At 46.3% G+C, this 144179-nt stretch overlaps 1 protein-coding gene and 1 long non-coding RNA gene across 6 annotated transcripts in view; both read left to right on the top strand.

The window, feature by feature from the left end:
- Window positions 1-6385, top strand: part of LOC112547340 (uncharacterized) — a 13885-nt gene extending 7500 nt beyond the window's left edge. For all 3 annotated transcript variants that reach the window (XR_012896548.1, XR_012896549.1, XR_003091073.2), the window contains one exon: window positions 2167-6385. This is a non-coding gene — a long non-coding RNA (uncharacterized LOC112547340). The remainder of the gene's footprint in view (window positions 1-2166) is intronic.
- Window positions 6386-24285: 17900 nt separating this feature from the next.
- RIMS4 (regulating synaptic membrane exocytosis 4) lies at window positions 24286-131495 on the top strand. Of its 3 annotated transcripts, none has more exons than XR_012896547.1 (7): window positions 24286-24859; window positions 94298-94439; window positions 114767-114879; window positions 115490-115591; window positions 115866-116005; window positions 126597-127312; window positions 130739-131495. XR_012896547.1 is itself a non-coding variant. In XM_075901260.1 (6 exons), the coding sequence occupies exons 1-6, from the start codon at window positions 24763-24765 to the stop codon at window positions 126813-126815; spliced, it is 813 nt and encodes a 270-aa protein (XP_075757375.1). In that variant the 5' UTR covers window positions 24286-24762; the 3' UTR covers window positions 126816-131495. The 3 variants fall into 3 exon arrangements, 1 of the variants encoding a protein (XP_075757375.1); XR_012896546.1 differs by having other exon boundaries at window positions 126597-129898; window positions 129933-131495; XM_075901260.1 differs by having other exon boundaries at window positions 126597-131495.
- Window positions 131496-144179: the final 12684 nt, after the last annotated feature.

Below are 144179 nucleotides of genomic sequence, written 5' to 3'. Positions count from 1 at the left end.
TGTTCGACACAGGAAGGAATGTCCCAGGGGTTTGTGTTCTAGAATCTCTGGGCCAAATCCTCAGCACCTTACTGAGTTTTTTTACCTAAGCAATCTCTCTCTGGGTATGTCTACACTACAAAGTTAGTTCGAACTAACAGACGTTAGTTCGAACTAACATTCATAGCCGCTACACTAGCGCTCTGCTAGTTCGAATTTGAATCGAACTAGCGGAGCGCTTAGTTCGAACTAGGAAAACCTCATTTTACGAGGATTAAGCCTAGTTCGAATTTACTAGTTCGAATTAAGGGGTGTGTAGCCCCTTAATTCGAACTAGTGGGAGGCTAGCCCTCCCCAGCTTTCCCTGGTGGCCACTCTGGCCAACACCAGGGAAACTCTATGCCCCCCTCCCGGCCCCGGACCCCTTAAAGGGGCACGGGCTGGCTACGGTGCCCGTGCCAGGTGCAAGCCTGCCAGCACCCAGCCAGCAGACCCTGCACCTGGCACGGATCGAGCCACCCACCCGATGTCCCCCAGCCCACCCCCTCTTCCCGGGACCAGGCTGGCGGCTCCCGGGAGCTTGCCCTGGACCGCAAGAGGCGGGCACCTTCCTGGGCTAGTGCGGACATCGTGGACCTCGTCCATGATCTCCGCACTAGGCACAGGAAAGTGGCCGTCTAGGGCAGGAGAGCTGCCAGCCTGGCCACCCAGGAGCAGGTGTGCATGAAAATCAAGGGGGTCCACTGAGACCCCCAACCCTGAGCCCTGAGCTTACAATGGCCGTCCTGGGTCAGACCAAAGGTCCATCTAGCCCAGTAGCCTGTCTGCCGACAGCGGCAAACCCTAGGGACCCTGGAGGGGATGGACCGAAGACAGTGACCAAGCCATTTGTCTCGTGCCATCCCTCTCCAGCCTTCCACAAACTTTGGGCAGGGACACCACTCCTACCCCCTGGCTAAGACTACTCCATGGACCCAACCTCCATGACTTGATCTCACTTCCCTTTCAACTCTGTTCTAGTTGTAGCCTTCACAGCCTCCTGCAGCAAGGAGTTCCGCAGGTTAACTATTTGCTTTGTGAAGAACAACTGTCTCTTACTAGTTTGAAGCCTGCTACCCATTCCTTTCCTTTGGTGTCCTCTAGTCCTTCTTTATGGGAACTCATGAAGAACTTTTCTGTGTGCACCCTCTCCACCCAACCCCTGCTTTTAGAGACCTCTATCCTGTCCCCGCTCCATCTCCTCTTTTCTAAGCTGAACAGTCCCAGTCTCTGTAGCCTCTCTTCATCTGGGACCTGTTCCCAACCCCTGATCATGTTAGTTGCCCTCCCCTCTCCCAACCTTTCTCTTCCCCTCTCCCACCTCCTTTTCCCAGTCTCCACCAGTTTTGTTCAATAAAGACAGAGTCAATGTTGGAAGAAACGTTATCTTTATTTTGTACATCAATAAGAAGGGGGGCTAGGGAAGGGTAAGTGGAAGGAGGTGAGGGAGGAATGGGGTACGAGCCCCCGATGGGGAGGACTGGGCTGGCTCTGCGGGCTTCTGGGGGTGGAAGCTCTCGTGCAGCCCCCCGATTGCCCCCTCTCCCCAGATGGCAGCCTGCGGCAAGTGCAGCCGGGCTGACGGCCGAGTGGTGTGATGTGCCCAGTGTGGGTACTCCGGGCACTCCAAGCCAGGACTGCTTTGCAAGCGGGGCACCCCTTAGAACTGTCTGTCCGGGGTGGGGGTCGGGACCCTTTAAGCGCAGCCCTCGGCTAGCCTGAGACAGCATCTCCACGCTCTAAGTCCTCCTTTTATGCCCTGCCGGCACTGCTTCCGGCCATCCTTAAGCCCTGTTCAGGGTCCACTCAATGTGGACTTGCTAGTTCGAATTAGCAAAACGCTAATTCAAACTAGTTTTTAGTTCTAGACACGTTAGTTCGACTTAGCTTAGTTCGAATTAACTAATTCGAACTAAGTTAGTTCGAATTAACGTTGTAGTGTAGACGTACCCTCAGAAACTTTGGGGCCAAGTAATAGAATTTCGGCTCCTTGGTCACTTAGATAAATACTAGATCAAATTTTCGTGTTCTCTGACGAGATGAGCATAACCTAGTTTAGAGAAAGAGTTCTGATGCAAAGGCAATTGTGAATTCACTTTTTTGTGTGTGTCTGTTCCTCAATATTTGCTTATATTTGATGTTCCCCAGAATTTTCCTGCCACTTAGCTCATTCCCTGGGATCCTGTGAGAGAGCAAAGAAAAGCAGGCTGCATGCAGCAGGAGTGAGCTCTATCCATTTAAAAAGCCACAAGAATATTTGCTGACAGATCTTTGCAGTAATTCTCCCGATCTCCCCAAGAATCAGAAGGAAGAACTCCCTTGTCATTCGTCGGGAATGCTAAAGGTCATGAGGACACAACTGAGGGGGAACAAGCACCCTGTTTTAAATCTCAGCTTGCGCTTTCCTTGTCTCTGTACAGTGCTGGAGTGTCTGGGACTAGTAGCAGGTTATTTTTAGCCTCTTAGCCTATTTTGCAGCTCCCAAGAGCACAAAACCTGGATTCTTGCCTCCACTGTTCTTTGATTTTGCTCTGTCTGCACTTCTGTTTGCATGAGTACGAAGCCAATGTGTGCACGTTGATTCTCGTGTCACCTCCACTCCGATGTACCAAAAACAGCAGCTGCAGACTATTATTCCGTGTGTTATGGCAGGCCCTAGAAGCTGCAACCAAAAGCAGGGCTCCATTGTGTCAGGTGCTGTACAAAGTGTAAGAAGCCATTTCTGCCTTGAAGAGCTTCGTCTAACTAGCCAAAGGAAGTGCTATATTATCCCCATTTTACAGCAGGGTGACTGGGGCACAGAGACTTACTCAACACCAGACAGATGATCTCTAGCTAAGTCCAGAACTGAATCCATCTCCCTGAGTCCCAGGCGAATGCTTTAATCACAAATCTAACCTCCCTGTCAGGCATCAGACGCACAATTATTGTATAAATCACACCCAGACTAGAGCTCTTGCCTTCAGCACTAAACAATGCAGGTCTTAATCATGTGCACTAAAGGAGAGCTCCTTGAAGTTACTATCTGCATCAGCTCTGTCATACAGTTTATGCGCTACAGCCACGAGAGGGTGACATGGCTAAAAGCCAATCCATTACACTGCTCTGGGATTAGAGGCTGGTAACCAGCCAGTTGCTGCAGGTACATTGCTCTAAGTGTCTTGGGGTCTCCAGCCCTTCTGGAACCCATCTTAGTCAGGGAGCAACAGTTAACGAGATGGGCTAGGATCAAACATCTAGACCCTCCCCCCAAACTTTGTAGCTCAAACCCATTTCAACAGATGATTGTGTGGAGGAATAGCACAACGCCACAGCTGTAGTTGTAGGATGTCCTGTGAAAAGTGTGGTGAAATCCTCTATCAGTATACAGCAGGTTTGGATTATTCCTAGAGGGAACCACATAGGAAAAAAACAACATGCTGTCTGGAAGGGGTGAATGGATTCTCTTCTCTCTCTACAGCTGATTCAGACAGGCTCATTGGGGAGAGGGTGCAAAATGTCAGAGCCAAGAACGTTAGCCAACAACTGAAACTACAGCAAAGAGCCAGCCCAAGGTTGTACAGAGCAGAAATATTAATCTCCAACACAAGGGACATGGCCCCCTGAAGAGAGACTTGTGGTTTGATGAGAGCAGACAGCTTCAAGTTGCTTTGGTCCTTCAGTAGCACTGTGTTTCTTTCCCCTCTGTGGGGAAGACACAGGCAGCTTCTGTGTGGTATCTGTTGCACAAAGCAAGTGTCATATCTTATGCACACATATTAGAAGGAGCTGAGCAGTTTTGGTCTCTGCTGTACTTGACTGTAACATGCCCTCACCTGGAACAAATGGTCAGGCACTAGCAGAAACAAAACAGCTTAAGGAAGATTTCTCATTAGTCAGCAAATGATTGCCAAGGGCCTTTTCCAGCAAGAAGGAGCAACGGGGTTCTGTTAGAACAGCAGCCTCTGCAGTTTATACTAATCCTGCTGGTCACTTGCTATGCCCCAAGGGGAAGGAATCTCAGTGCATTGGAGGAAGTCTCCTTACTGCTAAGTAACCCCACCAACGCCTTCCAAAGATCAAACTTCCATCTACTAACACCCTGTGTGCCAGAGACAGGAATGGGAAATAGGGGCAGCCCAGGTTCTACAGGGGCTTCAGGCAGATTTCTGTTAGCCCTGTAGAATGGCTCTGGGGGCAGTGCCTGATGGTGGGAAATCCAGAGTAGGGCACACTGAGCGTTATGGAATATTTTCCTCCTGGCTTCCAACATGGGCATGAGGCCAGCCTCCTCCTGTTGGCTGACTCCGGAAGCATAAGGCTTTTATCTGTCCTGGTCAGACACTGCATGAAGGTCTTGCACCCAACGTGAGCCACTCAGGCCCAGCTCCAGTATCCTGCATGATCATTCTCTGCTCTGAGCTTCCCGACCCCCTTTCCAGCTGGATGTGCAACAGCCTCAGGCCCCCTCCCTGTTGCGCTGCTTCCTGGCCAGGGGGGCACTAGGAGCAAACCCTGCAAGTCTGGTGGTGTGCAGGAGGTGGGGTTTTGAGCCCCGCACCTGCTAGGATGCTGTGCTTCTGCAGGCAGTGGTGCCTCTGGCAGTGACTGCAGAGGTATTTGTAGGAAAAGAAGGGCTCCAGGCAGGGAGCTGGCATTCAATTAGCCGAACAGCTCTGTTTACAAATAAATATTTAGTGTTTGCTTCCAAAGCCGGACACTTTTATAAAAAACAGTCAGTCACTTTAAATGGCTTTATTTAAAGCAGCGGAGCGAAAGGACCAAAGCCCCAGGAGAGCGCTGACCTCGGAATACTTGGCAAGTTCCTGCCAAATCAGCAATTCGGGGAGAGGCATCCACTCTGCAGCTAGTCCTGCATATGTAAGCTAGCCCAGGCCTCTGGTCCAAGCCACAAAAATGAAAACGAGCAGTAGGGATGTAATAGCATAGTCGATTAATCAATTAACCGATAAGCAAAAGAGTATCCATTAATGCTATAAACTACAAGCATTCCCCACCCCCCTGCTTGCCAGTCAATTTTTTTAGCAGGCTGGCCAGCAGCCCAGCTCAGTCCTGAGATCTACCCCTGCGGGGGCTCTGCATTTAAAATGTATTAGGAGCCAGGCGGGCAGGCAGCCCAGCTCAGTTCCAGCTCGCGCCAGGTCTGGGAGCTCAGACCCACCCCCCAGACAGGGGCTGCTGCCACCCCACACTGCTGCCTCTGTATCAGAGGCAGCAGTGCGGGGCAACAGGCAGCCGCTCTGTGAGGGGAGCTAGTTTTTAAACTGTCTCCCCTTGCAGACCAGCTACCACCTGGCATCCTGCACTGCAGCTATCTCTGATACAGAGGCAGCAGCCCAGAGTGACAGAGGGCTCCTTGGGGATTGGGGCCTGAGTGCACTGGCTGCCAGCCCTGCCCCTGAGGACTACTGAATAGTCAAGTAACCGTTAAGAATTCATTAACTTCCCTAGTAGGTATGATCAGGGATCTGCCATGAAACCACCCAGCCATGGAAATGGACCTTGGTGCGTTGAACATGCTCCAGCTGAGATGAGCTCAGTCAAAGAGGAGCAGCCTTCCACCAGTACCAGCTCAGCCTGGTTCCTGCCAGCTCAGCCTGGGACGGGAGACACCTATCTCTGCATAACTGCACTGGGGGGTTCCCTTTGGTTCACCTGAAGGTAGGGCTGTTACACTGGGGACCAGGTGGGGCTCAGCTTTATGCTTGGTTTGGATAATGTGGGAGATGCACAGTGAATCTGCCTCCTTGTAAAGGTTTAAAATAATGGATCGCACCTTCCCCTAAGAGCCTGGCTCCTCCACAGAGTCTGATTCAAAGCCCCATGAAATCAAGGGGAAACCTCCCATTGGACCAAGAGAGTTTGGTGTGGCCACGTAATGCAGAAAACAGCTGTGACATGCCAGTGCCCACATACTGCATCTGGTATGTTTCTTTAGATCGTGGACTTTCTATCAGTGTCTGAAAGACACAGATTCACCTCTGTGGCACCTATTCCCAGAGGGCTGCTGGCTATAAAGACTCATCTCAAAGCAGGTGGCTAAGTGCAAGGTGGAGCCTCACTTAGCAGCAGCATCTCTGAACTGTGGATAAGGGACATAGGGTCCCTTTTTTTCCAGACCATCAAAAACAACCCAGAGCCTAGTACAGAAATCTTGAGGCAGCCTTTTAATGTGATGCCAACTGACCATCTCATCCCCACTCCACTTTCTGGCTTGGAGCTGGTTTCTGGTTGGCTATACTTTGCCCCTCACCCTCTGACTTCTTTGGAAGCTTCTTGTGCGGCTTTTGGAACCCCAAGTCAATTTATGTCACCTGGTTTTATTTTATCCACTACGTTTATTGGTACACTCAAAGAATTCCCATGGGCTAGTGTCATGGCTCCTTCCCCACTCTGGCATGATAAATGCAGAAGTGGGGGCCAGCAAGTGTACCCCAAAGCCTTATCTACCAGGCTTTGGTATAAAACTTCCCCCCAAGATCTTAAAAACCTAGATCTTGGGAATAAAACTTCTGCTGCCACCACCCAAATGTTGATAAAGAAATCAGGGGAAAGATCATTTGGGAAATCTTACCCCTAAAATAAAAATCAAGGCACACAATTAACCACTGCCAGGTTAATAAAAAGAAAAGAAAGAACTTTTATTATTACAACAGTATTCCTGTTGCAACCATAATGACTAGATAGGGAGGTAACAAAATATACTCATGGAGAAACTCCATGGGCCTAGAACTTAGTTACAAAGAAAAGCCAAAACATCTTTTAAACAGTGCCAGATCTCAGATCCCATACCCAACCCTTAAAACAATAAAGCCTAACGAAACTGCCTAAACTTTACCCTACTTACAGAAAATGAAGAATGGTGTCTTGGAGAGAGAGAGAGACATGCCTGTCCCTCTCTGTAGTTGCAGAGAACTCACTCAGAGAGACAAAAGGGAGAAGAGAGAAAAAAAACCCAAATTCCTTTGTCCCAGTTTGAAAAGTCCCACCTACATTCTTATTGGTCCCTCCACCTGGCTAGGTGTAGTTAATCCCTTAATCCCCAGGCTGCTGGCTAACCCTCATAATCATGACAGCTAGTAGCTCCACTCCACCAGGGCCTTCATCTTATGGCTGCTAACAAGACTCTCATTTGCCTGAGCCCAGCCTCTTACCTTAAATGAAGCTGCGTTATGTTTTCCTAAGGAAATAACCCTTGAACTCTTGTCTTCATTTTGCATTTGTTCAAGACCCTTCTTTGCTTGAGCCAGACTTGCAACCCTGTGGGCTTTCCCTATGTCACTTTGCCCTCCCATCTGAGGGTATACAGACCTGGCTCCTGTGGACCCCGATCAGCAGGGAGCACTTTGGGTAAAGGTAACACATCACTCCTTGCCAGCTCATTGTCAGGGAGAGGGGTGCTGATGATCTCTCCACAGTAGGTCAAAACTAGACTTATGGGTTAGGGGAAATATGGGACATCCTATAAGACACGAAGGCTGTGTCTACCCTACCAGGTTATTTCAGAATAAGTTATTTTGAAATAATAACTCCTGAAATAACAATTTCAAATTAAGTTTATTCCTCTTCACGAGCAGGAGTTATTATTTTGAAATAACAAACCCCTTATTTTGAAAAAAACAGCTTGGTAGTGTGGACGCCCCTCTTGTTATTTCAGAATAACTCTCCAGTGTAGACATGCCCCAAGAGATTCACATTACCAGCTGGTCTGCGGGCCTGTTGTGAGATGAAAGCAACATTTCTGCTATTTATTATTCTAGCTGAGGGTTTTATCCTACTGCCCATCCCCATGGAATCCGAGTGCCTTCCCCATAGAATTAGTAGCAGCAGCGAACCACTTCCTCTGAGCTGGTGTGTAGGGTCCAGCCTCAGCACAAATACATGAACGGGACCTGCCTTCACTGTTCCCATTTTCTGTGATCACTTCCACAGGTAGAGACTCTGCTCTAGCTGCCATGATGAATCAATCTCCTCTTATTGTGTAAACTTGCTGGTGACCCTTCCAACCTGGAGCAATTCAATTTACTACAACTGTTACAAGCACCAAAACCCACCGACCTAAACTCACATGTAGGGTGATTTCTGCCCTGCTTGTATTGTGAGCTCAGCAGCCTCATTTTATAAAAGCTTCCTAGGTTGAGAACTTGCTCAGTGCCTGAGCATCAGCCTGGAAAAATGTACATCCTGTTGTGACGCCTTGAACTGCTGGAGCTCTACCCACGCCAAGGGAGCAGAAACTAAGAGGAGATGTGCAAGCTGAGGTCAGAATTTTGTCCATGGAAGATTATTTCTCTGTAATTAAAAGTGACCCCCAACCAAAGTGACAGATCCAAATTAGCCCCCTGGTCAATGTGTGACCCAGGCCACTTGAGTAGATGATACACAGAGGTTAATGAATCTGCTACCAGGTGCAGATGTGTGGATTTACTCCTCTCGTGCAAGAGGTCTGGGCTAACGGCTTTAGTGCTGAAGGGCAGGCAGCCAAACCTTGCTCTCAGCCCAAACTGAGCCAGTTGGTACAAACACCTCTGAAGTATGGCAGTCCAAAAGCTGGATCCAAATTTTGAAACTCATGAAGAGAGGATGTTGGAATGCTCAAAAAGACCTACCTTCTGTATTCGTTAGGGCCCACACTGCTGATAGCATCAGAACCATCCCCATAGACTAATTAATTTTATATTCTCAGCATTGACTTGTAATGAGGAAACAACATTTTAAAGCCCGCCAGAGAATGGGGTCCGCTCACTATTTTGTCTTGTAAAGTCTAGGCTAGGATTACACTTGAGTTATTTCTAGGCTTGACCAAGGCAGCATGCCCTACAATCTCTTAATAATGAGTCAAGCTAATTCTCAAGCCATCATTGCTTTGCTGGTTATCACTCAGATATTTCTATATACTGTAGTAGGTAAGAGGTGGGGACATTTCAGCTGTCGTGGATGAGTCTGTTTTTGTGGAACCGGGTCTGAATTACCCACCAGCTGAAGCATTGTTGTGTTTTGCCAAAACGGCTGATTAAAATCCAAATGCATTAAATTCCACCTGTCAGTTCCAGCATCGCCTCCGTCTGTGACAATGCCAGTGGCATGAGTGGGTCTGAATGAAGGAAGCATTTTTTTTGCATAATCCCATGCTTACATTTAGCCACATGCTGCTCGCTCCCACACCCAGTATAATGCGCAAAAACATCTGCAGGGCTTTTTAAACTAAGACTTTATGGGTCAAGCTTCCAAAAACAACCTCTACACTTTCACCCACAAGCAGGGTGGATGTTTAACTGCCTGGTTTGCAACCATGAGCCCTAATGTTACTTACACACACACATGATCACTTGTGGCTCTGACTTCCAGATTTCTCTTTCTCTGTATGGATGTAAAATTTGGAGCTGGATAGAGCCATATGGACCATTCAAGTCTATGCACTGCACCTTTGTGTCTGCTTGCTCCCAGTCTGCAGTCCTCCCCCCTTTTCTCTAGCTCTGTTCTCCTTAATTCTGTTCAGTTCCCCTCCTTTCTTCCAAGACCTTTCTCTCCAGTTAATACCATGTTCCCTTAGTGACTCAGCCACCTCAGTATTCTTCCAGCCTTGTTATTTTTCCTCTCTGGCCTGCTGTCTCATCCCATCCCATCCCTACCCCTCTACCCCATCTCTCTCCAGCTTCTTTCCTGCTCTCTGCCTGGTTCCACCCTGAGTTCCCAGCCAGCAGTGCTGCAGAATAGCACAGGCCCTGGGGACATGCTGTTCAGCTGTTCCGGTGATAGTTCACTGATGGGGATGTACATACACCAGCTTGTGGTAGGAACAGCATTTTCTATCTGAAGGCATTTCCCCTCCCCCACACTGGCTGCCGAGATGGTACATTTCAATGGGGGAAAAGTCACCAATATAGAATTACCTGGCTCCCTAATAGGCTGGGATCTAGTCCATGATCCTGTAGATCTCGTGGGACGGGAGGGAAGGGATTTAATTCTGATTTAAATATCACCCATCTCTGCTGACTAAATCCCAGATCAGGTTGGACAGCGCACACTGGAACAGGAAGTGGTGGGCACAGCCACAGCTTGGTGAAATGACACAGTCACTCTCAAAGGTCCTGAAATAGGTGAGCTTGCCCCCTACCAAATTTACGGCCATGAAAAATGCATCCCAGCCTGAAATCTCATCTTCCTCCATGAAACCTGGTCTTTTGTGTGCTTTTACCTGACATCAATGGTGACCAGTTGGTTGACGCTGGGGACTTTCCCAGTCGATCGCGATCTCCAATGGTGTAGCCGGGCTGTTGCTAAGGCAGGTTCTTGAGTCCCTGTCTGCCCCCGCCTCACGTTGCTCTCACAAGCAGCCAGAACATCCCTGTGGGGAGGGGCTGCCAGAGGTCTCGGTGTGCCGCTCCTGCCTGCAAGCACTGCCCCCACAGCTCCTATCAGCTGGGAATGGGGAACTGTGGCCATTGGGAATGGAGGGGATGGTGCTGACCCCCCGCCCGCAGCCACAGGGGCACGTTGGCCCCTTCCCAGAGCAGCATGCAGCCAGGGCAGGCAGGAAGCCTTACTTAGTCACACTGTGTGGCCAACGGGGAACTGTCCATGGTAAGTGCTGCCTGGCAGGAGGCTGCACTTCAGACCCCAATCCCCTCCTGTAACCAGCACCCCATAGTCCCTCCTGCACTCCAACTCCCTGCCCCAGCCCTGACCTCCCTCCCAGAGTTAGCATCCCATACCCCCCCTCGTACTCCCAACCTCCTGCCCTCTCTCAGAGCCAGCACCCCATATCCCCTGTTCCACCCCAATCCTCAGGCCTGATTCCCCCTCCCAGAGCTAGCACCCCAATATCTTCCTGCATCCCAACCCTCTCCCCCAGCCCTGAATCCCATCTCAGAGACAGCACCCCAAAGTCCCTCCTGCACCCTGAACCCCATCATGCACAGCAAACCCTAGCCCTAACCCCCTTCTCAGAACCAGCACCCCCATTCCTTCCTGCACCCAATACAATACCCCAGCCCGGAGTCCTTTCCTACACCCAAACTCTCTCCCAGGGCTGGTACCCCTCATACCCTCCTGCACCCCAACCTCCTACCCCAAGCCCAGAACCTGCACTGCCTCCCAAGCCCCTTCTCTGTGAAAGTGAGTGAGGGTGGAGGAGAGCAAGTGATGGAGCAGGGGATGAGGTACGGGGATCGGGGCTTTGGGGAAGGGGCGGAGTAGATCTTGGGTTGCCCTTGAATTCAAAAAAGTGATCTTGGGTGTAAAAAGTTTGGTGACCACTGCCCTATACCGTACATATTTGCCAGGGGGAGAACAGCGTTTCTCCACGTGGGGGGACTGCCCAAAAGGGAGTTACAGGTTATTTTAGAGAGTCGCAATATTGCCACCCTCATATCTACGCTGCCGTCAGAGCTGGGTGGCCAGACAGTGCTGGTTGTAGGCCAGGTGTCCAGCTCCGAAGGCAGTGTCCTGTCAGTGACAGTGCAGAACTAAGCATGGCAATACCCAGCTATGCCACCCTTACTTCTGCACTGCTGCTATCAGAGCTGGGTGGCCAGAGAGTGGTGGCTGCTGACTGAGGGCCCAGCTCTGCTGGTGGCGGCCCAGAACTAGGGGTAGTAACACCAACCCAGGCCATCCTTATTTCTGTGCTGCTGCTAGCAATGACCTTGCCTTCAGAGCTGGGCTCCCAGCCAGCAGCCACTGCTCAATCCAGAAGTGCCGACTTCTCCCTTAGCCACGGGGTGCACAACCCCCCTCCCAGCCCCCACTCCACTCCTATCCCCAAGCCCCATCCAGCCTCTTTCTGCCCTGCTTTCTCCTGCCCTTCCTCCAAGCCTCTGCCCCCTCCCCCAAGAACACCACGTCCCTGCTCATCTTTCTCCCTCCCTCCCTCCTGGCACATCCCAAAGGCCACCAAACGGTTTTTTCACAGCAGGTGGGAAGCACTGGAAGGGAGAGGAAGAAGTTGGTCAGTGAGGCTACTGGCAGGCGAGGGGTGCTGAGCAAAGAAAGGAGTGCAGGGGGAGGAGCTTGGCTGCCAGTTGGTGCTGAGCACCTGCTAATTTTTCCCCATGGGTGCTCCAGCCCCAGATCACCCACAGAGTCAGTAGTTCCGCTGCATCCCTCCCAACACACACAGATGTGCTCTCTCTCTCTCTCTCTCTCTCTCTCTCTCTGGGTACATCTATACTACATCCTTTTTTCGGAAAAGGGACGTAAATTAGATGTTTCAAAATTGCTAATGAAGAGGGGATTTAAATATCCCGCACTTCATTAGCATAAAAAAGGCTACCGCTTTTTTTTGGCATGGAGCTTTGTCCGAGAAAAGCAGCAGTCTAGAGGCTGATCTTTCGAGAAATAAAGCCTTTTTCGAAGATCCTGTAAATCTCATTTCACGAGGGATAAGGGATCTTTCGAAAAAGGTTTTATTTCTCGAATGATCCGCCTCTAGACTGCCGCTTTTCTCGGACAAAGCTCCGTGGTGAAAAAAAGCGGCAGCCATTTTTATGCTAATGAAGTGCGGGATATTTAAATCCCCGCTTCATTAGCATTTTTAATATGTTTAATTTATATCCTTTTTCCGAAAAAGGGACGTAGTCTAGACGTACCCTCTGTGTCTCTCTGTCTCTCTATCTCTGTGTGTCTCTCTCTCTTTTGGGTCAGGACCCCTCCAATTACAACACTGAAATTTCAGATTTAAATAGTTGGAATCATGAAATCTCCGACGTTTAAAATGCTCTCGCTGTGAAATTGACCCAAAGAGACCAGGAGTTTGGTAGGGCCCTATTTATAGTTGCCAACTGGGATATATAGAACGAAGCGTGAGGCAGCTGGTGTGATGCTTAAAGCTTGGCTAGACAAATGTGAGAAGAAAAGGAAACAGTGAGAAGAAAAAACACGCGCTCTGAGACTGGCAGGCCAGTGTCTCATTACTGACACACTCACCTTCATCTCTCTTTAGCTAGTAGCTTAGTGCCTTTGTGGCCTTGTTCTTGACGGCTAAAGAAAGAGAGATGTGTGCATGGGCAGTGGGTATAAGAGGTGGGGGAAGGCTCTTCCCAAATGGCCTGGCATGGTCCGACCCACGCTCCGCCCCCAGAATGCCTACTGCTTCAGCATGGCTCCCAAGCAGTAGGCATTTTGGGGGGGGAGGGGAGCCACTCTGAGGCTACAGACACTGGGTCAGTGTGCCTTCCCCATGTGCTGGGGCCATGTGCCACCCACCTGCCCCATGTTCTGGGGTGGGGAGGTTGGGGCTGCGCACTGCCCACCCTCCTCATGGTGCTCTGGGACCAGAGAGGCTGGGGCTGCGTGCTGCCCACCTTCCCCATGCTCTGGGGCAGGGGGTTGGGGCCGTCTACCATCCATCCTCCCTGTGGTGCTCTAGGGCCAAGGAGGCACCTGTGGGCAGCTGAAGGCTTGTCCCTGTGGTGAGGGGGCACTTGGCTCCTGTTGGGCAGAAGGGGCGGAGCTGGGGGCTTGCTTCCCACTGCCCAAGGATGCCTCCACGTCACTACAGAGAGAAGGGCAGCAGACTGGCAAATGGGGAAAGCTGCAGCCATTGTATATGTTCAGCAAGAGGATGCCAGTAGCACACATTTCTGCTGGCCTGGTGTGACGTAGTGGGGACTGCGTTGGCTCCTGTAGTCACTGTATTCACTGTGATTTATATTCACTTGGATTGTTGTGCTTTATGTGATTCTACAGTCCTGTGCTGTTTTGGAGTAAGTGTGTGTGTGTGTGTGTGTGTGTGTGTGTGTGTGCGCGCGCGCGCGTGCTTGTGCATGCACTCCTCAGTTTCCCTGGGCCCTGCAGCACTATCTGCATGAGGAAGGGGAGGCTGGCCATGACTCACTCACCTTGGGCCTAGAAGCAGAACAAAGCAGGAGGCAGAGCTGCTTGGGGGGCTGTGAGTGTGAGTTAGTTTTCAGCTGGCTGTGGGAGAAGGGAGCCTAGCCGGCCTGAGGGCCAACCCCAGGCTGGGTTGTACTGAATGCTCCTGGTTCCTGAAACAAGAAATCTGGGCTACACTATGTCCCTGTGAACCAATAAACCTTCTGTTCTACCTGCTGGCTGAGAGTCACATGTGACTGCGGATGGGTGACTCCCCCACACTTGGTTAGCAAGAACACAGCTGCAAGGCGAGGGAGCCGTGTGCACATTTGCCAGGACGTTAATAAACTGCATATTACTCTAATCAAGGTCATGGAAAGGCCAGTCTGGCTGCTTTCATAATGATGTAGATGTTCCTATGGAGAGACCTGCTTCTGGCTCTGTCACCACCAAGTCTGTGACACTCTGGCAAGTCATTTTAAGTGCACAAGCTTTTCATTTGTATAGCGGGGCTAGTAATAACGTCTTTTCTTCCGCTCCTCTTCTGCCAGCTATTTACCTATTTATACTGCCAGCTCTGTGGGGCTGGGCTTGCAACAAGGAGTCTGTCTGGGACCTAGCCCACTGGGACTTTGGTTTGGGTGGCTGCTCGGGAGTACTGCCTTCAAATCTACTATCTATCTCAGAGAGTTTGTTTGGCTGTGAGCGAGTCTGTCTGTCTGTCCAATATCTCCTCCCAAACGGTAAAAGCTAGGACTACCAAATTTGATATGCAGCTTCCGCTCATCATAACTTACAGCAAGGTAAGGGTTTGGTTGGGCAGAGGAGGGGGAGCTGAAGCTCCCCCCCATCACTTTGATGAATACAGGGACCCACAAAATCATACAGAAAAGAGACAGAATCACCAGGAAGGTGAAAGGGGCTGGCTGGGGGCACTCCCCTCACCCCCCAACTCTGTCTGGGACTGCCCTGAGCCTCCCACCCCCCAGGCACACTTTAGGAAGGGTGGAGGGGAGCTGCAGCTCCCCCCATTTGTACAGGAACATTGCTGGCTGTTCCCCTTTGGTAGGAAGCAAGGGAAAAGTGCTCAGCGTGCTCCCTTCCTCACTCTGGCTGGGGGCACAGGGGGCAGTCGAACCTGGACCTGCTGCAGCCGGTTGTGCCTGCTGGAGCTGCAGTGGCCATGGAGAAACGCTTCTCAGCTGGCCCCAAGCTGCTGCAATGCGAGAGAGTTGGGGTTGTCCTCCCTCCCCGGGACAGATTGCATCCTGACCCCCTCATCACTAGCCCTACTTTAGAGCAATGGTTCAAATGAAGAAAAAGCCAAAATGAATCAAGTACCTGAGCAATGCGGGGTAAATCTTCTTGTAGTGAATAAATATCTGCAGCTATATAAATGTTCATTAAACAACACTACTACAGGATTAAGGTATTTGAGCTAGAGATTTGCAACAGGATGTTTGTGTTGATCCACAGCCCAGTATCATCTCAGGTACTGATGCGACCGCATGAGACACCTGCAGAATCAGCTGCATCTGTGGTGCTGGAGAACGTTGTGTGGCTTGAGTGGCACTGGTTTGAGCAGCCATTTGAGGGCCTTTGAGGGCAACACTCTTGAACCAAATACAGAATGCTGTGCTGATGGCTTTATGTCCATTTCTCCTAGGGAGGTGAGGGGGAGAAGAGCAGTTTGATGGACTATAGAGCACTGAAGCTGTTTGTCATTTGTGTTGTGATGTTTATGCTGGGTGGATTCATTGTGGCATATCATTACTACCTACTGGGAGGAGTTGCCTCACAACTGCATTTGAGTTCCCCAACTTAATTAATATTTGGATTCTTTTTTGAGCAAGTGGTGGGAGGACAAGGAAGAAAGACCAACAAACCCAAAACAATGATTGTTTATTTACAAACAGCAACCCATATTAGGGGAGGGGAAGGGAAAGCAGCAAATCCTCTCACCCTGGCATATAAAGATCGTCTCATCTCCTAGGTTGTTCCAGAGATCTAAGACTCAAGGTAAAAACATAAGCAACATAATTACTGGAAAGGGAAGAAGCCAGCAGAAAAAATCCAGCCCCTGATTACCATATTTAACTAGTCAGAGACTGCTTTTGTCCAGGAATCAATAGATCAGCCAGTTTCACTAAAGCAGCCTTAGTTAAGGTTCTTAGTGACTTGGATGTGTTAAATCTCAGTGTTTATCTGCTCTCCCTCATCTGTGCCCAGTTTATCTACAGCTTTTACCAGACAAGAGCCATCCTTAGGATTTATGGGGTCTTACGCAGTGCTATTAAACCGGTGCCCCTCTGCTCTGCCGCTGAGGGGTGGCTGTATGTTAGAGCTGTGATTTTATAATCTTCAGCCACACACTAATGAAATATTTGTAAAGCGAATGTTAAACTAACACAGTAAATCCAGAAACTGGCAGCATATACCTGGGGTTGGCAAATGCATGGTAAATGGCTTTGTTACCACTTGAACAGCTCTTTCACAGGTTCACTGTTCTGCTAATAGGTCTGGCAGGCTTGTCACTTTTAACTAGGAAGCAGAGCCAAAACCAGGGACAGGACTAGGTGGGTGAGTGGACAGTAAGACCCAGTGGTGCCCCAAATTTTCAGGTGCCCTATACAGCTGCTTATTCTGCATATGGCCCTATAACAGACCACACAGTTCTTCCTCTTTTCTTGGCTTTAGGCTTCTCTATCTGTTGCAGCATTGGCCTTTTTATCTATCCAGACTGATGGAGAAGAAAACATTAGAATGTATTAGAAACATTTGATTTATAAGACTCCATCATGAGTCCTTATTTTCCTTGCATACACAATCCTTAAAAATGATCTCCTCAAAGCATCTGGATTCAGACTTTACCTTTCTGATCTGTCTCTTTTTTGCATGTCACTGATATGGCTTTGTCTCACGTCGGGTGGACTTTCTGAAAAATTATTTTGACCTGGGAAAATGACTTTTCTAAGGTTGGACAGGATTCCATATAGCCTTCACAGCAGCATGCTGCTGGCAGATGTATTTCTCCACAAAACACAGCTTAGGTGGGGCCCTGGCCTGAGAAGCAAGCCTCCAAAAATGGACAGATAGCGTACAAACAATTCTAAAGATGAGGCATGGGGAGGGGGGGGGGGAGGAGCAAACAGCTGGCTTGACTAATGGAAGGCAAGCTGCAAAAAAAGAAATGGTGCTAAAGGAGAAAAGTGTCACTGGAGCCTGCATGGTATATAGGCAGAAAGCAGCTATTCCAGGCTTAGGGGACATGAAGTTGGCAATGCGAAAGGGGACAAGGGGAGCAGTAAGGAGATAAGAGCAGGTAGGATTTAGAGCCCAAGGACGGACTTTGGAAGAAACAAAGGCTGAGAAGCTGGGCAAAGCCTTAATATGAGGACAAGGAGCTTGAATTCGATCTGGAAAGGGAGATGAGCCTGAACAGACAAGTATGGGAAGGGAACATGGCTGGAGAAGCATGAGAGGAAGATTATGTAGCTGCTATGTATTGGGAAATAATAATACAAGTTGACACCTCCCTGAACTGAATGATCCTGAATTACGGAGTTTGCCAGACTAGGGGAGGTCGCAAAGGCAGGTGTGCAGTTTAATTGTGATGGCAGTTGGTCACCACAAAGAGTGGATGGAAAGAATATAATGCTAGTGATGTTTTCCTTTGAGCCACCAAAGAAAACTGTCTAGTACTAGCGGACCAAGTTAATATCAAAGGAGGTGCCTCCATCTCCTTTTCCATCTGAGGCTTTGGTCAACCAGAAAGCCCGTGATATTCAGAAATCCTCTCACGTAAATGGGAGTAAATGATGCAATTGTGCCTACGCAGCCTTTGAGCTTCCTGAGTGAGCAATGTTTAGCTCCTAGGGACAGCTGGTACTTTTGAGCTAGAGCCAGTAATTCTGGCGGAGGTTTGCCAGAAGCTAAACCCAGGAAAGGAAAGTAGTCTTTGGGAAACAATCTAAAACTCTCTGCATTGTTTACATAGCGCCCCAAATTCCAAGCCAAGTCTGTTAAAGCAGATGCCACCTATAGAATACGTATAAAATTAATGAATCAAAGTTAGCTTAAGTGTGCTTAAAGATATGTGTACATGTTGTAAAGAAGGCCCCAATCAGCAAGTAAAAGAAGGCCAAGAGAATAATTAGTAATATTATTTGTGATGGAAGAAGAATGCAATTTTGAAAGTACATAAAATGCAGAGCTGCTGTAACTAAGCAAAAGAAAAGAAACAAGCCCAAACTTTCCCACTGTTCTGCTCATAAGAATGAGGGAAAGAGAGGGGCCAGGAAGAAGACAAAAAAAGAAAGGCTTGAGGGAAAACAAGTCTACCTCTTATCTGAATTAAGTCTGGAAATTAGGGTGAAATGTTTCTAAGTGGTTTTTGAGTTGCAGTCAGTAATTGGCCGTGATATCACGTTTGTTAAGAGATTCATTGTTAATACTTGCCTGATCACATTGCAGCTGACCAATATGGTCTAAACCAGTAGTTCTCAAGCAGGGGGGTATGAGTACCCCCTGAGGCTATGCAGAGGTCTTCTTGGGGTACAACTCATCTACAGATATTTGCCTTGTTTTACAATGGGCTATATAAAAAGCACTAGCGAAGTCAGTGCAAACTAAAATTTCATACAGTGACTTCTTTATACTGCTCTATATACTGAAATATAAGTACAATTTGTATATTCCATGGTAAAAATGATACCGGAAGCAAATTTCAGTAATAGCGTGCTGTGACACATTTGTATTTTTAAGCAAGTGGTTTTCAAGTAAGGTGAAACTTGGGGGTACGCAAGACCAACCTGCCTCCTGAAAGGGGTACAGTAGCCATTGATCTAAGCTTCCCCAAGAGATTACCCATTGATAAGTATCTACATCGGGGTGGCAACTCATTCTGGGCAAACAGCTAAGATATCAGTAGATCCAGTGTGATGACAGGGCCGGCCCGAGCAATTTTGGTGACCTGGGCCCGGGCGCAGGGCGCCGCCCCTGGGCACACGGCACATGCACAGGCCCACCGCTGGGGTGTGGGCCCGCCCCCCCTTAGGGCCCACCCCGGGGTGCACGGTGCATGTGCGGACCCGCCCCTGGGGTGCACGGTGCATGCGATGCCCAGCTTGGCCCGGCCACTGCTGCTGGCGCGCAGACCAGGGCAGGTCGCACCTGGCCCTGCAGGGCCCCGCAACAGTGGGGAGAAGGGCGCTGCTGGCCAGTGCTGCGGGGATGAGGGGGCCGGCGCTGCAGGAGCTGGGCATGTGGTGCCTGATGGCAGCTATAAGGGACGCCGCACGCCCCTTACAGCTGCCATCAGGCGCCCCCCATCAGTTGGCGCCCCGGGCAGCTGCCCAGCTCGCCCACCCCTTACTCCGGCCCTGTGCGAAGAGCCAGCGCAAAGTTGTTGAAGGGGGGAAAATAGCTCTGCCCCTTTAAAAAAACACGTTTAGAGGCTTTTTGGCCACATCAGGCTCCCGCCGGCTGACGCCGTCTTTAATTCTCCTTCTTTAATGTCCATGCCGGATGGCTCCCCTGCCCGGGTCAGCACAGGGAGACGGGAGGAGAGGGCTGTTTTTGGTGACACAGGGGCGGCTTTCCGAGCCATGGGGGGGAGCTGCATGTGGCTCGTGAGCCGGGGGTTGGCCACAGCTGATCTACATCAAATGTTTATAAATGTTTTGTTACTCGTAGTCCATCAATGGCTATTTGCCAGGCTGGGCAGGAATAGTATCCCTAGTCTCTCTTTGCCAGAAGCTGGGAATGGGGAATGGGATGGGATCACTTGATGATTAGTTATTCTGTTCATTCTTTCTCCAGCGCTTGACATTGGCCACTTGGAAGGGAGAATCTTGGGCTAGATGGTCTGACCCCATATAGCCATTCTTTGGATGTACGAATGGCTTATTAGGCTTTTTATGCATGTTTACAGCAATTGTATAAATACTTTAATAAAGGAATTTATGGTTAACTTGGTGTTTTGGTGATTTTCCATATCAATAATTCCATCACAACAAAACTGCCTTGAGCTAGAAGTTAGAGCAGGATGCAGAGCTCTCATATCTTCATTGTGAATATCTTTTTATTTTGGGAAGCTGTTTGTTGGCTGGTGGGTCCCCCAATTTTCATCAGAACGCTGCCGTGTCCACTGCATTGTTCGAGACTAAGGGAAAGAGAGCTAAGGGAACAGAGCATCGTTCAGGTCTATTTTTACCCTCCTATCAGTGGTTAGACCAGGGGAAATAATTTGATTGTACATACTCTCTGCCTGGAACCAGGGACCTTAAAAGAAGAATCTCAGTGCGTGAGGCTCAGGAATTTCTGGTGGTGAATGGTGGCAGCAGGTGGATTTTAATGTAGTGAACTGAGGCTATGTCTACACTTGCAGCTTCTTGCGCAAGTACAGCTGTTCTTGTGGAAGAACCCGCAGAGCATCCACACTACCCGCCTGCTCTTGCGCAAGGAAATTTACAATATGGTGTGATAAGAGAGGGCTTCTTGCGCAAGCGCTATGCTCTTTCCTAACAGGTGTAAGCTCTCTTGCACAGGAGCTCTTGCGCAAGTGGGCAGTGTAGACACTCGGCAGGGATTTCTTGCGCAAGAAATCCCTATGGCTAAAATGGCCATCAGAGCTTTCTTGCGCAAGAGAGTGTCCACACTGCCATGGATGCTCTTGCACAAAAGCAGTTTGCACATGGCAGTGTGGACGTGTTCTTGCACAAGACTTCTTGCACAAGAACCCTTGCGCAAGATTTTCTTGCGCAAGAAGCCGCCAGTGTAGACACAGCCTACGTGCTATCCAGGGTTCATTTGGGGCAGACTTCTTCAAGGCAGCAGAGTGCCCTTTTGATGACTAAGGAGAGAGAATTCCTGGCAAACATGTAAGTTTGTGCAAGGGAAGGAGATGTGGATTGGTCTGTTGGTGTCTGCAGGAGGTATGAATGGCATTCTCTATTGTTAGAAATACTGACAGCAAAGGGTCTTCATGTCATCTTTGGTTTACAACAACTTTTTGAACTTCTATTCAGAGTAGTTTTTTTACTTTGCGGCCTCAGCTACTGGACTTAAGAAATATGCATTCAACATAATGTACAGTGCAGAAACAAATGCTACAGTTGCTGTGGGAGCAACCATTGCAGTTTCACTAAATTATTTGCTCAAGAGTATTCAGGGGGGTTATTTTCCTGCAATCTGAAGGGTTTCCCTGTATTCCAAGATATGGAATGTTTACCTTTCACTTACACTTACTATGAAACATGGGATCCAAATATTCTTTTAAGTCTATAAAGTGGATAGAATAAGTATAGTAAATTGGTTACCCACACTACATATAGCAAGTATCTAGACATTTCCAGCCACTGTGAATGAAATAACTGGAAAACACTATAACACTTTGGTGGATATAGTATCTTAAGAACATAAGAACGGCCATACTGGGTCAGACCAAAGGTCCATCCAGCCCAATATCCTGTCTGCTGACAGTGGCCAATGCCAGGTGCCCCGGAGGGAGTGAACCAAACAGGTAATGAACGATCAAATGATCTCTCTGCTGCCATCCATCTCCACCCTCTGACAAACAGAGACTAAGGACACCATTCCTCACCCATTCTGGCTAATAGCCATTAATGGACTTAACCTCCATTAATTTATCTAGTTCTCTTTTAAACCCTGTTATAGTCCTGGCCTTCACAACCTCCTCAGGCAAGGAGTTCCACAGTTTACTGTGCGTTGTGTGAAGAACTTCATTTGGTTGCCCCTAGTTCTTACATTATGGGAATAAGTAAATAACTTTTCCTTACTCACTTTTTCCACACTAGAGATTTTATAGACCTCTATCATATCCCCCCTTAGCTTCCTCTTTTCCAAGATGAAAAGTCCTAGTCTCTTTAATCTCTCCTCATATGAGACCCATTCCAAACCCCTAATCATTTTAGTTGTCCTTCTCTGAACCTTTTCTAATGCCAATATATCTTTTTTGAGCTGAGGAGACCACATCTGTATGCAGTATTCAAGATGTGGGCGTACAATGGATTTATATAAGGGCAATAAGATATTCTCCATCTTTTAATCTACCCCTTTTTTAATGATTCCTAACATCCTGTTTGCTTTTTTGACTGCCACTGCACACTGCGTGGACGTCTTCAGAGAACTATCTGTGATGACTCCAAGATCTCTTTCCTGATTAGTTGTAGCTAAATTAGCCCCATCAGATTGTATGCATAGTTGGGGTTATTTTTTCCTATGTGCAGGGCTCGACAAATAGTGTAATCTACTCATCCGTGGTGAGTAGATTTCACCCCGGAAGAGCTGGCGTGGAGCGATCTGCTTATGTGCAGAGCACAGAACCGTGTGGCTGGAGAGCAGGGCTCGCTGCCACTCGGCGAGCCCTGCCAATGCGCATTACTTTACATTTATCCACATTAAATTTCATTTGCCATTTTGTTGCCCAATCACTTAGTTTTGTGAGATCTTTTTGAAGTTCTTCACAGTCTGCTTTGGACTTAACTGTCTTGAGCAGTTTAGTATCATCTGCAAACTTTGCCACCTCACTGTTTATAAAGGCGTAATGCCAACAGAAGTAATTTTTAATACATCTATAAAAATGTACTGGGTAGTTATGGAAAAACAGTATTACTTCACAGATCTAATGTACATAAAGGGCTCTATCTCAGACCTACCTTTTTGGAAAAGTCCTATTGGGCACATCGACACTCCACAGAAGGTTGACGCTGGAAGTCAATCTTCCTGCTAAATTGAACTCAGAGGGTGGACCCATCGGCGCAGGTACTCCTGCTCCTCATGAGGAGTAAGGGAAGCCATCAGGAGCATTTGCTCCAGTTGGCCTCCCACTGTGTGGATGGTGTGGAAACAAGATGTAAGATACATTGATGCCAGCTATGCAATTTATGGCGCTGGAGTTGCATATCTTACTTCGACCTTCTGCTGCAGTGTAGTACAATAAGCAATAGACTAATATCTAAAAGAGAGACTACCAGATGTACTCCACTTAGGAAGGAACAATCGGTCACACGCATACAAAATGGAAAATGACTGCCTAGGAAGGGGTACTGAAGAAAGGGATCTGGGAGTCATACTGGATCACACCCTAAATATGATTCAACAGAGCAACAGCTGGAAAACCCCCCCGAAGATCATTCTGGGATGTATTAACAGGAGTCAAAGTAATTTCAGATACATGCAGCAGGCTTGGGAACATACCTTTCAGCTTTCAAAGGTACTCATCATGACATAAGTAATGAAAATGGGTGACAAATGACCAAAATGACTGAAATGCATACTGTTGCCCCCAGTGACAGATTAGTGACAGAGTGCGAGTGGCACTGGGTGTGAAGAGGGCAGCAGGACCACAGCAGAGTAGAAGCCAGAAGGGGAGAGACTGACAAGGGAAAAAAGGAGGCAGCCCACTCCAGCAAAAGGGAGAGGGAAAGGGAGGGAGACTGAGACTAAAAATGTGGCAGAAAGGGAAGGACTGATCTGTTCAGCTCTAGAGGGGAATGGGGGAGAAAGAGAAGAAGAAAACTGCAGGAGTTGTGTGAGTTAATACTCTTCTGTTGATTATGAAGGCTAATGCCCAGAACATTGTGTGGGGGCGATTCAGACCCTCCTACCACCTTCTGGCCAACAGAAGAAAGCAAATCCTGCAATGTTGCCTCTCCAAACTCACTTCCTGCCTCTGCTGCTCCTGATTTCCAGCCTGTCCCCTTCCCTAGCCTCTGTGGGACAGTCCAACTGAGCTTCATGGTACGTGCCCCTCAATGCATTTGTCCACTGAAGCCTAATCCTCAAATCCATCCCTGGCTTCAGGAAGTCCTGAAACAGCTCATACAAGCTTGAAGGAGAATGGGGCAGCGGGAGTGTGTGTGTGTGTGTGTGTGGCGGGAGGAGGGGGCAGCGGGGTGTGTGTGTGTGTGTGGTGGGGCAGCGGGGGGGGAGGGAGGGTGGGTGGGTGTGTGTGTGTGTGTGTGACGGGGGGAAGGGGCGAAAGAGACAGGCACAGGCAGTTATAGTAGAGGATGATCATCCAGAGCCAACAGCAATGCAGCTTAATTGGATCCTTCCCCAGGCTGGGGTTAAACCCAGTGGCAGAGGTGCCGGAAAATTGTGTACGGTGGGGGCGAGGAGAGCGATTGAACCCTGGACAAGCTGGAAACCACTGCAAGCCAGGGGGTACCGAGGCAGCCTGGGGGGGGGGAGAGGGACATGAGGGGAGCCCTGCCTCCTCCGAGCGTGAGCTCCCCCTTCCCTTCTGCATCGCACCGGGGAGCACCTGCCGCAAGCGCTCCCCGTTCCCGTCTCGGGGGCTGCTGTCGCCCCGGAGGAACGCGCGCGGCTCCAGCTCCCCAGCCGGGGCGGGCTGCGCGCAGCGGGCAGGTGCGCGGGGCGGAGCCGTGGGGCCAGCCGAGCGCCGCGGCCTGATTGGCGCCGCGGCCGCGCCGGGATGACTTCACGGCAGCCCCCGCCCCGCGCGCTCGGCAGCTGAATGAAGCGCTGGGGCGTGGGGAGCAGCCGCCGGGAGCGCAGCCCGCCAGGGGACACGTCCGGGCCGCCGCGCAAGGAGGCACCGTAGGCAGGCGGCGGAGCCGACGCCGAGCAGCCGCCCGCAGGAGGGGGGGTCTCCCGCCAGCCTCCCGGCGCCTTTCCCGGGGACCGCCTCGCGCCCCGGTGCCTGCCCCAGCGCCCGGACCGCCAGCGGTGCCCTCGCCCCGGCTCCCCGTCCGGCGCCTGCCGCGGGTGGGGCTGAGCCCCGCCGACCCCCCCCCCTCTCCCGTCCAGCCGCCGTCTCGCCTCCCCGAGGCCCCCGCCGTAGCCAAGACGCCGCGGGCCGTGCTGCGAGTGAAGAATGGGGCGTCGAAGCTGGCCAAGCCGCAGGCGGCGGCCGAGGCCCCCGGCGGCGCCCCCGGGCTCTTCATGGAGCGCTCGCAGAGCCGCCTCAGCCTGTCCGCCTCCTTCGAGGCGCTGGCCATCTACTTCCCCTGCATGAACAGCTTCGACGAGGAGGACGCGGGTAAGGGGGCAGCCCGGGAGGGGGGGGGGTAATGCACGGGGCGGCGGAGCAGGGGGCACATGGGGAGAGCCTGGGGCGGGGCACCCGAGGTTGTGCACGGGGGTCGAGGGACTGTCATGGGGCCAATGGGGGGGGGGGGCAGTGCCTCCAGAGAGGCCGTGAATGAGGGTGGGTGGGGACGCGGGGTAGTCAGTGAATGAATCGATGGGGGAGGGCGAGACAGACCTGGGTGTGAGGCAGCTTCGAGGACGTTGTGTGTCGGGGAGTGAATGAGGTTTCTAGCATGTGTCTGTAGAGCTGTAGGGAGCTATAAATGTCTCCCACCACCCTGTGCTGTGGAAGCACTGAGGCTAGAGAGGCGTAAAAGCAGCTGGTGGATGTGACTTTCTTGGCCATGAGGGTGGGAGGGTTAGAGGTTTTGAGGAGCATCGCTCCTTTGGGGCGGGGGAATGTGGGATTGTGATGTGTTAGCTCATCTAAGGGGTAGCAGTGTGACAGACACTCATCCACTGATTGACTTGCCTATGCCATCCGCCACTGGCTGCCTGCCACGTTTTGTGTATAGTGAGATGTGGGGTTAGGAACCTGCATTAATGTGAAGGGATTGGGGAAAAAAGGAGATTTTTTTTTTTTTTTTTGCATAAGGAAATGCACTCTCCTGGTTTACCTTGAAGTCAGTGTCTTTACAAATTACTTGGTGCAAGTCTTAATCCCTTTGCTAATGCTTAGTTGTCTTCCAGAGAGGATGGTGGATGACAGTACTTTAAACAGAAAAGGCATCTTCCGCCTATTCATGCTGCAAGTGCTTTTCAGTGTGAACAAGTAACATTTAAAGTATTATCAGTTCAGTGTATTTAGTCTTAATAGCCCTTTTAGAATTTAGGCAGCATTTATCTGGATTTGCAAAGACAGTCCCTGTAAACCAGACTGGACAGAATGCTTCAGGAGAAAGGGTAATTAACAGGGAGACACATGAAGGCAAGACAAATTCAAGAGGTAGGGCTGAAAGAGAGAGATCCTTGAGTGCATTCCAAGCATAGGGAGAGAGCATGATAGAAGGCACAAAACTGAGTGGGGGAAAAAGGTGAATTAAAATGAGATTCTATATAGGGAGTAGGGTAAAAATACACTCTTTGTTTCCTTGAATTTATTATAAAAATGTGTAATGATTTTCACTGTATGCACAAGGTCACTTTCTGGTAATATATCTTTAATCTTTGTGTTTTTTTTGGGGGTGGGGTGGGGTAACAAATGTGGAGATGGTTGGTTTTAGATGCACGTGTGCATTTTCATATCTACCCTCTAAGCTGCATCTCTCAAATACCTGTCTTAGCTGGATACATGTACATATGAGATGTCACATACAAAATGATAATTTTTTAGAGGAATAAAAGTAAAATATATAAAAATTGGAAGTGATTAACTTCTGACTGTGAGCAGGCAGGCAAGTCTGGAGGAATGGAAGTAGGGTTTAACATCCTCCATCTGAATGTATTTTAATATGTTCAAAATCCTGCATAGAAGAGGTGTGCAATCTCCACAAATGATTTGTGTCCTATTCAAGTAAACAGCTGGAGGACCATACAAGGTAATAACAGGAGCTTTAAGAAGTCTGTGCAGTTTCAGAAATTATTTCCAGAAGACGTGTTGGAGCCACATATCCCGACACCTTGACTTGAACAGTGTTTCCGCACTGAAGGGCTGACCCTGTTTGTTCTGAGAAGACTGATCGTTTCAATGAATGTTTCTTCCTATTCTAACATCTAAAGATATATGGTTGTCATTAGAATTTTATTTACGTGATCTTACTTCTCAACAATCATTCACAAATGTTAATATCCCAGCCTATAAAAATATGCCTTTGAATTTATAAAATCTACAGTTAGGGCTTCATCCTTCAAACCTTTATTACTGGAGCGCTGCTTGCTACCCTGAATTAGTCACATTAATCTTAGTGGAACTACTCAGGGTAAGAGGCATCATTATTCTTGATAAAAAGTATTTGCGGTATTGGCCCTTTCTCTGGAAATATGAATTTGTATTCAAATTTTTATGAACACCAGCTATTTCTATTGATAGTTTCAGAAAGTAAGGGTTTTTTTTCATCTTGGATTTTTTTCTGCTTTCACCAAAAATACACATAAACATAAGTAACTTTTTAGAGGACAGTACATATTTTGTAGAAAATAGAATTAATAAATAATCACATTATGACATACACAATGACATACATTGCAAGCTTCTGCAATTCACAAGGTTCTGATCAGATCTGATTGCACTATGAATTGTAGTTAAAAAAAAAAGTCACACTGCACAGGGTAGTGGATACTGAATTTGGCAATATGCCATCTATAGAAGATGACAGCAGAAGAGATTGACCCCAGGATATGAAGAAGGGAGGCATGCTGACAGTGCAAACACTCCAGTTTTGACACATTTTTAACAACCATTTTGTCTGAAGATGAGAATTTTTGCTAAACAAGAAGGATGACTTTGTAATGAGGAAGAAAAAAGTTATTAAATAACAAAGTTGAAAGGAAACTTTATGTGCTTTATTGCAAAGGGAAGAAGGCCCTGGATCCCAAATTGCTATCTGGTTTTCTCACTTGGGTCAGATTAAAATAATTTTAATCTGACCCAAGAAGGAAAGGAAAAGAAAATTTTGCTAGAGCTGGCATGGCCTTCAACATTGAGCAAAGTGGAAACACAAATGACAGTGTTGAATTTAAGGACACCTGGATTTCCAGCCTCTGCTAATTGAAAAGGTTGGGAACCTCTGCTCTAGCCAATCTATTAAAATGTCACAGACCCCCTCCCTGGGGGAGAAAAAAGAAGAAAAGGAAAATAAGGGAAGAAAAAGAAAATATCTTTATTTTTAAACTTTCCACGGACCCCCTGTAATACTGTCATGGACCACCAGGTGGTCTGCAGACCACAGGTTGGGAACCACTGGGCTAGAGTTAACATTCCCCTGGAAAAGAGGCCTGATTTTGAATTTGGTATGTAATAGCCTTTGAAAATGGTTTTAATTGTGGATCTCCCTTCCTCATTTGGGCTTCATTTTTCTTTACTGTCCATGGTCTTAGCACCAGCCGAATCAGTTTTCACATCTCTTGGGTCTGTCAATATGCCATTCACACCTAGGCTGCACTCCTGATGTTTCAAAGCCTCTGATAATTTCTCAGTGGTGAAATGGGTATAGAAAGAACAGTCCATACTAGTCTATGAAAGGGCAGAGGGGTCAGGGTCTACTAGGTGCAGATAGATGTGCAGAACTTCTAGTACGGCGCTCTCAACTGAATGATTCCTGAACTATATTTCATGCGGGGAGATAGATTGACCCCGCAGATATGTCCCTCTGCATGCAGGGCCTGTTATGGGCAACATATTAACATATAGCAGTGCTGTAATATGGAGTATAAGAACTATGGGTTGCCAACTCTCTTGAAATAAATATAATTTTCCTATGCTTTCTACTGGTCAAGTTTAGCAGTCTTCATTCAAATTTCCATCCACATCAGCAGGGACACGAACTTCAGAACAGGGGTCTTTATTATGAAGGTCTAGAGAAGATCAACAAAAGTGATTAAAGGTCTAGAAAACATGACTGATGAGGGATGAGTGAAAGAATTGGGCTTGTTGAGTTTAGAAAAGAGAAAACTGAGGGGGACATGATAGCTGTTTTCAGGTATCTAAAAGGGCATTACAAGGAGTAGGGAGAAAAATTGTTCTCATTGGCCTCTGGACAAGAAGCAATGGGCTTAAATTGCAGTAAGGTAGGTTTAGGTTGGACATTAGAAAAAACTTCATAACTGTCAGGGGGGTTAAACGCTGGAATAAATTGCCTTGGGAGGTTGTGGAATCTCGATGACTGGAGATAATGAAGGCATCTATCAGGGTAGATCTAGAAGGTGCTTGGTCCTGCCGTGAGGGCAGGGGATTGGACTTGATAAGCTCTTGAGGTCCGTTGCAGTTCTAGTCTTCTATGATTCTATAATCATTGTATAGGTGTTTGTCCTAGCTTTGATCATTGTACAAATGTAAAGCAATAGACCAAAAAGAGCTAAATAGAAGCGATTCCCATGAAGCATGAATTTTCATATTTGTGTATGGATTAAATATGGGTGCATTCGCTCACTTTTACAACAATCCTGCAACTGCTTGGAATGTCTAAGACTGGTTTTTGACTCAGTACAGGCAGTCCCCGGGTTACATGGATCTGACTTACATCGGATCCCTACTTACAAACGGGGTGAGGCAACCCTGCACTAGCTGCTTCCCCCCAGCAGACCAGGGAGACGGGAAGCTAGTGCGCCCCCCCCCCCCCCCCCAGCAGACCAGGGAGACGCGGAGCAGCTTTTCTCAGCAGACACCTCAGCTTGAGAATAAAGGACTGAGGGAAGTGAGGTGTGGGAGAATAAAACTGAGCTCTGGAGAAATGTTTGGCTAGAGTTTCCCCTACAATATGTACCAGTTCCGACTTACATACAAATTCAACTTAAGAACAAACCTACAGTCCCTATCTTGTACGTAACCCGGGGACTGCCTGTACTGGATTGTGGAATGAAGGGCACTGGGTCTCCTTGCTCAGCCTCTCGAATACCCCATTAAAATGTCCCATCAGTGGGGCTGTCTGGCTAAGGCTGGGTCGTGAGTCACTTTTTGAAAACCACTGGGCTAGTCCCAGTATGTTCTGACACCGTGCTGCACTCTGGAAGTGAACAGCAGCAGGTCCAGTTCCTAGGCAGAGGGGCCACGGGGCTCTGCATACTGCCTCCACCCCAGTCACCAGCTCCACACTTGCATTAGACAGGAACTGGCCAATGGGAGCTGGGTTGGCGGTGCCAGTGGCGAGAGCCACATGGAACTGCTTGTATGACTCCAACATGGAGAGACACCTGCTGCAGTGTGGTCTGTGATGTCAGAAGAGGCAGGAAGCCTGCATTAGCCCTCTGTTGTGCTGTTGACGAGGAGCTGCTGAAGGTGAGCCCATGTTCTAATCTGCCTCCTGCACCTTAAGTCCCTCATTCCTGATCTCAGTCCAAATCCCTTACCCCTCCCACACCTCAACCCCATGTCCTAGTCCAGAGCCCCCTTCCACATCCTGAGCCCTTCATTTCCAGCCCCATTCCACAGCCCCTTCCCCTGCAATGCCAACCCTCTGCCCCCTTGCAGCTTCCACACCTCAAACCCCACATTCCCAGCTCCATTGGGTCATGGGCATCAACATTTTTCTTCAACTGAGTCACCAGGAAAAAAGTGTGAAAACCACTGGTCTAAGACGCACGCAAATAGTAAATTGCAGGATTGGGGCCTTAGTTCGTCTGTACTTTGACTGCAAACACAATCACAGTCTTGGTACATGCAAATGAAGTACATGAGCATGGGTGCATTTTTATGTACTCATCTTTGAAAATCTGAGCCTTAATCTAGTGCATGCTTTTATTAGTATCGAGGTAGAAATCTTAATTGTACTACAACATCGCAATGACTCTTTTTTTCCTGGGATTGGCTGAAATCCAATATACTGTATATCTTTGTACATATGCAGCATTCTGTTGCAAGAGCCTAGCTTGGCAAATGGTGAGCTAACACAGGTGAATGTGAACTAAAAATAACACTTGCAGAGGGCAGTACCCAAATGGACTTAGACCAAGAGAGAAAATGGTTGCCACTGTCAATCTTAAACTATCTACCAAAATGTGGGTAAACTTTCTCCTTGTGCAGATGACCAAATCAGGAACTTATTTGTTTTGTACAAACACCACCGTCCAAGCAACTATGGTGCTGCTCCTTGTACACCTTGCCACAGAATGGCAGCCATTCTGTCACCAGCACTTGCTTTGAAGAGACACTAAATGTTAACTTAATGATGCCGTAAAAACAGAGTTAAGACATGTTGGACTGGAGTAACGTGATTGTTGTGGGCTTGTGGGGAAGTTTGTAACATCTTTCTTTGGGTTGGATCAGCTGAATTTCTTTGTATTGTTAAACATTAAAGTGTGTAAAATTATAAAATTAAACAGGATCTCTGGGTTAAAGATCCACTGATATCTTCAATTCCAGTGCTGTGCTGCAATTGGATGCAAACAATATTATAGACTATGCTAATTGTTAATGTAAATGAATTTCATAATGTGAAGTTCCTTTTTGAGTTCGTGGGGGCTGTCGTGTCTTGTCTTAGATTGTGTTGGAAAGCTTCAGGAGACCCTATGAGCTTCCTTTTACAGCGTCATTGGTCAGTGCTCTATTATGCCCGTGCCCTTTGTTTATGGTAATAGAGGTAGAACCTCTCTAGTCTGGCACCCTAGCGCATTTGCCAAACCACGGGAGGTGAGTATTGTGTAACAGCATTACCTATTGCTTTCTGGGCTCTTAGAAGACATTTAGGGGTAAATCAGAGCTAAATAAAAGCACAGTACACTGAGACCCAGGACTGGTGGCTGTAAACAAACTTTATGGGCCTGTGGGAAACTTGGCCCCACCACAAATGTTGCTGGACCAGAGTGTGCCAGAATAGAGAGGTTCAATCTGTTGGATATAGGTGATAGAGAGAACATCTGTTAGCTGTATTACCAGTATGATGACTTTTAAATCCCAAATTTTTTCTTAATACATGTAAAACTGAAGTAATTATTGTCTCTTGATTGTAGTACAATGGCATGGAAATGCTATTGTTAACTGAAAGCTCAGCCATATATCTATGGGGCATTGGCCTGCATGGGGAATAATCCAGAGGTGTACTGCTCCAGAGGATACACTTAAGGAATTTTGAATCAAGTAAACTTAATCCCCCCTGAAGCTCCCCAGAATGTGTGCAGCATACTCCCCTCCTATAGGCCTCTAGATAGCTCTGAATAAAACATTTAGAACAAAACCTTTTTGTAATATATACCTCCATTGCTAAATGCAGATTCAGAAATCTGTTGATTTTGCCAAATAGTGGTTTTTTTGTTTGTTTTTAACCATAAATTTTGAAAAACTAAACATATCAATATATTCAAAATGTTTGGGTTTTTTCCCAGCTTGAAATGAATTGATTTTAAATTTTTCTTTAATTTTATTTTTAGACGTTTCAATGGTATCTAAAAATGCTCAAAAGCTAAACATAGAACTTCATGTGACCCCCCCCCCCGAACAAGTTTTCTTTAATTTCTCAGTTTGCCAGAATTTTCAAATTTTGTAATTTCTTTTTTGTTTTTTGGGTCACGTCAAAAGTTGAGGGGAAAACTGTTTTAACAAGTGCCAGCAACTCAAAAACCCTGTATTTGAGAATAGTAGGAAATCCTTGATGCCCTGGATTTTTGCCAACTTTTTTTGAGCTTCTACAATGTTAAAGATATTGTGGATTTCCTTTATAGCAGCATAGCTGTTAGAGTCCATCTGCACCAATTACACATGTTGTAGATATTTGAAAAGTGCTAGTGAGCTTCATAGACACTGATACAGAAGATGACAAATGCTTATTATACATGATCTTTTGAACTCCCATGCGAGGGAAGAAAAAGCGTTCCCTCCATGACATCTCTGTGTGTGGATCGTCTTGCTGTCAGGTTACTCTAAACAGGAGATCCTATCTGTGAAAACCTTTCTAACGAAGAACAACTGTTTCTCTGCCACTTCTAATTCATGTAAAATTAATTCTAGTGAAACATTTATTAAGTCAAAAGCACAATTCTCCATGCTAAAAAATCCTTTGCTCTGTCAGGTTTCTACATGAGGACAAGTTGTGAAATGTTGTAACTACTTCACTTCAACGTCTCTATTTGACAGTGTGCATCTACTTTGTGTAGAGAGGGAATTAAACTTAATTGGGTCACTTGTTTTTGAGGAATAATTTATTTATACAATTACTTTTTCCAGACTGAATTATCCTGTCCATATTTGAGTGTGGTGTATGTGGTGTTTTGTGTTCATGGTTTTAATTTAGAAAGCTAAGGTTTTTAGTGCATTTCAGCAATGCAGTCAGACCCAACATTTAATGGGTTTACCCAGGGCTCTGATCACTGCAGTATTCTCTTCCACATAAGTCTTGCAGCCCCATACAGGGCACTTTGAAGGGCAATTAGCATACTTAAATAAGACTATCTTCTTCTCAGAACTATTTATACAGCTTCTGATTTTTAGATTTATCCATTAAAGATTGATAATACCCTTGGTATACCCTCCGGCTACGTCTACACTGGCCCCTTTTCCGAAATGGGCATGCTAATTTTACAGGTCGTAATAGGGAAATCCGCGGGGGATTTAAATACAGGCAGTCCCCGGGTTACGTACAAGATAGGGACTGTAGGTTTGTTCTTAAGTTGAATCTGTATGTAAGTCGGAACTGGCGTCCAGATTCAGACACTGCTGAAACTGACCGCCAGTTCTGACTTACATACAGAATCAACTTAAGAACCCCAGGCGTCCCCAAGTCAGCTGCTGCTGAAACTGATCAGCAGCTGATTCCAGGAAGCCCGGGGCAGAGCAACTCTGCCTGGGGCTTCCTGTAGTCAGCACTGGTCAGTTTCAGCAGAAGCTGACTTGGGGACGCCTGGGGCAGAGCAGCTGGGGTGCTGCTGGGTTGCTCCAGTAGCGCCGCTCCTGGGTGCTACTGGACCAACCTAGCAGCACCCCATCTGCTCTGCCCCAGGCGTCCTGATTCAGCCGCTGCTGAAACTGACCAGCAGCGGCTGAATCGGGACCTGGGGCAGAGCAGCTGGGGTGCTGCCGGGTTGGTCCAGTAGTGCCCAGAGCGGGCGCTGCAGGACCAATCGGCAGCGCCCCAGCTGCTCTGCCCCAGAGTCCAAAACAAAAGCCTGGTCTGCTGGGGGGGGGGGGGGGGAGGAGCACACTAGCTGCCCCCCCCTCCCCAGCAGACCAGGGACACGGGGAGCAGAGCCTCTGAGGCTTTGCTCTGGCAAAGCCTCAGAGGCGAGGGACCCCCCCGCGGCTGCGGCTTCAGTCCGGGAGCCTGTGGTCTGCTGGGGACGGTCCCCAGCAGACCACAGGCACCCAGATTGAAGCGGCAGCAGCGGCGGTTCCCCGCGCCTCTGAGGCTTTGCTCTGGCAAAGCCTCAGAAGCGCGGGAACCCGCCCGGTGCCCCTGGTCTGCTGGAGACGGTCTCCAGCAGACCAGGGGCACTGGAGCAGCTTATGAACGGGGCTTTCTCGCCCCGACTTCCGGGGCGAGAAAGCCCCGTTCGTAAGTGCGGATCCGACATAAGTCGGATCCGCGTAAGTCGGGGACTGCCTGTATCCCCTGCAGCATTTAAATAAAAATGTCCGCTGCTTTTTTCCGGCTTTTAAAAAAGCCGGAAAAGAGCGTCTACACTGGCCCCGATCCTCCGGAAAAAAGCCCTTTTCCGGAGGATCTCTTATTCCTACTTCGAAGTAGGAATAAGAGATCCTCCGGAAAAGGGCTTTTTTCCAGAGGATCGGGGCCAGTGTAGACACTCTTTTCCGGCTTTTCTAAAAGCCGGAAAAAAGCGGCGGACATTTTTATTTAAATGCCGCGGGGGATATTTAAATCCCCCGCGGATTTCCCTATTACGACCTGTAAAATTAGCATGCCTCTTTCGGAAAAGGGGCCAGTGTAGACGTAGCCCATATGTTTATCCACTGGAAAAACACTAAAAATTGTTACTTTTACTTAAGGAGTTATCTACGTGGAGCAGTGGACTACTGGCATGGGATTCCTAAAGCACATTGATGTGTTGCCCTTTAATGGGTCTCTCTATGCATTGTTTGTAATAGTCATTACTCATTACAGTGAAGACAGAACCTTGCGATCCCCAATTTTTGGATATCTACGTAACTCAAAGAGCTAAAAATAAACTCTCAAAACGTAAGACCTAACTATTTAGAAGACTTTGAATGTACGTCTACCAAAGTGATCTTCATAAAAGATTCTGTTTTGTCCTCTAAATGAAGGAGTGGAGATCAGAAGTGTGCAATCTGTGAACAGATAGATCTAAGAGGCTAGAATAGCAATTGATGGCTAATTTAGGTACATAATTTGTGCAGAAATTAAGCACAGAACTGTACACAAATTTTGAGCATCTAGCTGGCCCAGTAGTTGGGCACTACATTTTATTTATATTTATAAAAGGGTTAAAAGTACCCATATAAAGATCCTTGGAGCCCTGTTACTGCATAACACATACAAATACACTTAGCTTTCATTCTCCAGGTTTCCCTAATCTAGGAATACCTGTGGTAGGGAGGAGGAAGCAACTTTGTGCTTCTGCTCCCCCGTCCCCCAACTAGGGGAATGGCAGTGCTCAAAGCTGCTTACCCTGAAGCTTTCCCTGCCACTCCCATAGCAGAGGGGAGCAGTGCCTGGGGACAGCAGGGAATGTGGAGCCACATGTGACTCTCACCCAGATCCTACAGCATCCTCCATGGCCTGGCAACATCTTTAATCTGGCATACCCTGTTTCCAGGGTTGCCAGATTAGAGGTTCAAGTGTAATAAGAAACTCAATAAGCCCCACCCTCTAAACAAAATCCAACCATGGTCAAATCAGTGGCAGCCAATACCCCATTTTATCTCAGTCCCACTACCCTGTTATGTCACTTTACCCAAAAGCCAAAAAACTCAGCTGGCTTTGCACAATGCCAGTGGTTTGCAAAAAAGCTCTGAGTGGCCAGCACCTTAAAGATTATAATAAGTTGAGAGAGATTTCTCATTTTTTCCCCTGTAATTGAAAATGCAATTGACCTGCAGGAATGCATGTTCATATCTGTGCTGCCTGTGAGTGTAGTGTACAGGCAGTCCCCGGGTTACGTACAAGATAGGGACTGTAGGTTTGTTCTTAAGTTGAATCTGTATGTAAGTCGGAACTGGCGTCCAGATTCAGCCACTGCTGAAACTGACTGCCAGTTCTGACTTACATACAGAATCAACTTAAGAACCCCAGGCGTCCCCAAGTCAGCTGCTGCTGAAACTGATCAGCAGCTGATTCCAGGAAGCCCGGGGCAGAGCAACTCTGCCTCGGGCTTCCTGTAGTCAGCGCTGGTCAGTTTCAGCAGAAGCTGACTTGGGGAAGACTGGGCCAGTGTAGCTGGGGTGCTGCTGGGTTGCTCCAGTAGCGCCACTCCTCGGTGCTACTGGACCAACCCAGCAGCACCCCATCTGCTCTGCCCCAGGCGTCCTGATTCAGCCGCTGCTGAAACTGACCAGCAGCGGCTGAATCGGGACCTGGGGCAGAGCAGCTGGGGTGCTGCCGGGTTGGTCCAGTAGTGGCCAGAGCGGCGCTGCAGGACCAATCGGCAGCGCCCCAGCTGCTCTGCCCCAGGGTCCAAAACAAAAGCCTGGTCTGCTGGGGGGGGGGGGGGGCACACTAGCTGCGCCCCCCCCCCCCAGCAGACCAGGGACATGGGGAGCAGAGCCAGAGCAAAGCCTCAGAGGCGCGGGGAACCGCCTCTGCTGCCGCTTTAGTCCCGGTGCCTGTGGTCTGCTGGGGACGGTCCCCAGCAGACCACAGGCACAGGGACTGAAGCGGCAGCAGCGGCGGTTCCCTGCGCTTCTGAGGCTTTGCCAGAGCAAAGCCTCAGAAGCGCGGGAACCCGCCCGGTGCCCCTGGTCTGCTGGAGACGGTCTCTTGTTCTGATACTGTTGAATGTTTTCATTAATGATTTGGATGGTGAGGTAGATAGTATATTATAAAATCTGTAGCTGCTACCAAGATGGATGGGCTTGTAAGCACTTTAGAGGCCAGGATTAACATTTTAAAATATTGATAAATTACAGAATTGGTTTGGAATCAACAAGAGGGGATTCAGTTAAGACAAATGCAAAGCATTATATTAGGAAGGAAAAATCAAATGGACAAATACAAAATGGGGAAGAACTGTATACGCAGCATTACTGCAGAAAGGGACTTGGGAATTGTAGTGGCTCACACTGCAAATGAGTCAGCAGTGTGATACCATGGCGAAAAAGGCAAGTGTCATTCTGGGTTGCTTTAACAGCAATGTCAGGTGTAAGAAATGGGAGAATTGTTGTGCTGTACTCAGCATTGTTGAGGCCTCACCTGGAGAGACTCTAAAGAAAAGCCCCTCTCCCCCCAAAAAAGTTAGAAAAAATGACCTATGAGGAAAGGTTGAAAAATGTGATCTTTAGTTGAGAGACGTCTGAGGGGAAGGCTATAACAGTCTTCAAATTTGTAAGACTATTATGAAGACAGTGATCAGTTGTTTCATGTTGCTGAAGGTAGCACATATAGTAATTGGTGTTGTTAGCAGCAAGGGAGCTATAGGTTTCAAATTAGGAACAAATTTTTAATCTTTGCGAACTCTTGGAGGATGGGTGAGGTTCCAGAGGACTGGAGAGGGTAAACAATATCCATCTTTGAAAAGGGGGGGGGAGGGAGGGAGGAAAAGGAGAACCCAGGGGATTATTGATCAGTCAACCTAACTTTGATACCTGGAAGATATGGTTAAGCAACCAGTTTGTAAGAGCCTGGAGGATAATTAAATTATAAGGAATAGCCAGCATGGATTTTTCAAAATGAATCCTGCCAAACCAACCTAACTTCCTTCTGTGATGGGTACAGTCGTGGATGGGGGAGGGGGACAGGGAGAAGCAGTAGACGTGATATATCTTGATGGATTGATTTGTTAAGTAAGGCTTTTAAGGGAGGTTCCAAAGAGGCTGGAGAAAGGCTGTTCACAGTAGTGATGGATGGCAGAACAAAGAACAATGGTCTCAAGCTGTGGTGGGAGAGGTCCAGGTTGGATATTAGGAAAAACTATTTCACTAGGAGGTTGGTGAAGCACTGGAATGGGTTACCTAGGGAGGTGGTGGAATCTCCATCCCTAGAGATGTTTTAAGTCTCGGCTTTACAAAGCTCTGGCTGGGTTGATTTAATTGGGATTGGTCCTGCCTTGGGCAGGGGTGTTGCCCTAGGGACGTGGACAAATAATTAAATCAAAATGGCCGATGGAGTGGATATAAAAGGGGAGAGGGAGTCCCTACACAGAAGAGAGATCCGTCCTGAGAGCCGTATCTAATCACCGGTGGATCTTTAGCCACAAATCAGGCATACACAATTTAGGGCCAAACCATGTATTTTTGAGTAAATAATGGAACAGATATACAGTTAACAGTAATTTTTAACAAACCAACCCTCCCTAACCCGAAGAAAGGAGATAGGACAGTTCCCTAAATACATAAGGTATATACAAAGCCTGAGGCGATCGATGCCTGCGACCTGCAACCCTCGGGCTATTTGTAAGCCTCTGGGGAGGACAAGCAGGGAGATCCCACGGTAGTGAGTCCTCTGTGAAGAGACGACCCCGATATGGATCCTTGATCTGGAAAGGAATTCCCTCTGGACACAGTCTGATCTGTCCTTCGACAACACCGTCTGCTCCAGTAGGTGAGTAATCCAATAAAGATGACAGGAAAGAGAGTCCCAGTTCCAGTGACCAGTGCAGACAGGAAAACCTTGTGGGTATTTACCACACAAGGGTAGCACAGTTCAAAAGTCCAGGCCTCTGATTACATAGATGGTATCCAAGCTTCAGGCAAACCATACAAGGAGCAACAACAACAACAACCACACAAAAAAAAAAACCAAGGCTGGGGAAAATCCAAGGACCCAAGCCCCTGATACCTCAGGGCTCTTATTGGCCCAGAGGCAAGAAAAATATGCTAATGAACTTAGGGGTTGAGTGCAGCTTCTTAGGGGCTGTGTGCAGTGGTTTTGGTGCTGAGTGCACCTCTTTTGGTGCTGAGTGCACCAGATAGTAACGGGTGCACAGCCTGCTTGAGAGGGGTGCACAAGGTAGTGCCGTGTGCAAATCAACAGGTTAGCGGGAAAAACCTCCATCATGTAGAGAAAAGAAACTGTCTCTTTCAAAATGGAGCCCACTAAACTAAACTATAATACAGCCCCCCTTTTCTAGGGTAACAGGGGGCTGGACTTGATGACCTTCTGAAGTCTCTTCCAGCTCTATGATTCTGATATAGTCCCATATGACATTCTTGGAAACAAATGTGGACTAGATTAAATTACTAGAAGGAAGGTGCACAGCTGGCTGAACCATTTGTGCACCCGCCTTGTAGTTTAATCTAGTTCACATAATACTCCAAGATTAATTCTATCACATTATCTTTTGGGGTCCCACAGGTGTCAGTCCTGGGTCCAGTACTAATCAATGTTTTTATTAATGACTTGGATAAGGGTGATGAAAGTATGCCTATACAATTAGCAGATGACACCAAGGTGGAGAGGGATTGCCAGCAGGTTGTAGGACAGACTTGGAATTCAGAATTGGTTGGTGTGAAATCAACAAGATGAAATTCAGTAATGCCAAGTACCAAATATTATGCATAGGAATAATCAAATGCACATCTACATAATGGAGAATAACTGTTCAGGTATAGTACAGATGAAAAGCATCTGGGGCTTATAGTGAATCTCCTGTTGAAGGAGTCAACATGTTTAGTTGCAAAAAAAGGCTAATAGAATTCTGGGATGTATTAACAGGTGTGTTGTATGTAAAACAGGAGGTAGTTGTCATGCTGTATTCAGCACTGGTAAGGCCTCTGCTGAAGTACTGTTTTCTAGGGAGGCAAGCTGTCTGTCTCCTTCCCCCATGTGCTACTGCCTCTATCAGAGGCAACAGTTTAGGGGACAGGGAAAGCATGAATGTCAACTAATGTAACTGAGTCCAGGCTCATTGGTTAACTGTGTATATGGGTACATGTTCAGATCCCTACTGTGTCCAATTTTGGGCATCACATTTCAGGAAAAATGTGGACAAACGAAAGAGTCTAGGGTAGAGCAAGAAAAACAATAGGTTTAAAAAAACCTGACATGAGGAAAGGTTAAAACTGAGGATGTTGAGTCTTGAACATGACAGAGCAGTGATCTGGTAATAGTTAAGGGCTGTTAAAAAGAGAATGGTGATCAGTTATTTTCCATGTCTGCTGATGGTAGGACAAGAAGTACCCATCTTAATCTGCAGCAAGGGAGATTTTAGGTTAGATACTGAGAACAACTTCCTAACTATAAAAGGTGGCTAAACTCTGGAATTGGCTTCCAGAGGGTTGCAGAATCCCCATCGTTGGAGGTTTTTAAGAACTGATTGGATCTGTGAGTGGTTTAGGTTTTAATCCTCTCAACCCAGGGATGTAGACTAGATTACTTCTTAAGGTCCCTTCCACCCCTACTTTCTGTGATTCTATGACCGGTAGCCCTTTCTCATGAGACTCTTATTCAAGTCAGTGGGACTATTCATTTGAAGTAGCATGCTTGAGTTAAAACGAGTCCATGCAGACTAACACTGCTGCCTCTCTGAAACCTGTCATACTTGAGGTACAGTAATTCAAATCTATTTCAAGTGCTTCAAGTGCTACTCTGCAAACCAGGAAAAATAATGCAGAAAGTAGATAAACAATCTGATGTTCAGTCTGGCAGATAATGGATACTGTATCGTTGTGAGATTTATGGGACTGTTTCTGTTAAAATAGCTTCCTCCTGCACTTTAGAACACATTGCTGCCAAATTGGTCAAATTCCAACATCCAGACAGTTAGAATTGGCTGTTGGCTGCAGCAATAACTGTGGTGAACTCTAACAGCCACTTTACTTGAGCACTACAGATGGCCATGTGATTGCTGCTTGTAATAAAACAGACAGTGTCAAAACGCTGCACAGTACGAGGACGTTTCCATGGTAACAGTAAAATCCCATGGTACTTGTTCTTAAGCTGTGATGGCTGCTGTGGCTGTACTTTCTTCCCTCATGTGGGGCCTTAAGAGTGAGTGTGTGTGTGTGTGTGTGGGGGGGGGGGTTAAGTAAGGGTACACAGATGATAGTTGAAACGAGAAGCTCCCTCTGGATTTGCAGGCAACTTTACTAAGGCAGACTTTCTTGTTATAGACATGGTGATTATCACTTTGTATTTAAAAACAGCTGTTGTTTCTCCTTTATCCCGTACTTTAAAATAACCCTATGTCTATGGTCAGGCCATTAGGTTGGACATCTGCTGTACCTGGGTGGCTTGGCCATTTGGATTCCTATCTCACCCTTATTTCATGTGCAGCTCCAAGATCTCTCCGTGTGTGGAAACATTCAAGTCATGTTTCAGAGCTAATCGGTTTAGTCCTGGATGGTGCTTTGTAGAGGGCTGGCTACTGATTTCCATATGCAGTTTTACAGGGCTTGATTTCTACTGCTATTATGATGGAAGCTCTATCAGAAGCATTTGACACCGTTGATCATCACCCTTTTTTATTTGTACAGGAGCCAAAGCTCTTGGGGTAGAATTTTGCACAAATCTCTCCTAGTTTCTTTCATTTCTTAAAAACTGTTTTATCTTGACTCTAAATAATTCAATCCAGTTGCTACTTTTGCATATTAAAGTCCCGCTGGAACTCTTGGTATCCACTTCTGTATTGATGCATTTTTCTCCAGGTCTTATTTTCCATTATTGGTGTGTCAGGTTCTTCATTATGCTAAAGAAACAATTACTGGATTTTTTTTTTAATTCCTCACTCTTGGAAGATGGTTCTCTGTACTGCTGATTGCATTGGTAAGCTACACTCCTGGATGGTGCACAGTCATTTAAGTGTCCACAGATAAGCAGGATGTTTCTTTTGTGCACCCCCCGCATTACAATCTGCAGCCATTCACATAATGACACCTGTCACTTTCTGTTTGGAATCTTGATGCCATGATGACTCCACTCGAAGTACAACAGGTAGATCACACCGCAAAGGGGCAGACAGTGTCTACACCATATGAGCAGGAATGAAAAAAGGGAACCTGTACATGCACAAATACGCACCTAATTCACATGTGCAATTTGCCACTTATTCATCTTGCTGGCCATACATGTTTGCATACCTAATCTGTTGTGGTATAAGTGGACATAAGAACATTACATGCAAAGAGGTGTTCCTATGTTCAGTTGCACATGCAAGCTCTGTCATTTACACTGGGACCTCACCCCACAGCTGTAGGGTAAGAATCATGCTCACATTTTAACATTTGGTCTCAAGCATTTTACTTGAAAGAGGGGAATTTTGCAAAGAATCTAAGAGGATTGAGAAAAGTACAGCTTGGGAAAAAAAGGAAAACAATTCACGAGTTTCTCATCAATTCTGTTCTTTGGGGTTCACTTCTGTGCTGTTGCAGACCATCCACACACTGCTTCTCAGTCCAGCACAGAGCCCCACTTTGAGCAACTCAGGGACACCAGTTGGCTTTCTACTGAATCTTGTCTGCTGTCCTGTACCAACAAAGGCCACCTTTGAGCCAAGTTCCGTCCATCTGCAACACTTCTGATCCAGGGGCTTTTTTTCCTCCCACTGCCTAAACCAACCAAAAGGTAGCAAAGCATTGTGGTAGCTTTTAATATAGTGTCGTGTTCCATGAGTTCTGAAGCAGCTGCTTAAAGTTTGCCTGACTTGCACCTCATGGAGCACTGAATTCAGTAGGGTCAGTCAAGATAGACATGGGAATAAATCGGTAGGAAATAACACTGGACAACCTATTGATAGGACATTTTAGCTAGGGAATTTGGCTTACTTTATGTTCACTACAGCTATCTTCTGCAAAGAGAGAGCAGATTTGTAGGACAGATTGACAGGGAAAAACAAGCCTGCTACTTCCATTTACTTCCCTAAACCAGTGGTCTCCAACTTTTTACCACAAGGTCACTTTTTCAATGTAAGTGCAATGTAAGATTTACTTCAAGCCCAAATACCCTTGCCCCACTTCCTTCCTTCCCCTTGTTTGAGGCCCTGCCCCTGTTCCACCTCTTCTCTGAGACCTCCCCTTGCTCACTCTGTCCCCCTTCCTCCCCATCCTCACTCACACCAGATTGGGGTGCAGGCTCTGGTCGTGGGCCAAGGGGTTTGGAGTGTGGGAGGGACTCTGGGCTTAGCCCAGGGTTGGGTATTGGGAGCCAGGAAGGGTTTCAGTGTGCAAGCTCTGGGAAGGCGTTTGAGTGCAGAGGGACTTCTGTCTGGGGCTGGAGGTTGGGTTCAGGAGGAGGTTCAGGGCTGGGACAGGGGTTCAGGAAGCAGGCTCTGGCAGGGCACTAACTGAGATGGCTTCCAGGTGGTGGAGCAGTGGGGTTTAGGCAGGCTTACTCCTGCCTGGGCCCTGCACCACTCCTGAAAGCAGCTGGCATGTATTGCAATGGCTCCATGGCGCCATGTACTGCCCCTCATCTACTGGCACTGAGCCCACAGCTTCCACTGGCCAAAGTTCCCCATTATTGATCAATGGGATCTGCAGGAGTGGTGTCAGTGTGTGGAGACCCCCTGCTCTACTTGTCTTAGGGGCTGCAGGGACATGCCAGCCACTTCCAGGAGCAGCACTTACCATAGGGATAATGAGTCCCGCCACGACAGGTTAGGCCAGGGGTTCTCAAACTTTTATGATACCATGACCCCCTAAAATGCTAAATGAATTTCTGTGACCACCCCCTGCCCTGGGTCACTTCCTCCCCCCTTGTCACCAGACTCCTTGCCCTCTTGGGGTTCCTTCAAGGCATATGTGGTTCTCAATGCCCTTCCCCCCGTCTTTCTCCTCTGTGCCTCTTTTCCGCTCTGTGTCCCTTTGGTTCTCCTCTGTCCTCCACTCCTCTCCCGTGTCTCCTCTGCCACCTCCTCTGATCCCCATGTGCCCTTATTTACCTCCAGGTCCTCTGCCCTGACCCAATCCCCCAGTCCGCTGCCTGAGGGACCCAGCCCTCTCCCAGCTGGGGAAACATTCGGTTGCCTGGCAACTGTGCCCCGGCCGGCCCCTCGCACGTTTGCTCCAGCGCCGGCATCACTCTCCCGCTGCCTTGCCTCCTGCTGCAGCTCCTGGAGTCCTGCGGCCCTGGCCAAGCTGCCCGGTTTGCTGGTGGTTGCCTTCTGCCACTCTTCACGGCCCAGGGGAGAGGAGTCACAAGTGAAAAACCAAATCCAGCTACGGCCCCCCTCTTAAGTTGCTCATGACCCACAGTTTGAGAAACACTGGGTTAGGCATTTTAGAACTCCTTACTCAAAGAATTAAATCTAAGTGTAAGAGAGAAATGAAAATTATGAAATGCAGACCAGTCAAAAACCAAAACTAACACACTTTGCAAGCAGTAAAAGAAGTAACAGCCCACATACGTGCTGGGTCAAGTGAAGGACGGGGTGTTTGTGAAGGATAGTGTCTGTGTGTGACAGATTTGCATTGCCAAGCTCCCTTCATCCTTCTCTCTGTGTGCAGATAGGGTACAGAAGTGGGGTGGAGGGAGGAGGGACACCCTTACATCTACCCCCTTCCTCCCTGCACAGCAAGTAGGAGGCTCCCCGGGGCATCTCCAAGGTATAGGGCAGAAGCAATATGACAGTGGAAGAAGGGGTCACTGAAGTGTCAGTGCTTGATCGCTTCCTGGCCAAACCAGTCAGGATCACCTGTCAGAGGCTCCAAGATGTACTGGTGGATCCTGATCTACTGGTTGATGACCACTGCCCTAAACAGTTACCCACTTTAGGCTGGGGATGACCCTTCATACCAAAATGCAAAAGGATTTAGTGCATGTGATTGTGTGGGAAAACTATTACAAAGGGGGTGAAAGTGTGAAGAACTGAAATTAATCTTTGCCAAAATATTCATTAATAATTCCCCCTTCTATTTGCTTAGCTCTGATCGGGTGCACACACTGATTTGCTGTTCATTTAACTCAAATGTCGTCCAGGCAGCTGTAACCACGAACAATCCAAACTGGATTTGGTCTTTGATATTCTATAAACGATGCATGGAAATTGAGCTTGTCAGCTATAGTGCTAACCAGTTATGTAGAGCGAGGTTATTAGTCTTTCACGTGAGATTGTAGGGATGTACCTTTTGCTTTGAAATAGGTGCCAAGAAAAACAGATTTTAATCTCTACACAAATACATCTTACGTGACTCAGTTTCATAATGATTTTATTGACTCATTTTCTTAAACTTTCCTAACCCTCAAATATGAAGAAAATCATGGCCAAGAGCAAACATTTTATATCTTATTGATCTAAATGGTCATAAATCGCTTTTGTCTTGATCTCTGAGAGCTTATTACATCAGTTCTGCAGGTGTTCAGCCATTAATGTTGCCACAAAAAAAAACTAGGACAGAGTTGGATTATATTTAACACAGTTCTATTTCAGCTTGACAACTAGCTATGGAACACCTACAAGCTTATAACTGTGATTCACTTGGAAACTTACTTGACTGATGTCACAGCATATTAATAGCTCCATAATTGTAACCGCATTTAGCAACAATTTTCATTAACAGCTACAAACAAACACCAATCATCTGAAAGCCCAAAAGTATTAGGTGTGCATAAATGCAGCAGAATATGCCATGAAAGGAACTTCTTGTGCAGTCAGACTTTATTTTTATAGCACATTCTTTGTCACATACACTAAGTAATAAATACAAGTTACTCTTTTACTGACATTGAAAGGAGTTAGGCAGACAGCTTAATGAGGGGAAGCTTTTGCAATTGTGCGAAAGTAAGTAGCTCAGGGGCTCAGTGTAGGTATGTCCAGGAGCAATCAGAAACCATTTGAGATATTAGCGAATTGAGCCTGAATGTCATCAGTTTTTTTTTTTTATTGGACAATTTGGAATCAGCGTGTGTTGAACTTGGAGAGTGGGGTGGGGAGGAGGGAATGATGATACTCTGCCTGCTACAGAGGATGCTCTCAAAATATGGCTATATGCAGAGCTGATTATAGATTTTGCCAGGCTGTGGGCAACATGTGGGGAGGAAGCTCGGCTCCTGGCCCTCTGGGCACGGCAAGAGATTGCCAGACCTCAGCACTGCCTAGACATTGCTGCCTCCTCCAGCCAGACCTCAGCACTGCCTGCCCTAGATCATGCCATGTGGGGTTGGGAAGTGATTTAAAGGGCCTGGAGATCCAGCCACTTCTGGAGTAGCAGCGGTGGTAGTTCAGAGCATAGAGTCTTAGGCTTGGAAGAGACCTGAGGAAGTCATTGTGTCCAATCCCCTGCTAAAAGCAGGACCAATCCCAACTAAATCGTCCCAGCCAGGGCTTTGTCAAGCTGGGATTTAAAAACCTCTAGGGATGGAGATTCCACCACCTCCTTAGGTAACCCATTCCAGTGCTTCACTACTCTCCTTGTGAAATAGTTTTTCCTAATATCCAATCTAGACCTCCCCCACTGCAACTTGAGACCATTGCTCCTTGTTCTGTCACCTGTCACTTCTGAGAACAGCCTTTCTCCATCCTCTTTGGAACCCCCCCCCCTTCAGGTAGTTGAAGGCTGCTATCAAATCCCCCCTCAGTCTTCTCTTCTGAAGGGTAAATAAGCCCAAATCCCTCAGCTTCTCTTTGTAAGTCATGTGCTACAGCCCCCTGATCACTTTGGTTGCCCTCTGCTGGACCCTCTCCAATGTGCTCATAACCTTTCTGTAGTAGGGTCCCAGAATTGAACACACTACACCAGATCTGGCCTCACCAGTGTTGAATAAAGGGGAATAATCACTTCCCTAGATCTGCTAGTAATGCTCCTCCTAATGCACCCTTATATGCCTTTAGTGTGCCCTTGTAGCCAAGAAGGTGGCTATCATGTATCCAGCATCTTATCCACTGTAATCCCCAGGCCTTTTTCGGCAGAATTCCTGCTTAGCCAGTTGGTCCCCAGCAGATAGAAGTGCTTGGGATTCTTCCGTCCCAAGTGTAGGACTCTGCACTTGTTGTTGAACCTCGTGAAATTCCTTTTGGCCCAATCCTCCAATTTGTCCAGGTCACTTTGGACCCTGTCCCTGCCCTCCATCCTATCTACCTCTTCCCCTAGCTTAGTGTCACCTAAGAACTTGAGTGCAATCCACCCCCTCATCTGAGTCACTAATAAAGATGTTGAACAAAACCAGCCCCAGAACCAACCCTTGAGGCATTCCATTTGATACCAACTACCAACCAGACATCAGGCCGTTGAGCACTATCCATTGACCCCCCCCCCCCCCCCCCCCAAGATCTAGCCAGCTTTCTAGCTGCCTTACAGTCCATTTATCCAATCTGTACTCCTTTAATTTTCTAGCAAGAATACTGTGGGAGATAGTATCAAAAGCTTTGCTAAAGTCAAGTTATATCACGTCCACTGCCTTCCCCATATCCAAAGAGCCAATTACCTCATCCTAGAAGGCAATCAGGTTGGTCAGGTATGACTTGCTCTAGGTGAATCCATGTTGACTACTCCTGATCACTTGCTTCTGTAGGCGCTTCAAAATGGATTCCTTGAGAAACTCTTCCATTAATTTTCTGGAGACTGAGGTAAGGCTGACTGGTCTGTAGTTCCTAGATTGTCCTCCTTCCTTTTTTTATTTTTTTTTAAAGATGGGCACTACGTTTACCTCTTCCCAATTGTCCCTGCCCTGATGGCCACAAATTTTCAAAGATAATGGCCCTGGGCCCTTTTAAATCACTAGGCCCCAGGGCGATTCTTCTCCTGCCTCACCATTGGCAGCCCTGGCTGTGTAGTTTCCAAGCTCCACTGCGCTTTTTGTTCTTCCTTCTTTGAGGTGTGATGTGTGGTTGCTGGAAAGAATTTGTGTCACGTTTAGAGGGTTGTCCGTAGGTGAGGACTGGCCAGTCTCGCAAGACCTGTAAGAACGAGGCATCATTTTCAGAGATAAGTTGCAGAATGTTTTCTAGCAACCACACATTACGCCTTAGACATACTCACCCAGGAACCTCCCTCTGCAATATACTCTGGTGCCAACTCTGTCCACACATCTATACAAGTGACATCACAGGACCTAACTACGTAAGCCTGCACATCCTCTAATGTGATATGACAAGTGCCAGCAATGGCCCTCTGCCATGTATATTGGCCAAATTAGACAGTCTTCACTCAAAGGATTAATGGACACAATTCAGATATTTGAAATGGTAACACACAGTAACCTGTTGGAACATTTTAATTTGCCTAGACACTCACTAATGGATCTAAAAGTGGCCATTCTCGACTAGTCTCTTCCCTCTGCTTGCTGCCTCTATCCGAGGTAGTTGTGGGAGAGCAGAAGCTGGTTTCCCCCCAGCACTATCTCCAGGTGGGGTAGGGAAGGCAGGGAGGTGGTGGGGACCAGGAGCTCCACCTCTGATTTTTAAATGTATTAAGAGCATGCCCTAAATCGGGCACTAACCCCACTGTGGCTCCCCTGCTTATTGACTAATTGATGGAAAGTCCGTCGACTAGTTGATTAAACTAAATTTAACTTCTTTAGGTTGTGCTGATCATAGCTCATGATACTAGAATGAAAATAAATATATATTTTAAAAAAAAAGTGTTACAGGACCACTTGTGTTTAAGGTTTTTTTTTTCCCTTTAAGTTACAGACTAACACAGCTACCCCTCTGAGACTCTTCAAACGTACAAGGAATGCAATAATTGGCAATGTTGATGTTTAAATTTATACACGCTGGTGTTGTCTCACCTTGCTCAGATGAATGGTGCAGGTCTCACCCCTCAGAGCTGCTGTTCCAGGCTCTCTACAACCCTACTTTTGCATCCGTTACACTCTGAGTTGAGGTTCTTGGCAACCACAGTAACCAGAGACTCACATAGAAAAAGAAAAGCTGGATTACAAAATAAGCTTCAAAGTAATTCAGTAGCTGTACTACTGTGTAGTCAGTACCCTGCAGAGGGCTGTAGTTTCACCTCTAGAACAATCAGAAACAATCTGTGATTTCTGATTGCAGCATTTACTGTATTGGTTACTTCCAAGGGCTAGTCCATCATCTATTTTCCTCAGTTCAACCTTTTCCTTATTCTCTCTCTCTCTATATCCTTGTATCTGTTCCCCCCCCTTTCTTATTTTAACCATCAATAATTCATTGGGGAGTGTTTAAATTTTTACATGTTGTCTGTTTCTATCTCATCCCGCTACATTGCTCATAACCTTTGTATGACTTCGCTGCTGGTGCCCAGGACCTCCCTTGGTGGGCTCAGACACATATGTTAGTGGCTATGATCCTTCTGTTGCTCATGCGAGGTGCTGACCCAGCATTCACTGATATTGCAGGTCAGGACAAATGACCATCCCTTTAAAACTGTTGAGTCAAAACAGGTGGAAAATACTATGCTAGTTGCAGAGGAATAAACCCCAAGCAAACCTTGTCTCCCCCTGCCCAGTCCTTGGTATCTTTTGAAATCTGTTCTCTTTGCGGGACACAATCTCTTCTCCCATGTGTTGCTAATAGGCTGTCTAGCTAATTAGGTATGATTTTTCTGTAATGTCGTGGAACCCTTCTGACGGGTAGAGGCAGCAGTACCCAGGGCCAGGTTCCATATCTAGGGGCTCCTTTCCATCCAACACAGAGTTGGCTTGATCCTTGTGACGGCATAGTCGGGGTTCTCCTCTATCCTGCACCCCATAGCAGCAAGAACAGACTCCGCTAGCCAGTAGATTAGAGAGGGTTTATTGCTTCTCCAGGATATCGCACAGCATAGATGTGATGTGCTTACAGGAGTGAAGGCCAGGCTGCCTCAGACCCCTGAGGTTAGGGGGTCCATTGTCCCCCCCCCCCCGCCCTTTTAGACCTCCAGTGCTCTGCTTAGGTTGTTCCTTTCATGTTTTCCAGCCAGCAAATGACCCTTCCCCCAACGCTCACGTCCTTTGTTCCATCTCTTCACTTAACTGGTAGAACCAGTTCGGTCACTGTCATGGGGGCCCTCAAGGTGACCCCCGCTGGGCAGTGCTTACAGACCCAGGCCAGTAGGGATCATTCACAGCCCAAGCACAGCAACCAGCAAGGTACTGACACTACGTCACAATCCCCCACCCGGTAAAGTTAGAAATTCACACACCTCGAACCCCACTCGCAAGCATGGATTCTGAGAGTAGAAAAGAAACTTTAATGCCAAGTTACTGCTCTTCTTTTTTATTAATTTGGGACAACAGCACGGAGTTCATAACCAAAACCCGAGTAACAATTAGGGTTGGGCCATGACCTTTTCTCCTCAGATTTTTCAGTCTAGCAATGTAAATGTCCCTTTCACTTGCCCAACCTTTCTCTGCACCCCGCTCATGATTGCGACCCTTGGTCAGGGCAGACCCAGAGTTCAGAGGTGCCTCTGCAGAGTTCACCTCCACTGGTCTCTCGCTATTTGCCAGCTCAGTGCTCTCTGCTGCTTCCCTGCTGGTCATTCATCTCAGCACTTTGCTGCTGGCCACTCATTATGCCTCTGCTTGTTGCCAACCTGTTAGGTCTGTCACCATCCACTTCTTAGCTGCGACTTCTGCCCATCTATCTCAAATTATTTCAGCTCATAGCTCTTAGCAAGCAGGGTAGAGGAAAATGCAACTCCAACACAACTAGCACAAGAGGAGAGGCTTCTAATGATGCTTATTTAGTTCTGTTCCTTGCAGGGGGCAGGTCAAACTAGCCCAAGCAGGGGAGGTCATATAACCTCCAGATCAGAATCTACTTCCCTCACTCCTTACCTTTGTAGAGCTCTGAAAGTTGAGCCCTGCATTTGCAAGATCCTTTTTGCTAACTGTGAGCCCTTGCATTTGGAACAATTTTGCAGTCCTACTTTTTTTATAAAACTTAAACAACAAATAGTCTGGTAGCACTTTAAAGACTAACAAAACATTTAAAGTGCTACCAGACTATCAGTTGTGTGTTAACACAAAAAACTTAGACTAACTTGGCTACCCCTCTGAAACTACTTTTCTGTTTTCACACAGAATTAAACTTTGACAGCCATCTTTGTTATCCCTGCATTTAATACAAGCATAGCTGGAGGTGGGTCATGAATTAAGTTGATTACAATAAGCAAAATACCTTTTCATCTGCTGAATATCTAACAAAGCAGGAGCAAACTGTATTTATGTAGCTTCACGGGGTAGCTGAGTTAGTCTGTTTCCGAAAAAAACAACAAATGGTCTGGTAGCACTTTATAGACTAACAAAACATGTCGATGGTATCACGAGCTTTCATGGGCACAGCCCACTTCTTCAGATGACCAGAGCTATGAGTTTATGATGTGCAGGCCCAAAGTATATAGGGGGGGGGAGGGGAAAAAAAAGGGGTGGGAGACAGGGAGCTAGAGGGAATCAGTATATATCTGAAGATTGGGTAGTTAAGAGGAAGCAGATAAGAATCAGTCAATTGATAGCATCCTTCCTGACATCCTAGGGTTTCTCTCCTATTAGCTGGAGTGGCCCTAGATTAGCTGCCAGCAACTGGCGCCCTAGGTGAACCATGCAATCGGTGCCCCCATCTTCAAACCCCTTAACGATATTGTACCACCATGTGGTGCCCCATTTAACTTGGCACCCTAGGCGACCGCCTAGTTCGGCTATATGGACGGGCCGCCCCTGCCTTATTGTCATATGTGTTTGATTGTTTTAATAGCATGTGATTCATTGAGCAAGTAACAAAGCAAAGGATCAAGTTACCTTCTGGCTCAATGTGTGTTGTGCTACATTGTGACAGTGAAGTGTAATTAGCAAGGAACAAAATTGGTTTGGAAAAAGATGTGAAAATAAGTAGATGGACTTGAAAGAGCTTAGGAAAATAAGTGACAAACCTGTGGCTAAATGGTGGATAATTAATATCTGTGGAAGTGAAAAGATTGACTAAATATTTTGACTCTCTCTACCCAAGGCAAGAGGAAATATTCTGTGTAAAATGCTTCAAAAATGGGTCTGGAGATATGCATGTGCTGATATCTGTAAAAATGTTTCCCTTTGTGGTTCTGTCTACAAACCAGCATAGCAGCAATTCAGTCTCAGACCTGGTTGAATTACTGACCTGCGATGCATTTTCTATCTTTAACGATTGTGGTCACCATTAGAAGCTCAACTCCTAATAACAGGAACAACTCTGACATGCTTGTGATCTCTGTTATATCCTCTCCTCAGTAAAGGCAAATAATATTCTATATCACTCACAGAAATCACTGTTGTCAAATGGTGCTCTTTCTTGGTGACTGCTTTTCCTTGGTTATGCTGTATAGGTAGGCTTGGGAGGATTAGATTCTTGGTGAATGTCAGGAAACTTCATTTTTATTTTATACTCGCACAAAATTTCTGAAGTCAACATTTACAAATAAGAAAAATGCTGTTTGGGAATATAGAATTTGATTGAGGATAGCTAGTTTGTATATTTTGATATGTGATGTTGATAACTAAATAATTGCCTGATTCTTTCCTATAATTTCCCACAGCTGTGAAAAATTAAATAGCTAAAAACTGAAAAATTTTGCGTACTAGAAATGTTAAACCAATAAAATGGAAATGCTCTAAAAATTAAGTATATCCATTGACACGATAGCAAAAAATCATCAAATTCTGCTTAGAACATAGTAGTTAACCTATACAGGCAGTCCCCGGGTTACATGGATCCGACTTACATCGGATCCCTACTTACAAACGGGGTGAGGTAACCCCGCACTAGCTGCTTCCCCCCAGCAGACCAGGGAGACGCGAAGCTAGTCCCCCCCTCCCCCCAGCAGACCAGGGAGACGCGGAGCAGCTTTTCTCAGCAGACACCTCAGCTTGAGAATAAAGGACTGAGGGAAGTGAGGTGTGGGAGAATAAAACTGAGCTCTGGAGAAATGTTTGGCTAGAGTTTCCCCTACAATATGTACCAGTTCTGACTTGCATACAAATTCAACTTAAGAACAAACCTACAGTCCCTATCTTGTATGTAACCTGGGGACTGCCTGTAGTGAAGTTCATTTTCTGTAGAACTATTTCTATGAGTGTCTAGGAATTCTCTGGTTTATGTTGATACTGATTGGACATGCATGATTAAGGTGCACCCGCTCTGTGCATCTTGGAGTTGAATTTCAGTGGGACTAAACCATATCAGTATTATGACTCTGGTGATATTGTATCTTTTAGATAATGTCTGGCCTGGGTCATGGTTTCAGCTCTCATCACTTGGCTGTTTCTAAAAAACTAGTCTTCCCTCCTGCCCCCCAAAAAACCCTGAATCCTCAAAACCACCTGAAGTCCTGCCCATGTTTAATGAACACCTTGTAGAAGGTCCTTGACTGCTCTTCCTTATTCAATGTGCTGGAGAAGTTCTCCACGTTTGTCACCTTTTTAGGATCTTCAGTTACCCATCTGTCACCTCTTCATGAAACTTTCCCTTCCAGTTACAGTGGGGACCTGAGACGAAAGGAATGTTTCTAAAGGCCTGCCCCCCTTAAGCTATGTCTACACTGCAATAAAAGACCCACAGCATGGCTGCAGCTGGCCTGAGTCAGCTGACTTAGGCTCATGGGGCTAAAAATTGCCCCAAAATAGCCGTTTGGGCTCTGAGCCTCACTCCTTTTGTGGGGTAAGAGAGGGGTTCTGATCCCAGACTCCAGTCCTGAAACTCCAGGAAGGGAGTGGTCTCTGAGCTCAGGCTCCAGCTGAAGTTCGGATCTCAACACTGAAATATTTAATCCTGCAGATCCGGGGTCTGATACTCAGTTCTGTGGACGTTTTATTGTGATGTGGCATCGTAGGGTAGATCTACAAGTTCATCGTAACAGTGTTAAAAGGTTTTAAACGGGTAAAACTCAAGAGAATCAGAGTGACAATGCCATCTTAAGTGTGGGTCTGGCTTGGCCAAAGGCTTATGGGTGTTGTGGTCCCTCGGTGAAGAACCTTGGAGCAAAGCTGTGTAAGATAGGGATGCTTTTGGTGCAGTAGTGAGTTGAGAACTTGGTTTCAGCGTTTAATTCCCAGGATTTGCTGATAATATTGCATGAGGAGTTCCCACTAAAATTCTCCCCTTGGAGGAGTTAAACCCTTTGTAGTGTACAGAAGGTGGAGGAGGTTCTGAGCCATGGTCCTGCTAATCTTTCCATCCATGTGTGGATTTTTTCCATTCCTGTGCAGAATACATTTTTATGTGCACTGGGGCATATATGAATGTGCACTGCCAGTAGAAACACAAACTTAGCTGTGGGCACTCAGCTAATCAGCTGGGCTGCATCTGAGTCTCTCCTGAGCAGCTACACAAGTGCACAGCTTATAGAGAACATTGGTCCTGGGGCATGTGTTCTTGTTTTCTCACTTAATAGGATACTGTTAACTTCCTGGGGGGAATCACATTTTCTTTTTTTTTACAAGTTTCCTGTTACTTCATTATTTTCTCTAATCTCTGTAACATTTTGTTGAGCTTCTCTGTTTGGACAGCACTTTGTGTGATCAGATTTACTGTATTCTGGGTATATCAGCCATTTCTCCTTATTTGTTAGGTATTTATTTCTCCATGCCAGAGAGAAAATATTTATAAATCGGTAAATATGATTAAAACCATAGAAATTGGTGCTGGGTGTGTGGGTGTTGAGTAGGGTATAGAACTTAAAACCGCTTCAGTCTCATTCCGTGAAATTGTCTAGATTACAATTTGTCCGCATCCTGTTATGCTAAAAGCCTTGATTCAACCATGGGGGGGAGAGCACCAGTGGGCAATACACTGAGATGAAGGGCCAAATTTCTAAAGGTATTTAAGCACCTTAAAATGCAGATAGGCACCTAGGCACTTTTAAAAATCCCACTGGGTGCCTAACTCCCATTACAATTAACAGGAATTAGATGCTTAGATTCACCTTTAGGCACTTAGGACCAGTTTTTTTAAAGGTATTTAAGTGCACTTCCTAATAGCATCTAGATTTTGTCTCTGAAAATATGCTAAATATGACCCATATATGGAAGTATTCAGCTTGTGTAACTAGAAATTGTGAGTGTGGGACAAAAACCATTTTAAGAGTTTCTGGGTATGTCTTCCGTTGGGATGTTTTCTTTTAACACACTTGACACCTGGTTTAACCACATACAATGGAGTAAAAAAGCTTATTCATCAGAAGTATTTTTATGCTTGCCAGGGAAGTTCCTCCATTGCATGGTTGGTTTAGGACAGGAGTGCATAATAAAGCAGAAATGGTTTGCCAGAGTTAGCCTTTGGCAGGCCTCCATTGTTATATTTACCTGCGCTTCTGCAGATACTGGTGCTTGCAGCTCCCATTAGCTGTGAGTTGTTGTCCCTGGCCAATGGCACCTGCGGGAGGCAGTGTGGACCAGGACACTGCTTCCTGCAGCTCCCATTGGCTGGGAACAGCGATCCATGGCCAACGAGGACTGCAATGGCTTGCACATGTGGAGGAGCGGGTAAACATAGCGGTGGCAGGCCACCAGGTTACCCTGGCGAACCAAATCCCATCCCTGGGCCAGTATTTGCTCAGCCCCAGTCTAGGAGGATTCACAGTAGTTCTGGGTGGCCAGAAGACTTGGTTATATTTTTTGATTTGTACTTTTTAATTTTAGGATTAGGATTTAACTATTCCTTTGAATTATTGTAGAGTTCCTAGCAGTATAGCTAGGTGCATCATGAACTGAAATAAATATCCAGAGAACAGATGAATGCCATTTGAGTCAGGGAAGCCACCAAAAACCTTCCTGAAAAGATAGTGGTAGAGTTTTAACAAGTGGTTGCTAAGAGCCCACTCCAGCACCTCCGTCTCTGTTCCTTCCAAATCTGGCTTTTGTGGGTTTGAGACAGTCTAAGATATGGGGAGTGGTGGTGAGCTGTTAGTTGGAACAGTGCTGTAAATAATTAGCTCTCTTCAAAATGTCTGCAGCCGCTTTCATCTTGTCAGCAAAGTCATTAGTACAGGCTGCATATTAGGGATCTATTAAACTTCAAAGATAAAACCTTCCGTACAAAATGTATCCGTCACGAAACACTTTCTGATACTGCAGAATGAATGACACTGTGCAAGAAATGTTCAGTGCTTTATAATATAGAGGAATGATTGATAAATACAGAGAGGTGTGTTAGACATAAGTGTCCAAAGATTTTATTTAATGCAAACTGCTACATATTTAATGCCAATGGCTAATACCTTCAATAGGAACATATTAGGGATGTCATTGTGTAGATGACTACACGATTAACTGATGAACCTGGCCTTATCAGTTAATCCTTTTGACTACATGCATTTCCCCCCCCCTTGCTTCCTCTTAAAGCCAGCTCCCCATGAGCATCAGATCCACCTCCCTGCCCCCCTTCCGTCCTCCCATATACTGCTGCCTCTGACAGGCAGCAGTGCAGAGGGTGAGTGGGACAGGACAGAGACAATATTGCAAGGCTTTTAAGCTGACTTTCCACACATGCTGGCTCTGCGGAACTGCCTGATTTCTCTTCTCCTCCCCCCCTTCTTTGCTGCCTCCTACAGCTTTGGAGTGCCACCTCTATTAGAGGCAGCAGGGCGGGGGGAGGGTCAGAGAGGTTGCCATGAAGCAGCCCCCTGTGGACAGAGGCTGCTTCCACCCTGCACTGCAACCTCCATCAGAGGCAGTGGCACAAGGTGGCTATTTTTTTTTTTTTAAACCAGCTCCCTTTGTGGACTGTTCCTGCCTGCCACCTCTGCTAGAGAGGCAGCTGTGCGGCTGGCAGGGGACTCTGTGGGAGTGGGGCTGAAAGTGCACTGCCTGCTGGCCCCACTTCCAGGGACTATCGAATAGGCGTGTAACCACTAAAATTTGATGCAGTTACATGACTATTCAATGACATGCTAGCGAGCGGCCCTAAAACATACTTTAATTAAAATAAAAGTTTTAGCTCTTGGCAAATGGAATGAAGCGTTCTGTTCTCTCCTCAGTGTATGTGCAGAGTTCCCAGTGGAGTAATTGGAACTACTGACCTTGACGGGAAAAGAGGCAATCTAAGGAGAACACAAAATATAGGAAATTTAGAGCTGATGCATGTATAGGGTTAGTCACATAAACCAGGTTCAAACAGTAGTCACAGATTAGTAAATAGGTCAGTGTCACTTATCCAGGAGACTATGCTGTATCAATAGTTGGGACCTGAAAAGATTCTGCTGGGATATCTATTTAGACTTTTTGAATTAATTCAAACATACTGTCCTAACTTGCCAAACAGCCTTTCCCTCTTCTTTGTGTGCAACTTGCGTCCACATTCCACTGCAAGAACTTAAAACTGCTGATGTGGGCACCAGGGCTCTCTGGCAAAGCCAAGACAAGCTGGGTGGGTTTATTTTGTATAGATGGTTAGTAGTGTGGGGTGCTATGAGAAGATGAGACTAGAATATACAGAAGAATCGCTAACACTTAGGCAGCACAACACCTGAAAGTGAAGAGTGATCAAGGTGTATTACATGGATAGTTACAGGAGTTGAAGTACCATGGATGTGAACTCACGATATATAGTGAAACACACCAAGACATGCAATTATTACTGAAACATTAAATGTTGCAGGCTAGATCCTCAACTGATGTAAACTGTCACTGACTTCAATCAATGTCATTGTAAGAGGGGTGGAGAAGGGACCTAGCTTTAAGTACCCAATATCATTAAAGGGACACACTGTCTGAGAGAGAGAACTAATATCATTACTTGTCTTGCTTTAATGAAGAGATGAAAAGTGTATTCCTTCCCCCTTCTAATGTTTGCTAGACTGACAATTTACTGTAAATCAGTAAAACCATCCTCCAGGCAACTCCATGTTCAGTAGCTGCTGGGTTATGCAGTTTAGTTTTGTCTGACTGGTAAATTGCTTTTAGTTCAATAATTTATCTTCTGCCAACGGTTTTATTGTCATTTTGATTTATTAATGAGTTGGCTAGGAAGGCTGTGTTCATGCTATAATGTAGTTAGGTAAAACCAAGACTTACTTTGAACCCAGATTTCAAATGTAAACAGGTATGGTTTTAACTGCACAACATCTCCTAGTAGCCAGCACCGGACAATAAGGCTGGACTTCCTGGGTTCTAAATTAATCTCTGCTGTTATGTCTAACCTTTCCTCTCAACGTGCAGTGAGGTTATATAACACTGAGTCTTCACCAGGAGATTGTGTTGGTTAATTAGATAATGTTTGTAAAGCACCATATGAAATTGCCAGGTATATTATCCTCCTACTCATTTCTAAAGGTGGATAAATACTGCCAAAAGGAATTGTCTACGTCATAAAAACAATACCTTTCGATCTTTTTGCACCGTATTTGTGATCCCTTTTTACCTGCTTTTTGTAAGCAGTTGAATGGATTTCTTTGCAAAAATATTTTTGGGAAGGGGAAAGGGGATACAAGTACTGCTGCAAATTTGTAATCACCTGAGCGTTTGCATCAGAAGAGTTCACACAGCATCATGGAAGTTCTTTCTGGGATTCACTCAATTGGACTCAGTGTTGCAAAGCAGATATATTATGTGATCAAGGAGTAGGAATAACAGGTTACAGAAAGCAAGTCCTATAAATTAGGGGTGTCAGACTCCCAGCCCATGGACCATCCCTGGTTGGAGCTATACAAAAACAAGTAAGAGACCTATAAAAACAGATAAGTTCTCCTGGTTTGAAACTTTCACCTTGTGTATGTCACCAGCTCAAAGAGTAGAAGCCCCAGAGCAAATTAACACATCGTTTCAGGGTTTGTAGACAGATGCTTCAAAGAACTTGCAAATAAGACTTCATCCTACAGAACAACTAGTATCAAACCAATACTTGCTACTTCTGACTCATAAGAGCCAGAACTCTACCCCATAGCAAAGATCTGGCCCTAATGCAATACAATATACTGTGTATTTATTAGTAATGCAGGATTTAAACAATCATTTAAGATCAGAGTTTAATACCTGGAACACTCCAAAAAAAAATCTGTTAAATATTTTTCTTTCTTACCTTAAGCCATTAACACCTATGCAAATACTTTGAAATGTAATCATGCAAATGTCCAGGCGTGTGTGTACCTTACAGCCTGCTTTTCTCCCCCCCCCCCCCCTCCAACCCAGCCAGACAGGACTGCAGCAAATGAGTCAGGACACCCCCAAACAAATACCCCCTGCCTCTACCTCACTACATAGATGCCAGCACCCACCCACCCTTTTCTCCCCCCCCCCTCCACACCTGTGCAGTCTGTTCCCTGCAGTCCAGCTGGGGGCTAGGATAAAATCCTGCTTCTCAAACTTGCAGGCAGAAACAGCCTACAGGATACAAAACACAAATAGACTCACCACTCCTCTCCCACCTGACCCCAGGACACACAGCACAAATTCCTCCTGCCTCCACCTCACTCCAGTGCCAGGAAGTGTTCCCTCTAAGCTGTGCAGCAGCACTGGTGATTCATCAGCTCCATCCAGTCAGTCAGCTCTGTGTAGGGAGCCCTGAGCTTCTGACTGGGCGGGGCTGACTAATCACCTGCGAAGCTGTGTTGCCAAGCAGTTTATAGGGAACATTGATGCCAGGACCCACCGACCCTGTTCTTCCCCCACCTACCTCATGGAGGCTTGATGAGAGTGCTGAGTGTCTGCCCCTCTCTCACTTTCCTCTCTCCCCCTCCCCCCCCCGTGCAGATGGGACTCTCCAAACTTCTCCTCTTCTCCCCCTTCTCCCCAGCCAATTACTCCCTCCTTCCCCCGAATCAGTTATTCTCTCCTCATCTCCCCTCCTTACTTGCTCTGGGAGCTAGCTTCTCTGTTTCAAGTTGCTCAGGGAGACACCCCTCTCCCTGCTGGTCAGCTGACCTCTGAACCTTTGAGTGGGGCTCTGAAAACAGCTGTGTAGCTGCACAGTTTGAGACCCCTGGTTTAAATCCTTTTCTCTGCTCTGCCAGATATGAGGGAGTTCAATCTGTCTCCTACACTTCATGTTGAGTGTTCTACCCCCTGGGCTAGAAGTTATAAGGTGGGCCCTGCTATTTGCTGCTGCCGCCGCCTCTTCCACTGACAGTTTTGTGTGGCTTGAGGCAGGCCCCAAACTCGCTCCTGCACAAAAGCCGTTAGCTTGACTCCAGGAGATGGGTACTCAATTGCTGATCACTACACCGAGTTAGGTACCTGTCTGAGACAGAGGTGGGGTTTAGTGCACCCCCTTGCCATTGGCATTGCCCTTTGGCTAGCATGAGCATTTATTTGTAAGGTGCCTCGTTCTGCCTGTGCATGATAGAGGGAACCTAGGCATCTAATCAGTGTTTCCTCTAATGTTTTCCATCCATGTGTGGAATAATTTTTATATGCACTGCCAGTAGGAAGAACAACAAAAACCCTAGCTGTGAGTGCTCTGCTAATTAGCTAAATGGCATATGACTCTCCTGAGCCAGCCACACAAGTACACAGCTTACAGGGAGTACTGCACCTAATTCAGGCTTTATGCATCATAGAGGTTAGGCACCTTAATGTTAGAGGCTGCAGTGCTCAGTCTTGCAATGCCTAAATCTCTTTGTAGAACCCAGGCTAAGTGGTTGCTTTGATCTGAAACAAATATTTGCACTAGACCAGTGTTTCTGAAACTGTTCCGTGGCACACCTGAGTCAGAGGTGTGCCGTGGAGAACAGAATTCAAAATGGCTGCCCTTAAAGGGGCAGGTGACTTTTTTGTGCTCAACAAAAGAATCTTTGGTGCTCCTCATTTAAAAAAAAATTGTTTGATGTTCCTTGGTCTTAAAAAGTTAAACACTGCACTAGGCTATGTCTGGGACCTAAGAACAGCCTTTTGTTGAGCTGAGTCAGTCTTTTTCTTTGTGAGATGTTGGAAATGAATCAGAGGTTTGATGAAGCAGATCTGGTGCATGTAGGAATCTGAGGCCCTTTGCTGGTAGGGAGGAAGAGCGGATGTATGAAGCTTTCTTCAGGAGCATTTTCCTTGTGCAGCTAGCTGCTGACAGCAGCTGTCTCCCCTAAGGAGGAGAGTGTAGAAAGCAGGGGCTAGTCACCTGAACCTTCCTCCACTCCCCATGCACACGTCCACCAATAGAGCAGGTCAAGGTGAATGATGCGGTGTGCATGGCAGAGCGTCTGCTCCAGTTTTCCCCATGGAATGTCCTGAGCCAACACCATCTGTCCCCTCTTAGATCTCCTTCCCACATCTTTCTCCCACTGGACATTGCTGTTAAAGACACAGTCCTAGCCCACAAGCCTTGTTTCTGCTAGACTCTTCTGCCCCTTATTTCCCATTGTTTATTGCACTGATTCATCTGTACCAGAAATAGGAGGCCAAGGGGCCAAAAATAGCGTTTTTAAAATTTTATGGAATTTGTTGTACTGAACTGCCTAAGGCAAAATTAGATGTTATGTTGTTTGACACCTGCAGCCATTTGCGAACATTAGTGTAGTGTTCCTCAACTGGTCCCGGAGACCTACGAGACAGTTTAGGAAGGAAGCAAGCCGATCTCTAGTATCAAAAAGTAGAGAAACACCCATGTTAGTGTTCCCACTGGCAGAGGAACTGAACCAGGGTCAGCAATGAAAGGAAATGTAGGCCAAAAAAGCCTGTTGCAGGCTTGAGCCGCAAATGTTCAGGCTGAAGGGTAGGCATGTATGTCTTTGCTCAGAATGTATGCTGCTACTCTGCTTCCCAAGGTGGAAAAAGTGGAGCATCTCTTGGGTTAGTGCAAAAAATATGGAATTACATTTTGTTAGCAGAGGAGACTTCTTAGTACTCCCTTAACAGCTGTAGCAATATGTTCACCACATATGGAATGACATCCAGAAAGGAGCTGTCAGCTGCACATGCCAAATGACTGCTTTAAATTAACCTGCTATATTTGCCAAGCGCTGAGTTTATCTCTGTATATTGATGTTGATTAATTAGCTCTTCACAAATCTTATTTGCAATGTGTAGCACATACTACGTATACCTGATTTATTGGGGCAAGCTGGTGGAAAAGACTTACTGTATTGCACTTTGTCTCATCTCACTATTATGATTTGCATCTCATTGATGTCTTGCTACGGTGAAGGAAATGTCACAATTCATGCTTAAGTGTCTGCATGCTTAAGATGTGTATGTGTGGGTTGAGAGGCTCTGCTTCTTTGTTGCAATGTCAAATTTAGAAGAAAGTCGAACAGTCTCCAGTACAAACATATTGACAAGGTAAGTATTATACAATATCTGCATGTAGCATTGGATTCAGTTAACACTTGGAAGTTTGATGCTCTTCCAAAGAGGATGGGCACAATCACTATTTGGAGATACTGGAAGGATGAGCAGAGACGGCAAAACCAGTTTACGGATACAGAAGAGCAAGATATATCAGTGACTTGAAACTCAATTGTAATCTTACAATTTACCTTTGTTGACATGGGCAGCCAGAGCAGAAACAAAATGTTACTGCTTCCCCCAAGTAGAGCCATGGTAAAGACCAAGTTTCCAAATATCAGTCTAAATTATGCCTTACAAACTTCCTGTGCAGGGGGACTGTAGTCGGAACTAGGCAAACACTATACAATGCCTTCTGGGAATGTGCATTCCAACTTGCAACTAAATTTGCTTTAGCTGCCTTTGGGCCCCCTTTGTGACCACATTCTGCTATTATTTCAGAGAAGGCGCTTCCTGGCATGAATATTTTGGGGGAAAGGGGAGATTTCAGCAAGTGTTAGAGGATATTCATGGATTCCAAGGCCAGAAGGGCCATTAGATAATCTAGTCAGATTGTCTGTACACAAGCTACAGAACTTGCCCACAATAATTCTGTAACAGGGTTCGCTCACAACAGGAGCACTGCCTCCCATGCGGGCATGGTGTCACGGTGTTCTTCCTGTATGGTACTCCCTGTCAAGGGTCACTCTGTCTCTGCAGTATCTCTTTGAGACTCAGTCCACCAGCTGGGTCACTTTCAGGTCTCTCCCTTTCTGAGATATCAAAGTCTTGCCAGATGAGCTGTCTGGGTAGCACCTACAGCAGTCCTCTTAGTGGCTAATAGGGGAATCTGCCGCACTGGAGCCCAGCCCAGGGACATAACTAGCAGCTGAGGTTTGTGCTGCCCCCCTGCTTCCCAGGATGGCTTCTTATCCTGCAGCTCCTTGGGAATTGACCCTTATACCAGGCCTCATTTTGTTTCCTAGGTTTCACTCCTCCTACCCATCTCCCTGCTCCCACTCAGTTACCGCAGACTCTCTCCCTGCAGCCCCTTGTGCTACAAATGTCCTCTCTTTATATTCCTTTCACAGCTTCACCCAGCTGGCTTTCATCTGGAATTCATAATTTCCTGCACCTCCATCACCTGCAAGTGTGTGAAGGTTAATTGGCCTCTCTTGGGCCACCTTTGCCCCTTCAGAGCTGGTGTGGAGTGAAGGCCATCATACATATCTGGAGCAGATCTTTAGAAAATTATGTAGACTCGATATCAAAATGTTTCGTGATGGAGAATCTACTACGAGTCTTGGCAAATGGTTCTAATAGTTCATTATTCTCCCTGTTAAATTCAGACCAGAAATAAGGGGTATGTTTTTTGTCTAGTTTCAGCTTCCTGCTGAAATTCTCCTATTGACTAGGGGTGTCTACACTAGGGATGTGAAGGACTAGTCTGTCTGATAAGCAAATGCAAGTTGCCCTCACCCTTTGCTGCCTTCAAAGCATGGAACATCAAAGGGGGGTACTTGCTGCCTTCAAAAGGGGGTACTTCAAAGCGGCAGCACTATGTGGAGCCTGGGGCAAGACACTGAGCTCCACACAGTGCTGCCACTTTGAAATGCCACCGTGGGAGCCTGGTGTCAGGCTCCTTGCAGCATTTCAAAGTGACTGTGCCGTACAGAGCCCGGGATCAGCTGGGGACTCCCCTGCTAACTCTGCGGCGCTGCCCCTTTGCAATGCTGCAGGGAGCCTGACTCTGGGCTCCCCACAGCGGCATTCCAAAGCGACAGCACCACAGAGAGCCCTGGATCAGCTGAGACTTCCAGATGATTCCAGTGTCTATGTGGCACTGCTGCTTTGAAACAGCTGACCTTGGGCTCTGTGGTGCTTTCGCCTTTAAAGTGTACCAACAGCCCGAGGGCTGTTCGTACACTTCAAAGGTGGAGACATCCTATTTAATAGTCAAATAGTTGATGCAAAATGCATCGATTATTCGATTAGTCAATTACCTACAATTTAACACCCTTAGTCTACAGCTGTCTAACTGCATCACTCGGGTGCGGATTTTTCTCAGCCCAAATGACATAGGTATACTCTGCTAATTCCTCATGTGGGCCAGGCAAAGTCTTAATGTGTAAAGACAAAGTCGAATGTAGAATTACCCCAAGTCTGTGTGATGCTGATAGACAAGGTCATCCCAAGGTTCCCGTGGCTCAGCCAGATACTAACATGATACAGTGGGAGCAGCGTGGTTAGTTGCCACATTTTGTTCACAACAAGCAAATTGGAGAGACTGCAGTCACAGCCCTAACAATCTAAGGATCGTTTTTGCTCCCACAAAAATGCAGTAACTTATGCCTTTGCAAAGCTACCCATCTGGGCTCAAATGTTCCGTGTCAAGTAGGCACCTTCACTTGCTTGTATACAAGCGAAACATTATTCAAAAAATTCTCTGATCAAACAAATGTATCTCTCTCTTTGTATTTGTATTTGTAATTATATAATTTTCTTTTCCTGTGGGATGACAAAGGGACATGGGGAGTAGGCATGGTTAGGTAAAGCCCTGCCCCTTCCACCTCAGGTCCCACCCACTGCCAGTCCAGCCCTCTGGTGGCCACATGGAGAGCTGGGCTTGGGGCACCATGGCCCAGCCTTCCCTGGCTGCTTTGGGCAGGATTGGGCCTGGCATGGCCTCACCCAGGAGAGGGGGGGTGGGGCAGTTAGGCTTGGACTGTGGCCGGAAGGGTGGGGGTGGAGAAGGTTCCCCGGGTTGGCACAGAATGGGGGAGGGAGAAGGGGTCCAGGCTGGCGCAGCCATAGTCGAGCCCTCCCTGGTGGCTGTGGGGAAAAGCCGGGGTTGCTTACTCCCCCCCATGAGAGGAGGATGGGGAGGTTGGAGAGCATAGCGAGCAGGGAGCACAGTCCCCTAGTTGGAAAAAAAAATCGTGCCTTTTCCTGTTCCTGAACTGTACAGGAAACTTCATCAATTTTCTGGTGCAAGTGCTGAAGGAACAAATCAGGATCTGTGTTCTTCTTGACTTGCTGTTCACAAACCGAGAAGAATTGGTAGGGAAAGTAGAAGTACATGGCAGCCTGAGCAACAGTGACTATAAGATGGTTGAGTTCAGGATCCTGGCCAAAAGGAAGAAAGGAAAGCAGCAGAATACAGAGTCTGGACTTGAGAAAATCCGACTTTAACTCCCTCGGGGAACTAATGGGCAAGATCCCTGGGATAATGTGGGGGGAGGGAGGGAAGGAGCCCGGGAGAGCTGACTGCAATTTAAAGAAACTTTGAGGGCTCAGGAATATCAGCGTTTGGAAAGAACAGCAGATATGGCAAGCCAAGCTGGTTGCTTAACGGAGAAATCTTCAGTAATCTTAAAACACAAAAAGGAAGCTTACAAGAAATAGAAACTTGGACCGATGATTCGGGAGGAATATAAAAATATTGCTCAAGCATGCAGGGGTGTATCTTGACTTTAGCAAAGCTTTTGATAGTCTTCCACAGTATTCTTGCCAGCAAATTAGAGAGGCTAGGATGAATGTGAATAGAAAGCTGGCTAGATCATCAGGCTCAATGGGTAGTGATTAATGGCTCGAAGTCCAGTTTGCAGTCTGTATCATGCGGAGTACCCCAGGGGTCAGTCCTGTAGCCAGTTTTGTTCATCTTCATTAATGATCTGGATAATGAGATGGATTGCACCCTCAGCAAGGTCACGGATGACACTAATCTTGGGGGAGGTATAGATATGCCGGACCGTAGGAATAGGGTCCAGAGTGACCTAGACAAATCAGATTATTGGACAAAAAAATCAGATTATTTTCTTTATTTTTGGGTTTGTAGAACTCCTCTGTGCAGAGCCCATATACCTCCCACCCTTCATACACTGTAAATTTTAACTGAATCCCAGGGAAGCAGTTTTTTGGATTTTTAAACTGCCTTTTTTCAGTTGCTCATCAGTAACAAAATGTTTTTTCAGTATGTCATCTTTGTTTTGTTAAAAAGGTGATTTCAGTAAGAGTATGATCTGATTTCTATGTCCTAGAAAGCAGGAGGTTCTGTGTGCAAGTGCCTAAAACTGTAAGGTCATCTATTAAGGAATTTACATGTGTTTTGTTAAACTCTCTTAAGACAGAGGATTAAAGAGCTTGAGGCTACCCACAGGAAGAAATTCCCAAGTGCATCATCTTGGGTTCTGAAAAGAATTTTTTGCATTTGTGTGGTGGCATCATACCATCCAGAGTTGGGGAATCTATGACCTTGTGGAGTTTTTAAGCTGAAGTCTTTAGTGTCAGGGCATTTTAAGTCTTTTGCGGACCCCTGCCTTCTGCACTCAAACAGCCTTGATACCATCCCTATAGGTTTTTAAGTCCTAGCTTGACAAAGCCAAATCTGGGATGATTTAGTTGGGGTTGGTCCTGTATTGAGTAAGGAGTTGGAATAGATGACCTCCTGAGGTCTCTTCCAACCCTAATCTATGATTCTGAGTTTATTTACCATTTTATTCTCCCAGTACTAATTACACAAATCAGTTGTTGAAGTAACTAATGCAGGAATAGTGCTCTCAGCTGCCTACTTAATCAAATGCTGACAGAGATGGTAAACATTTCTTTAAAAAGAAGTAAGAGCAAGTGATTGAACTCATCTGCAACAAGGTGGATGTCTGTCTAATGAAAGACTGAGACTTTATATTATTGTAAATGGAGCAACACAGTTTACTTTCATTATCAGTGTCTCTTCAATCCACCAGTGCCTTTGGGTAACCAACCATGAGATGGTTTGGATTGTTACATTGTGAACAATGCTTTGGGGTATTTAATAATAGTAACAGAGCCGGGTGAAGACTCTCGGAGGTGCCTTGAAAAGCATTGGTCTTTGCCCCAAAGAGCTTAGTCTAAACTCAGACCTGTCACAACAGATGAAAGCCAGTAAAATACAAACTTGAGAGAAGGAGGGAGGGAGAACGGTTACAATAAGATTCCCCAATTACTCTGTGTCTGATCTTGCACCTAACATAGTTAATGGGAGCACTACCATTGATTTCAGAAAGCACAGGATCAAGCTCTGAGGCACCTACGTATCTGGAGATGGTCATAACAATTAGAGCTCCTGCAGGTAATGAAGGCTTTAGACCAGTATTTCTCAAAGTGGTCCCGTGGACCCACTCTGAGAGAGCTGCTACTGGGCCACCCCAGTTGGTTTACTTATTGACTCTGCAGCCACAAAACCTTGCAGCTCCCATTGGCTGCGGTTCACTATTTGCCGCCAAAGGGAACAGTGGGAAGCAGCAGCCTGAGCCACACCACTTTCCTGCATATCCCCTTAGCTGCAAAAGGTGAACTGCAGCCAATGGGAGCTGCGAGGCTCCGTGGCTGCAGAGCCTGTAAATAAACAAACTGGAATGGCCTGGTAGCTGCTTTCTCAGAGTGAAACCACGGACCACTTTGGGAAACATTGCTCTAGAGTCTAGACTAATACAAGCTCCAGTGACTTTACCCGAATTCACTATGGAAGTGGCTGACGAAGTACACCGTATTTCCCTTGACACTCCAGTCTCTACAAATGAGTGAAGTCAGAAATGCAACAGTTAACATACTTGTGCACATTTGGGATTCTTCATTGAGAGCGGGAATGGTGCTCTTGGAAGAAGAGTTGATTTTTATTATACAAATTTACAGTGTACCGCGTGGCCCGCACAAATGGTATCCTAAAGTCTTTTGCACTTAAATAGTTATAGAAAATAGTTCTATTTGAGGCTGATGTGGTCATGCTTTCTTGTATTATAACAGCGAGCAGCAATAGCAGGATTGGAGGTATCTTAAGAGCCATTACTTGGGGAGACAGCAGAAGAGTCTTGATTGCCAAGTGCAATTACAGAGATTTTTGCTATAAGTCTTCCTGAGACTGGTAACATGAACTGGACATCAGCCTGATACTCTAATCATTCCATTTTCCCCTGCCTCCAGATTGCCATACTATAGGCCTCTTGGTGTTACAATTTAAAAATGCTTCCCAATTATTAGGACTCCATATTGGTCATGGAGATTACAGAAGTCACAGATGACTGTCTGCTGGAAACATCTAAGACTAAACTGGAGGAATGAATGGGCCAAGGCTGGAAAACTTTCAGTCTGTAGGAAGCTTATTAGAACAACTTTGAGTGAGGGGTTACATGTAACTAGGTTCTTAGTGTATTAAGCTTAATTTGCTTAGCGATCTGTATTATTCTGTTTGCTATCCCTTATGATCACATCAGTCCTACCTTTTGTACTTAAAATCACTTCTGTTCATTAATATACCCAGTGTAAATAATTGCTACGGGGGCTGGGGAAAGGAAAGCCGTCTGTGCATATTTCTCTTTGAGAAGGAGGCTGAATTTCATGAGCTTATACTGTACAAATCTATATACAGCATAACATAGATTTACCTAGGGGTTAGCTCCTAGGGGGGCCATGTTCTTGAGTGCTTGGAAAAGGTGTCTCAGTGCATTTGCTTATTGTATGTGTGTGTTTGTAGCTTTAGGGCTGTGGCCCTATCCCTGTGCCTTTGTTACAGGAGGCTAGTGTGTCTGGTTCAGTAAGACAGGGTTACAGGGTGCCCAAACTGTCAGGGAAAGCTGGCTCAGTGAGGTCTCGGCACATCCGATGACAATCCCAAGGCAGTTCTGACCCATCACAGTTTCTCTTAATAAATAAATATTAGTTTATAGGCAAGAACCAATTGTCCTGGTGTATAGTTGGCAATGGCAAAATTCCTCCCCCAAAGTGGCGTTATTAAATTTGCAGTCTTTATTTCTAATGCTTTCCAAAGTGAGTCTTGACAGAGTTTACAGGTTGGAGTTTCTTCTCAACTCTTCAGTCCCATCATTTATATTTAAAGGGGAACTTCAGAGATTTTTTTTCGCTTTGGAAATAAATTAAGATTTCCAACCCACTAACTGTTTATGTCCAGGCTCCACGTCTCCAAAGAGATTTACAATATTGGACTGAAATAATGGAATGTCATTTCCTCCCTTGCTCACTTGCCAGGTCGTGAGTTCAGGTGTCTGTGTTTTTCTGGCAACAAAGAAGGGCGCTGCAAAAAATAGAGCACTTCCTTGGACTGCTTGCTACCATGAGACCTTTGTGATATTATCTTCTGTTGCCAGGGAAACTCAGAACCCCGAACTCAAGATTTGCCAGGCAAATGAGGGAGGAAAGACTTTGTTGTTTCAATTTTAAATGTTTTGTGATTTTTGTGTGTGTGCGCGCACAGAGACTTGTTACTGATTTTTTTTTTGGGGGAGAGGGGAGGGATCTAAGGCATTTATCTGTAGTTAATCTTTTAAAGTTTTTGTGTGTAAGTAATTCTTTTGTATCTTACATCTGTTTCTGTATTACTTGATGCAAATATAAATCTAGAGTCTCAGTGGCATAATTTTATTTTAGCACTGTTGCCTGCTGCAGTGTAACTAGATGCTCATAAAATATTAACACATATACGTATATGTTGCAGAATAAAATATGTTGAGAATTTGTTGCACTGTATATGAAAATAATTTTCTTTGCTATTGTCAGCACCTTGTCTCAGAAGAAATTCTGCGTTTTAATTTCTGCCAGTTCCTTGGCTAATTACGATAGCTAGATTGTTTTCTACCTGTAGTTATGTAGACACATGTTGCTCATAAGATGCATCTAAATAATTTACAAGGTCTGTAATATTCTAGCCTCTACTCCCCCTCTTCTTTCTATAGACTGACCTTGTTTAAAAACACCATCTCTTGTACCTTTCTTCATACATTTTATAAATCAGTTCACATCAAATATTTTCTTGTTAGCTATGGTATAATGATTTTTCTTCCTTAGCACTAAATGCAGATACATGCTCCTCTCTAAATGTTATGATCTGGGCTGCAAAACTGTTTTTACACTGGCTCGGTCATAACTTTCGTGCATATTGTGGTTGTGTGGTGGGTTTTTTTTGGGGGGTTTTTTTTACTCTGTCATTTCTCTCCCCCTCCTTTGGCAGAGAGGTACAGAACCCAGGGTTTTCAATTACTTTGGGGCCGTGCGTGCACGCGCACGCACCGGTAGCATGGAGTGGTCATGCTATGTTCAGTCATACCGTATCCACAAATAATGGTTAACCATTTAACTGGATGGCACGGAACTATTGTGTGATGAGAGCAGCTAATTCCATTTGATAAAATATTGAACACCATGACCCATCCCTCCCGTTCCAAATACCTGTGATTGATATTGTTTCCTCTTTCATCTGATTGTTTGGTAATTGAGAACCCTCTGTTTAAAACTACAGGCAGTCCCCGGGTTACGTACAAGATAGGGACTGTAGGTTTGTTCTTAAGTTGAATCTGTATGTAAGTCGGAACTGGCGTCCAGATTCAGCCACTGCTGAAACAGACCGCCAGTTCCAACTTACATACAGAATCAACTTAAGAACCCCAAGCGTCCCCAAGTCAGCTGCTGCTGAAACTGATCAGCAGCTGATTCCAGGAAGCCTGGGGCAGAGCAACTCTGCCTGGGGCTTCCTGTAGTCAATGCTGGTCAGTTTCAGCAGCAGCTGACTTGGGGACGCCTGAGGCAGAGCAGCTTGGGTGCTGCTGGGTTGCTCCAGTAGCGCCGCTCCTCGGCACTACTGGACCAACCCAGCAGCACCCCATCTGCTCTGCCCCAGGCGTCCTGATTCAGCCGCTGCTGAAACTGACCAGCAGCGGCTGAATCAGGACGCCTGGGGCAGAGCAGCTGGGGTGCTGCCGGGTTGGTCCAGTAGCGCCCAGAGCGGCGCTGCGGGACCAACCGGCAGCGCCCCAGCTGCTCTGCCACAGGCGTCCGGAGAAAAGCCTAGTCTGCTGGAGGGGGGCGGCGTACTAGCTGCGCCCCACCCCCACCCCAGCAGACCAGGAAGACGCGGGCGGCGGACCGAGACGCACCGCGGTCCCGCCTCCTGGGTCCTCCGCGGCTTTGCTCCCAGTCTCCCTAGTCTGCTGGAGACCAGCTGACCAGGGAGACGGGGAGTAAAGCCGCGGAGGACGCCAGCAGCGGGACAGCCGCGGGGCATCTGGGCTGTCCCGCTGCCGGCTTCCCCAAGCCGCGGGGGGGCTCGGGCAGCGCGCCTGGGCTGCCCCGCTGCCCGAGCCCCTTTGCTCCACGTCTTCCTGGTCTGCAGACCAGGGAGATGCGGAGAAAGCCCCGGAATACACGGGCGGCAGGACCGCGAGGTCCCGCAGTCCGTGTCCTCCGGGGCAGCCCCGTTCGTAACTGCGGATCCGACATAAGTCGGATCCGCGTAAGTCGGGGACTGCCTGTAGATCTTGTTCTCCAAGTATATTCTCCTGTTGTGTTGATGGATTTTCCCCTTCCCCTAAAATGCAGTAATCTTTAACAAGCATGGTATTTTTGGCTGGGTTCCCACATCCTATATTCTTCACTGTGGATGAAGAAATTGTCTGTTTTCCAACCTCTGCCAAGTTTTAGGTGATTCTTCTATTGGAAACACAGTATTCTGCTTAAACTATGGGTCAAATTCGCAAAGCCACTTTTTAAAAACTCACCGGGGAAGGTTTTCACATCTGAACTTATTTTGTGCATGCTGATCCCAGATGTAGTCAAGATGTCACCAATTTGCCAGATGTTTGGAGACAGACTTTAAACAATGGGTTTAGTGTCCTTGGAAAATGACTTGATTGTGTTTTTTTTTTTTTTTTTTTTTTTTTTTTTTTTTTTTTTTTTGCAGTGTTGCTGATAAAACATGCAAGAACTAATTGAGCCTCTAAACAATTTGGGTGTATAGCTCATGCTGCCTAGTGTTTCATGTGCACTGATGGATTTTCACAGGCTCTTCACTAAGAGCAAACCAGTAGATTTGATAATATGTCTATTTCCCACTCATAATGCGAGAGTCATGTCAAAGCTGATCTCAGTGGTTGCATTGGATCACATTGTTTCCTGCAACCTACAACTCAAGGATTGGTTCTGTCTCCACTTCTAGTACAGCCTGGAATTGGAGATCGGCCTTTTCCCTGCCTCACCCTCTTCTCCCACTGTCTGGGATTCTGTTCTTGCTTGCAACTATGGATTTGAATGGTAAACGGGCAGGGGCTGCTCCGGCCCAGCAGGGCCCACCATGGGTGTAGGATGGCACCCTACTTGCAACCTTGCAAATTATAATGTTGGCCTCAGACTATCTCTGGCATTATACTTGCATCACAGGATGCTTCCTCTTAACTCCCTCTAGGCCAGGGGTGTCCAAACTTTTTTCAAAGAGGGCCAGATTTGATGAAGTGAACATGCGTGAGGGCCGACCATTTTGCCTGACATTCTTTGAACCATTAAAATTAAATGCAAATTAACTATTTTATGCAAAGTTTATTGCAAACGGCAAACGACATAACACCAACTATACATGTTGTGTCCAAATATATTTATAACTGATTTAGACCAACTGACATTAACTGAGATTTTACAATGTATTCATCTCAATTGAAAAAAAAACTTGCCTACACTAATGTGAAGGGTGAAACTGAGATCTGGACTGCAGTACATAGGCTAGGTCTGGTTCAAAGGCAGTGGTTTTGATGCGCAAAATGTCACGCAGGTGAGAGTCACTTAGTCTTGTCCTCACGCGGTTCTTGTTAAAGTTCATAGCAGAGAATGTCTTCTCACACATATATGTTGAGCCAAACAAGCTCAGCATTTTCTTAGCCAATGTTCGAATCTCTTGAAACCGTCTCTTATCCAGTTGGCGGTAAAAGTTCACAAGAGAGAGCTGTTGGTGACGACTGCGTAACTCGCTGTCACAATGCAGCTCAATGAGCTCGAGCTGCAGCTGATCTGGAGCATCCTCGGGGTCAACAGAGAATGGAGAGGAGAAAAGGCTGATCTCCTTTTCAATAGCTGCAAAGTCCTGAAAGCGCCGTTTAAACTCCCCAGCCAGAGATGCAATGTCTGCTGCATACCTGCTCGTTTGCGCACTGATATTGTCCTGTGGAAAACTGTTCATTATTTCCTGCAACGCTGAAAAATGTATGGTATTGGGCTGTGTTTGTGACAACTGCCTTATGAAAAGTTGCAGCTTTGTCCCAAAGGCTTTGAGGTGTGAATAAAGCTGGTTCACCGCTGCATCTTTCCCCTGAAGACTCGTGTTCAGTACATTCAGATGCTTTGTTATGTCAACTAGAAACCCCAAATCAGCCAGCCAAATAGGATCAGATAGTTCTCGCATTGGTTGTCCCTTTGTTTCCAAGAATTCTCCGATTTCCTTTCTGAGAGAGTAGAAACGCTGCAGTGCAGACCCCCAACTGAGCCATCTTACATCGTTGTGATATAAAACATCTTCGTATTCAGCCTGGATGTCCAGTAGAAACTGTTTAAACTGGCGGTGGCACAGGGCTTTAGAGCGAATAAAATTAATAGTCTTTAGCACCGGTTTCATAACATGATCATATTTGAGATGTTTAGCACAGAGAACTTGTTGATGAATGATACAATGGAGTTTAATAGCTTTGCCTCCTTCTTCGACCACCTTGTTACAGATTAGGGTTGATAATCCACTTCGTTCACCAACCATGGCAGGTGCCCCATCAGTAATAATCCCAGTAACTTTGTTCCAAGGCAGTTTAATGTCATCTATGGCGGAACTAACAGAAACAAATAAATCTTTTCCTCTTGTTTGGTCCGTAAGGCTCTGGAGGTCAAGTAGCTCTTCAGTCACATTCATTTCATCGTCCACCCCTCTCATAAAAATCAGCAACTGAGCTGTGTCAGATAGGTCCGTGCTTTCATCACAGGCTATTGAAAAGAAGTCAAAATCCACTCCTTTGGATGTCAACTGTCTCTTAACATCTGATGAAATCTCTTCAATTCTCCGTGCTACAGTGTTACGAGCCAGGCAAATGTTGGCAAACTCTTGCTTCTTCTCGGGACAGATATTCTCAACCATTTTCATAACGCATTCTTTGATAAAGTCACCCTCAGCAAAAGATTTGCAATTTTTAGCAATTAACGTTGCCACCTCATAGCTCGCCCTTGTGGCATTTTCATTTGACTCACGGGCTCTTATGAAAAATTTCTGTTGTGACATTAAAACAGCTTCAAGTTGCTTCAACTTTTCACTGCGGTCGTGCCCTGTAAGCTTGTCGTATGTGCTATGTCTCGACTGGTAGTGTCTCTTGACATTAAATTCCTTATAAACAGCCACAGTCTCTTGGCATATCAGACAAACACAGTGATTCTCTATTTCAGTGAAGAAATAGTCCACTTTCCACCTGTCCTGGAAGCGGCGGCCCTCACTGTCAACTTTCCTTCTCTTATTTACAGCCGCCATTTTTTTAAATTGACCAGAAGGGGAAGGGATCATGTGAGCGCAGTGCCAGAGGTTTAATACACTGCCCAAGTAATACACTGCACTAATACACTGCCCAACAAGAATTCTCTTGCCTTTGTGGCTGTTTGTGGCGAAGTCTCTAATGATGAGCTCCACGTGCCTGAGCCCGTTTGTGGCGAAGTCTCTAATGTTCGCAGCTCCACGTGCCTGAGCCCGCCAGGAAGCTGACAGTGTGCAGGGCCAATCACAGATACTGAGCTTGAGCAGCTGCGGAGTCCGTCCCTGATCTCAGCAGCTGCGGAGTCCGTCCCTGATCTCAGCAGCTGCGGAGTCCGTCCCTGCACTCTCAGCCCCAAGGTAGAGGGCTTGCAGGGTCAGAGGCGGGTGGAGAGCGCAGGGCACGCTGGCCTCACGGCGGCCCGGGGGCAGGGCGAACCCGTAGCCAAGCGGGGGAGTGGGGCTGCAGACGTGCCCTATATGGAGGACTTTAGGACCGCAGCGGCCGCCATGGACGGCGGCGGCGCGGCCGGAAGCGGCGCCAGAGGAGCGCCGGGGAGCCAGGAGAGGGGGAGGAAGCGGGGGCTGTCCCTGCACTCTCAGCCCCAAAGCGGAGTGCAGGGGCAGGGTTTGGGACCGCGGCGGCGGCGGTGGCCCGAAGCGGCGCGCTGAGCGCGCCAGTTAAAAAAAGCACCGGGGAGCCGGGAGAAGCGGGGGGCCGTATTAAATCCGACCGCGGGCCGCATTTGGCCCGCGGGCCGGACTTTGGACATGCCTGCTCTAGGCAGATTGAAACCCCAGTAAGTTAACGCTTGACTCTGTAAAGGCTTTTACATGAATGGGCCCTTGAGAACACGTCGATCCGTTTGCAGGAGCAGGGCTGTCATCTGCAAATAGGAAGAGCCAATTAGTAAGCCGGAGACCCACTGTGTCAAACTCAAACTGCCTGTAAAAAAAATGCAAAAACTAAAAAACAACATAGTCTAGCAGCACCTTAAAGACTAACAAAACATGTAGAGTAAGCTACATCTCAAAATCCACTTAAAAACAAAAAACCCAATCTGTCATTAATCTGTTTTGGACACTATTACTTCCTGTCTGTTTTCTGGAGAAAGGTATAGTTGGTGTGAATGACACTGGACAAAGGGAAATGCTATTCTCTCACAAGCAATAAGATAAGCAACCTTGAGACAGTTTGATGCAATAGTAATAGCTAAAACTTGTTTAGAATGACTTTTTATAATCACTTGACTCTGGAATTTTCACACCTTTTCTTTCTTCTCTTCTGACTCGGGAGGTTTCTTGCAGCTCCTGTTCATTCATATTTCAGATTCTGGATTGAGACACCATCCTCTGTTATAAACAGTGTAAAACAGATGGGGGATTAGGAAAGTGCTCTGGTTCTTCAACTCTTTTGTAATTAGGTAGAGATCCTGAGCAAACATTTATAATGTCATGTTTGGCAGGACCATGGATAATCCTGGGTGCATAAAGTCCTTATCCTGAAAGCAGGGCTCGTGGAGTGATAGAATGTAAAGTAGCTGTCTGCCTGCATTTCAGTTTTTCATGGCGCCAGGGAGTTGTAGTATGCGAACTTTCAGATTGTTCAGTTGAGCAATATGGCTTGAAGTATGAATGCATACATCTTCATGTACAGGCAGTCCCCGGGTTACATGGATCTGACTTACATCGGATCCCTACTTACAAATGGAGTGAGGCAACTCCGCACTAGCTGCTTCCCCCCAGCAGACCAGGGAGATGTGGAGCGGCTTTTCTCAGCAGACACCTCAGCTTGAGAATAAAGGACTGAGGGAAGTGAGGTGTGGGAGAATAAAACTGAGCTCTGGAGAAATGTTTGGCTAGAGTTTCCCCTACAATATGTACCAGTTCCGATTTACATACAAATTCAACTTAAGAACAAACCTACAGTCCCTATCTTGTACGTAACCCGGGGACTGTCTGTATTATGATCAGACTAAGCATCTTCATCAATGATTTAGATATTGGCATATAGAGTACCCTTATTAAGTTTGCAGATGATACCAAGCTGGGGGGGGGGGGGTTGCAGCTGCTTTGGAGGATAGGGTCATAATTCAAAATCATCTGGACAAAGTGGAGAAATGGTCTGAAGTAAATACGATGAAGTTTAATAAGGACAAATGCAAAGTACTCTGCTTGAAAGGAACAATTGGTTTCACGCATACAGAATGGTAAGCGAAGGTCTAGGAAGGAGTACTCCAGAAACGGATCTAGAGGTCATAGTGGACCACAAGCTAAACGAATCAACAGTGTGATGCTGTTGCGCAAAAAAAAAAAAGCAAACATGGTTTTTGGGATGCATTAACAGGTGTGTTGTGAGCAAGACACGAGAAGTCATTCTTCCACTCTACTCTGTGCTGATTAGGCCTCAATTGGAGTATTGTATCCAGTTCTGGGCACCACGTTTCAAGAAAGATATGGAGAAACTGGAGAAGGTCCAGAGAAGAGCAACAAGAATGATTAAGAGAACATGACCTATGAAGGAAGACTGAAAGAATTGGGCTTTTTTAGTTTGGAAAGGAGAAGACTGAGAGGGGACATGATAGCGGTTTTGAGTATCTAAAAGCGTGTCACAAGGAGGAGGGAGAAAAATTGTGCTCCTTGGCCTCTGAGGATAGGACAAGAAGCAATGGCTTAAACTGCAGCAAGGGAAATTTAGGTTGGACATTAGGAAAAACTTCCTAACTGTCAGGGTGGTTAAACACTGGAATAAATTGCCTAGGGAGGCGTGGAATCTGCGTTTCTGGAGATATTTAAGAGCAGGTTAGATAGACATCTATCAGGGATGGTCTAGACCAGGGGTTCCCAACCTTTTTCGGTCCCCATACCCCCTTGGCGTTTAGTAAACCTTCTCGTACCCCCTATTCAATATGAAAGGAAATAAATTCTAGACTCTAGAATCCACAACTTTTTTCACTAATGCTACTAGTTTTGGAATATTTCAATTAGGATAATCTAGTTATTCACCAAATATTCCCCGTACCCCTTTCACAAGCTTCTTGTACCCCTTGGGGATACGCGTACCCCAGGTTGGGAACCCCTGGTCTAGATGGTGCTGGGTCCTGCCATGAGGGTAGGGGACTGGATTTGATGACCTCTTGAGCTGCCTTCCAGTTCTTGTTCTATGATTTCCTCCCTCGCTATGGGAAATAAGCATTTACAACACGACTTCAAAATGTGGGGGTAATTATTTCTTCTTTGTATAGATTCCAAAGGAGATCAGAGCCCCGTTGTGCTAAAGGCAGTGGCACTGTACAGAAACACTGTAAGCTGTTTAGGATAGGTACTCTGTCTCTCTCTATTCTAAGAGACAAGACAGACTGAAGGGTGGGAGAGAAAACATAACAGGAGTAAGTCAAGTGGTCTGTTCCCTGCAATCCAGTCCCTGCTTCTGGCAGGTGGAGATTTAGGGGCTCCTGACCATCTTGCTTAATAGCCCGCTAATGAACCTAGTCTCCATGAACGTCTCTAATTCTTTTACATAAGAGTGGCCATACTGGGTCAGACCAAAGATCAATCTAGCCCAGTATCCTGTCTTCCAGCAGTGGCCAATGCCAGATGCTCCAGAGGCAGTGAACAGAACAGGTAATCATCATGTGATCCCTCTCCTGTCATCCATTTCCAGCCTCCAACAAACAGACACTAGGGACACCATCCTACCCATCTTGACTAATTGCCATTGATGGACCTAACCTCCATGAACTTATCTAGCTTTTTTTTTTTTTTTTTCAAACCCTGTTAAAGTCCTAGTTTTCACTACATCATCTGGCAAGGAGTTCCACAAGTTGGCTGTGCGCTGAGTGAAGGAAAACTTCATTTTGTTTTAAACCTGCTACCTATTAATTTTATTTGGCGACCCCTAAGTAAATAATTTTTCCTTATTCACTTTTTCTGCATCACTCATGATTTTATAGACCTCTATCATATTACCTCTTAATCTCCTCTTTTCTAAGATGAAAAGTCCCAATTTGTTTAATCTCTCTTTATGAGACCCGCTCCAAATTCCTAATAATTTTTGGTGCCCTTTTCAGAACCTTTTCCAATAGCAATATATCCTTTTTGAGATAAGGCGACCGCATCTGTATGCAGTATTCAAGATGTGGGTGTACCATTGTTTTATAGAGAGGCAATAAGATGTTCTCTGCTTTATTCTTAAAGGGATAGAGAATTCCTAAAGTTGTTTGCTTTTTTGACTGCCTCTGCACACTGAGTGGATGTTTTCAGAGAACTATCGAAGATCTCTCTGAGTAGTTATAGCTAAATTAGTCGTCGTCATATTGTATGTGCAGTTGGGATCATTTTTTCCAATGTGCATTATTTTACATTTATCAACGTTAAATTTCATTTGCCATTTTTGTTGCCCAGTCACTAGTTCGGTGAGATCTTTTTGAAGCTCTTCACAGTCTGCTTTGGCCTTAACTACCTTTAACTGTTTAGTATCATCTGCAAGTTTTTTCCACCTCACTGTTTATCCCTTTCTCCAGATCATTTATAAATAGGTTAAATAGGATTGGTCCCAGTATGGACTCTTGGGGGACACCACTAGTTACTTCTCTCTATTCTGAAAACTGACCATTTATTCCTACCATTTGTTTCCTGTCTTAACCAGTTTTCGATCCATGAGAGGACGTGCCCTCTTATCCCATGACAACTTACTTTACTAAAGAGCCTTTGGTGAGGGACCCTGTCAAAGGTGTTCTGGAAATCTAAGTACACTATATCTACTGGATCCCCTGTATCCACATGTTTGTTGACCCCCTCAAAGAACTCTAATAGATTGGTAAGGCATGATTTCCCTTTACACAAATAATGTGGACTTGCCCCAACAAATTATGTCCATCTACATGTCTGACAACTTTATTCTTTACTATACCTTTCAAACAGTTTGTAAATTTGGCCTTCAAACATCCCATGGTAATGAGTTCCACAGGTTGACTGTTGTGTGAAGAAGTACTTTTTTTGTTGTTGGCTTAATCAGCTGCTTATTAATTTTGTCAGGTGACTCCTGGTTAACGTGGTCTTGAAAGAGATAAATACAGGCAGTCCCCGGGTTACGTACCAGATAGGGACTGTAGGTTTGTTCTTAAGTTGAATCTGTTTGTTCTTAAGTTGAATCTGTATGTAAGTCGGAACTGGCATCCAGATTCAGCCGCTGCTGAAACTGACCAGCGGCTGACTACAGGAAGCCCGAGGCAGAGTTGCTCTGCCCCGGGCTTCCTGGAATCAGCCACTGGTCAGTTTCAGCAGCGGCTGAATCAGGACGCCTGGGGCAGAGTAGCTTGGGTGCTGCTGGGTTGCTCCAGTAGCGCCGAGGAGCGGCGCTACTGGAGCAACCCAGCAGCACCCAAGCTGCTCTGCCCCAGGCGTCCTGATTCAGCCGCTGCTGAAACTGACCAGTGGCTGATTCCAGGAAGCCCGGGGCAGAGCAACTCTGCCTCGGGCTTCCTGTAGTCAGCCGCTGGTCAGTTTCAGCAGCGGCTGAATCAGGACGCCTGGGGCAGAGCAGCTGGGGTGCTGCCGGGTTGGTCCAGCAGCGCCCAGAGCAGTGCTATGGGACCAACCGGCAGCGCCCCAGCTGCTGTACCACAGGCGTCCGGAGCAAAGCCGTGGAGCACGCCGGCAGCAGGACAGCCGCAGCACGTCTGGGCTGTCCGCTGCCCGCGTGCTCTGCAGCTTTGCTGCCCGTCTCCCTGGTCTTCTGGAAACCAGCAGACCAGGGAGACGGGCAGCAAACCCCATTCGTAACTGCGGATCCGATGTAAGTCGGATCCGCGTAACTCGGGGACTGCCTGTACAGCCGACCCCCGCACTTACGACCTAATTGGTTCCTGGAGAATCGTCGTAAGTCGAACCTTTATTTCCCATAGGTGCAATGTTATAAATGGGGGTTCTTTTCCTGGTCTGCTTTGCCTTCTGGGAGTTGTAGTCCCCAGCGTGCCAGGCCCAGAGCTGGCCAGGGTCTGTGCTGGGTGGAGGGGGCTCCACTTGTCCCAGAGCCAGTGGCACACTGTGCTGCACACACACTATGAGCTGCTCTGTTGCTCCTGAAACTAGCGGCATGGTGTGAGCTTCACCCAGAGCTGGCCAGGGGCTTTGCTGGGTGGCAGACAGCACTGCATGTCCCAGAGGCAGTGGCACAGTGCAAGCTGCGCCCAGTGCTAGCCGGGATTGCAGGTGACTGGCTGATCCTGTGGCTTGCTGTGCAGGTGGGCTTGAGAGGCCACGCTGGGCCAGATCAGGGCTTTCATAAACGCGGGGCGTTGTAAGTCGGTCGCCTGTCACACTTCCTTATTTGCTTTCTCTGCCATTCATGATTGTATAGACATCTATTGTAGCCCTGGATAGTTACCTTTTTTCCCCAACCTGTATGTAATAAATCATCATAAAACCATGTCGATGAGGACAATTTGTCATCTCTGGCCAAGTGATTATGATCACTTCATTCAGGTGCAGGTTGTGCTGCTGAGAACCGATCCATTGTCTGCTGCAGGTCAGGTGCTCTATGATGCCACATGTGGGATGGTTGTCTGTGTCTGAGCAGAGTGAAGAGGTTGTTCAAATGGCCCAGGGCCTGCTTGTCTGAGAGTTGCGCCTCTTCTCTTACCATCTTCCTGCAGCAGATCAACAGAAGCACCACAGCCCCTTCTTTTAAGAGATGAAGCTGCCTGCAATATGTGTCTCAGCAGCCCCGAATTAATTCCTCTCCTCCACGTGCATGTGTGATCTCTCTAGAGAGATAAAATCCCGTTGAATCAGTTAACTGGTTTAAATGTTGTGTAACCGGTTAACTGCTTAAACAGGATCCTCCGGCAGGGATCACTGCAACCCAGCTAGGCTGAAGCGGTGTGGTGGGCCTGGCCAGGCTAGAGCGCCTTCCCCCCTCTCTCCCCCATTGGATGGCCCAGCAGTGCCCACTGTGCTGTACACTGCTGCAGCGTGGTGTGGTGGGCCTAGCTGGACTTGAGTGCTCCCAGCCCACATCGGGTGGGGAACTGCTCCAGCCTGGCTAGGCTACTGGCTAACCGGTAAGTATCCCCCAGTAAGGGTGAATCTAATCTGTTAACCATTGACATCCCTAGTGCTCACACATGGCACATAACTACTCAAATGTGCTGACCTTTCAGGGGACACTGCAAATCTCACCTCGTTCCTCGTGCTTTGGAGACAGCTGTACTGAGAGGCAGGCTTGTGCACTAAGGTTTGGGATCTGTGGTTGTGGTGGCATTTATAGGGAGGCTGCTATGTGTGGTTTTTGTCCAGTAACTTGGCCTGCATATTTTACTATGTGGCAACTGGATTCTGGAAAGGTGTATTTTACTGTTTTAAATGTATTAAGACATTTGGACCGTCACCTGATCTGAGCAAACTACTGGTCTTGCCGGTCTTATGCAGCAGCTGTGAAGAATTTTATTTTTTCCCCATCCCAAAGGGATTCACTGAACTAATTTAAAAACAAAACAAATTTTTACGTCTCTCTACTGTTGAACAATGTAATTATAGCAATGCTTTTCCTTATCCACATAGTCATTTTATTGAATCGACTCTTCTCTGCAGCTTTGTGGAAAAAAGCTCAATTATTTGGTTCCATTTAAAAAATATATAAAAATCAGCATCAGCCTCTCTACTACACTGTTTGGAACCCGCTGTCACAAACAAGGCCTATGGAAACTCTGAAAGAATTCTGAAGAGTACGAAGCTGGCAGGGGGACGGGGAGCAAAGCCAAGCAAAGCCGCGGAGCACGCGGGCGGCGGACAGCTCAGATGCGTCTGGGCTGTCCGCCGCCCGCGTGTTCCGCCGCTTTGCTCCCCGTCCTCCTGGTCTGCAGACCAGGGGGACGGGGAGCAAAGCAGAGCAAAGCCCCGGAGCACGCGGGCAGCGGACAGCCCAGATGCGTCTGGGCTGCCCGCGTGTTCCGCTGCTTTGCTTCCTCTCCCTGGTCTGCTGGAGACCAGGGAGAGGGCCCCGTTCGTAAGTGCGGATCCGACATAAGTCGGATCCGCGTAACTCAGGGACTGCCTGTAGTAGCCCAATGTCTGAGAGTCTGTAATGCTGAAATGCTGGCTGTTCCCTCTGGGCGGCTCGTGCTGCGTGGGGAGTGCAGGGCCCAAACGGCTGCATGCGCCGCTTGCTCCCGCATGGCAGCCCGGCTGAGTGGCGCAGAAGTCAGCCAAGCGCCACGGTGGAAGGGGGACAGGGCGGTGACGTACATGGCCAGGGCGGTGACGTCACTGCCCTGCCCCCCTTTGCCTCCTGCTGTGGCGCTCGGCTGACTTCTGCGCCGCGGAGGAGCCCAAACAGCTGCTCTCTCTGTTTGGGCTCTGGGGTCCCCCGGGTGAGAGGCAGGAGCAGAGAAAGAGAGAGACAGAGAGAGAGGCAGGAGGCGGAGGAGAGCTGAGAGACAAGGGGAGGCAGAAGGAGGGGAGAGAGAGACGGAGCGAGAGATCGGAGGCTCAGGAAAGAAGGCTGACATGGAGGAGAGACCTGAAAATCCCATCTTACGATGGGCTAATTGGCTAGTATACTTATAGTAGCCCAGTGTCTGAGAGTCTGTAACACTGAAATGCTGGCTGTTCTCTCTGGGCTGCCTGTGCTGCATGGGGAGTGCGGGGCCCAAAGGGCTGCTTGCTTCCCCATGGTGGCCCGGCTGAGCGGCGCAGAAGTCAGCCGAGCGCCATGGCGGGAGGGGAAGGGGGGTGGGGCGGTGACGTACATGCCCAGGGGTTGGGGCCTGGCCATGTACGTCACTGCCTCGCCTTCTGCCGTGGCGCTCGGCTGACTTCTGCGCCGCTCAGCCAGGCTGCCGTGGGGGAGCCCAAACGGTCACTTGCTCCCTCACGGTGGCCTGGCTGAGCGGCGCAGAAGTCACCGAGCGCCATGGCGGGAGGCGAAGGGAGGCGGGGCGGTGACGTGTGGCTTGACAGCAGCTCCAGGCCCCGCCTCCTGTCCGTGAACATCACTGCCCCCCTTCGCCTCCTGCTGTGGTGCTTGGCTGACCTGCACTGCTCAGCCAGGCTGCCGAATGGGAGCAAGTGGTGCAAGCGACCGCTTGGGCTCCACGGTTGAGAGCGAGAGAAAAAGAAAACATGAACTGATGTGGAGGAGACACCTGAAAATCCCGTCTTATGACGGGCTAATTCGCTAGTTGCTGAAGAAATGCCAACTGTCTTGGTGTTGGTTGTCCTAAGGAATAGAAAGAGTGTCTTAAATTATCCAACAAGGTTGTTTAGTTTCATGTTTAGTGATCATTCTCTCCTTCAGCAACCAGAAAGAAAAGAACCTTTAGCACCCTCCGTAGCAATCAATATGGGTGTTTGATCTCCCACCTGATATTTGCTCCAGAGTGTTGTGACAGTGTTTCACTGTTTCAAATCCAACCCCAATCAGAAATTATTCTCCAATGACTCATTAATGGAGTCTTTGAAGTGAGTTTCTTAGCCCAGTTTTCAGCAGATGGTTTTCCTTATCACAGATGCTTTCATGGAACTGGCACCCTTATTAGCATTTTCAGCAATAAGACTCCATATTCTGTGGCTACAGCGAATCCACTCCTTTCATTTCTCTGAAGTTATTCCCTCCAATGCAGGAAGGCAAGATGCATTGAGATGGGTGATTAGGGTTGGGGGCCTGCATAATTGTGGTTACAGCTTGATTTACTAACACACTGCAACTCACACCTCCTCAGAGAGGAGAATTCCTCCAGCTTTCACCATGCTAGCCGGCAATAGGGCTTGTGTTTGGAATATAGTATGCCTAAGACTTTTCCCTGAAAGCTGGACTTTTGCTCCTCCCTGAACACGTCTGCTTCTGGACTGGTTATGAAAGGCCAGTTGCTCCCGTTTTAGAGGGGAGAGTAGGGATGGGGCTAGTAGAAGATATTGATAGAACTATGTCCTATTTCCTACATCCTACGAGAGGAAGGGGAAAAGATGACAGTTTGGTTTAGCTTCTGTGAGACTTTATAATAGAGACAAACAATTATCTGCCTTTTTTTTTTTTTTTTAAGGGAAGTGGGATGTTCTGAGCTCTCTAAAATTAGAGTTAGGGTCTCTTCCTGGTCTGCAGATCTAGGAGAGGGCAGAGATTACTTAAACTGGCCCTGTTTCAAACGTCTGGAGGAGCCAAACAGTCCTGTGGAGGAGTGATAGAGATGCAGCTGTGTTAGTCTGGTCTAGCTGAAACAAGACAGAACTATGTAGCACTTCAAAGACTAACAAGATGGTTTATTAAGTGATGAGCTTTTGTGGCCAGACCCACTTCCTCAAATCAAATTGTGGAAGAAAATAGGCATGACCATATATACCAAAGGGATACAATCAAAAAAATGAACACACATAAAAAGGACAAATCAAATTTCAGAACAGAGGGGGGATGGGGGAAATAAATATTTGTGAGCTAATGATATTAGAGGTGATAATTGGGGAAGCTATCTTTGTAATGAGTAAGATAGAGTCTTTGTTAAGATCCCGGCGTAAAGTGTCAAATTTAAGCATGAATGACAGTTTAGAGGTTTCTCTTTCAAGTCTGGTGTTAAAATGCCTTTGAAGCAATATGCAGGTAATCAAGTCATTGAGACTATGCCCTTTCTGGTTGAAATGGCAAGAAACTGTTTCTTCTTTGTGATACTGTCTGATATCCATTTTGTGTGCATTGATTCTTTGGTGAAGCGTCTGAGACGTTTGTCCACTGTACATAGCAGACTGACACTGTTGGCACATGATGACAAATTATATTTCTGGATGAACAGGAATGTGTTCTTGATCTTGTAATTGGCATGGTTAGGTCCAATAATGGTGTCAACAGAGTAAATATGTGGACAAAGCTGACACTGGGGTTTGTTGCAAAGGAAAGTTCCAGTGTTGGTATTAGTGTGGTATGTCCTGAGGTTAGGTGGTTGTCTATAGAAGACTATGGGCTGTTGCTTGTCACTTCAGCCGGACTGACCATTCCCTCAATTACCTTAAAACATGCATATTGCTTCAAAGAGACTTTAACTCCAGACTTTGACAAGCTTCAGAATTGTCATTAATGCTTAACTTTGACACTATGTATGGGTTTAAACAAAGACTCTAATTATCTCACCCATTACAAAGATAGCTTCCCAATTATCACCCCAATGTCATTACCTCACAGACACTAACCTTCCCCCCTCACACCCACTCTGTTCTAAAATTTGATTTGTCAATTTCACATGCATTCATTTTTTGATTGTATCACGTTGGTATATATGGTTGTGCCAATTTTCTTCCACGTATTGATCTGAGGAAGTGGGTCTGACCCACAAAAGTTCATCACCTAATAAACCATCTTGTTAGTCTCTGAAGTGCTACATAGTCCTGTTTTTTGTTTGTCCTGCAGAAGGACTACTTGAAAGTAGCCTCTCTAGTGCTGCGTATGGCTCAAAGGTAGCCCTCTGTACTCCACCCCAGCTTCAGCCTGCAGGGGGACAGGGCTGTAGAGACTAGGGATGTTAAATTTCCATTGACTACTTGATTAGGGGAGTACTTGCTATCCCACTGCGCCTCTGCCTGTGTCTCCTGTACATTGCAAAGGAAGAGGCTCAGCATGTAACCTGCATGAGCAGGGACCAAAGCCCTCCCCAATTGTGTGGGGTCCTGACTGCTGTGCCTCTCCCTTTGAAATGTATTTTTGTATGTTTCAAAGGGAGAAGAGCAGCAGTCCGGAGTCCGCGTGAGGTGAGACTGCTTCAGATCCTTCTCATGCGGTTTTCCCCTGCCTCCCAGCTTTTAAGCAAGTTACCCCTAGCACAGACTCCCATTTCCACCCCCCCCCCCCCCCCCGGTGCCTCTGATATAGAGTCAGCAAGTGGGGGTGGGAAAGCGACTAGTCGAGAAGTCTCAGCTACCCAATAAGCTAGGTTTATCTGGTAGTCGACCAGTCGCTTACATCCCTAGTAGAGACTGTCCTGGGGTATTACCTTGCAGGCTTTTTACAGTCCCTGTAATGCAGCATGTAAGGAGTAAGAACATGGTGGAATCTCTCCTTCAAAATTTATTGATACTGCAAACGTAGCTGTGGTCTAACAGTGATTTATGGCCAGTTTAAGGTTTGCAATTTGTAAATTGCTCTCTTAATTAGTTTTAGTTCCCACAAGAAAGATTATACAGACTATTCGCTGCAGTGCCAATGCATTTCATTTGAGGAGATTTAAAGAATAACGACTCAAAATATTTTTTCTGTCCTATACCAAGATTTCATTTAAAGTTTTCAAGAAATTGTGTCAGTTTGTGGCTGAACCCAGGACATGAGGACTGAAGAGAAATGGCAAAATAGTGCCCCTATGTATCCTCTGCCATTTTCTATTGCTTCAAGTGGGTTATATAAGCAGAGATGATGGTCGATTTTAGCCCTCCTGGCTTCTGAGCACAGTGCAAAATGCAGCCTCTCATCAGGTGTTTGTCATTCACAGCCCTTTAGGAGGTAGACATGTGAAATCATTGCCAAGAGTTCCAGCTCTCCCAAGTGTGGGGCGATGGGGGTCAGCTGGTTAAACTGCAATCCGAAAACAACAATATTTTTTCCTAAGGACCAGTGTTGACTTCCGAACAGAACATTACTTGCTGCAAACACAAATAAATACCCCAAATTCTCATTAAAGGCCTGTTTGGTACATCTTGTACAGACAAATGGACTTGTGCATTCCGTGTGAATGGCAGGTTGTCACAAGTGTTGGGTATTCATGCCATTTTGGGGAGATTTTTTTTTCCTCGCTTTTGGATTTGAACAAAGGGATTGTTAATCTCAGAATGGATTCATAATGAAATGCCTCCTGGCAAATGGTCTGCTGGGGATTCAGCTCAGCATCTGAATAAGCAGAAAAGAAAACCATTTAAACAGCAGCGTTTATAAACAGAAAAGCTGGCATTCAAGTTCTTTTCTCAGTGAAGCCTTTGAAAAAATAAGACTCTTCTTCTGCAGGAGGTGGCCAGCAATTCAGCTTAATCATTTGTTAGTTCTTGAGCTGAGATTTGCAGTATCGGCTGCAATTTGTGCATTTGTCAGTCTAGTCTATAGAGGCCAGTGGTGGTGCACAAGGAACCTTCTCTTCTCCCTCTGTCTGCCCTGGAATTTGGTTCCTTTCGGAGATGTTCACTGCTCCCCTTGGCCTATAGTCACCCAAGGGCTGCCTCAAATCCCTCTCCTCTTATTAACTAAAGGCAAACCTGCTAAATATGGAAGTGAGCAAAAATGCATCAGCATTTTTCTGTTTCTTAAATTGAATGAATGTAATGCCCAGGGAGTTTACTGTGCCTTGTTTGAGCTAAAACAATGAGGAGTCCTGGGTCACTTTTAAGACTAACAGATTTATTTTTGACATTTGATGTAGTGGGTCTTTGCCCATGAAATCTTATGCCCAAATAAATGTTAGCCTTTAAGGTGCCGCGAGACAACTCGTTTTTGCAGATACAGACGAACGTTGTTGCCCCTCTGGTACTTGTTTGAGCTAAGAATAGTGTGGGCAGGTTCTGTGCAAACTCCTGCCTGCAGCTCTGCCAATGCACCTCAGTCTTGTCCTGCCAGCCTGGCCATCTTGCTCCAGTGGTGCTCTTAGTGCTGACCTGCAACACGCTCTATCTCAGTCTTACTTCTCTGATTCAGATGTGCTGGTGCACCTCAATTTTGACCTGGAGCACCCTCTGCCACCTAAGCCTCAGACCGCTCTTAGGCTACGTCTACACTTGCACTTGATCGACAAAACTTGTTGCTCATAGGTTCTTAGCCTCCCCCAAAGCAAAAGAATTCAGATGACAAAGTGAAAGCTGCTAGCAGGGGGTGGAGGTTAGCAAAAGCACCAAACAACATTCACACACACTGACTTTTAGCAACAAGGCTGCTTAGTGTAAACGTAGCCTTAGTCAGAGAAGGTGAAATGTTTGTTTGTCAAATAGTTTTTCCGTGGGAACAAATGAGATATGGGAACCTGGTCATGACTGATTTTCCACTTGCAACTAAAGCCAAACATGAACACAGATCTCAAAAGTGTTAGAAAGCTAATGAATGTGTTCTGCAGGGGGCAGGTTGTGCAGTGGGATAGTGTTCTTCTGCTGCCTTTGTATAAACTGTGCATATTAACACTGCGCTTTGGGGAAATGGATCAACTTAGAAGCAAAGCTAATCAGTTTTCAATTCAATCTATTTCTACTCCCAACCTTGAACTGATGTCAGTTAATTTAAAAGGTATGGACAGCACCATTCAGATTTACCCACACTATGTTAGTTTCCTTCTGTGCCAGGAAAGTTCAACCAAAAGGGACCAAATATCAGAGAAATTAAGTGATGAGCATAGCGGATAATTTCTAAAAGTGAGAAAAAGGAGGAGAGAAGGATAGTAACAAAGCAACTGTTGGAAGGGAGGAGAAGTAAGAAGAGAAGAGGAGGCAGGTGGATAAAAGGGAAACCGGAAGACCAGAGATCTCAGGAAGATCAGCTGAATAAATGAAGAAGCCCTCATCTGTTCTAGTTGTGCCTCATTGCAATAATTACATAATCTTGGCCTTGCATGAGCTGCGGTACAATTCTCAGCAGATTTTTAGGACTCTGTGTCCTCTGTGCGCAGAGAAACCTGTCAGTAGCATAGAGACAGGAACTTTGGAGAGCTGTGCTTTGCACTGAGTCACAAGAAAATGTGAGCCTTGCAAGACAGGCCCTGCTTATAGAGGGAAGGGGGAGGGATAGACAGAGAAGCTACAATTTTTCTTACCAATACAGAGAAAAAAGCATTTCCTAAAGGTAGCTAGCAGTGCCAATGTCATTGCAGTCTTCTTGAGAGGAGCTAATATTTATTGGCATTAACAGCTGGAAATGCATTGAAGAGAGCGAATGCTCAGAAATTTCGGCTGATCTGCACACTGCTTTATCTACGCGCCCACTGTCACTCCCTCGTCCATTGGTGGACTGTTGGGGAGGTACAGTGCTCAGTACACAAGTTCTTGACCAGCTTGAAGTGCAGCGTTTTTAGCAAGGAATGCTGTGCTCAGGCAACAGACCTCATTTTTCCAAACCAGAATTTGTTCTTTAGCGGTATGTTGCACTGACAACTTTACTGCTTAATTGAAAAAGGTGCAGAGTAAATCTTCCACAGACGTGGCAGGAAAAATCCAAACGACTCATTCCTGATATCATTAACAAATACATGAAGGCCAATTATTTTGCTATCCAAGTAGTACCTTGCACTCATTTTACAGGTCTTTCAAAGGAACTTTTAACACTCCTACCTTATGAGCACAGTACTTTGGCTCAGGGAGGATGGTTGCTCCTTTATTGACTAGAAGGATTCACTGCTGGGTAACTGTGAAGAGCTTTGAATGTGTAAAGATAAAACGTAAGTGCTAAACATTTATTATTTAATTATTTATCTTCCGCCTTCTCATGCAGAATATGCTGTTTCTCCATAATGTTTTGTGATACTTCTTGTAAAGAGGACAGTGATCACTTGTTCTCCTGCTCATCAAAGGTATGATGAGAAATAATTGTCTTAGTAGCAGGAGAGGTTTCAGTTGGGTAGTTGTGGAAGCTTTCTAATTTACATGGTTAATTAAGCACTAGGACAATTTACTTGGAAGTTATGGAATCCCCAGCCTGGGTGATCTTTCAAAAGAAGGTTCCAGTGGTTCTCAAATTGGAGGTCTTAAGCTTTCAGCCTCCATCACAAACCCACTTTGCTTCCAGCATTTATAATAGCGTTAATTTTTAAGAGTTTTTAACTTCTAGACGGAGTCTCACTCGGAGGCTTGCGAAGTGAGGGGTCTCCACTACAAAAGCTTGAGAACGACTGGGTTAGACACACACTGATTGGGGATGCATCAAGGAATGCACCCTTAACTCTGCCTTAGCACAGATGGCTGGACTAGATGACCTCTTGAACTCCCTTCCTGCTTTACATTTCTATAGTTTGTTCACAGGCAATTCTCTTGAGCAGGTATCCAATACCCTGAAGAATGCCTGTAGGAAGGTATGTGGGTCTGCCTCATTCCTGTACACCCAGTCCAATCTTTCCCAAGATCGTACACTGATGACAAGGCCTACAGAAGTACGCTGAGAGGCAAAGCAGACACAGAAATCCACCCTGTTCAGGGTGTGATGTTGAAAGCCGCGTCTGAAGTGCAGCATTTTTAGCAAGGAACTAGTCTACTTGTGTCTGTAGCAATGGGTATTCCACTTCTAGTTGTGTCACTTTGCCCACAATTCCTGGTGATCTGCCTGGAGTTGGGTAACCCACTCTTTAGGCAGCCCTCCTAGGGGGACAGAGAGGTCCAGTTGATCTATTCCTACTTTTGGGGAGATGGGAAGGGTTGTACGAATTGTCTAGGTTTATTGGAGAGGGGCATCAGTGACCAAGGCAGAGCCACAGGCAATTGGCATGTCTGAAGTCAAGTGCCATGTATCCGAGCCAAAAGTTGGAGCTGGGGTCAGATAGGAAACAGGAGCCAAGGTCAAGGGCCAATGTGTGGAGTTGGAAGCCAAAGAGCTGGAGCCTGAGGTTGGCGCCAGAGCAGTTGGAAGCCAAGGAACAGAGCTCATTGACACTAGAATGGGGCTGAGGGCAGGAGCAAGGTCCAAGTTAGGAACTGGGGATGAAGTAGCAAATCAGGTTATGGTTGGTGGAATCTGTAGCAGCAACAAGCCACGATCCAACTTCCTGCACAGACAACTTCCTGTCTTTCTGGTTTATGCAATCAGGGACTCTGAAGATGTTTTAGTCAAGTCCCTGTGGGCAGTATTGTTAGTGTAGCAAAAGGCCTCAAGACTCCTAGGTAATAGTGTGAAGGCAACAATGGCTGACAAAGTGGGTCTCAGGTCCTACAGACCCTCCCGGTTCTCTGCAAACTGCCTTTGTTCTCTTCATCTTTTCCCCTGCTCCTGAATCATTCCTTTAACTGGACAGCCAAGGAGATATAGCAAGCACCTTGCAATGCCAGCAGATGCAGGGCTGTGTGTTCTGCTGCAGTAGAACCTATCCAGAGCCAGGTGGAAGTGAGAGACAATCGCCAATATGGTGCTGGAGTGTGTCCCATCCTCTAAACTGCTCCACTCCTTGTATATTGCCCTCTTCTGCTGTAGGGCAAAGCTTAGCCTTGAGCCTGAAAAATCTGACACAAGGCAGTGAACAGTGTCAGGCAGGTGCCCTGGGGTGCCAAATGCCTGCCCACACCACCAGCCTATATTACTTGTTGGTAACTGCAGGTATATGGTAATCTGAATATTTCATTCCCTGACCATGTCTAATTATGGGGGGGGGGAGGGCAAATCAAGTGATCTTGAAGGCTGTTAAGCACTTGAACATTTTTCAATCAACAATGAAAATTGCATTATTGACTCAGGTTGGGTGGTGTGTGTGTGAAGAAAGAACTGAATATGCAACTAAATGATAGGAAGGATGTGAGTTTTGAGGATGTGTGCATAGCAAGGAGAGAGGTAGAGGATGGTAGGAAGGGTATAATTTAAGGGAACAAAATGAAATTAAGGGGAAAATTAGACTATCAAGGCAGAACATTACAGTGAAGGAGGGGTGTTCTAGACTGTGGACATTTATAACAAGGCTGGACAAAACGCTAAAAAATACACCATTGGGAATAATCCTGCAGTAGCTGAAACTAGACTAGGCCATCTCATTGGGCTTTTCTTTCACTGAGATCTATGCGGGGGGGAGGGAGGGGTTCAGAAGCTTTTGAGTTGAATACTGTAGCAGTTTTTAAAATGTTTGTTTGACTTTCTGATTCATATGATGTGCCTCTCCCATTGCTCTGGGCACACAAACAATACAAATTGTGTTTAACGTTAACCAAAACATGCAACTTCTGCCTGCATACGGTACTGTACATGTGGTAGCAGCTGGTACAGAATGCCTTTGGGCCTGTTTACTCAGTTGGAAACCTCAAGGTATTACAGGGAAAGGAGGTTTTTTAGCAAAGTTAATGGAAGAGACTCTTCCCTAGTACTAATCTAACAGTTATTTCAAACCTAGCATATGCAGGGCCCATCTGATAGGCAAGCAATTTCTGGAAAATTCCCATTCACACAGAGTCAGAGAGAACCATTCTCAGACCAACCAGCTTGGAAAGAGTAACAATTTTCCATGTGTTTTAAACAAGCTGTTATAGACAGAACTCTCAGAGCTTCTGAAACAGCTGTGAGGGCCACATCATCTTCTATGGTTTGAGAACTCTCAGTATCCCCCGCCGTTTGTGAATGGCAGACCGGCAACATTTTATTTGTATATTCATTATGCAAATAAGGAATATGCAAATAAAATGTTACTGTTTTGCCTAGCTCCAACCCAGCCCTTTGTCCTTTTAACCTCTGACTCCTTATAGCCCATGCCAACACCATCTTGCCCCATGACTCCACCAAGCCCTCATCCACCCCTTTACCCCCGCCCCCACACTCTCCAGAGTGAGGCTGCCCCTCTAGGGACCATGGCCTTTACTGGTGCATGGGCAGGGAAGCAGCCGTTGGTGGAATGCACGCTTCTTCCCCAAGTGCATCTCGCGCTCCCACAGGTAGAGGCAGGTGGGGAGGAGTGCGGAGCCCTGGCTGGGCTGCCACCTTACTTGGGCTGCAACTCCTGCTCCACCGCCTCCTGCTGCTGCCTCAACCCCAGCGCCACCACCGGGCAAAATCGGCTCCGCGGGCAGGGAGAGTGGTTGTTGGCGGTGCGTGCGTTCCCTCTTCCTTTGCACCCCTTCCCTCCCTAAGTGTGTCTCATGTCTCCATGGGTAAATGCGGGGGGGAGCAGAGCCCTAGCTGGGGGCAGGTGGCACGGTGGAGCTCATGCTGGGGGGAACTGGTGCAGCTTTTATGTCGACTCCCCCTACCACCGGCTCTGTAGGAGGCAGCTAGGGGAGACAAAGGCAGGTCTGGGGAGCTGGCTTGAAAACTGGCTTCCCATGTGTATCCACTCCAGCCTGTCTCCCTCACCCTATGTGCTGCTGCCTCTCTATCAGAGGCAGCATCGCGGGAGTGGTGCGAGGAGAGGAGGTTCCAGTGCTCATGGGTTGCTTGCTTAAAGACAGCTCCTCACGGGCACCAGGTCCTGTCCCCCCAGCAGCCCCACAACCTCGCTGCCTCTGTACCGGAGGCAGCAAGGTGGGGAGGAGTGCATGTAGTTGACAAGATTAACCAGTAAGCCTAGGCTTATCAGTTAATTGTGTAGTCGACTACAGGTTGACATCCCTAGTAGGAACACCAAAGCAGTCTGGTGGCTGTCTACCACCTGAGTGTTAACACCCAGCACATTCTTAGACAGGTTTATGGGTAGACACCTTTTAAAATGATTCCCTAATCCCGACTCCTTCAGAGAACTTGCAGCCGACATAGATATTTCAGGATAAGTATTGTATGTAGGTTGAAACTTAGCTATCCAACAGAAGCTAAAGCAATTAATGTTAATGGTATTCATTATATAACATAATTCATTCCAAGAAACAGACTGCTAAAGAGGACGCAAATAGCAGCTGTTAATTTCAGAGCCTTTGAAGATTAACCACAAGAGGAAAAGAGAATCTGTGACACCAAGCTCTGATTCCCCAGACTCGAGTTGTGAGGGTGTGTTGAACATAGTATCCCTTGCTGTGGGCTTTACTACTGTTTGAAGCAGGGGTCGGAAACGTACGGCTGGTAAGAGGGTTAAATCTTGGCACGCCACTTCAGAAAGGTTGTAGATCCCTGGTTTAAAGCCTCTGAGTGATCTGTTTTGGGAAGCCATTTTGGAGAGGCTTTTATGGTCCTTTGTTACTTGTGTTTCAATTGTTCTCTCATTCATGGTGTTACTTGTATTGCACTGCCCCTTCTGTTGCTGTCCTGGCACTGATTTCTTGATGTTCCTCTCAACTTGAAACAGTGGAGCAGATTTTCAAAAGTGTTAGGTCCACAATTTATCTTATCTCTTCTCATAATTGCACAGGTGTGCATACTAATTGAGCCAGTGCACCCAGAGTTTGGCTGTGTAGTGTCCATGTGTGTGCATGCACATGTTCTGTTGGATTTGCATATTCGGGAACTAGGCTAGCAGTTAGATTTGTATTTGGAATGCCCAACGGGGTATCTAGCTTGTTTGAACATCAAGCCCATTATGAGCAAAAGTGAGAACTACAGGAATGGGTGTGACAAAATATGAAAAGAATGAATGCAGGGTGACTTCTGGATTCCTTGAAAGGCCTTGCCTTGGTTCTATTTGATTGTTATTCTGCAATATTGCCATGTGTGCTCAGAATGACAGCTGACTGCCTTTGTTATTTCTGTTGTTTTTAGAAGGAGATGGGCGGAGACTCAAAGGTGCTATCCAGCGGAGCACAGAAACTGGTCTGGCTGTCGAAATGCCAAGTCGGACAGTCCGTCAAGCCAGCCATGAATCCATTGAGGACAGTATGAATAGCTATGGATCGGAAGGAAAGTAAGTCAGCTGGATATCTACTTTTTGGATGTTCAGTCTCCCTACACCTATTTCTTCTCCTTGCAGGATACGTTTGTCTGACTTACACATGTTGTCAGTGCACTGCCAGGTTCCTCTAAGAGTCAGAACAGAGCAGTTATTTCCCTGCAAGATTTGCAAATAGTTTTACTGTTTTATATTCTTCAATTCAGATTCATGAGCGTATCAGAAGGATATCTGAAACAAAATACAGGACAAACAAGATGGTTTATTAGGTGATGAGCTTTTGTGGGCCAGACCCACTTCCTCAGATCAAATAGTGGAAGAAAATTGTCACAACCATATATACCAAAGGATACAGTTTAAAAAAATGAACACACATGAAAAGGACAAATCAAATATCTGTTTGATTTCTGTTACTCATTACTGACTTGCCTTTAAAAGAGAACTCTTTGGGGGTGGTAATCGTAAAAAAGATTACGAGTATTGATGTTTATAATGTGTTCCATTTCTGTTGTCTGTCTTCTCCCACAAAATCCCTGGGGAAGGGGAAATGGTTGCATCAAGGGATGGAAGAAATATATCTGTCAAGATAATCTCTAGTAAATAATTAAATACATGTTATACTCCTTAGAGTTTTAACCTTTTGGTGTCAGACTTTTATCATATTTGGGCAATATGGTTGGAAAGCTTTCTGGGTCCGCAGAACAGTGATATGTTGGATTTGGGCCTTGCGGTTCTTTGACATCACAATTCTCAAAGCATAGATAACAGGCAGGAAGAAATTTGGGGGTGATAAATTGCTTGAAATTCTGATTTTGTTTTTGTGAAATTTGAGGCAGCGTGTGGAGGTGAGATCACTTTCTATCTGAGGGAATCTTTTTGGGAAAACTCTTTGGCAGGAAGAAGGGGGCTGTGTTACATCCACATGCACAGAGTCTGATGTAAGAGCAGTAACTGACTTGACAGGTTTACAGTGTGTAACTAAACCCAGTTTGTTCCATTTTAGATATGCTACTGAAGTCTGGATTACTATCAAGTAATAACTACCAACTATGGCTTCTGTCTGCCCTATATGTCCATCCATTCATGGCATTCCTAATGAACTCATCCCCGTACAACCCAGGTGGCTGTGTAGACCTAAGATTCTCTACTTTTCTCATCACATAGTTTTAACTGTTTGGTTTTGCCTTAAAATAATTAAAACAAACTTTCCTTTGACATATCAACAAGAACAACAGTGGAAATGCTACACAGATCTGCATCCAGGGCAGAAATAATAATTAGGAGCTGTCTCGGAGGAAACAAATCATGTCATTCTTAAGCTGTGGTGTAGCTTATCTCCTCTGTCTGAGGATTTGCCTTCAGGAAAATATCCTGCTCTACTCGCACAGTCCTGCCACTGCTCTGAGTTCTGCTTCACTCCAAAATTCAGAGGATTAGAGATTAAGCCCTGTCCCTTAGCAATGCAAGCTGAGAATCTGTTTTCCCTGCAGGGCAGGATTCTTTCTTTTCCATGTATGCAGTTCAGTCTCTCGGGAAAGCTGTACAATCCTTTGGGGACAGCCGTGCAGTGTCACAGCATAGTTAAAGCCATGGCCAGGCATAGGTAGAGAAACAAACCTCTTCCAACAAAAATATTGCACCTCAGTAAGAGCCATTGTGCTATGGTGTGCTGCACTTGCAAAGGTAATAACACATAACTATAAGTTTGGCAGCGAAAAATAAATCCTCTCGTGCATCCCCCATGTGTGTGTTAAGGTTGTTACAGAATTCCTGTTATAACCACTATTTTCCAAATAAGAAGCTGGAATGTTATGGAGGGCTCTGCCAGGCATAGGACAGCCCTCCCCATATGCCTGAAAACGGTGATAAATGTTTGTTGTATTCTTTTTTTCTCAGCTCAGTTAATTGAACTCCTTTAGAATCCCCTAAGGTATCAGCAATTATCTATCAGAAGCACAAGTGCCTAGCAAACAGGTTTGAGAGCATGAAGAGCCATAGGGCTGTATGCACTAGAAACATGTGGGGATGCTGAATTTTTTTTAAGTGATTTTTGTTCTTATCAAAGGAGGAGAAGCATTTGGGGAGTTGTTTTGAAAAACGGAAATCTAGACTTTGTTAAACCAAATCCATTTTTGCTTTTCTTGCAGCCCTCCTAACACAATTACAGCAGGAGAAAAGGAGATTCATGTGACCACATTATTACTGGCAGGGTGTTTTTTTTTTTTTTTTTTTTTTTTTTTTTAGTGCTTGGTTTCTTACTGCTACAGACATAATGAGGACAGGAATAATCTTAGCCTAAGGCTTTTAACAAACCAATTTTTTTTAACAAGATAAGATTGCACCAATATTTCAAGCCCTACATCAATATATCCAGGAGAGAGCCTGGGCTTCAGGTTCATTCTCCAGAAGTGCTTGCTTTGGAAACAGAGTATATTTTCTATAGTCCTCTTTGAGAGGAAGACCTCCTGGAAGATCTCTAATGACAGCCCAGTAATTCTAAGCCCCTTTCAGCCTTCAGGTGAAGCTCAGGAGTTTTCTTTTTCCTGAAGGAGATAACAGAATCTCTGCTCCCAGTAATGAGTTGTATACACTTTAAAAAAAAAATGGAGACTGATTAACGTGCTCATTTCACATATACTGAATTAACTGGGTATGTGACGAACAAGACTTGTACCCATCTAATCTCAGACCCAGTAGAATTACAATGGTGAAATATTCCTTTATGCAAAAGTCTGAATGACCTAGTTTATAGGGTGGATTAAGTGTGAACATCAGTGTGTGTGTGAAATCCAGAGGATGTCCATTTAAAGTTATTGAAGAATATGGTTATAAAAATCATACTCATAGAACTGGAAGGGACCTTGAGAGGGTCATGAAGTCCAGTCCCCTTCATTCACAGAAGGACCAAGCACCATAGATCACACCTGACAGATGTTTGTCTAACCTGTTCTTCAAAATCTCTAATGATGGAGATCCCATAACCTCCCTAGGCAACTTATTCCAGTGTTTAACCACTGGAATTTTTTCCTAATGTGCAACCTAACCCTCATATGTTGCAATTTAAGCGCATTGTTTCTTGTCCTATCACCAGAGGTTAAGGAGAATAATTTTTCTCCCTTTTTCTTGTAACAGCCTTTTAGGTACTTGAAAGCTGTTATCTTGTCTCCTCTCAATTTTCTCTTTTCCAGACTACACCAACCAATTCTTTCAATCTTCCCTCCTAGGTTGTGTTTTCTAGACCTTTAATCATTTTTCTTGCTCATCTCTGGACCGTCTCCAGTTTCACCACATCTTTCCTGAAATATGGTGCCCAAACTGGATATAATAATCCAGTTGAGGCCTAATCAGTGCAGAGTAGAATTGAAGGTTTCTTGTGCCTTGCTCAGAACACTCCTGTTAATGCATTCCAGAATGATGTTTGCTGTTTTTGCAACAGCATCACACTGCTGACTCTCATTCAGCTTGTGGTCCACTATAACCCCTAGATCCCTTTCTGCCGAACTCCTTCCTAGACAGTCGCTTCCCATATTGGGTATGTACAGCTGATTGTTCCTTCCTAAGATGAATACTTTGCATTTTGTCCTTATCGAATTTTATCCTATTTCTCAGACCATTTCTCCACTTTGTCCAGATCAGTTTGAATTATGACCCTATCCTCCAAAGCACTTGCAGCCCTCCTAGCTTGCTATCTTCTGTGCATTTTATAAGTGTATTCTCTATGCCAATATATAAATCGTTAATGAAGATATTGAACAGAACTGGTCTCAAAATTGATCCCTGCAGAACCCCACTTGTTATGCCCTTCCAGCACGACTGTGAACCATTAATAACTACTCTCTGATAATGGTTGTCTACCCAATTATGCACCCACCTTATAGTAGCCTCATGTTGTATTTGTCTAGCTTATTGATAAGGTGGTCATGAGAGACACTATATCATGCTTTTACTAAAGTTCAGAATTAGGTTATGTTAAAACATTGTTACATCTAAGAGCAAGAGGTGCTTGCCCAGAACCTCTGTAATGTTAGCATGGCACTCTTGGTTGCTTTGAAAAACCTCACTTGAGTCTTTTTATAGCAATGTAGCTGTGCAGTTGCCAATAAGCACCTGGAAATAACTTGAAAAATAAATTTTAAAAAATAGGTATTTGGAAACCTATCTGAAAGGACAGTTACCTCTTTTGGTACGTGCCCAGCATACAGTGTCATGAGGAAACAGATCAGAATTTGGCTTCTCTATGGAGTTTACAAATAAACATCTGATAGTTTAACAAGGAGCAAAGAAACTCTGATTTGAACCTGGTCCCTCCATGCCTTATCTTCTCCTTGAGCTCTCTTATGCCAGAGTTTTGCTCCATCTGAACAAAATAAGGCTATACAACATATAGGAGGCAAATGGGGACTGTTGCATAACTTCCTGCTGGCCATTTATCTTGAAAATGTCGCATGAGGACACGCAGCCCTGGAACAGCTGATTGCTTCCTGCAACCTAATCATCCCAGTGGTAGTTAGCAAAAAAACAAGGGGACCTACAAAACACCACACATTATAGACTCTAGCCACAGCAAAGGTGATTTTTCTCATCTTGTAGGAGCTCAGCATGTGGTGATTCGTGAAGGCTCAGAGGAGTGACTGTGTAATATGTGAGGAAATTAGCAAGATGTGCAGCAAGGGCACCTCGTCATTTGCCATGTCTTCTCTTTATTGTTGTAACTTGATTCGGTGATGTGATGGGAGCCCCCAGGGGTTAAAGCTGACTACCCAGTGAAAACTACTGGATGATGGTGAAACAAATGATTTTTTTATTAAACAGAATGGTTCTCTTATCAAAAATCAAGTGACTTTTAAATGAATTTTAAAACAAGCAATTGCCTAGTGCTTTTACAGGAGGGGAAAACTGCACTTAACTGATTACAAACTTTGTGATTATAATTTGATTATATTAAATCACTATCTCTAATTTGCTTAAGGAAATGCAGCATGCAAGCAAAAAATACAAAAACAAAGCCAATATAATGATGATAAAAACTCCGTCCACAGCCAGTCCCTCTATGGTTATTTTAGGTAGCTGGTGGAGTTAGTCATTAATCTACCTTTACAACTTAACCACTCCTAGATTTCTATTTCTAACACTTATACTTGGCCTAAATACAACACCACTATACAACACAAGATTATACAATTTACACAGTGAGGTTAATAGAACTCAGTTACACTCTACAGAATTACACAGTGAAATTAACAAAATTCATCTATTAACTAAACCAATAACTAATATATTTAAGCAATACTTACAAATCCAGCAACGATAACAACGTAAAGAGACACTAGAACTCGGAACATGCTCAGGACTCGCGCACCCCTATCTTTGACTCGAAGGGTGGGGAGGCAGCCTCAGGGTGATCAATCCTTCAGCCGGCCAAAAAAGACACGTGCCCTCAACGAGGAGGTTCCAAGTGAACAAAGGGGTAGAGGGTCTTTTATAACATAACCTGATATCCGGTACCTTATTAGGGTCTGTTCCCTAGCTGGGCCTGATAGGCTGGTAATGAGGTAATGTGCAATATTGCCCTATAGGATTTTTCATGATGCCCGCCTGATGGCCCCATGGACAGTGCTGGGTGCAGGCATGGACAGTGTGCATGGCAGTTGCGTCTTATCTCCCTATGCCTACCTCCCTACCTTCAAGGACCAGTCAAGAGAGTCTTAAGTATCTGTTGCAGCTGTGCTCTATCTTTTCATGCTCACCTCCCTGTTCTATGATGCCTACAAGGTTAAATTCCATTCACTGAAAGATGCATTGTGCGCTTTCTCAGTGTGTCAGCGGCCTACATTTTCTGTGAGGGGCTTTTGTGTGGCAGAATGGGCAATGCGCACGTGAGGCCGTGATCAAAAGGACCTGCTCTGCGACATTTCTAACTTTCCCATCCTTGGAGTAAAAGGGTCCTGAGTCATATCGGAGGCTAATATCGTGATGTGAGCACACGACCCTTAAAAATGCTACATGGACCCCGCAAACCCCATTGTACATCTCCACCTGATAATTTTTTAAATTGTTCTTACAAATCCCAATTTGCATTGCACAATATTGTGGTAGGTACCCTGCAGTTAAAAAAAAAAAAAAAAAACAAAAAACAAAAAACAAAATTTATCAAGCAATGCTAGCAAAACTCATTTGAGCAAATGACAACTCCAACTGCTTTCTGTCCACAACTGATTTACTACAAAGAAACCACAGGAAAGGGAAAAATTGAGGTGAGGGAGAATGCTGATTCACTTTGTCAGAACTGCCTTTTCATTGATGGAGAAAAAGGTTAAATCTCCCTCCCTGATCTGAAGTCCAGATGTCTGTCTTCACATAGGGATTACCGGGGGACATAACCTTTAAAGCAGGCATGTCCAAAGTCCGGCCCGCGGGCCAATTGCGGCCCGTATTCCGGTTTAATACGGCCCCCCAGGTAATTTGGCAATATCTATCTTTTATGGCCCCCAACGAATCCATATGTATTGAGATGAATACATTGTAAAATCTCAGTTAATGTCAGTTGGTCTAAATCAGTTATAAATATATTTGGACACAACATGTATACTTGGTGTTATGTTCCTGTTCATATTTTTTTAACTTAAAAGTTGACAGACAACCTTTATTACCAATAATATGTAATGTACTTTACAATGTTCCTGACATATAATTCAGCTTCCTGTTTTTTTTTTTTCATCTGGCCTTCAGATATGAAAGGCAGAGTGATTTAACACCTGTTTAGATTTGTCATCCATGTGACGAAATGAAAAGTATGCCGTTTGCAATAAACTTTGCATAAAATAGTTAATTTGCATTTAATTTTAATGGTTCAAAGAATGTCAGGCAAAATGGTAGGCCCTCACGCATGTTCACTTCATCAAATCTGGCCCTCTTTGAAAAAAGTTTGGACACCCCTGCTTTAAAGGAAATGGCACTGGCCTTTGCTGGAGTGAACAACTTTACAGGGAAGTATCAGAGGCTACTCTTCCAGAAGACTCTATGGTTATTCAGTGCTTGCCTTCATTACTCAGTTGTCCAACACAGAAAAATTCTCAAAGGATGCTTCTTGAGTAGGACAGCTGTCCCAGCAGGCAACGGCTCCCTGATGCTCTGACTCTATTTAAAAAGCTGCATCCCTGTTTGCTCAGTAAACAGGACCATAAACCTCTGCAGCTGGTGAGTCATAAAGGTAGGGGTGTGTGTGCGCCTGCCTGCCTTTGTTGTTTTGTCAGGTCAGAAAGCTATATATTGCAGTTCTACAATTATAGGGAAACCTGTCCTGAATAACCACTCAAGGAATGGGTAAATTTCATTTTCCTAGTGGATGTAATTTTATAATACAGTTGGAAAAGATTTGAATCCACTACATTTGAGACTACTTTGTGGTGGTCTTTGCTAGGATACAAGGAGCTTGTCTTAAAAGATGTTGAGGGGAGACCTTTCTTGCACAGGTTTCACTGAAGAACACTGTTGACATGGCCAAAAATCATGCAACAGATGGAACTTGCAATTCTAATAGAGAACAATGTGTGTCAGAAAACTAGCTGGTACCTCATGGTGCTAGAAAGATTTGCTGCAGAAAGTACTACGGTAGTTTTAGGAGGAGGAGGGCATGGACCAGAGCTAGGAATGCATCAGCAGAGCTTGTGGAAGAGCTGGCTTAGAATGCATACAAAGAATGTTGTATATCTGAATAGAGATGCGTAATCAGAGCAGCGTCATTACTTGGTAATGGGTTTTATGGAAAAACATAAGACAGGTGAAGTGAAGGTTCCCAGGGAGGAAACCGGATCCATGCTGCCTATTTGGACGTGTTCTGAAGTAGTGTTCTGCTTTAGCAATTCAGGCACACAATTGACTAATAATGATCACTGTATTCTGTGAATACATTAAATAAAATGGTTTGGGTTAAATACTAAGACTTGTACAATGAAATTCTGCATCCTGCTGAGCTGATAAATACTCAGTTGGCCAGTAATCTAGATGCTGGGATGCCTTAAAGAGCTAGATTATTACACCGAACCATGAGCCTAGTTTGGGGAAAGCAAGGGGATATTGCCCCCAACAAAACTGCAAGCCTCAGGCAGGCACAAAATGTGCCCCGACATGTAGCCCCCTTGGTCTGACTTGAGCTGCCCCTCAAATACAGAAGTTAAACTGCACCTGTGAGATGCCCAGTTATTACACAGAACACTTCTGTTTCATGGAAAGTGGAATGCTGGAGCCTCTGAAATCTTCCACACCTCCACTAAAGTGATCAAGTAACAGCCTCAATTTTGGAGGAGACTTACCTCCTTTTCCCAGATAAAAGGAAGCAGGCATAGCTATCTGTGCTGTATGAAGACAGAAACTGAGGGGTGACCTGTTACAATGGAAGCTATGGAGGAAAGGCTTAACTCAGCTCTAAAAGGGTATCCGCTGCACGTGTTCTGTAGTGTAGTCCCATTCCGGCGACTCACTTGTTACTGACCGTTCATGCAGTGAAGGGAAAATGTTTATTCAGGAAATAAGTTTCTGATCCTTGGCAGTATCCTTGGCATAAATGTCATCACCATGTTAGAGTTGCTGGCCCTCTGGAGGGGTCAGAAATAAGTTTCTGATCCTGCAGTATCTCTGCACACAAGCTGTTTCAGAAGGAATTCTGTTTAATATTCATACTACAGACAAAACAAGGGAGGAGCCTTTTAAAATGCTTGGTTCCTTAGAAATTCTCCTTCAGGCCATGAGAAATATCAGAATCCTAACCCTTCATGCAAAGCACAGGTTGTAGCATCTCTGAGTAAGGCTTTCACATGTAAAGTTTGAGTGGATTGTAAGGCGCTTGTTGCTGGTAATAGGCCCCCTATACTAGGGATGTTAAATATCAGTTAATTGAATGGTTGAGTAACCTCATGAATTCTTATTGGTTAGCTGACTACTCTATAGTACCCAGGGGTGGGGCCAGCAGCCAGTGTGCTCTAGCCTCACTTCTGAGGAGCTCTCTGCCACTCTTTGTTGCTGCTGCCTCTGATACAGAGGCAGCAGTGTGAGGTACCAAGTGGAGCTGGTCTGCGAGGGGAGTCAGTTTAAAAACCAGCTCCCCACATGGACCGATTGCCTGCCACCACCCTACACTGTGCGCCGGGTGGAGGGGGACAGCGCCTAGGGCAGAGCTAGAAGTTGAACAGTGAGCACTTCCAGCCCAGTGGAAAGTTGGCAGCTGTAGCTCCAGCTCTGGATTTGGTACCTATGTAAGGAGCTGCATATTAACTTCTGAAGAGACACAAGCGGCTCTTCAGCCACAGATTGGCCACCCCTGGACTACACTATTACATCCCTACTCCGTACCCAAACCCCACTCCACTGAACCACAGACCCTGCATCTGGAGCCCTCCCTGCTGAACACCCTGCACTCAAACTCCCCCCGATGCGCCTCACCCCCAGTACCCTTCTTTGCCCCCACATCCAGACTCCCAGACCACTGACCCCCAACAAGATGCACCCAGACTCTTGCCTCTTACTCCCCCAGCACTGAGCTCCTACCACAGTCCCCTGGAAGTCCCTGCAGAGCCCCATTGCTTCTGTACCTGGAACCCTCCCCAACAAGCATCTGCATCCATACTCCCCCACATAGATCCTTCCTCCATTGAACAGCCTGCATCCAGACTATCCCCCACAGAATTCTCATCCCATACTGAGCCCCTCCACACTTGGGTCCTGCCTGGTTGAGCTTGCCTGCCCCACGCCTGGTATGCTTCTCTCAGGGTGTTTCTGGGACATGCCCAGGACTTGTTCTGTGTCAGAGTTGGGTGCAGTCTGTCTTGGGTGAGAGGTGGAGGGTGTTGCGGGGTGATCTCTCACCTTTTTGTAGCCAGTGGCCTGTTTTGTAGCCGGTGGCCTGTGTTCCCCACTGCCATGCTGGAGTTTCAGCATTTATTTATTGGCAAATAAAACTGGCAAAATTTTCAAGTACCGTTTGCAGAATTCTTAAATGTTTGGTGCAAAATGCCATCAGGAGGCAACGTCACTAAAGCCAACCCAGTTCCACCAGTGAGAGCCAGCTGTAAAGGAAATGGAGAGTCAGACCCAGGGCCCAAAAGGGGAATCACTCCCCCTCCGTTGGTTTTAAATTCAGGACAGATATTTCGATCCTGCAGAGCTTATGGAGTCAGCTCCTGTCATTGGATTTACTTAGTTGAAAAGAATTGGGACAGACCTCGTCTGCTGTGGAGTGGAAGCCCTGAATGTGCAATATGATACAATGCCTTTTGCACGATTGGGTGGAGCCTGGCCTAGCCTCATTGAGTGAGGGTGCCACGCCCTCACAGGAGGCAGTGCAATATGGTCCTAGCAGTGCTTAGGGTTAGATGCCCCAGCTCCATTCTGCCAGAGGCCCTGCCCCTTTTGGGAGCACAGAGCCTGCTCCCTCCCCACCTTGCCAGGGGCCCAACAATTGTCTGTCCCTCAGGGAGCTCCCGAGCTTCATAAAAGGCTTTGTTTTGAGAGCTCAGTCAGGAGACCCTAGAACAGAGAGCTCTGAGGAGAGGGATTTCTCAGGGAGCTCCTCCAAGCACTGATTGGAAAAGGGGATCAGGGACATGTGCCCCTGGTCCTGAGAGTTATGAGGGACAAATCCTGAGCAGGAGGCTCAGCCCCAGCGAAAGGACTTCAGCAGTAGATGCGGGGTTATTGGGGAACTACGTGCTGCTCCTGGGAAGAGCTGTAGAGTCCAGGGAAAGAGCATTTCCTGAGGGCAGGAGCTCTGACTCCAGAAGAGGGTCTTGGGTTGAGAGGACCTGACCCATGAAAACCCTGGATGGAGGGGAGAGGATGACTCAGGTGTGGGCTGGCTGATTTAAGAATAACTGAACCCTCCTGCTAGGATGCTGGATTGAAGGCTTGTTAGCCTGCCATGTTTGGCTGTTGATTAAAGAAGCAAGACCTCTGCAAGGGCTTTGTCACTGCAAACCTCACAGAAGCTATTGATAGTTTAGAGTCCTGAAAATTCACGGATACCCGCTTTATGCCCACATTAGGGATGTGAAAGGTTAACCAGTAAGCATCCCCAATAACACTTTTTTCCCCGGTGGGTTTTTTTTTGGGGGGGGGGGGGGGGTTCGGTATTTTTTTTTCAGCCATCTGGCAACCCTAGGTGCATGGTATATTCCAGTAGATTCTGATACTCAGAGACTGACCGAGTGGAGTGGAGATTGGGAAGAGACACGCTGCTCAGAATATGTGAATTGTACAGAGAGGCTGACAGATTTGCCCAGAACCCTGGCCAAGGTGTGGGGATGGCTCTGCACCCCTGGAAAGGCCGGGGTCTTGGGTGGAAGGGGTGGGGCTGGGTCCTAGCCTTCTCCCGCCAACCCTCAAGCAATACCCAGGGCTCCAGCAGCATTTTAAAGAGCCTGGGACGCTGGCTGTTAGTAGCAGCGGCAGGGGCCAGGAACCCCAGACCCTTTTGAATCACCAGGCCCCAGGGCAGCAGTGTGCCCCACACCCCGCAGTTCGTGGGCCTAGAACTGCAAGATAAAAGCTGCCACTTGCACTAACTTAAGGACAGCACTTCGTGCACAAGATCCCAGAAGTGATTTAAAAATGGATGTGCAAAGAGGTTACAAACTCCACAGGGACAAGAAAAGAAACGAATGATATGTGTTCCCTTAGCTGGCAGTGCTGGGAGGAGCTCTGTATACTTAATGCACAACATACCATGGGCTGGGCTGAGGTGAGGAAGAGCATGGCCATGCACAAGGTCTGAGGCGATAAGCCCCATGCTCTGGATTTTCTTCACATTGTTCACTACAGGCAGTCCTCGGGTTACGTACAAGATAGGGACTGTAGGTTTGTTCTTAAGTTGAATTTGTATGTAAGTCGGAACTGGTACATATTGTAGGGGAAACTCTAGCCAAACATTTCTCCAGAGCTCAGTTTTATTCTCCCACACCTCACTTCCCTCAGTCCTTTATTCTCAAGCTGAGGTGTCTGCTGAGAAAAGCCGCTCCGCGTCTCCCTGGTCTGCTGGGGGGAAGCAGCTAGTGCAGGGTTGCCTCACCCCGTTTGTAAGTAGGGATCCGATGTAAGTCAGATCCATGTAACCTGGGGACTGTCTGTATTGACGTGGGCATTGTCCACCTGACTGTTCAGACCATCAGTTCCCAAACAGGCTTTGCAAAAGCAACTCAGGAATTTGAGTATTTTAAGGGAGATTGTCCAGCAGAGAAGGAATACCTTTGGCAGCAAAGGCCATAAAACTAGCGGTGGCACTTGGTGGGCTATGCACATCAGGTGAACTGACTGGCGCCATATCAATAACTGGTCTGGGGCCTTTTAGGACATAACTAGGGCCAGTTTCTGATATGCCAGCCTTCTGGATAGGCATGCACAGCCAGCAGTAGGCAGATTTTTAAAGTCCTAAGGTGTATAACTAAATGTGTAAAATATGCAAATACAGGCTTAATTTGCACTCATGTTTATTAGGATTGTGTGCACAAATCATGTAACTTTGCACACCCGGGTTGTATATACAAATGTAACATCAGAAAAACCTCACTTGCCCATGTCATTACTCCATTTGCAAACTAAATAAGGGTAATTAAATACACATTTTAATACTGTGCTGCATACCGAACATCTATGCAAGTTTGCCAGAGCACTAAGGTTGCATCTGAAGAAGTGGGCTGTGCCCATGAAAGCTCATGATACCATCTACATGTTCTGTTAGTCTATAAAGTGCTACCAGACCTTTTGTTTTTTTCTGTAAGTCTAACTCGGCTACCCCCTGAATCTTGTGGATTAACAAGGTATATTGCATGATAAGCCTAATGAACTAAGCCTGTGTCTGTGATCTTGTCTCCCTCTAGTGGGTATCAGCAGCAACTGTAATGGCTTGCTGTTTACAACTTAATATTAAATCCTGTTTAGCTGTGTACTCCAGTAGTTCTCAACCAGTAGACCCCCCTGAGGGCTTGCTGACTGTGTCTAAAATTTCCATAGCGATCCACTTCCAGTCTAAATATTTCAGGACCCACAGATATAAACCGTGAAAACCACTGGTGTACTCCACTGGCCCGAGTGGTAAGGGCTTGTGCTAGTGGTGTTGACTGTTCCAGGATCGTTACTCAGTACACCCAGGGTATTGTCCGACACGCAGCCATAGTTTGTTCTGCTTGTCTCTCTGGTTTACGTCTGTTGAAGATTACTGAAGTCATGGGTCAGTCTGAGCAGGGCCATCCTTTGATCTCCCCTGAAAATACAGAATAGGTCCTACACATGCGCAGCAGCATCCCTGCCTTCCCCAAGTGCTGTACATACCTGTAGGACAGTGGAGGAGTCAAGTTACATGTGAAAAATCCTGCAGCCCTAATTTCATTAAAATGTCTCCCTGGGGAAAGTGTTCTTGTTAGTGTAATTAATGGGTGTGAAGGGCCATGGAAGAGAAATGGATGCCCTTTTCTATTCAGCTAGCTAGCATGCAGCCATGTTCAGGCCAGCCCTGGCTTTGGGTCCTGCACTTACCTGTCCAAAGGGTACAGATTCTCTGCCAGTGTTGTAAAAATGCTGACATGTCACCTGACTTTTTTTTTTGCATGTGTTATTTTCCAGTGGTGAGCTAGTACTGCAGCAACAACCCTGCTCTGCACAGCCGCAGGGGTTTCACTAGTTATAGCAATCATTTTGCAAGTCCAATGAGAAATGCTACCTTCTCATTTTGGCAGCTATTTTTAGGCATTTTTGTTGAGTTTGGAGAAGAAAAGTCAGCACGTTATTTAGGGAGAGCTGATTTGTGGCCTTCTCCTCTAACATGGAGGCTATTTTGTCAAATAGCATCCAAACTTGAATACAGAATGGATGCTTTTTATCCCCATGAGTTCAATAAAAGGTTGCAATTAAACAAGCCTCGTTTTGCTTATGTCTCAGACTGAGAAAAGGCAAGATTGTAACAGGAGAATAGAATGTACAGGAAAGAAAGTGACTCTTCTCCATATCCACTGTGCTTGATTTGAAAGGGAGAGGAAATTAAGCCAGAGCTGAGACGACAAACCCTTTTCAGATTCAGTGTGCATGGAAGCCCTTTCAGTATGCACATGTAAACCATCTGCTGGCTGCAACCCAAGATGGAGCTGCCTCCTTTGTCTGAGGCTGGCTTACTCGAGCCGCATCTCCCTGTCAGTGCTCCCAACCTGTGATAATTCAATCGGAAAGAGTATTGCTGAATCCAGGACAGTTGGAGAGAAATAGATGAATTCTTTAAAGGACTGGCAGGAAAGTGGGCTGCTGAGTGCTCTGTGTCCTATGAAGCAGCAAACAGCGGGGTGAGAGCTCTCGAACAGCCAGCCCAAATGTGAAAGACCAGAGTGATGAGTGAATGGTCACACTGGAGTGATTCTCCTGCGGCTGCCAGTTGCAGGAGGAGGAAATGAGGGAGCTTTCAGAAATGCTTTGGTTTAGTGTTGCAGATTTCAGAGCCACATTGCAGTTCTAAAGAAACTTGTATTGCATCAGTGAACAGGAACGTCTCCAAGTCTGGCGCGGTGGCAGAGTTTGGAACCCAGTCCAGCCCTCTGTTAGGGCTAGGCCTTGTACTAATCTGTTTCAGTGGGTGCTTCGTGACTCTGGGCCTAGCAGCTCCAACTTCTCAGAGTAGCGGGCCTGTGCAGCCCTTGCTAAGTTTGGTATCTGTGGACGTCCTCCAGAAGTGCTGTCCTTTGATCTGAACGACAGCAAAGGAGAGCATTTGTTCCCACTGAACCCACCTAAGTTTCTGCCAGAAGAGGCCAGTGCATTTCCCAAGCTGCTGGATAAAGACGAGTGCACAGAGCATGACATGCTGATTTTGTCTTTTTTACCTGCTGTAACTAGTGTTGCCAGGTGTCCAGTATTGACCCGGACAGTCCGGTATTTTCGCTTCCTGTCTGGTGGTAAATACAGAAGATACCGGACACCTAAAATGTCCAATATTTTCTGGGTTTTTTTCCCTGCCAGGAGGCGAAAATACCAGACACCTGGCAACCCTACGACACACTCAGCAACTGGGCCCAGCCCTCAGCCTCCAGACCCACAACACCCTCCTACCCCCGACCCTCTGCTTACTTGTTTTTACAGGGAAGCTCCCTTCCTCCAAGAAAACAAAAAGGCCACCGGCAAAAAGCCTAAAGCAATGCCTTCCCTGGGTCTTAATGGTCAACCGCTCCCCTGTTCCTATCCCGACTCCGCACGCACTGGAAAGGGCCATGCTGTTTTAATGCTGGTGGTTTTATTTTTTGTTTCTTTGCTCAACAACTTTGGTCTCTCCTTTAACCCCCCCCCCCTTCCAAAAAACAGAATTTTTTCCCAGTGTGTTTTTTTTTTTTTTCCGGGGGGAAGGGGACAGGTGTTTTTTCATTAAACCATCAGGCAACCCTAGCTGTAACTCAGTCCTTGCTGCAGATTTTTCTTCTTAGGCTTGCTAACTTTCTAGACCACTTTTTGTTTTCCTCTCCTCTCTCTCCAGGCAGAAGCTGTGGCTTTGGTTAAGGCAGGAACTGTTTTGTCCCAGGACTATTGCCAGTGATCATGGGGATAGAAGTGCTCTTATGACGTTCCCACTAAGTGGCCTGCCTCTGTGAACACCTAGCATGGCACCTTGCTACTGCCAGTAACCACATGGGCTTCAGTGGGACTTACCACCAGCAATGTGAGCACACTGGTGCACCATGTGACTATAACGTTTCCCATGGCAGCTGTCTTTTGCCAAGGCAAGAGGGAATGGCAGAGACCCTGCTACAGCACCGTTTATGTAGGCATAGGCTAGGGCTGCATGGACCCGGATCAGTCTTGCAGGATTACGTGGAGTGGGTTGGTTCAGTGGCCAGGGAAGACCACCGAGGAAGCAGGTAGTGACTGGGGACCCTGTGCGGATTCCAGTGACAGGAGAGAAGGCAGCATGCAGGACACAGTTCCTTAGAGATCCTGGAGGAATTCTCAGGAGTGGAAACAATAGTGAAAGCAAGAGAAATGGGGATAGTGATTTCTCTTCTCCTCCCCCTCGCCCCATTTATGTGTCTTGCCCAAGGAGGCGAGATCTCTGCACATAGGCACCCTCAGCAGTGGTATCTCTAGGGATTCTGACTAATGTTCCCTCTAATCTTTTCCATCCATGTGCGGAATAAATTTATATTCACGAAGGGATATACAGATGTGCCCACCAGTAGAAGGAAAAAAAAAAAACCTGACTATGGGCACTCTAGCAATCAGCTGAGTGGTATCTGAATGCCTCCTAGCAGCTGCACGAGCACACAGCTTGCAGGGAACACTGGTTTTGGTTCTAAGTTACTCCAGTTTGGCCCTGTGGCCCTTTCATAGGATTGCCAGGTGTCCAGTATTGACCTGGACAGTCCAGTATTTGTGGCTTCTGTCCGGTTAAAAACACCCAGAAAATACCGGACATGTAAAATGTATTTCTCGGACGGAAGGCCACTTGAGACATCTTTCCTCTGATTTGTCTGGTGGGGGTGGAGGAAGCATGGGGATTTAAAGGCTCAGTGACTTTTTTGGAGTGATTGGTGGTTTTTTGGGTTTGTTTGGTTTTTGCTCAACAATTCTGGTCTCTCTCTCCTCTTCTCCCCCCCCCCCCTTTTTTTTTCCTCAACCAATTTTTTCCCCTTCCATGTTGAGTATTTTTTGTGAAACTATCTGGCAACCCTACCCTTCTATCATAACCTGAGCAGTGCTAGGAGTCCTCTCCCCCCAACCCCTGGGTTGCCAGGTGTCCGGTTTTGAACTGGAGAGTCCGGTATTTTCTAATTAAGTTTTATTATTATCATGAGAAGCAGTGCGTAGTTGCGTACTGCCTGGTTTGGGGGGGGGGGGGGGCTGGGCTGGGCAGGATGGGATCCCCGGGGCTGGACTTGCCTGTGTGCCCTGCTGGGACTGTGCACATGACGGGCAGTGCCCCAGGATCTGCATGCGCCCGGGCCAGTCCTGCTCCCCCCCCCCACCCCCTCCCAGTTGGCCCTTGCTCCCCCCAATCTCCTCCCGGCCAGCCCCGTTTACCTCCCAGCCGGTGTTCCCCCTCCAATCTGAGATCAAGTGTGTCCGGTATAATTTTTTTTAACCATCTTATAACCCTCCCCTCTTCCTCCCTACCCCCAGGCACCGGGTCACAATGCTGCTTGCGCAGTTTTGGCTCTGCCACCCCCACCAGCCACTCTCCTGCTCCTAGTAGTAAGCATTGTGTATACGCAGGACTGAACCTGGGGGTCCCTTCTGCAGGGCTATGGCTCACGTTCAGTATATATGTCCTGTTCCTCTGCTCCCAGAAGCACTATCTTGGGAGATATTGCCCAAAAAACAGATATTAGACAGGATCACAAAGAAAAAACAGTTTCTTGCCATTTCAACCAGAAAGGACACTGTCTCAACGACTTGATTACCTGCATCCTGCTTCAAAGACCTTTTAAGACTACACTTGAAAGAGAATCCTCTGACCTGTCATTCATGCTTAAATTCAACACTTTACACCTGAGTTTAAACAAACACATTAATTACCTTACCCATTACAAAGATAGCTTCCCCAACTATCACCTCTAATATCATTAGCTCACAGACATTTACCTTGCCCCCCTCCCCCACACTGTTCTGAAATTTGATTTGTCCTTTTCATATGTGTTCATTTTTTTTTTAAATTGTATCCTTTTGGTATATATGGTTGTGACAATTTTCTTCCACTATTTGATCTGAGGAAGTGGGTCTGGCCCACGAAAGCTCATCACCTAATAAACCATCTTGTTAGTCTTTAAAGTGCTACATAGTCCTGGTTTTTGTTTTATCTTGGGTGCGTACTGCCTCAGAGCAGGCAGACCCAGCCTCCAGCAAAGCAGTCAGGATGAGGAGCAGGGGTATAGCAGGGCTGGCTGCTGGAAGCAGACAGCAGCGAGTAGTTGCCCCTTCTCCCAGAGGATAGCATATTTCACTGGGGAGGTGCCTCTTGCAGCTGATGAATCAGTGATGCAGACTTCAGAACTGAATCCAAAATGGAGCAAAAGCATCAGCACGGTCTGCAGTTAGTGCTGATTATACATCATGCCGTGCCAGGCTTGTCTGGAAATACCACCAGGGACTATTGCGCAACCAGGAGGAAACAATTCCAGGAGACTCAGGGCCGGGGGAGAATTGACCTGGTGCAGGGGGCTCCCCCAAGCCTGTGCACCACTGAAGGCAGATTTGAAGGCGTTCTGCATTGGGCTGAATTTTGAAAGCATTCAGGGTGAGGAGTCTCAGGAGCTCAATCCCCTGCAGCCCCCGCTGTGACATTTCTAGCCAGATTTTCCAGATTTTTTTTTCCAGCACCCAGCTTGCTGAACTGTTTTTGAGTATCTGACCCTTAATCATAGAATCATAGAACTGGAAAAGACCTCAGAAGGTCGTCAAGTCTAGCCCCCTGCTCTAGGCAGGACCAATCCCAACTAAATCAACCGCACTAATGTGCAGTGCTCCTTCTGGAGCTCAGGCTGGGCTGTGATTTTTGCCCTCTGATTTCTTTGCTACCCCTAAGGGGAAATAAATATATGCAGTGGGCTGATGCGGGGCTTATAGATGGCTAATGAGAGTAGTTGCATACTATTTGCTCAGCAGCATGTGGGTCTCATGCTGCTGCTTCTTGCATCCCCCAGAGCCTCTCCCTAGCCCCTGTGGTAGTGTAAGGTAGGTGTCATTTTGCAAAAGTGACTTGTACTCATTTGAGACTGTTGAGGAACATTTGCCCCTTATTACAGATTTGGTTTCAGGGCCCAATGTTAAGAAGCTGTGAAGTGTCACTAAGCAGGTGTGTCTTCTCCCAGTGGGGATGTGACTGCAGAGGACTCTGACTTACACTTAGTGTTCATGTGTGGCAGCTTCCATGGGGAAGGGGGGGAGGTCAGAAGCAGGGCAGATCAATTGTATAAACAGACAAGGAACCTGTGGGACACAGCTCAAGCCTTGTGTACAAGAGCGTTAGGCAGATGTGTAGCTGTGCTGGCACAAGCCCCTAGTGTAAATGCAGCACACCACTGTAAACTGATGCACTGAGGCAGCTTATGCTGGTGTGTACCCCCTCCCTCCCATCTACACTGTAGGTTTGCACCCATGTAGATAAACCCCAAAGCAGATAAGGCCACAGGTGCCTTGCACATGGATTCATATTACAGGCCTGCATACCTACTAACTCAGTTGTTTTTGTTGCTGCGCTGTTTGTCCTCCCGCCCCAAGGGTTTGAGGGCACGGTCTGTAAGCAAGGCCTGTTCATCATGAGAGGCAGGATTAGTCTTAATGATCACTTCAGATCCTTTGCTGAATGAAAACTACCCTGGGGCACGTTGGATGCTGCCAGGCTGCAAAAGCATTTGCTACAGAATGCAAAATGTACTACAGGTTGAACCTCCTTTGTCCAACACCTTTGGCACCTGACCAGTCCTGAACGAGCGGATTTGCTGGACCAGGGAAGGTCCCTCTCAACATGGCCCATGCTGTCCTCCTGCCTCCAACTAGGGCTCCAGTCTAGCTCTGCTGCTCCCTATCTAGCTCCATGGCTGCTGTCCTGAGCTCCATGGCAGAGGCTGCAGCTGCAGCTACTGGCCCCCAATCTCTGCAGCTGGGGCCAGAGTTCCACGGCCAGGTCCCCGCTATCGCCTGGCCACAGGGGCCAGAACTCCCAGCTGCACTCCACACATCCCCCTGCGCCCTGGTTCCCGGTTGAGTCTCCACACCCCCTTGCTGCTCCTGTTCCACAGCCTGACCTCCCTATACCTGGGTTCTGTGGTCCAGGCACATCTGTGGTCTTGCTGGACCAGAAAGTCCCGGAGAAGGGAGGTACAACCTGTACTTCCAGCCTTGGATGGCATCCCTGTGAGTCGGCTTCTCGGTTTAGCATCCCTCACCTGTGCTCAGTCACTTTGAAACTCCCTGAAGTACTAGTGTCCTTCTTTTGTGTGTTTTTTAAAAAAAAAAGGAAGAGGAATAAGTACTAGGCAATATATTACAGGCCATCCCGGATACTGCTCAGGCTTTAGTCCTGCAAGGAAGGGGTGATGGGAAGCACTTGCGTGTGGGACAGGAGAGCTGAATTGGTCATCCTAGGTGATTAATTTATACTTAAAGAAATCCTGTAATCAGGGTTCACTGCTCTGTCACTACTATATGGGGGAAAGGGGTTTCTAGGCATCATATGCAGCTATGCTGCATGGAAATCAATGCGCTCTAGAAGGAAGAGGACTGCGTAAGAGAGCTGTTTGTTTCAGGCAGGTATTACATCATGTTAAATCAGCAGGTTGCTTTCAAGAGCTGAAATAATGATTTGCCAAAATCAATTTATTTTGCAGCTTGAATTTCAGTGGCGTCCATCTGGCATCTGCTGGGCAGTTTAGCGACTTTCTGGGGAGCATGGGCCCTGCACAGTTCGTTGGTCGTCAGACCTTGGCCACCACTTCCATGGGTAAGGAACAGAGAAGCAGTACTCTATGTACAGCTCCCACGAGCCACCCACTAGTCTAGCCACCACGCAAGCCCTAGACTCTGCTCTCCAGTAGACAAAAGGTGCTTGGCTGTTGGATTTTCTTGATGTGTCACCCTGTCCTAATTGTTGCTGTGTTAGTTGCAATGTTACCTGTCCTCCGACACACTGCAGGTACAAAAAGAAAGGTCTAGCCAAAATGAGCATCCTCTAAATGCATCCTGTGCGGTGTCACATTTCTCTGATGCACAGAGGCACACGAGCGAGCTCTCTAACGAGTTTTGTGTGGTGTGTCACAACTGCATTGTTTCCATCTGGGGAGACTGGAGGGCACTAGCTTGGGACAAGGGGAACATAACAGATCACTTTTGGAAGTGTGGGCTTGAATCTCCCTGGAATAACCCCCATCCCCGTGCTGTGCTGGAGAGTAACAGCCTGGAAGCTGTCACCTGGGGCCGGCATTTTTATTGCTGCTGTTGCCAGCACATGACATGCGGATTTTTTTAAAACCACTTTATTAACTCTCAGAATTGTTCTATAGAAGCCTTTTTGCTATCTGATTCTCTTCAATTGTTTCTGGTTTGTTATTTAGGGGATGTGGAGATTGGCTTACAGGAGCGAAATGGACAGCTAGAAGTGGATATCATTCAGGCCCGAGGACTCACCCCCAAACCTGGCTCCAAAACCCTTCCAGGTAGCGTGGTTCACCTTGTTCGAAGTGACTCAGAGCCCACAGCATCCCTTCCTCTGGGAGCACTTGAGGACAGGTAGACTATTGATTGCCCCTCGGACAGAGATTGCCTAGCCCAGCTGTGACCACCCCATGGGCTTGCTTGAAAATACAGTTGGATGAGCAAATGCTTTCCTGAAAACTTCCCTTTCCTAATATTTAAGAAGTTTTTTTTTTCCTGCCATTTCTAACACGAACCATGACAGTTCTAGTGGTGACCATACATTTTGTCTTTCAGCTGCTTACATCAAGGCTTATCTACTAGAGAACGGAGTGTGCATTGCAAAGAAGAAGACAAAAGTGGCTCGCAAGTCATTAGACCCTCTGTACAACCAGGTGTTGTTGTTTGCAGAGAGCCCACAAGGCAAAGTATTACAGGTAAGAGCACCTCTGAAGAAATAGACGCCTTCCCCTCTCTGCACTCAGCCTACACAAAAATATACAGAATCTGTTAAGGAAACAGGAGTAATTATCAATAATAGGAAATATTTATTTATAAATAAACAACTTATTGTAGCCAATGCAGTCTATTTGGGTTTGATGAGGATAGAGGAAAAATGTTATTCTCCTATTCCTAAGGGGTTTAGGCATCTAGGTCTACTGATAAAATGTCCATTTTTCTCCATTAACAGGAACTAAATATCTGCAACATTTGAATTATAGAGTTACAGCTTTTTTCATTCTCTGTTCTATACAGACTAAGAGCAGTCTTCGGCTGTCTATACTGCACCCGTTTTTCACAAGAAATATGCAAATGATGCTAAGCACAGAATATTGCTGAGCCTCATTTGCATAATTAATGAGCATCCGCTTTTTGTGCTAAAACCCCCTCTTGTGCAAGAGCCGTTCTTCCGCATTTTTTCCCTACTCCCAACCTTTCTCCCGAGTTTTAGGGGACAGAAAATGTTTTGTATTGTTAATTCACTTCCAGATGCTTGACACACAATAAATCCTGGCTATTGATGTAATTGATCTTAAAGTTTCTATCACTTATCTACACTGAAGGGTGGAATATTGGTAACAGATCATATCCCTCATGCATGTTTATACAGCCTGATAAGCTCCCTATCAGTCTGTAGTAGCTTTCTCTGAACTCATGTTGCAGCTAATTCAATTGCATATGCAGCTATCTGCTTTTTAACAGGCTCATCCTAAGTCATATTTCTTCTAAACCTCTAATTTTGTCTATTTGTCCATTGTATTTATCACCATGGTATCTCTGTACCAAACAACTCTATGTAGCATTCCTTGTATCCAAGAGAGGTGGTCTCTCTGCCCCCCTACAATGCTAGGTTTCCCTGCTTCCCATTCTCCCTTGGCTCCTTATCTCTTTCTCCCTACTTCTCTCATTTTCTTACTCTTATTTCCTATCGTCCCAGCCATTGAAGTCCCATGTGTCATTACTGGGAAAATGTGTTAGCAAAAACGTGGGGCTTCCAGTTTGCTAGGAATAGGATTGGGTCTGGCTCAGCCTGTTTTCCTATAGTAAGGAGTTCCCCAGCTGGGAACCTGCTATCAAGAATACTCTGCCCTTTGGGCTCCAGAATCGCTCCATGACCTTCCCCATCGCTCCTCTGGGATGCAGCCCAGAGGTGGCTCGGATGTTGGTCAAACAGTCATTCAGGTAGCCAGACCCACACCCAGGAAGTTTTGTAAATTATAAGGAATTTGAACTCCGTTTAGAAAGGCGGGGGAGCTACTGGAAGTAGAATGCAAACCTGTCGGTTGCGCTACCATCAGCCTTTGTTCTTTGGAAGTGCATTGCTGCCTGCTTTCCAAGGGGTAGCTTCTGTGGGGCTTTCACATTCACCCCAAGTGGCGTGAGCTGCAGCAGTTCACCCTGGAGTTGCTGGAATCTGTATGAGACCAGTGGCTAGGACCTAGATTGAGAAGAAAGGGTCACGTTCTCCTTGGAGGGTGTCCATGTCACTGTCGCAATGAGACGTGATGAGTCCAGCATACCCCCGTACAGTGCAAGATCCTGATTATTGTAGGCTGCATGTTCTCAGTTCCTCTTCAAATTTTAATGTTTAAAAAAACCAACCTGCAACCACCACATGCCCACGAGAGATTCATGGCAATAGAGCACCAGCTGCTTCTGTGGAAAACCTATTCAGGAAGTATCTTAAGTCTTGGCAGTCAGTAATTCTCGATCAGTGGTTGTGCAGGACACACCTCTGCACATGTCACTTAGCAAGCTTATGTCCTGGCCCCAGTCATCACTGCTGACTGGAGCAGTGAAAACTGTTTGCAAACAAGAAGTAACTAAACAAAAGTAACAGCACGATGCCCTCTGAGAAGGTTCACTTACAGCAGTGTTATCTGGGGAGTAACCAAGGAAGCTGGCTCTTAGCAGGAGATCAGTACTCTGAGCTAGTGGGATCCTTGGACATAACTCAATGGTTCAGCTATTCCCAAGCTAAGCCACTTGAATTACGTAATTTAAAAAAAAATCAACAATTTAATGTCTCGTAGCTTATGCAAAGAGAATAAAAACAGGGGCTGAATTCTCTGCTGATTTATACCCCAACCTCTGACTTCTGTGTCTAGTTCTCCTGAATTCAAGCTCTTTGGATAATAAACTGACTTAATTTGGCATGTGTCTTCTCCCTTCCCCATTACTGATACCTTACAGGTGAGGCAGCAGCTCTGCCCTGAGAGAGCTGCGATGTTCTGCTAATACAGAGACTATATGGGAGGAAGTTGGAAGCTGCTAGGGATTAGCCAGACGTCACCATTCTTCATCCTCATCATCATCACACTCATCCTCCCCTGCAGAGCGAACGCCTCACTCTGAGGTCTCTGATCAACTCTGTCTTCATGCAAACAAGACTATTTTGATTGTGCACAAGCCTCCTGTTTGTTTGTTTGTTTGTTTTGTGTTTGACTGCTGATGGCTCTTGCTGCACCTGTTGGCCTGTCCATTGTGTCGTAAGTGTGATTTCACTTTCACCATTGCCTGTGTCTGTCAGCCCTTTGCATTAGATCTTCCTTGATCTCTGAGGCTTTCTTCCCTGTGTGTTCCCCTTCCTCTTCATGAAACTCCAAGCATGCATTTTGTGTTGCAGAGCTGGCTTGCTAATCTGTAGCTTCTGGCCTGTTCTCCGGGTGAGTAACCATGTGTCAGCACCATATGTTAAGTTTCACGAGACCTGGATGCAAAAGCAAATATGGAGTTTGCTGTTGGTGTTGCTACTTAATCCTCTGACAACTAGTGTCCAGTCATGATTTTCCAGTTTAGTGGCCCAATTTCTGCCCCCTTCAGCAGGTCTCTTCTGTGACATTCAGTCTGTTCAATTGCCATTGGAAAGCTTGAGTAACAGATAATTTAAATATTAATATAAGTATACTGCCCCCTGAATTAGTGGCATGAACATCCCTACAGGGAAGGGGTAGGCAATAATTTTTGATGGGAGGGGGACACACTAAGACTTTGGTAAGTGGTCAAGGGCTGCACTTTTCTGTGGAGGAGCTGTGGGGTCTAGGATGGAGGTTGGGTGCAGAAGGGAGCTCGGGAATAGGGCAGTGGGGAGCAGGAGATGGTGTGGGGTCTGGGAGGGAGTTTGGGTGAAGGAGGGGCTGTGATCTGGGGTAGGGGATATGGGTGCAGGAGAAGAATCTGGTCTGCAGAAAGGATTTTGGAGAGGGTGGAGAGCCTGGGGGGGTTGTGAACTCAGGCAGGTGGGAGGAGGGTACCGGGGGGTTGGGGTGCAGGGTCCAGGAGGGGGTAGAAGGATTCTGGCCTGGGGGAGGGGTTTAGAGGAGTACAGGGTATGGTAAGGAGTTTTGGTGGAGGGACAGGCTGGGATACTAGAGGCAGGCTCTGGCTGGGAGGTGGCACTTAGCTCTTAAACAGCTCCTGGCCAGCAGCACGCTCAGGCAGGCTTCCCTGCGGGCCAGCAGCCCCAGATCACTGGCTGGCTGTGCATGTGGTTCTCTGCGCTAACGGGAGGAAGGGAGAGGCTTCATGTACTGACCTTGCCTCCAGCAAAATCTCTCAGCTCTATTGGTCAGAAATTGGCCAATGGGAGCTGAGAAATTATGCTGCACTGCCCCCATCCCCAACAAAATCTTTCAGCTCCCATTGGCCAGATTCCAGTGACTAGGAACTGAGAGATTTTGCTGGGGGGCAGTGTGCTGAAGGCTCTCCTTTCTCCCCACAGCACAGAGAGCAACACGGAGCAATCAGCCGCTTTTATCTGCATTGCTCCCTGCTGCAGGAGCAGACGTGGGCTGGATCAAAAGTTTTGGAAGGCCTGATCCAGCTGGTGGGCTGTATCTTTCCTGCCCTTTCTATAGGGGATGCTTGCACATGAGACTTCTAATGGAGCTTACGAAGTACCTTGAATGTTTGTATTATTAGAATTGTCACTTTTCCCTTTATCTGTCACCCTTACTTGCATTGTGTTGTATTTTAAATGCTACTGATTCCTATCAGACTAATCATGATACTGCTCAATGTGAATACATATATCAGAATCCCTTACTTCTGCACATCCAAAAGCATCTAAAATCACTCGCCTTCTCCCCACCCTTCCCTGCCTCAGTCTTCCATTCCAAAGGAGGCTTAAATGACTTAAATAGTTTGAAGGAGAAATGAGCATCTGGTTTCCTTCATGTGTCATGCTTCAGGCTAATGCAAAACTAAAAGAAAAATGACATATATAGGGCCAGATTGTTCCTCTAGATCCATGCTTGATTTGCAGACCACCTGTCTCTTCTCATGGTTACTAAGGGGATTTAATTGAGCGCTGGCTGAAAGATTCATGTCTAAGAACAGACAATTTAAAAAAAAATATTGAATTTGAGAGTCTTGGTAACGGGATTGTGCAGATCAGCTGGCAGAATCAGGGCCTAACCAGACACGGGTAAGAGAGGAGTAACTGGTATCCTCATTTTACAGATGGGGTAATGAGTCAGACAGAGACCTGATGTCCCTGTCCAATGTTGCAGGGTTTGTTGCAAATTCTGAAGAATATTTAAATCCAAGACAAAATACACACAAACGTATGTGTGCATGTGATGGGTTGGGTCACAGATCAGCATGCTGGTCTTGCCACTGAGCCTGCCTGTCTGCTCTGTGTGGTGCCCCATCTTCCTGTTCTGAGCCAGAACCGCTCTGGTCTCCCCCAGCAAAGACATAGAGTTGAGATAACAGCCCACAACAGAGCGGTACAGAGAACAACTCGTCTCTGGGAGGGTTCGGTCACGGGCTTGTCAGTAACCAGGAGCACAGCCTTAATGGGACCAAACCCCCAAATAAATCTCTTACTCTCTATAAAAGTTTTACCTCGAGAGATCTCATAAGTTGACTTCCTTTTCAGTGATAGAATGAAATGCACAGCTGTTTCCATACTGTTCCCTCCCCTGGTGACAACTATTTACACTGGGTTTGATAATAAACAAAAGTGATTTTTATAAAGAACAAAAAGTGGGATTTAAGTGGCTGAAAGTGATGATTGAAAGATCAAAATAAGTTACTAAGATGGCATGTTGCGTTTATGTTAACTAAGCCAAATACACTAAGAGAAGAAAATTGTTACAAATTATAATTGTTCACCCTAGATCTTATTTCAGGTAAAATTCTTTGGGCTAGAGCTGATCTTTCTCCTGAGTCTAATGGCTTCTCCCTTTGTTAGTTATTCTCTTTCCAGTTCCTTTCATGTGGTGGGGAGCAATGTGTGAAACCAGCTGAAGACAATTGTTTGCTTATCATCCCATAAATAGGATTTCCCTAGGGCGGGAACTCTTTGTTCAAGTCCCCTCCCCCCCCAAAAAAAGAAGGGTACAAAATTCGAGGTGGACTCCAGCCCTGGGTGGCATGGTCACCTCTTGCATGATCTAAAAATCAAAAAGGTATAAAAAGCAGAAACTAGGTCAAATTACAAAGGATGAATACAAGCAAACAACACAGGATGCGGGGCAAGATAAGAAAGGCAAAGGCACAAAAAGCTCCGTCTAGCTAGAGACATAAAGGCTAACAAGAAAATGTTCTGTAAATGTATTAGAAGCAAGAGTAAGGCCAATGACAGGGCAGGCCCATCCCTCAGTGAAGAGGGAGAAACAACAGGAAACTTGGAAATGGCAGAGGTGCTTAATGATTCCTTTGTTACAGTCTTCACCGAGAAGTTTGATGAAGGGGTGCCTGAAATATAGGGTTGCCACATGTCCAGTATTCAATCGGACAGTCTTGTTTTTGGGCCCTCTGGCCGGTAAAAAAATCCAGAAAATACCGGACATGTGCAATATCTGGTATTTTCTGGTTTTTCGGCGGGGTGCCCAACGGAAGCCTGGCGGGGGCTGGGAAGTGGGCGTGATTGGTGGTGAGAGCCTCTGGTTGCGTCTGACGTAGGAGGAGGAGAAGCCCTGTCTGTGTTCCTGAGCGCTGTTCAGCGCGTTGTGGAGCCAGTAGCCAGATTTGCTCCTGCTTGCTGGGACCATGCACGGGACAGACAGCGCCCTGGGATCTGCATGTGCCCTGGTCAGTCCCGCTCCCTGCTGGCTGATTCTCTCCCCTCCCCCGTTCAGCCCCACTCCCCCTGACCCCTCTCAGCCAGCCCTGCTTCCTGCAGGCCGGTTCTCCTTCTCCCGATCTCCCCTGGCCAGCCCCACTGCCCCGACACCTCCCCTCCTTCTCCCCCCTCCCCCGCTGCTAGTCTTGCTTCCCATCTCTTCCCTTCTCCCCCTCCTCCACCTAGCCCCGCTCCCCTCCCGGCTGATCCCTCTCTCCTCTCCTCCCCTCTCCTCCCCCCACCTCCCCCAATCAAGTGTGTCCTGTATTTTTTCTGAAGCTACCTGGTAACCCTACTAAAATAGTGAATATTAGTGGAAACAGTGTAGGTTTAGAAGTTTTAAAAAAAAATCACTTAGAAAAGTTAAATGTCTTCAAGTCACCAGGGCCTGATGAAATGCATACTAGAGTAATCAAGGAACTGATAGAGGAGGTATCTGAGTCTTTAGCTATCATCTTTGAAAAATCATGGAAGACTGGAGAGATTCCAGAAGTCTGGAAAAGAGCAAATCTAGTGCCCATCTATAAAAAAGGGAAATAAGAACAACTGAGGAAACTACAGACCAGTCAGTTTAACTTCTGTGCCAGGAAAGATAATGGAGCAGGTAATTAAGGAATCCATCTGGAAGAAAATAAGGTGATAAGTAACAGACAGCATGGATTTGTAAAGAACAGATCATGTCAAACCAATCTGATATCTTTCTTTGATAGGATAACAAGTCTTGTGCATAAGAGAGAAGCGGTGGATATGATATACCTAGACTTTAGTAAAGTATTTGATATGGTCTCGCATTACCTTTCTATCAATAAACTAGGGAAACACAACCTATATGGGGTTACAATATGGTGGGTAAATAACTGGCTGGATAACCGTTCTCAGAGTAGTTAATAACGGTTCACAATCCTGCTGGAAGGGCATAACAAGCAGGGTCCTGGTAAGGGTCTGTTCTGGGACTGGTTCTGTTCAATATCTTCATCAGTGGTTAGGTATTGGCATAGAGAGTACACTTACTAAGGTTGCAGATGATACCAAGCTGGGAGGGGTTGCAAGTGCTTTGGAGGATAGGTTCATAATTCAAAATGATCTGGACAAAGTGAAGAAATGGTCTGAAGTAAATAGGATGAAGTTTAATAAGGACAAATGCAAAGTACTCTGCTTAGGAAGGAACAATCCATTTCACACATACAGAATGGGAAGTGACTGTCTAGGAAGGAGTACTGCAGAAAGGGATCTGGGGTCATAGTAGGCCATGAGCTAAACAAGTCAACAGCAGGCCTGGGCAATATACGTCCTGCAGGCCAGATGTGGCCCGCCAAGCCACTAGATTTGGCCCATGGAGGCAGCAGGGAGCCCCAGGCAGGTTCCCCTGCAGCACTGCATGCTGTACAGATACATGGCTGCCAGGCTTCATTTCTGTTTCAAAACTGGAGTGGGGAGGGGGGCAAGCTTCAGGAGCTGCCCCCAGCAGAATCCCATTGGCCAGTTTCTAGCCAGAAACCAGCCAGTGAGAGCTGCTTGTTTGAATAACAGGCAGCCAAGAAGAACCATGCCCCCTCTCCTCGGTTCAGTTATTCACTGAAGCACATGGCCAAGCAAGGAGGCAGGATGGCTGGCTGGGAAAAGTTTTTAAGCTCTGCTAGCTTTAGCTCTGCAGGCTGTCAGGCTGGTTTGGCTGCTGGCTGGTAAGTCTCCTGGCCACAGCCTGCCTCTGGCACCTCAACCCCTCCCTGCCCCAACCCTCTCCCCCTCCCCCACTCAGCATACCCAAACCATCTGTCTCCCTCTTGGCACCCCAATCTCCTGCCCCAGATCATAGTCCCCGTCTATCCTAGGTCACATCCCAAACACCTGCACTCTAGTCCCCTGCCCTAGGTCACAACTGCCTGCTTCACCCAAACTCCCTCCCAGACTCCAGTCTCCCTCTTGTACTCCAAACTCTTACCCCAAGCTCCCGTTTGCATCCAGCCTCTATCCCAGACCCCACATCTCCTCCACTAATATCATGAAACAGTGCGGCCCTTGACCACTTTCCAGACTCTTGGAGTGGCCCTCCCCTCTAAATTATTGCCCACCCCTGGTCAGGAGTGTGACACTGTTGCAAAAAAAAAAAAAAAAAAAAAAAAAGCAAACATGATTCTGGGACGCATTACCAGGAGTGTTGTGAGCAAGACATAAGTCATTCTTCCGCCCTACTCTGCACTGATTAGGTTTGTCTACACTAGCGCGTTCTTGTGCAAAAATGGCCACTCTTGCGCAAAAACATGCCACCTGTCTACACTGGCTGCGCGTTCTTGTGCAAGTAAACTGATTGTCTTGTAGAAAATCAGGGCTTCTTGCGTGAGAACTCTGACTTTCCCTCTCAGGAAGAAGCCCTCTTGCACAAGAGCTCTTCCAGAAGAGGCCAGTGTAGACAGGAAACATGAATTTCTTGTGCAAGAAGCCCCTATGGTTAAAATGGCCATCAGCGCTTTCTTGCGCAAGAGAGCGTCTGCACTGCCATGGATGCTCTTGTGCAAAAGCACATGCCAGTGTAGATGCACTCTTGTGGAAGACTTTTTGCACAAGAACTCTTCCGCAAAAGAGTTCTTAGGCAAGAAACTGCCAGTGTAGACGTAGCGTTGGAGTATCATGTCCAGTTATGGGCACCACATTTCAAGAAAGATGTGGAGAAATCGGAGGAAGGCCAGAGAAGAGCAACTAACATGATTAAAGTTCTAGAAATCATGAGCAATGAGGGAAGGCTGAAGGAATTGTGCTTGATTAGTTTGGAAAAGAGAAGACTGAGAGGGGACATAATAGCAGTTTTCAGGTATCTAAAAGGGTGTCACGAGGAGGGAGGAAAATTGTTCTCCTTGGCCTCTGATAGGACAAGAAGCAATGGGCTTAAAGTGCAGCAATGGAGGTTTAGGTTGGACATTAGGACAAACTTCCTAACAGGGTGGTTAAACATTGGAATAAATTGCCTAGAGAAGTTGTGGAATCTCATCTCTGGAGATATTTACGAGCAGGTTAGACTAGGGATGTTAAGGACTAGTCGCTCCCCCTCCACTTGCTGCCTCTATCAAAGCGGCAGTGCTACAGGAAGCCCAGGCTCTGCGTGGCGCTGCCCCTTTGAAACGCCACGGTGGCATTTCAAAGGGGCAGCACTGCATGGAGCCTGGGTTCAGCTGGGATTCCGTGTGGCATTGAGCTTGGGATCAGCTGTGCGGCACTGCCCCTTTGAAACGCTGTGGTGGAATTTCAAAGCTGCAGCGCTGTGTGGAGTCAGCCCTATTGACTAATCGAATAGTCAATGCAAAAATGCATCGTATGTTCAATTAGTGAAATACATGCTACTTAATATCCTTAGGCTAGACAGACATCTATCAGGGATGATCTAGACAGTGCTTGGTCCTGCCGTGAGGGCAGGGGACTGCACTTGATCTCTTCTAGAATGGGAAGACTTGTATTCTATGATTCTATATCTTTGTAGGACTAACCACAGTCCAGGCTTACAGGAGAATCAAGACTCTTCATACATCATTGCCTTGAGGCCATTAGGTTCCTTAAGGACCATTAATAACTTTTACTAGAAGACCTAGATTAATAAACAGATTTACACTTTGTATTTCTAACTTCACATACAAGAAAGATACATGCACACAAATAGAATGTACACCGAGGAACAGACAGGATTGCTGGGCCCCTGGGGAATGGGAGGGGGGCCTGGCTCTGCGCTCTTGGAAGGGGTGGGGCCTCGGGCAGGACTGGGCAACCAGCCCTCAGTGCTGCCCAGATGATGCAATGACCCCCCCACACCGATCCCCAGAGCCAGCCAGAGTGTGCGGCATGGGGCTTCGGAACGTGCAGCTCAGTGATCCAGCAGCAATTAAGGGCCCAGGTTGCTACTGCACTAGTGGCAGCTGGGAGCCACAGGCCCTTTAGAATCACTGTGGCCCAAGTCAGTTGCCTTCTTTCCCCCATTGGTGGGCCTGAATATACACATGTAGCAGATTGCAAGCTCTTGAACAATAGGTTACTTGCCCTGTTTTGCATAAAGTATGTTTGAGTTATGCAAATTCATATTAAACCCATTTCCCTAAAAAATATGGGGCCCAGCGTCACAGCGCGTGCACTTTTTTTTCCTGGGAAAAATATTCTTTGTAATATTAAGCTTTGCAAAATTGAGTATGGGGCCTAACAGAAGCCTGCAATCATTTTGTAGCACATACCCAACACTATAGGAAAAGTCTCCCCTTATTTTGAATTCGGGGGGGAGGGGAGCTTGGGGATTTTGGACAGTATTTTCCATTATGTAAAAATTGGATGCCTGATCCATAAGCCCCTATAAATCCCAGGGAGTCTTTGCAGTTACTCAGATGGGCTTGGGATCTGATTCAGTGTTTCAAAACTAAGGTATGAATTGCCTGCTGCTCTTTACTTGAAAGCTAACTATGATCCCCCTTTTCATTTCCAAGGTGATAGTCTGGGGGAACTATGGACGTATGGAGCGCAAATACTTCATGGGAGTTGCCAGGGTCCTCTTGGAAGAACTGGATTTGTCAACGTTAGCAATTGGTTGGTACAAGCTTTTCCCTACCTCCTCGATGGTAGATCCTACTACAGGTCCACTCCTGCGCCAATCTTCACAGCTTTCTTTGGAGAGCACAGTGGGACCCTGCTGTGACAGGTCTTAATGAGCAAGGAAGAGGGGAACTGCTTCTGTTTTTTAAACACGCTGTCAAGGTTTTATTTGCTGGAACTCTGACCTCAAGTGCATTGCATGTTCAGTCAGTTCTTGAGGAGCTGGAAGAGTGACCTTAGACAGAAGACAAGAGGGAAGGCTGTATGCTCTCTCCATCCAAGTAGCAGGTGCCATGGGGCATGAGTCCTAGTTGTGAAATTATACATGCACCTTTTGTTTCACTTCTCTGGCTTTCATTCATGCACCCTTGTTTCAGATCCGTATTAACCCTCAGAAGTTGCAGCATTTCTTTTCTTGAGCGGGGAAGATATTTTTCTTAGCTTTGTTTTAGAAATTCATACAACACAAATTATTTTGGCAAGACCTGAAAGACTGGAAAGCAGATGTCTAATCTGAAAGGAGCAGGAATGGACCATTTCATGGGAGTTCTGGGTTTTTTTTTTTTGTAAGATCTATCTCCTTAAAAAAAATCTTAAGGGAACTGCAACGGTGAGTCTTTAGAAAAAAATTCCACATCAAAGAATCGTGTTAGCCGTAAAATGATCGTTGCCATGGTTTTAAACTGTGCCAAATTACCAGCAAGTGTCTTTATTACAGTACTTGGCTAACATGGCTGCTGAAACATATTTGGTGGGAATACAAGTGGAGTGCACTTCAATTAGACTGGACAGTTCTAATGGAAGAGGCTAGCTAACTAATTAGCAGCAATTCTGGTCACTGGAAATGTGAGTCAGAGACATGCTGTTTGAGATGTGATTTACTAGCACATTGTCAGATACAACCTTCCATAGTTTACAATGCCCCTCAGTTGTTGCCACTCATTTCTCCATCATGGTGGTTTCTAGCTTCTGCACTCTGGTTTTTTTTTCTTTGTGGGTACATATTTTGTGAAGTGCCACCTTCCTCTGCTGAAATAATACCATCATCTTCTGCTACAGGACAGGAGATACTTGACAGGGCAAAACCTCAGTTTGCCACCTAAGAAGGGGTGCCAATGAGCACATACCTCTTCTCACTTGAAAAAAAAAATTGTGTTGCTGAAGGCAATCCCATTCACCCATAGGTGTTGTCAAGTAAACCAAAAGAGGAAGGATGTTTTCCCCCAAAGGACTGGCACAGGAGGGGGATTGGGGAAATCTAGCAGACATAGTAGTCACAGCATGTCTATTTGATTTAAGAACAATAAAAAGGAACATCAGATGTTAACCATAGAGACAATCCTGTAGGTTCATGTACTAAAGAGAGTGCTGTACGTTCTATGAACTGCTAAGCAGAGAGCAACTTTCTCCAACAGTTATATGTGCTAGATTAGTGGGGGTCTTTCTCTGTGTATTAGATCATTCAAGTGATTCAATAAAGTTATGTTTGGATATACTCCCCCCCCCCCCCCCAAAAAAAAAAATATGGAGCAATTTTAGAAGTCTGGAGTATCTCAAAGTTCATGGTAGTTAAGCCTTTTCTACTAGGGGTTTATCTCATAATTTTTAATGAAGACTTGACTGCTGTCTCAAAGTGGCTTGCTATTTTAGGTACAAGGGAGTATTTTGTTCTGTGACTTAAGAACCTGGAGTCCCATGTAATATTTAGGAGCCAATAGATTCCTGACCTGCCACTGCAACAACACACTGACAGTTTCTCCATGCAGGCCACAAATAAGTAAGAATAAAGCATGAAGTTGTATAAGATGGAGAATGTAGCTGTTTAGGGTTATAGCTTAGCTGAGGCATTTTAAGTGATTCTGAAATAATTACAGAATAGTAGCAAAAATAATGTACCCAACAATGTACTTTGTAAAAGTTGATGTAATATTTGAGAGAGGGAGAGTCTATAAACCTGAGAATGTTAAGAGTTTTAAGGTGGCAAAAGCGTCAACATTTCAGCCTGATCTCTTAATTTCCTTGGACAAATAAGTCTCTAGCCTCAGTCTAACTTTTTTTTTCCTAACTGTATTAGGCAATTTCTATATATTAGCTTAAGAAAGTTTGTTGCATGCTGGTCAAACAGTGTTGTGGCTCTTTTTAAAAAAAAGCACATTTACTGTAATTCAACTCAACACTTTTTCCTCTTGATATGTAGTAAGTCCTAGGCAATATTGTATAATGTGTATGAACTAGATTAGATTAGATAGATTTAGTGGTTTGTAGCACTGGATCTTTTAATAACTATGTCTTTAAAAGGACTATGGGAATATAGATACATTCCAAACTTGATAACTGAATGACAGGGGTTTTATCTTCAGTTACTTTGAAAATTTTATATGGGTATTTTGTTTGGATACTAGCTACCTGTATAACTAGTTATTAACACTTTACCTGTGTCCAGTAAGAGGTATGCAACTTTCCCCCAAATCTTTTTAACTGGGTGTGAGAGGAATAAATATGCCAAAAAGTATCCCAAGAAATCTCCTTTTGGGACTGGCAGTTGGACAGCTCTGTTCCTCCATGAATAGCGAAATCCACATTTTGTGGTTGCACCTCCTTCAACTCTGCAAGCTCAAATGTGATTAGTTAAATATAGGACTATTCGAGGCTATGGATCGTCTTGTTTATGTTTTTAATCACATTAGAAGGTCACTGTCAGATTAAAACTCCTATTTTTAAAAATATATATTTTTCTCTTCTGTGTTAATAAAATAACACTAGAAATTGCTGTAATTGAAAGTTATTCTATTTTATGCTGTCTTGCTTATCTGCATTTCTCACATCTTGAATAGTGATAATAGACTAGCTAGTTTCACTTAGTTTGTCGTGCACTAGGGAAATGCTACAGTGTCTGGGTTTCAAACACTCAAGAACTGTGTTTACAGGCAAATAAAAATGTTTTCCCCACTGGGATAGTGGGATTAAAATAAAACAAACCACAGAAACACTTCTAATGGTTCACAATCAAAGAGCTTTAGGCTAGGAGGATCATTATGAGCTTTCTAGCACAACCTCCTTCATGCCTCAGGTGGGAGAATTTCAGCCAATACTTCCTGCATTGAGCTCAATAATGTGTGTCGATAAAGTAGAGAAAAATCTTTTAGTTAGATATGCTGTCTTGATTTAAGGACTCCAAGTGATAGTGCTCCACAAGGTCTTAAGCTTGGAAAGTGATAGTGCTCCACAAGGTCTTAAGCTTGGAAAAACTGACTTTTGCAAAACCAAACTTTTTTGGTCAGATTTGATCTGCCATTGTCTGTGTAAGATAATGTGATATGGTAGCTCTAACTTCTGCCTCTGGCACATCAAATCTGTAAAAGTAGCAGTTTACTAGAATGAGCATTTGAAACCTGAATAAAGGTCCATTACTCGTAAAAGAGTCTTAAGTTTAAGTGTTAGTTATGTTTTTTCTCTGTGAGCAAACCTAAGGCAGGGATGGGCAACTTGCATCCCATCAGGGTTCTGTGTGTAGCCCGCAAGATGCTTTATTTACTACTGCCCACGTGCAGGGTTGCTAATTTCCGCTGGCTTCTGTCCGCATAGTGTTTTCCTTACCAGTACTACTCAAGTGACATGCACATAAAACAAGGGCACATGAAGTGAGGTGAATGCTGATTGTACACGGTATTGATTGTGAGAGCTGCATGTTCTCGCTGCATCCAATCAAAGCATTGCTGCGGTTCAGTTGACACACCCGAAAATTCTAGGCATGCAGCACAGTTAAGCAAACCCGCCCTATTCTGGGAGACTGTCTTGGTTATGACAGTCTTTTGGCTCACTGAGATGGAGGGCCGCTCGTGCAGCCCGCTCACTAGCCTAAGTTAACCATCCCTGGCATAAGAGTGGGTGAAGGGACAAATCATTGCATGCTCAGCAGAGGGCTAATTCTCCATTTCTTGCATACCTAAAGCTGTTCTTGATGTTCATGGGAGGTTCAATTGCAAAAGGAATCCTTAGATGTCACTTTTTTGTCATCTATCTTTTTGCTTTTAAGGAGGTGGCGATGGCTATATCATTAAGAGCAAAATTACCTTTTCCTGATGGGAAGTCCATGAACAAGGAGAGCAGAATTTTGGAACCGAGACTTGTACAGATTTCCCCTGTTTGCAGTGTGAACATGCTGAAGATGCAACAATATGATCAGTCCTGGCTTCTTCAGGCCAAAGTGTGATTTCTCCTCCCCCCCCCCCCCCCCGCCAATCTCCTGGCATTGCTTTCTCCTTGCCCTGACCCAACTAGCATGATGTAGAGATAAAATAAGGCATGGATTATGTATTTGAATCCATGGATCCAGATTCTAGTACCTCAATGGATTCAAGTATAAGAGTTTGTCTATGTGGATCCAGTTGTAGGATGAGGGCTAAGCAGACTTTGGGCTGGCTGTCCAATCTACGCATCCCAACTTCTTGGCAAAGGATTTTTGAAGGAAAATCACAATTCTTTGTTTGAATGATATTTCATGTTCTTAATTATGGATCATTTATCAAAGTACTGATTAGAAATTGTAGGTTTTTCTGGAGTCAGAATGTCACAAGTTCTTATATAGGATCTATTTATCATGTTGAAGCAGTTAGCAGGCTCTCAACTGAAGCATGATTGGTAATGTATGAACAATGACAACTTTTTATGAAATTAATTTTGTTAGTTTATTACACACTGTTACTAATATTTTAAAACAGGAGAAATATTTTTCTTTAAAGACAAAATGATGTATGATTTCTAACAGAGGACATAATTTAGCATTTTCAAAAATGTTTTGTGCTGTTGGTATGACGTTTACTCATTCTCTTGATTCATATGTTCCATGTTATATTTTATCAACTTTTTTTTTAAAAAATGTAAATTATTACCAGGAAAGAATCTTAGAGAACATTCTGTAAACTGATCATTAAATTGTTAGAAATATTTGTTACTGTTCAAAGTCTCTGCTATTATCCAGGCTTTCGTTGAAGTTGATGTTGTATTTTCCAAGATGGAAACTATTTAACTAGTTTTGTCACAATCCTGTATAAAATTTTTTTATAAAGAGTCTAAATAGGCTAACAAGCAATAATATATTCCATTTTATGTGCACAGAGTGTGACTTGCAGGCTGTAGTACATATTGTTGATAACAGTAGATAACTGTCTTCGTTATTAATTACATCACTTCTGAAAAGATCCATATTAATTTATTAATCCATATGGTTAATAAAAATGAAGATTGGCCTATTGCCATGTGAGAATTTTGTTACAACATAGACTCTGGGTAAACAAATTTCCTCATGGACAAAAGGTCTTTGAAGAATGGAACACAAGCTGTAGGTGACTTCATAATACAGGTTTTAAAACTGTATAAACTTAATGTTTCAGTTTCCCTGATTTTTTTTTTTGACTATTTAGCATTTGTAACTGGATGAGAATGTTTTGCCACTGCAATCCCGATAGCTGCAGAGCTTTTTCATTCTGGGGTTATGCTAACTCTGCCCTCTAGCGGCCTGTATCATTGAAGATACCACAGGCAAATTTTAAGGGACATTTTTCAGTAGCATACAGAGTTGTTGATTGAAAGTTTCATGCTTTGCTTGTGTTGTCCCTTTAGTTTATGGTATTTGTCCTTTTCGTTAATAATGCCCTTCAAGGTGGAGAGAAAAATGCACCTTTGTAAAGTATAGCATGGGCTAATATATACATTAGTGACAGAATAGTTCAGGGGTGGGCAAAACCTTCTGTGGGCCAGATCCAGCCTGCCTAGGGCTTTGATCTGGCCCATGATGTAGTTCCAGGCCTCGCCCCCTCGTGCGTTGTCTGGGAGCCAGAGATGCGCAAGCCCTTTCAACTGCTTCTATTTAACGGGCTCACACTTGCTGGGCAGCTGTGCTGCCTGGCAGATGCCCAGCAGGCGCAAGCCCTTTAAATCAGTGTTTCTTAAACTTTTTGAGACCAAGGAACACCAAACAATATTTCTTTAATGGGGAACATCAAGCATTTTTTGTTGAGCCCCCCCCCCCCCAAAGTCGGGGGGGAAAAAAGGGTTGGGGGGGGGAAGTTGAGCAAAAAAGTCACCTGCCCCTTTAAGGGTGGGCATTTTGAATTCTGTTCTCCGCGTCACACCTGACTACCTCATGGCACATTGGTGTGCCATGGAACAGTTTAGTAAACACTGCTTTAAATAGAATCAACTGAAAGGGCTTGTGGTTCTCGGTCCTACTGGCCCGTTGCCTGGGAGCTGCCTAGGAGGCATGAGCCCGTTTAACTGCTTCTATTCAAAGGGATTGGGCCTGACAGGTGGCTGGCAGACAACAAATTAGCAGAGGGGCCAGGAGCTGCCAGCCATGTTACGTGACTTCTAAGCTTCCACCCCAGACAACTCGGGGAAGAGGCTAGCCCCTGCACCCTCCCATCTGCTCCAGGTCCCTTCCATTGCCCGGAAGCTGGGAGCAGGGATTCCAGGCCAACCAAACCTTCTGGTAGGGTAGCTCTCAACCCAAGGTCCCGCCCCTTACATCTGAGGCCCCACCACTTCCACGTTGGCCTGCGGCCACTCTCCAAAATTTGTGAAGTGGCCTGGCCTCCCTTCAAAAATTATTGCCCACCCCTGGAATAGTCTGCTCAGGCCCCAGAAAGTGAAATAATGCTAGGTTCACGTAACAACTTTCCAAATTGTATTGAACACGCTATATTAGCATTTAAGAATGTTTTAACTTTAAATTCAAGATATAATTCATCCAAAAAATTAGATCTCAAAAAAGAAAGAAAGCTCAATACATGTAGATTTTGCAGGCCATTGGGGATGTTATGAAAAAATCCCCACATTGATTTAAAAATCACCAAGCTGCTGCCGAGGTCGATTCTACCAGGTTCTACACTAATACTCGGGACTCCAACGAGACTAGTGGAACATTAAGTGGCTATTGTTTGGGTAGTGCCTGGTGGACGTGTAGAGCTATGTCAGTACTGATCTACCCTACACTTTATTTTGAAATAACCCTCCCCACCCCACCCCGGTTGAATTTATAAATGGAGCATCCACACTACTAAGCCCATTATTTCGAAATAATGGGATGTGGAATTCAAAATCTGTGCTCCTGTTTTTCATCAGGAGTAATGCTAATTTCAAAATAGTTATTTTGGAATAACAGTAGTGTGGATGCTCCGGTGCCACTATTTCGAACTAATTACTCCCCAGTGTTTCCTGGGGCTCTAAGTCAAGGGAGCATGTCCACCTTAATGGAGCCTGCCTCGGACTAATTTTGAGGCTTCCCCGTAGTATGGACACATTGGTTTGATTTTCTTAAATCAGGAGTTGAATCAAATTTAGTAATTTCAAAACTTTCCTACTGTAGACATGGCCTAAATGCAAAGTACCATGATTATACAGGTTAAGCTTCTCTAGTCTAGCACCCTTAGGACCTGACTGGTGCTGAAATGGAAATTTTGCCAAACCATGGGAGGTCAATATTGTCTAGTAGCATCACCAATGCTTTCACTGCTTACTGGGCTCTTAAAGAACATTGAGGAGTAAATTAGAGCTGAAGAACAGCACAGAGCACTGAGAGCCAGGACTGGTGGCTGTAGACAAACTATATGGGACATCCGGCTAAACTAAAATCATGTAGGACCACAGATAAGGTTCAGCCTGTATTGTTCCAAAGATACATTATAGCATCTGTGTCTAACAGATGAAGGGCTAAATTCAGACAGGGTAAGCAGGTAACGTGGAATTACATCCACTGAATTTGGGCCAGACCCTTAAAGGAAAGGGGCTTCTGGAAAGATTCAGTACTTACACATTCTAACAGGGAAAATAGCATCCAGGAGACAGTTCCTTCTAGCTTAAGTTTCATTCAGTATAGCTGCTGAAAACTAGGAGGCAGAGTGGCACCAGAACCCTACAGTGCACCAGCAAATAGTTTAGGACCCAACTATCCATCCCTTGCCACTCACCATTGCTGGAAACGCAGCCACAACTACACCATTAAAAGCCAAGGCCTGCAGTGTAAGCAGGTGGATTTTGCTTTTAGGTAACAGGCTGCACATGCTGTGTGCCTGTGACATGAGTGAGGGAAGGGCTTGTCTGTTGTATAACAAGCCCTGGGATCTTGCACAGAGTTCAAGGGGCAGCCCAGTGTAGGAGATGAAGTCCACCCCATCCTGCAGTGTGTGAAAAGCACCCTATCAAAGGGACCAATGTTCCCACTGATGCTAAGCCCTGCTAGCTGCGTAAAGGCTCCGGGACTTTAGGGACCATATTTTTATGGGCATTTAGGCACCTGAAGAAACAGATACATAGAACCTAACTCCTATAGGGGCCTGAGAGGAGGATCTTAAGCACCTATCAGTCTTTACGCACCTAAATACCTCTTTAAAATTGGCTGAGGCGAATTTTCTTTCTGATCTATGAAAGCCACTTAATTTTCTATTTCAATGAATCAGTCAAACTGAATGTTCTGAATATTTAGGAGGGGGAAACACAGTGCGCTGTATGAGGGGGCAAATCCAGGCCAGAGAACATGAGCTGTTCCTTTTAGCTAGATCCTGACCTCGCGCCAAAGCTGTTTACTATTTCTAATGCTGCAAGGCAAGAAACCACAGGGAAGAAATATCCAGCAAGTTAGTTACAATGTGTGTCCATGACCACCTCCGTGCAGGGACTGCTGCCAGCCTAAAGCAGGGTCAGAAGGCCAGGTGGCAGGCAACCATCATCCTTGTGATCAGAGCTGGAGGCACCTTCTTGCAAAACTGCTTCCAATTAAGAAGCATAAGGGCATGTACTGCCTCACTCTTGAGTGAACCGAAACCAACAGCAGTGCCTTCATGGCAGCTCTGTATTCAGATCAATGGCTGGATCCCACCCTGTAGCTGCCATTGGAGTTGGTATTAATGGGAGCTAGGCACATCTAGCAAAGAGCACTGATCCCATAGGCTCCAACGCCATGCGAATGAGAAGGGATTAAAGTAGATTGGAACAGAGAAGTGTGCTCTCTTGCTCTCTCTCTTCTGTGCTCCTCGCTAGGATGTAAATCTCCATTAAAACAGTTAACCAGTTAAATGATTAAAAGGATACTGGTTAACTGTTGTCAGGCTAGCACAGGGCATCACCTGTCCGGCATGGATGGGACACTGGGGATGCTCTGGTGCAGCCATGGCTGGGGCTCCTGTCTGCCTGCCTAGGCCACTCTAACACTGCCATGGCCTACAGTCCTCCCTGTGCGGCTGTAGCCAGGGACCTGCCTGGGCTGCTCCAGCACCAGCTCATCCAGGGCTCGGGCCCTGTCCGCCACCCTGATGCAGCTGGGAGGGAGACAGCCCAACGTAGCCAGGGCTGCTCTGTCCTGGTGCAGCTGGCCGTCCACATGGGTTTGGACACGGTCTGGTTAACTGGTTACCCAGTAAGCATTCCATTAAGCCTAATGCTTACCAGGTAACTGGTTAACCTATTCCATCTGTACTCCCAACCCCCACTTTCTCTTGCTTTAGCTGTGGAAATTTGCTTTTTGACTCAGATCCTCGGCCCCAAACCTTATTCCAAATGAAGGTAGAGTAGGGGCTGACCAGAGCTCCAGCTAGGGCCAGAGCTAGGACTACACTCTTCCCTGGGGACTAGGTCTGCACCCAGAGCCCACCAGTCCGAGGAGTGAGATTAGAATAGTGACATGAGACATGCCAGCCACCGGGGGGCTGATCTCTCTGCCAGCATCCTTGCAGTGGGCCTTGTTTACTCTCGGACATTTCAGCTGTTTTTCATCACTTGTGTTACATGCAGGGCTATGAGATTCGGTGGCAGCCTGCTCTGGAGTTTACCCTGCTGGTAGTACTGGTGTAGCTTATTAGTGTCCTGTGCAGAAAACCAGCCACACAGTTTCCTAGCATAGATGTATTCTCATGGGTTGGGCCTGCTGCAGCCACTATGCAAAAAGCCCAATTGACCTCAGGGGCCAAGTAAGGATTCTCTATGGGAGTAAGTGCTGCAAGATCTGACCCTTAAGCTGGGATTAGGTTATCATGAGTGAGCGTTGCATGTCTCAGAAGTACCCAAAATTCTCTGTTCCTAACCAGCAAAGAGCTGCAGCATTCCTGGCATGAGAGGCTGTTTGCTCTGTGTGGCCCCGTGAGCTAATTGCTCGTTTCCATGTTGTACCCTGGTGGTGTGTTTGGGGCTCAGGTTGTCATGTTGGATGAGTTACCTGCCACAGTGAACGTGACTGAATCCACTCTGTTCACATAAGAGCAACCATGCAGGAGATTTTCACAGGCACAATTGGCAAGCCCAGGTGCCTAACTCCCATTGGCTTTCAGTGGCCCTTACTTGTGATTTGTGTCTTTGCAAACTTTGTTTTTGTCTCTGTATTTTCCCAAAATGTAATTGACGTGAGTTGGTTAAATCTTAGCCATAACGTCACTTCAGGGGAGGAGACAGTACACGGTCACTTGTAAACAGCTAGAAGGCTGGCATCTCGCTTCCCTGTGACTCAGAGGAACAGGGGACCTTTACCAGTGTTCATTGTTTGCAAAGTATCTGAACTCTCTGGGCTGGAAGCCTTTGTAGCAGACTGTACTGTCCATATCAACGCTGTAGTACGTGAAGTGAGGTGTAACTCTTGGTGCACAGTGTTCAGCGCATCTCATTGGATAGTCAGTTATAGTTAAGGGAAGAGTCTACTGTACCTTTTTCCTGTCTGTAGGTTTTATTCAGACAATATGTAATTGAGTGATTTACAATTCAGTGTTAAGCTAAGGACAAATGTTGATAATGGTGATAATAAAAATCTTTTTTTTGCATCTGAAGCTTTTAATTTCATGAATTTGGTTTCCAGACACACTGCTAAAAGGGCTTATTCAGTCTAAAAACCTGAATCACCCATTTCTTATCTCATTAAATCCTCACTACCTAAATGGTTCCTGGATGGCATGGACTGGTTCAGAATTAGCATAGGAGACAAGCTTGGAAGAACTCAAGTTACCCTCACCCCTTCAAGTACAAATTGTCATAACGGCCATACAGGGTCAGACCAAAGGTCCATCTAGCCCAGTATCCTATCTTCTGACAGTGGTCAATGTCAGGTGCCCCAGTGGCAACGAACAGAATAGCTAACCTTCAAGTGATCCCTCCGTCACCCATGCCCAGCCTCTGACAAACAGACTAAAGGCACCATTCCTACAATCCTGGCTAATAAGCATTGATGGACCTATCCTCCATGAATTTATCTAGTTCTTGTTTGAGTCCTGTTGAAGTCCCGGATTCACAACATCCTCTGGCAGGGAGTTCCATAGGCTAACTGTGTTGTGTAAAGAGATACTTCCTTTTTTGTTTTAAACCTGTTATCTATTTATTTCATTTAGTGACCCATAGCTCTTATGGGAAACAAATTTTTCTTATTCACTTTCTCCACACTAGTCATTTTTATAGACCTCCATCAGATTTCCCCCCCTTAGAAAAGAAGAGTGAGCTGAAAAGTTCTAGTCTTTTTAATTTCTTCATATGATAGCCATTCCAAACTCCTAATAATGTTTGTTTGCCCATTTCTGAACTTTTCCCCTTGTCATCTTTTCTGACATGAGGTACACACTATTCAGTTTGCAGCTAAGTGTTGGCATCTACGTACTTCCGTTCCTACTGACCAAGACACAACTGGACTGAATTTGTTCTATACCCAAGGACAAAAAGTACAAAAGTGAAGCTTGTAAAAATCCTACCTTCACTCCTCGCTGCAGACAAGTTAATCCGTTTCCTGCCAATAATAATTAATTTAGCCTCTTTCTGTCTTGTGATTTTTCTATCTGCCAATACACTCTCGGCTGGTGGCTCAGCCACAAGCAGTTCTCCTGGAGCATTGCCTAGTTAGGGCACGTTGATTCCTGGTCATGCAAGCCAGATCCCTCTCAGTGCACTTCTGTCCTTCCCTAGTTGAACCACAGGGAGAGATTGATAAGCCTGCAACAGCTTTAATGCCCCACTGGATTTTATGCCATTAAAATGACTCCACGGTCACTAGTGAGACACCAAATCTGCAGCACAAATATGCAAATTAAACACGCAGCAACCCTGTCCAAGCCAGCCTGGGCACTTGCAGGTGTGAGCTCTTGCAACGCTGGATTTTAGTTCAGGCCGTGGAGACTCAAACTTAAGTCAATGCAGGTAGTTAGCTTCCAGCATCCATGGGAAGCTAGGAGCCCAAGTAGCCCTGAGCCATGAGATACAGGGGTTCCAGTTAGAGCCATGTGCGGATACAAAATGTGTATCTGCATCCATATCTGCAAAATGAGCCGTGGATATCCGCATCCAGAGCTGTGGATGTCGGAAGATTTGCAAGGCTCTGGTTCTTGGTTCATTATCTGCTGCCCATATCTGGTTACCTGGGGAGAGAAGTGATGTTCTAGAGTAGTGGTTCTCAAACTTTTTGGCCCGTAACCCACCTGGCTCAATGCAAACCTTTCCATGGATTGCCGGTTGCTGATGGAAACTTGCCATTAGTTACGTAATTATGTCCAAGCCATTTTGCTAGTGTTGCAGCTAGGGAGAACCATTTAATTCAAACAGTAATCTGGCCAATGGGAGTAGTGGGGAAAGCCTCCAGGTAATGTGTCCATGTGCTGCAGTTCCTCCAGCCAGGAGAAGGGAGCAGCAGTGCATGGAGCTGCTTCTGTCTCTGCTTCTTCCTCACGAGCTGGATGTGGCGGGGAGATTCAGGGCTTTCTCCCTTCCCCCACCCCGGAGGGAAGCCAGTGCTGGTGCCCAACCTCGGATGGCGGGGGGATTGTGTGCACCCAAGGCTGAAGCGCCAGCACAGGCTCCCTGCTGTGGGGAGAAGGAGGCAGGGAGGAAGGAGGCAAGGCTGAGCTAGAGCTGCAGACTACCTGGGCTGCAGTTTGAGATCCACTGTTCTAGAGCCAGAAGGCTGCAGAATGCTCTCTGCTCTTTGGCTGCCGCTGCATAAAGCTCAAGCAGGATTCCCAGGAAACAACTCCATTACAGATCCAACATTTACCTCCTGCAAATATTTCTCATTAGCCACTAAAAACCAGCTTCTTCCAGTCATGTTCCTGCCACCGAGCACTTTGCTGGGACACCGAGGAGCAGGGAGCCGGTTTCCTGGCTGTAGTGAACAGGGTCAGAATGCCTGTCTCAGCTTGTTTCTTAAGCGCACGAGTCCTTACTGGCCTCTTGTACAGCATGGGCCCCATTGCCAAAGCAAGGCCCTAGACTTGGATCCTGGTGTTACCTGCAGGCCTCTGGGAGGAGGATGAAAGGGTTTGGGAAAGCAACAATATAAAGGCAAAGGGGGGGGGGGGGAGGGCGAGGGGAGGAGAAATCTCCAGGAATGCCTGTGGCTCAAAAGTCAACCCGGCCCAACCCAGCAAGATGCCAAGAGCTGAGTGGCATCTCCTGCTGTCAAACCATCCCCAACGTCCAAAAGTAACGTCAGGCTCAGGCAGTTGCTAAGCAACAGGTGACCTCAACATCAGTCTCGCTTAGCAATTTGGGCTCTACAAAAGCAATAATAAGTGAGCAGGCGTCCTGCCTTTCTGGGTTGTCCAACCATTATCAGCAATGGCCTGTCCCTGAGGAGCCAGCTCTGCACGGCAGATGTCACACCTGCCAGTGCCCAGGCTGGCGTGGACAGGGTTGCTGTGTGTTTAATTTGCGTCTTTGTGCTGCAGATTTGGTGTGTCTCGAGTGATCGCGGAGTCATTTTAAAGCCGTGGGCTCTGGCATAAAATCCAGAGGGGAGTTAAAGAACCTTTCTGCCCCTGAATTCTACTCATGCCAAGGACCCCTTGCCTTCAAACATGAATGGGGGGCAGTTTTTAATCATTCCACATAGGAAAACCTGGTGGACTTTAACACATCTTCATAAAACAAAAGCTCTCCTCTGAGAAAGCAGCACCAAAAGAAGAAGCTATTGGCCCCAGGCTGACAACCAGGGTCTCCTGCCAAAAGCACACAGCACAGGTTAGGACAGGGGCAGGCATAATACAGGCCAGATCTGGCCTGCCAAGCCATTGGATGTGGCCCACCCTGGCAGAAGCAGTGGGGGGCAAGAGACTTTATGCAGTCCCCTGCCCCCAGGCCCCAATTGGCATGGGGATGGGGGAATGTACAAAGTCTCCTCCTCCCCGCTGCTGGAGCGTGTTGTGCACAGAGGGAGCCACTAGGGGTACGTCTAGACTACGTGTCTCCGTCGACAGAGCCGTGTAAAATAGTTTATTTGGCATAGTCAAAGAAGTGGGGATTTAAATAATCCCTGCTTCATTAAAATAAAAATGGCTGCCGCGCTGTGCTGACAATCAGCTGACCCAGCACAACACGACAGTCTGGACATGGCGCGGTCAACAAGGGAAGCCTTTGTCAACTGCTCTGGTAAACCTCATTTCATGAGGCATCTCTTGACCGCGCCACGTCTAGACTGTCACGCTGTGCCGGATCAGCTGATTGTCGGCAGAGCGCGGAGGCCATTTTTATTTTAATGAAGCGGGGATTATTTAAATCCCCGCTTCTTTGACTATGCCGAAAAAACTCTTTTACATGGCTCTGTCGATGGAGCCATGTAGTCTAGACACAGCCTAGCTGTTCAAAACAGCTAGTGGTAGGTGCTGTGTGACCCTGGCAGGGGCTGAGTTTTCACATTCCCTCCCCCCTAGGCCCTTCCCAGCTGTGGTGATTGGCCTGGGGGCAGGGGAGTGCAAATGAAGTCTCACCATCCCCTCCTCCCCTAGGGACACACATGGAGGAAACCCCTGGGGCTGGGGCTGCTGCAGGAGGGAGCCTACCTCAGGGACCCTATTGGGCTGCTGGTCAGCAGCCACCTAAGGGAAGTGACTCCTGGCCAGAGCCTGCCTCCGGCACCTCAGCCCTTCCCACTTCCCAGCTCCCTGCCCCAGGTCATCACCTCTTCCTGCCCTAGGTCACCACCCAAATCCGCTGCACATGGCCCCAGACCCTGTACCCACTGCTATACTCCTCCCCCAGGGCAAAATTCATCCTTGGACCCAGGATTGCCAGATAGTTTCACAAAAAAATACTGAACATGGTAGAAAAAAAATTGGTTGAGTGCGAAAAAAAGGGGGGGGGGAGATTTTACATGTCCAATATTTTTTTTTTTTTTTTTTTTTTTTTACTGGACAGAAGCTGCAAATACCTGGCAACCCTACCTGGACCCTGCACCACAATCCCGCCACAGGTTACAACCCCCTACTTCACCTAAACTCCCTCACAGATCCCACACCCTCTCCTGCACCCCAGACCACTACCCTGAGCTCCCTTCTGCACCCAACCTCCATCCCAGATCCCACACCCCTCCATAGAGTAGTGTGGCCCTTGATCACCTTTTGAAATCTTAGAGTGGCCCCCTGTGAAAAATGATTGCCCACCCCTGGATTAAGATGACCAAGGAGCTAATCATACCCTCAGTGGGAGCAGCCTTAAGCTGCACTCGAAGGTCTGCTGTGTGTTCAAAGCCAATAGTAACCATAGCACAGGCAGTGCTCTCGGATGGATGCACTTGTAAACACAATCAGCATCGAATCAGAGGGAAGAGGCTGAACAGGCAGGCCTCTGTTAATACAGCACTAAATTCCACTGGCAACAAGCATCTAAGCCATATTTTCACATGTGTCTTTTTGCACGTCCCTCTCACCAATGCATGTGTGCAAATCGGAGAGTTTCTCAGGGAGCCTTGATGTGGGGGTGCTGGTCTGCACTTAAGCACATGGATGCAAAGTGGGTCCAAGTGGTATCATGCATTGGAACAGCTGAGCCCCTAAATATGACACTTTTGTCATTTTGAATTTCCAAGTTATTGCTGCTCTTTCCTCTATCAGGAGGTGCATTCAGCACTGTCCTAAATATGGGCATAACTCTGAGTGAAAGCAAAGGAAGGTCCTGACTCCTTCCACCAGAGGCTGTTTGCAGAAAATTTAATGGTTTAACAAAGATGCAAAACAACAGTGGAACCAGCTGATAATGAGCTTGGACACAAATGCAAAGCCTGGCGTAGCACAGAACTGGTCAGGGAATGTTTTTTAAACAAAATGTTTTTTCCATCAGAACATGCTAATTTGCCAAAGTTGAAACCACTCGTAGGAAATGGCAAGTTCTGCCAAATTTTCCATGTCAAGCAATATTTTAAAATTTGGAGTGTAGGAGTGTTCTGTTTTGACATTTTCAAAACTAAAAGTCATAGGGTGTGTTTGATTTGCAATGATTTTTTGTTTCTAATTTGAAAACACTTTAACAAGAAACAAAAGTCAAGTCAAAAATTGAAACCAAGATCCAGAAATTATCAAACCAAAACATTTTGATCGACCGGGTTCAATTTTTTGGCAGGCTTTTCAGTGTGTGATAATTCTGGAGCTTCCGACTTGTCCCCATTCAGGATGGGAATTTTTTTCCTGAACTCTCCAGTTCTCACAGGACAGGAAAATTCCTTTGCACCCAGTTCCACTACTGAGCTTTCTTCTCTTTACACAAGGCAATTCAAGGAGACTGCAGGAGGAGACCCAAGTCGCAAATAATCATCTTCACATCAAGATACACAAACCTGCCAGGCGTAGCCACACCCCACTTCCCCATGTTCGACTGGTTTCTGGTGGCTTCTGAAACATGCAACACAGATCACTAGAGGGCTCACAAACTCTACTGGAGTTCTATCCTGATCCTGTACATTGTGCATGGAATGGAATACTTCCATATTCCCCTCCCTGGGCCCTTCGGAGTCATGGAAACTGGAAGCTCACCAGCAGGGTTGCTCTGTGTACAGCTCCTCTTCAGGAGCATCATGTCACCGTTCTCGTTTAGTGGTGAGGGTACTTGTATGGCAGCTATCTACCTTCCACACCGCAGACCTGGCTGCATTTCTCTGGGGTGGTATGTATGTAGCTTGTGAACCCTCCAGAGTAAAAGGTGCTACAGAGTCAAAAATACAAGTATACAATAAATACGAATATTCTTCTGTTCACACCAACATTTATACCATGCAGATAGTTTTTATAATGGATGACTGCACTGAATGATGTTCTGGACTATACCCCTTACCCACTTACTTGGACACACTGTAGAGTTTCCTGATAGCCATACTTGGCACCCAGGATCCAGGGCATCTTAAGACCCTAAATTCCCAAACATGCTGGGACAGTGTAGCCAGACATGAACCCCATCTTGGTTTCCGCCCCCCCCCCCCCCCCCCCCGAGAGAAAGGCAGTCAGCCTTTGATGCCCTGGGAACGCAGGTGTGCTGCCTGTCCCTGACTCTACCATAAACAGAAACCAGACAGTAAATGGGCTAGCTGATGACCCGGGGCCTCCCGCCACTCTGATGGCTAGTACCAGTAATTGACACGCCTGCACTGTCCCAGGAGAGGAATCTTCGCCCATCACATACCAGAGATGCCCATTGTCTGCATTTTCCCAGGTGTGAATTATGCTTTGCACCCTTTGTGGGAAATTTGGCATTCAAAG

The sequence above is a fragment of the Pelodiscus sinensis genome, chromosome 18 (assembly GCF_049634645.1).
Source record: "Pelodiscus sinensis isolate JC-2024 chromosome 18, ASM4963464v1, whole genome shotgun sequence".
NCBI classification, from domain to species: Eukaryota; Metazoa; Chordata; order Testudines; family Trionychidae; genus Pelodiscus; species Pelodiscus sinensis.
This window is presented reverse-complemented; position numbering and strand designations above follow the sequence as displayed.

What these genes read in the sequence shown, in the direction of transcription:
- RIMS4 (XM_075901260.1), top strand. Translation starts at nt 24,763, where the DNA reads ATGGAGCGCTCGCAGAGCCGCCTCAGCCTGTCCGCCTCCTTCGAGGCG. An exon ending in TGGCTCCAAAACCCTTCCAG is followed by an intron (nt 115,592 to 115,865) that starts GTAGCGTGGTTC and finishes TTTGTCTTTCAG; the next exon opens with CTGCTTACATCAAGGCTTAT. An exon ending in CACAAGGCAAAGTATTACAG is followed by an intron (nt 116,006 to 126,596) that starts GTAAGAGCACCT and finishes TTCATTTCCAAG; the next exon opens with GTGATAGTCTGGGGGAACTA.